Source organism: Callorhinchus milii, unplaced genomic scaffold (genome assembly GCF_018977255.1).
Source record: "Callorhinchus milii isolate IMCB2004 unplaced genomic scaffold, IMCB_Cmil_1.0 Scaffold4, whole genome shotgun sequence".
NCBI classification, from domain to species: domain Eukaryota; kingdom Metazoa; phylum Chordata; class Chondrichthyes; order Chimaeriformes; family Callorhinchidae; genus Callorhinchus; species Callorhinchus milii.
Genome location: NW_024704745.1, coordinates 10,559,993 through 10,682,596, shown reverse-complemented (window position 1 = coordinate 10,682,596; position 122,604 = coordinate 10,559,993). Strand labels below are relative to the sequence as shown.

Below are 122,604 nucleotides of genomic sequence, written 5' to 3'. Positions count from 1 at the left end.
ATTAAGCCATTCAGCCTGTCACTATTTTCTTAGATATGGCTGATCTCTGGCTCAATACAATTTGCCTGGCTTTCTCTACAACTCCTGATACCCTTACTAGCCGGGTACTTATACACTCCCCTCTTAAACATTCCCACTGATTCTGTATTAACAATTATTTGAGGAAATGAATTCCACAATAATAGTCACAATCCTTGCATTTGCTATAGAATCATTTGATATGTCATCAAAACGTCTCAAAGAACTTCAAGTCTAGTGGAGGTGACTGTATTTTTTGTTTACACTGAAGTAAAGAAATGACTTCTACAAGCATATTACTGCCTTGTCATTGTATGTCTGTTTCATGGGGGGAATAATAATTCTTACATTTGATGATGCACCTTTTACGTCAGGAAGATGTCTCAAAGTGCTTCACAGGATTATACTGCAAAGTGTATATTTTTTAGAAATTAGGCCACCTGTTAGAAAGCAGCACAATGTGAGGCCAGGGGCCAGTAAAAATCAGTGACAATTGGTGCATAGGAAGGGGAAATCAAAGGAGCTCACAATAGTTTTGTTATAAATCCATGAAAGTAACTTGTAATAGATGAATTACTCCTTGCAGCCAGTGTTCATTTATTTGTATGCTTTTTTTTAGAAATTGACGAGTCGGACTATGTAGAAGTGCTCCCTTCCTGAAAATAACTGAAATCATCAGATTGACGGAATTACCTTTCTTCTTTTTCTTTGGGGCCTCACCAAAGTATTCCATAAACCTTTGGCTTTTGACAAACTGCACACGTTGATCTAATCACACAAATGCTGTAAATTATATAGAAATCCACAATTGTATTAGGAAATGCCTAATTTGCCTGCACCAAATATCATGATGACAAAAAATGACTAATTTGACTTTGCCTGCACCAGATATCATGATGACAAAACATGACACGTGGAATCTCACAGCCTTGTGATGGCAAATAGATTTTTAACATTCTTCATGAATTTTGAATATTCTTAGAAAGCAGAAATTTCATTTGACAGTAAAAGATGGTGTGATTCTCAAGTAAGAAACGAAAGTCTGAAGCTGCAGTGCTCCATTGTTGTCCTAAATATGTTATCTAGCTTTTATTTTACTGTGTGTAAATAGTTATGTATTTGTTGAAGCATTTTCAGCATTCAAATACTTTTAAAGGATGCACTGCTCCTTGGATTGCACTTTGTCATTCACTTCCCTTTTTGTTTAGAAATGTTGACGTTTGTTAATTGTAGCATTATTTGGATTGTCACTGTGTAGTGCCTTCACGTCACTCTCTTCCACTATCACTGCTGACCTTGTTCCTGTCTCAGACAAGATTCCAGACTGAAACGATCTTGGTGACATGATCGCACTAATCAAGGATTTTATTCTGTTTAACAATATTGGTGAATTTTATGCTTGGTGCTGAGACTTCTTGTCATTGTTCATCAAGGTTTTAGCTACACCTTATCATAATTAACATCTTAAATAATTCTCTATAACTGCATCAAAATATAACTGGTGAATAATCATTTGACCGATATTTAGTTTAATCAGTTGACGTTCCTGTTTCAATGAAATCTATATTTATCTGAAGGCCTGTCTCGTTATTTTTCTGTCTACATTTTTAAATTGTTCCTGGTGTTTTTTTTTATTCTTTAGCTGAACCTGACATACAACACCTCTGGTGGAAATGAAAGCTTAATAAATATTGCCTTGTCCACTCAAAGCTCTCTTGTGCTTAGCAAGAGGCTCAGCTGAAATGTACTTTTTTTTAATGTAAGAAATTCCTTGTAAGAAATAAATAAAATAAATAAAGAAATAAAAAATCAGAGTGTTGGCAGAGTTTATAAATAAAAGATATTGGATGAATTAAAGATAAATCATTCTGAGCGTAATTTGTCATGCTTTACAAACATTGACAAAATTATAAGGAACATTAAGGCAGTAGTTACACAGCGCTCTATTTAAACTGTAGTTAATGTAATTAAAATGTTATCCTTTCATTGCATGCTTGCCAGGCTCCACTGGCTCCCAATTACCTGTTTGTCCCTCGTCCCCTCCACTTCACCATCGATAACCGTGCCTTCAGCCACTACGCCCTGAATCTCTGGAACTCTCAGTCAATCCATCCACCTTACCCTGTTCCTCCCCACTTTCAAATCCCACATAAACACCTTCCTTTTTGATCGTGCTTACAGTCACTCCCCCCCTCCCTCTCCCCCTGGCGCGGAGTTAGACTTCGCCACTGTGAAGCGCTCCAGGACACTACCCCGCATGAAGGGCACTATATAAATGCAAGTTGCTATTGTTGTTGAGTATCAGCAATATGATGGGCTTGGAAATCGTGGAATCAATGCTGAGACTCCAATGCACCCGGTGTGATGGGTGGGTGGGGACTGCATTGTTGGAGGTGCTGTCCTTCGGATGAGACATCAAAACCGAGGCCCTGTTTGCATGTTCAGGTGGACGGTAAAGATCCTATGGCACAACTCAAATCACCAATTGTGGAGATAAAAAGACCACCTATGCAACCCAACCATTCGACATTCACCCACTAGTAATGATTTCATTCTTTTACGGGTATAAGGAAATAAGTGACAAATTGAAATTCAAGCCAACGTGGTCACTATTGTGTGCGTCAATTGGAGCAACCACATTGTGGGTTGTGTAATTTTTCCACAGTGAGCGCATATTCTTCTGTAAGATCTATGAAAGATAGACATATGCCTTCTTATAAATGTCAATGGAACAATACTGTAAATTCTCATTTAATGTCAAATAATGAACCTGGTAATGTAAATTCAATGCAGCATGAGGCCAGTGGGGGAAGGGAACACATTTGAATGTTATTTCTATCATGTTGTGTTAAGCTGCGTTGAATAGCCTGTGATGTTACAATTAAATGCAGCCTGGTATACAACAGACTTTGAGTTTGAGTTTATGCTTATTGTTTATTCAGAATAAAAATGTACTTATTCTGATGTGTGCAGGGAGGATCTCAAACTGAGATCAGCTTAGATCTGCACAGACATTCCTGAAACTCGGAAATTGATTCCAAAATCACTTTAACAAATAGATTCAAGTAAATGGAGATAAAGTAAAGAAACTTTTAACATTCTACCCAAATTGAACAAAAGTGTCACTTAAAATATTTAGTGACAAATAATTATAGCAGAAAATGAAGCAAGTTTTCTTTTTTCTTTGCTATATTCATTCAGCTTAAAATAAATAAGAAATATGACCACACAGTATTATTTTTGTGTATTTGCTCAGCTGGTTTGTAAGTTGCTTGATTCTTTATGTCCTTCTAGGAGTGGACACTTTAGGACGTGCAACCTCTGACTTTAGGTCCAGTGATACCCTGGATTGTCTTCCTTGCTTACAACAACAACGTGCATTTATATATCACCCTTCACTCAGGGTAGCGCCCCGGAGCACTTGACAAGCAGCCTGAGGTGTAATCAAATATTTCAGCCGCTCCACAGCAGAAAGCAGGAACAAGGCACTTTCAGGAGACCCCAAATTCTACGCATTAAATTCTATAAATTCTAAATTTATAAATTCATAAATTCTACGCATAAGGCTATTTCATCTTAAAGTTTAAGCTCTCATAGAACTGCAGAAAATTGTTAAATTTTCAGTCATAATTTGGAACATAAGTCTATTTTTAAGAACTATGGAAAAATGGTTTACAGATCAAGACTGGATTTCAGAAATGCACACCTTCCTGCATGATCTAAAATTTTGGTAAACAAAATGCTAAAAGGCTGAAACAAGGTGTACTAGGTTCCTGAAACTTGGATTTACTTTTGGAATTATTATCGGTTTTATTTTGAGTACTCCAGAAATTCAGTTTTCAAATTATGACTGAAGTTAAGACTGTTTTTCAAAACTCTGCACTATCTTAATTTTTTCAAAACAATAGTCCTAAATCTAAGAAGCTGAAACATTTCGGGTCACCAAACCAATTTTTTCATTGAGGCAGGTTGGGGCGCTGTGTAAAAAAAAACAATTAAACATTCAAGGAAAGAAAGACAAAAGAGTATCCATTCCCCCCACATCACTATAAAGTGCAAAATTTCTTTACAACACAGCACTACACTATTCAAAACACTTAATAGAGACCATTGCTTGTGACAAAATTGCTGAAGCTTAATATATTTCAACAAGAACAAAAGTCTCTGCAAAAAATATTTTCCCAAGTGTATTAAATAAATGATCCAATGACTAGCAGAATAGTTAGCTGAACATTATTTTTATATCTCTCGTGGTAAACGCCACCTTTCAGAAAGTAGCTTAATTGAGAGCAGTCATTGATTCTTCAGAAATCAACTTCACAAATAAACCACAGCAGCTCTAAACAATCTCTGTGGTATTAGTGCTGGTCAGCTACACATATGTAAATTGGAATATGTCGATGCAAAGCACTCCGATGGAAATAAAATTAAGCACACTCTAATATTAACTCTTAAAACCTAGCAAAACTTGCACCAAGCCATTGATACCATCACAGTATTGCGCATCTGTTGCCGATCTGTGGGGCCTTTGTTCTTCAGAAGAAATTGAAATGGTTGCATGCAACAAACATTGGTGGAATTTACTTTATTCTCTTAAGAGGAATTTACAGAAAGAAAACAGCCCTTTGTTCCAACTCGGACAATATCTCACAGCTGGGCCGGCCATGAATGGAGGCACAGAGGCACACAGAGGCAAGAGTCTGAAATTCTTTATATTATTTAAACATTAAAAATGTATTTCAAACTTGTGCCTGGAGGTAGCTGGCCTCTTGATTGGGACACTTTTTGTCATTTTGACACTTTTCACTATCTGGTCAGCACCCACTTCAATTAATCACCGTTATCAGACACATATCTTTACACCACCAGGAGACCCACAGCTTCTAAAGGAAACTGTAGTCATGAAAACATTTTGTAAAACAATTGTGAATAAACTATTCACAGCGAGCTATTCATAGCTCGCTGTGAACACTAAACGTGGAGTCCTGTAGCTCAGTGGTTAGAGCTCTCGCTTGCAAAGCGAGTGGAGGGTGCTATATAAGTCCAAGTTGTTGTTGTTGTTAAAGCTGCATAGCTTAATTTTGCGAATACTGTCTGACAAGGTTCACGATGCATGGTCCAACCAGGACCATCACAACAGAGGACTGACTCGATTTCAATATCCCATTGCCAACCATGGCATCCTTCCACAGGGTTGGAGATAACAGTCTGAGACAGAGTCAAAGAATAACTCAAAAAATCATTGTCTGTGGGCAGAGAAGGGTTGATACTGTGAGACCTGTGTGTGTGAATGATAATGGTTCACATTATGTGTATGATAGTGACAGTAAGGCTCTTGATTTTTGATCAATACTGTACATTGCATTTTGAAAGATAACTTGTTTACATATCCACATACCAATTGTGAATATGGGGCTCTCCACCATAATATTCCAGTTTTCAACTGCTGCTTATGGGATGTTATTGAGGCAGATTCCCTAAATTTCCCCCAAACCCATTCACAATATTGGTTTGGGATTAAGGAGACCTTTCGGCACATCCAATCTCATCCTTTCATCCTACCCACCTTACCAGTAAGTGCTTCACAGGATATTACTGTAAAGCTCAGTGACTGCAAATTTGCAGGCATACATGGCATCCAATTTGCGCACAGCGATATCCTGCAAACATGAAGTGAGTGAACAATTTTTATTGGGGAGGGAGGGGGGGGGGGGGCGGAAGCAGCTGTTGGGTCAATACACTGGGAGAAATTCTCTCCTCTGGTGAAAAGGCACAATATCAAAAGCGACTACTTTTTATTAGTTCTTTGTTTCATTAATAACTTCCTCTTGACCTAAAAGTTGCTATGTAAATATGAATTTGTTATAGAGCAACGGGGATGAGAAATGAGCTGCAAGCAACAATAGGCAACCTGGGGCACTTCAGTCTTGAAAGAGGGCAACTCAGATGGGATCTCACAGAGGTGTATAAAATTTCAAACGGCGCTGTAAACGTAAACACGGATCAATACTTCAGGATGCAGCAAGGCGGCAGAACAAAAAGACACGGGTTTAACAATAATAATCCTTGCATTTGATATAGCGCCTTATCCCGTCTTCGAGACACCTCGAAGCGCTTCACAGAATGTACCGTGAAGTGAACCGAGTACAGCTTGCGGGCGAGACGCGGCAGCCAACCGCCCGCGGCAGTGACCCCCCCCCCCCCGCAAGGTCGAGAGGTGTGAAGTGGGCAGTTCCGGGACGGGTGCAGGCGACTTTTGCCGGGAGGGAAAATCAACGCGGAGCGGGCGGCCAGGAAGGGGGCAAGGCAAGGTGGCGGCGATGGGCGACCGCGCTTGGAACTCGTTTTAAGGAGCAGCTCGATTGGCGGGAAGGGGAGGACGGACGTCCTGGAGGGAGGAGAAGGGAGGGGCTCCGCAGAGGGCCTTCTTCGCACCCGATCCGGATTCGCGATCATCTTGAGCTCCTCTTCTGTCGGGGCAGGTCAGGGCGGGGCAGGGCAGGGCAGGGCGGGTCAAGGCAGGTCAGGGCAGGGCGGGTCAGGGCAGGGTATGGCGGGACAGGGCAGGGCGGGTCAGGGCAGGTCAGGGCGGGTCAGGGCAGGGCGGGTCGGGGCGGGTCAGGGCAGGTCAGGGCAGGGTATGGCGGGACAGGGCAGGGCAGGGCGGGTCAGGGCAGGTCAGGGCAGGGTAGGGCGGGTCAGGGCAGGGCGGGTCAGGGCAGGGCAGGGCGGGGCAGGGCGGGTCAGGGCAGGGCAGGGCAGGGTAGGGCGGGTCAGGGCAGGGCGGGTCAGGGCAGGGCGGGGCAGGGCGGGTCGGGTCAGGGCAGGGTAGGGCGGGGCAGGGCGGGTCGGGTCAGGGCAGGGCAGGGTAGGGCGGGGCAGGGCAGGGCAGGGCAGGGCGGGACAGGGCGGCGCTGGGAGCTCAGCACAGTTGGCACGACGCATGCGCGCGAGCGTCAAGATGGCCGAAAGCGCAGCCGGAGGCGGAGCCTGAGCCGGAGGCGGTTCAGTGTCGGTTCTGCTGAAAGGGCTTTCCTCGTTTTCCCACCGGCCACGCACGAAGGTAAGGGACCAGCAGACGGCCATCCTCACGCCCTTCCTCCTGTCTGCGAGTCCGTGGAGGCGACAGAGACCGCCATCCAACAACATCCCCCCCATCCCCCCCTTCCCCCCACCCCCCGCCTCCAGCAGCGACTGTCGTGACGCCGTCGGTCGCAACGGCAATGCGGGGCTGGATGGAAGGAACCAATAGGGAAAAGGGGGTACGTGGGGGAGGGTTTCGGGTGTCAACAACCACTTTTATCAAAACTGAATACCACGGAGACGGGGGTTTTGCTGAGAAAAAAAAAAAAGGGTGTGCGAGCGTTCGGTAGCAGTTCTTGGCTGTTGGTTTAGTTGTGCCGGACACGGCGCTCGCCTCCCCCCCCCCCGCTGACCTGGCGCCGGTGGTGGAGTCCAAGGTTTGAACCGGGAGCGCGAGGCCGGCGGTTGGCGGCGGCTCGAGAGACAGAGACGCAAATAAAGTTTTATATACTGTGTATATATATATATATACACTATATACTGTATATGTACACATACATACATATAGAGATAAACATAGGAAGAGAGAAAGAGGTGACAGTGGGAGAGAGAGCGAAACAACAGAAGGTGAGAGGGGGGACGGACACATACACACACACACACATATATACACACATACATATATATACACACATACATATATACACACATACATATATACACACATACATATATACACACATACATACACACACATACATACACACACATACATACACACACACATACATACACACACACATACATACACACACATACATACACACACACATACATACACACACACATACATACATACACATACATACACACACATACATAAACACACACACATACATAAACACACACACACATACATAAACACACACATACATAAACACACACATACATAAACACACACACACATACATAAACACACACACACATACATAAACACACACACATACATACATACAAAAACACACATACACACACACATTCACATACATGCACATACATACACACACATACATAAACACATACATACGTACAGACACGAATACACACGTACAGAAAGACACCCAAGGGGTGGGGTGGGGTGGGGGGGGCAGAGGGGTGGGGTTGGCAGGCAGCCATCGACACCCAGTTAGAGCCGGGGGTGGGGGGTGGTGGGCGCCGTCTCTATGGTTCAGCCTCACCCTCTGGGGTCCCCAAGTCTCGGCTCTGGCTAATCTGCAGCTAATACTTTCCGGAATTAAGTAGGCGGGACACGTCCCTCCAGGCAGAGAGCGCCCGTGCCATTTCAGCAATCCAGCTCTGGGATTTTCACGTGTAGGTGGGAGGCATCGACTTCTCAGCCTGGTTTGGATACTCTTTTAAGCGTGGAGACAGGTTTCCCCATGTGTCAGACACCCACCCGGCTGACCCCAAAACATCTCTTGTCCACTGGAAGAAGTGCACGGGGGCATAAAGCAATGGTCACAACTGCAGATTGGCGTGTAGTCAGGCACTGTAGCCACAGGAAGGTCCGTTTCCGTTTCACTGTGACTACCATATCCAGGCCCAAAGTAATAATAATAATAATCCTTACATTTGATATAGCGCTTTTCACGTCTTCTCGACGTCTCAAAGCGCTTCACAGAATAGACTGTAAAGTGAATTGACTGTATACTTGTGGGCGAAACGCGGCAGCCAATTGCACACAGCAATGTCCCACAAACAGTCGTGGATTGAAATGACCAATTTATTATTGTTTTTTTTCTTGAGGGATTATTATCAGGTGTGTGGAGGAAGGAAACTTGCCCAAGATTTCACCCTGACAGGAATGAAACCCAGGTCTTTTGCTCGCAAAGCGAGTGCTTTAACCACTGAGCTACAGGACTCCACGTATTTGTATATGTATTTGTTGCATTAAAGAACCAGATAATATTCACATCTTCAAGAACCGCAGGTTATAAAAACACGGGTACGTTGATGCTTGACCACCCTGTGGATCCTTGTTGAGATTTGGAAGCGTGAATAATAAACCATCACCAGTAGTGGTTCCTTTTGCAGGTCAGCCATAGTCTCATGTGACAGGAGTCTTTTGTCAACCATAAGTGGACTCTTTAAAATGATTGTCCAGTATCAAAGATTGCAGTTGACATAAAACTAGGGAGTATGAATAACTGTGAAGAGGATTGTACCTTTACACATTTGCAATTGGGTGTCATAAATAAACGTAAAAGTTGTTTTGGTCTAGTGTTGATCTGTGTCATATCTACTGTTTCAATAGACTTAGTAGCGTGAAGCTACATAAAGCTAGAATAAATGCAGAAGCAAATTACTGAAGGTCAGATAATTGTTTGTTCTATTGGAGGGTTAGAGTGTACAAGAAGAATGAGGGACCTCAGGAATGAGGCTGGGAATATTCTCGTTGGAGCAGAGAAGGTTACGAGGAGACCCAACAGGTTTTCAAAATCATGAGGGGATTTGATAAGTTATAAACGGAAAAACTGTTTCCACTGGTGGGTGTGTCGGTGACTCGAGGTCACAGATTTAAAATAGTTTCAAAAGGAAGCAGAGGGGAGGTGAGAAGAATTTTTTTCACGCAACGCGTTGTTCGAATCTGGAATGCATTGCCTGAAAGGGTGGTGGAGGCCGATTCGATAACACCTTTTAAAAACGTGGTGGATGGGTATTTGAGGAGGACGGGTTTGCAGGGTTATGGGGAAAGGGCTGGTGAGTGGGATTGACATGGCACTGCTCTTTACAAAGAGCCGGCACAGACTCGATGGGCCGAATGGCCTCTTTTTGTGCTGAACGATTCTATGATTCTATGATTCTAATAGGTTTCCATGCAGTAGAGAAGTCAAAAGACCACTTACCACTTGCACTCCTTCCAAACTTGCAGTGCTCAGCCTGATGCTGTAAAAAAAATGGGGTTTGTGTCATCTTCAAGCAAGGCTGTAAAATCTGTCTTCATTTAATTTCTTTTACTCAGAAATGGATTTAACTACTTGTATGAAGTCTCTACTACTGGCTATTAGCCAGTATAAAAATGTTAAATCAGAAGTCAACGCTTCACAAGTCCAGAGACAATTGGATGTAAGTATTGCACTCACTGTTTTATATACACTATACATAGGGAATGGATTCCTCGAAAAGTGTTACAAGGTGCATTTAATAATTCAGGAATGTTTTGACAATGTCATCTCAAAGCAGATCTTATTGGTGCCAATAAGTATATTTTTTAAATGCAGAAGTTATCAAAATCAAATTACAGAGCCAGAAATGTGTAGAAGTTAATGGAAGTAAAACAAAACTAACTGACTCAAGTTGAATTGATATGAATTGGAGACTGTTACATGGAAGCAGCATTTTTTTTACATACCACCAGAATAAGGCCAGATTATATTTTTAAGTATAATTGATGCGATTGCCTGTATATATGTTCTCCATTTTCTCTTGTGTTCCCCTTTACAAGACCTAATTAGACATGATCCTACTTAAAATAATAATCCTTGAATTTGCTATAGTGCCTAATCATGTCTTTGAGACGGCTCAAAGCACTTCACAGAATATACTGTAAAGTGAATTGACTGTATATTTTGTGGGCGAAACGTGGCAGCCAATTGTGCACAAACAGTCGTGGATTGAGTGACCAAATTATTATTTTTTTTTGGCAGGGATTATTACTCACAGAAAAGCGGAAAAATGTTGTCTATTTTTCTTTTCATGTACTATATGTATAAAATGGATGAACACCTAGATTGTTATGGTTCTATAAGCATAGGTGTTCAAATATCTTAAACTCTAAGCTGTTTATGTATTATGACTCAAGCTTACTATATTCAAGCTTAAATGTTTCTGGTAAAATCTAATTTTATATAATTTTTAGAAATTTCATTTTGATTTCAAAAGGAATTCAAAGGGAGAAATTCAGTGTTATATTGAAGAAAATTATTTGCTATCTTTACATCAAGGAAAATGTTTATGCAGAAATACATCATAAGTACTACAATTTCATCAACTTTCTTAAGTTAGTCAAATCTTAAAAGCATTTTTCTAAATGGTGTAATATACTTGCTTGGAAAGAGGATATAGGGCTTCAATCAGAAGCTGTTTGTTTGCACTTTTGTTAACAAGAATGCAATATTTCTAAAGGGGAAGTTTTTAAAGTCAGTCGACTGAAATGTTTTTTTTTATAGGTGATCTATGGAATGAAGGCAGTGATGGTATTTGCATCAAATCAGAGTTTACCAAGTGAATGCTTGAATAGTCTTGTAGAGCTTATTGCGGATCCTAACACAACTGTGTCCCTTACTCTGAAGATTATTGGATTACTTACACAATTAGGTATGATTTTGTTGTAGTATAAAGTAACTGGCCTAGATCAACTGTTATTTTTTTCTTTAATCTTCTGAAAACTGAACTATGTGTAATTATAATTTTCAATCTGAATACTTGATAGTTACAAAACGGGGGATTCCTACATTATGATCAGTGCCTGGCATATTGGAGTCTGCACTTGAGGATTGTAACCTAACTGTGAGGAAATTTCCTCTGGTGCATCATACTTGAGGATCATCAATATTGCACCTGAGATCCAGTCCTACAAAATGTAACCTGTCTTTGCCAGACGATTCCTTAGTATTGCATATTCAAATTATTACTTTTTTCATAATTATTTTCTTTACAGCATCAGACAATGAAAGCAGAGAGGCTTTGAATACCATATATAACCTCATCAGCACACTTGCAGCAGTGGTTCATCATAATAGTGCAACTCCCAGCGAGCAAGTTGTACTGCAGGTATGAATGATTATAATCTGTCAATTATTTTGATGCAAGGAGAAATTCTAGTATGTAATGAAACAATATTTTACAATGAGAATTTTACAGAATAGATTCATTTTTAAAAATTATTTTCTATACCAAATGTTCCCAGTCTACTCTCCTTTGGAAAAATAATTCAGGTTTCTGTAGAACACGGGGATAAAGGCAGTATAATATTCATTTTAATCTACATTTTTGTTTTGTTTCTCACTACATGAGGACTCGTGGAGTCCTGTAGCTCAGTGGTTAGAGCACTCGCTTTGCAAGCGAGAGACCTGAGTTCAATTCCAGGCAGGTCAGGGCGAAACCTTGGGCAAGTTTCCTTACTCCACACGCCTAATAATAATCCTTCCAAAACCAAAAACAATAATAAATTGGTCATTTTCAATCTACGACTGTTTGTGGGACATTGCTGTGCGCAATTGGCTGCCGCCTTCGCCCAAAAATATACAGTCAATTCACTTTACAGTGTGTTCTGTGAAGCGCTTTGGGACATCCTCCCGACGTGAAAAGCGCTATATCAAATGCAAGGATTATTATTATTATATTATTACATGTTGAATCATTCCAATTTTTGCAGCAAATTTTCAGAATAGGCAGCATGAATCTCACTAGAGTTATGTGATTCATTACCGTGTATTCTAATACAACGTGTGAGAATCATTCCCCTCGGGCTCTTGGGCTGTGTGAAGACATGGCCCAGAGACTTTGAACAAAGCATTTTAATGTTCATAATGTTGAAAAATCCTCAAGCATCTGAGAGATTTTTCCATTAACTGATTAAAGACAATTATGGAGGACATAGTAAGTGTTATACTGCCGGAAGCAAAGCCTTATATCTTGATCCAAAGCAGTAAAATGAATTATGATAATTAATCAGCAGTTTTCACAGTTAATATAATACTTTTGCCAGTAGTGAAGTTTATTCAATAAATGATCAAATGTCAATAAAATATATACAGATAAATAGAATACAACCATTGTATATGTATTTCCTGGTTTTAAAAGTAGTTGTATAAACTTTTAACAAGATTTATTTAATGCTTTATTGGCACATTTCTGCTGTAGAATCGTGCATATATAATATCTGCATGAATTGAACAATAATAAATTTGACAACGTTTCACTATTCTTCAACAGAGCATGCAGCTTCTACAGAAAATAACTTACAACACCAGAGTTTTTCATGGCAGTGCAAATATTGATGATTTGTTTGCATTTTTAGTCAAACATATGTAAGTCAAATAGCTTTGGTTTTATTAAGCAGCACCAATCAAATATTTTTTGTGAATTGTGTAGCTTTGCATACGGCTACATTATCAAACTAACCTAAATCTGATATCTGATATACCATTATTATGCATTCCACCCCCATTTAAGAGTAATAATATCAATCAAGAGATGCACTTTTTGAATCTCCAAAAATAAATCTGTTTAGCTACTAATTTGTTAATTACTTTTTAATTCTCTGGCAATTTGCACAATATTTAAATCTGTTCCAAGTGAGCTAATTGAGGTTGATTAACATTTATGTTTCTAATTTATAGTCAAGCACCAGAGGATGAGATAACAATGCCATGTTTAGGATTAATGGCAAATCTTTGTCGTCACAATGTTGCTATTCAAGCTCATATCAAATCTTTGGTAAGATGTTAATAGTAAATCTGATTTTGTAAGATTTTTATCTCCATAATAATATTATTTTTATTATTATCTAACTTAATTTAGATGGAAGATTGTTTTGAGTTTTCTTATCTTTTTTGTCCTTCCCACAGAATTACATAAAAGGATTTTACCGGACTCTGATTAGATTTTTAGGTCACAGCAGTTTGACTGTGGTGGTTTTTGCGCTATCCATACTGGCAAGTCTAACACTAAATGAAGAGGTTGGCGAGAAGGTAGGATCTGATATGGCTTCTTTATCTAATTCTTGATCCTCCTTCAAATAACCATTATTAGAGTATTAATTGAACATTGTACAATTATTCAAAGCAAACATTTTGTGGATTCATAACAGCGTTGCATTATCTTATTTATCTTTATTTTGGTAATTTAATTACACAATGTTTATTTTCCTTAGTTTGAATTAGAGTGGAGTAGTAAATCCTTGTATATAATATACTGTAGCATTTCATCACAACAAACCTCTAGGATGTACTGTTAAGTGTGGTGATTGTGTTGGTAGGTGAACTCAGCAGCCAATTTGAGCACAACATTGTCCCACAAACAGTCATTAAGTGAGTGAGTGATCAATTTTATCTGGAGCATTCCCCTCCCCTCTCAGCATTCTGGAGGGACTGCTCCCTCCGTAACTCCCTGGTTCCTCCTCCATCACCACTAACACCTGCTCTCCTTCCTCTGGCACATTCCCATGCCAGTGCAGGAGATGCAACACCTGCCTGTTCAGCTCCTCCCATAACACTGTCCAGGGCCCCAAACACTGCTTCCAGATGAGACATCGATCTGTACTTGTACCTGTACTTCCACCAATGTAGTTTACTGTATTCGCTGTACACTCTGTGGTCTCTTCTACATTGGGGAGACCAAACGCAGATTGGGTGCTCGCTTTGCAGAACACCTCCATTCCATCTGCAAGTGCAACCCTGAGTTTCTGGTCTCTTGCCATTTTAATTTTCCTTCCCACTCCCCCTGTGACCTCTCTATCCATGGCCTCCTGCACTGTTCGAACGAAGCTCAATGCAAGCTCGAAGAACAGCACTTCATCCACCTCCTGGGCACCTTACAGTCTGGGCTCAACATTGATTGCAACCACTTCAGACCCTAACTTTAGCTCTCATCTTCTCTCAGTCTTGCCTCCTCCCATCCCCGTACCCCTCTTCTAAAACCAGTAACATATCCTCTGGTTCTTAGGTGCATCTGTTTGTTTTATAATCCCCCTATTGCCTTTTGTCTTGCACCATCAACTCCTCTAATCTCATTATCTTCTGTCCTCCATCTAAAAATGTTTCCTTTGTCTTTCTTTCCCCGCCCCCCTCTCTGCTTCTCCTTATAACCTTCTCCCTTCCAACATTCCCCAATTCTGACGAAAGGTCATAGACCTGAAATGTTAACAGATTTTCCTCTCGCCATGGATGCTTCCTGACCTTCGTGTCCCCAACTTCTGAGTTTATACTTATCTGGAGGATTGTTAGTCAGGACACTGGGAGAAATGCCGTTCTATTTTTGAATAACTCTGTGGGATCCTTAATGTCCACCTGAGCAGGTAGACAAGGACCTCCAAATGACAGCACTTATGACAAAACAGCACTCCCCCAGCCCTGCATTGAATATTAAAAAATTCAGAAGTTGAGACAAAATATATCTGTTTAATCAGCATACTGTTAGTATAACTTCCTGTAAAAGCGTGGAATAAATCAAATTTAATGCATGAATAATCATTTAGATTTATAATAATCCTTTAATATTTATAAATATTTAATATTTGGCAGTGGATAATTGCCATAATCACAGCAATTCTCCACCAAATATGCAATATAAATGCAGCATTAGTTTCATTGTTTATTTAAAAACGAAATAAACGATGAAACTGAGGAAATAACTTAGGAAATCAATAATATATTTGTTATATGCATAGCGAGAGTGTAAAATTCAACATTTACAAACTTTGTTTTGCTTATTTATGACTCCCAACTTCACAAATATGGACTTGCAGAATTCATGAAGGCCAAATCTTCCAAACTGGCAAAGTTTTGAAAAAAAAGCTCACTGAACAGTGCAGCAAAGGGAAATTGACAGTGGTTTTATTTGCAGGTCATGATTGGACTTTATTGGCTTTGAATTTGCCATATTATAAATCTCACAATCCAATATTCTCAAACCGCAAGGCACGATTAAAATAACGCATCAGGTTTGTAAATACTGTACTACGTTTGGACCCCAATATATGATAGGTCAAAATATTCAAACCTTCGTTATTTTAATAGTTATCTTAGTTAATATAGTTATCTTAAAGTTTCATTATAAACAAAAAACAAGCTTGCCCTCTCTCCCCCACCCCCCCAGGAAGATGGTCCTTGCAAATGAGGTGAATTCAACCCTAACAATTCCTTTTGTTTTGAACACAGCTATTTCATGCCAAAAATATCCATCAGACTTTTCAGCTTATATTTAATATTCTGATTAATGGAGATGGAACACTGACCAGAAAGTATACTGTTGATCTGTTAGTGGATCTTCTCAGAAATCCAAAGATTGCAGATTATCTTCAAAGGTAGGGTATTCTTTGTTGGTCTAACAATGTGGACCTCATATCTGTAAACCTTTTCTCAAGAGACAAGCTGTATAAATTGTACCACTAAATTGTTATTTACATTTTTTTAAACATGTAGCCAAGGATATATTTTTTAGGCATTTGACTTGATCTTTAGTGTTGACTCATGTTTGTGCTATTCTAGAAACCTATTTATGTCTTACATTGTGTAATGTCTTACATTCTCTGAGTAGCTGTATAAACACCATTGTTGTCCTATGAATCTGGCTTCCTACTTCAAGCTCGTATTACTACCAAGAACAAAGTGACTTTGCTCTTGGCAGCACAGTGATAGGAAGTATAAATTTATACCTAATTTTTTCTTTCCACATCGTTTTGAACTTTGGTCAAGAAATGCCTAATTTCAGCATTTGCTCATGCCCACATGTTTGTTTTTTTAAAATGTTTTGAAGAGCTGGTTGATTTTTTGCTTATTTCTCTTTTAAATTCTTCAGAAGTCAATAAATCTATAATTGATTGTTTCTGGAAAAGGTGCAAGTGAATTTTGGCATTCTTGTGGATATCAAGGTGCAAATTTGCCCTGTACATCTTTGAGGATACCTTGGCATTCACATTAATATTAGTGGCTGGTAAAAGATTTGGCTATCATAGTTGTGGATTTTGAAAGTTCTTGTCTCTAGTTTATGTTTTTATTACAAATTCTGTTAAGAAAATTGTTTAATGTGAAATAGTTTGTAGCAATAAATTATGCAAAATCTAAATGCTGGAAAAGTATTCCTGGTGTTTAAGTTAATTCAATTTGTTTTTTTCTTTTCAATTTTAGATATGAATACTTTAACTCATGCCTGTCCCAAGTTCTAGGTCTTCTGCATGGCAAAGACTCAGATTCAGCAACAAAGGTATGTATGTAGATGACAAATGCTAAATACTTAACTGATATACCGATTTATTTTATTTAGAAAATTATTTGAAGTATATAATTGGAATGTAATAATTATTTAAATTAATTAAATGAAAAGCTAAAGTTGAATCCACTTTACGTTATATCTTGTGAAGTGCTTTGAGACGTCTCAATAACGTGATAAGGCGCTATATCAAATGCGAGGATTATTACTATAGTGCATTCTTACACTTAGTAGGCTCCACTGGTCTAGAGAGTTATGTTTTAGTACTGCTATTGGGAGTTGAAGTGTATTCTGCTGACTTGGAAGTATACTAGATTGTACCAGTACATTTTCTAGTAGACATAGGATGAAGTGTGGAAACAAATGTTTACACTGCCAAATAGTTTTATATTGCTAGTGAGCCTAATATTCATGAAGTTGTGGAACAAATTGTCTTCAGTTGTGTGTAGCTATATAGTGATGGAGAAAAATTTCCAGAAAAATTAAGACTAACAGTGGATTGATAATATTCTAATTCAAATCTAACAATAGAAGATCTGTTTTAAAACTTATTCTTTAATGTCTTTTTTCACAGATCCTTGAATTACTACTTGCTTTTTGTTCAGTGACCAGTCTCCGCCGAATATTATGCCACGCAATGTTCGGGGCTTCCTTTCAGCAATCACTTGTAGCAACTAAACTCAAACCACAAGTTAAACCTTCAGAGCCAATCATTAGCCTCCTTCACTGGTCCAGTCAGCCACTGGAAAATCCTGAGAGTTGCTCATTGCTGGCTCTGGTACTTCTCAAAGAGTTGTTTGAGGTACAGTCTTAGAATGCTCCAATGTGAATAAGTTGAAAGGTAATGTTCATATAGCTATACAGTTGCTGGTAGACAGAGAATTAATGCATGCAAGTATGAGATGCGTTTGCGTCCTCGACGTTAAATCCTTTGAGAAGTTATTCTATGTGAAGGGCCCAATATAAATGCAAGTTGTTATTGTAGGTGTATATCGCTGATTTAGTGTACTGTGACTTAGAAGTGCACTTCGATGATGCATTAAACTATGCTCCCATCTGCCTGTTCAGATGGACATTAAAGATGCCATAACTTCTTCCACTACCCTGACCAACAGTCCCTCAAATAAAATAAGTCGTATACCTCACCTAACAAGTAAGGCTCTGGGGGACATTGCTATATGTAAATTGACCATGTACTTATCTACAAAATACACAGTCACTACACTTTACAGTATATTCTGTGAAGTGCTTTGAATGGTTCTTCGGATGTGAAAGGCTCTATGAAATGCAAGTTTTTTAAAAAAAAATTATAGTTGCAGTTCTGAAGAATGCACAATAAAGTACCAAAATCACCACAGTGTTTTTTTAAAAAAAGAAACACCCCTTTTTCATATTTAAAGAAATATTTTTTGAGCAATTTTGTCAATGCTTGATATCTTTTAATTATGAGGTCAAAAATCAGATTGTATGCCACTCTTTCATGTCGCCTTTCCTGGCGACTTCCAAAATATCTGATTTAAGTTGGAATAGTATGTCGTCTACATCTTTATTTTTGCAATAAATGTAAGGTTAGATGTTGATCTTAAATTAACAGGAAGCCAACTGTTTTTTAAAAAAAGTTATTTATGTTTTTGTATTTTGTAACTACATTCTTATACTGTCCAGGAAGTGGTAGATTCTTCTCTTTGGACTACACTTCAGCCATTTCTGGAGCTACTTTTGCCTGTTCTCTTGGAACAGCTTCAGATTCCAGAACATCCTCTTGAGGGCGGTCTTGTAAAGAAAAAATATGATCGAATTGCCAAGACTATTGATGTTCTGTTAGATATCCTTTGTGAACAGATATTAACTTCACTTGGGTATCTTCATTTACTGTGCTGGAGCAGTGCCATTATGATGAGTCGCTGTTCAGTTCTGTTGCGGCTCCATGTATTTCTTAGCCACTTGATTCTAACAAAGCAAAAGAGTATTCCTAGCATGTTTTGAAATATTCTTAATCTAAACTGTTCTGTTTCAGTGTTGTCTCCTAATCTTCAAATACTAATATTATGAATATCTAAATGTTTGACATAATAGGGCAACAATACTGTACACAGTACTTGCTATGATACTGTGTGAGGAATTCACTCAGGCTATTAAGGTTAGAGAGTATGGAAAAAGTGGGGGGAGGGGTGTGTGGGGAGAATGGACTTGTATTCTTCCTTAACAGTTTATACTCATTTGTGGAGATGATACAATGAAACTTCACGTTGCTAAGGTTCTGACTGTGAACAACTGTATTTCACTTCTGGAACATCAGTTTACACACAACAGGATGGAAATTGGCTATGGGAGCAAGGTAGATTTAGAGCTATGGTAAGTTACACAAGGTAATGTTACTCTTTTTTCCTAAACTGTTGTTCTGACAGTCACCTTCTATTCAGGTGATCCATAGCATACAACTGAACAGTGTTTCACTGACTGACAATTGAGCACACTTGCTCAGAAAGCAAAAGGATGGAAACAGAGAAATGCAAACATATTAATTCAGTTGAGAGTTCTGCCCTGATACTGCAGAGGGAGCTCTAAACTGCATGCATTATTTGAAGTACTTATCACAAGTCTGCTTAATGCTGGTACAAGAAGGAAATATATACCATTCCCAAACTATCAGTCTCTCCTGCTTATCAGCTGATCAGGATAAAATGAGGATATATGAACTGAAAATCCATTTATTTCACAGTTGCATTATGAAGCTTAAACCATGTGTTTGCTTGAACTTTGTAAACTGCTCCCTGGAGTGCCCATTTGTTAATGCTTGTCTAGGGGATTATAATAAAATGTATTTTTAGAAGCCAGGCTATTATAAAGTTTTACTATCTAATCCATTATTTTTAATGACTTAATTTTCATTTCCTTGTTTCATGTTGACAGCAAAACTGGCACTGATATTATTTTGAAAACTCTTCAAATTATGAACAGAGTGAACCAATTAGTGCCCAATATGGAAGCAGGTTTCTATAAAATTTTGCAGGTATTCAGCCATTAAAAGACATTAAAATAGCAAAATAGTTTTGCCTTTTAAAATTTGTGTTTCTTACTATTCTTGCTAAACTGCTTAGGGTGTAATTAATATACAGTAGTATATTTTGTCTCATGATTTGTGAAGCTTGCTAGCTAAATGTTTCTTTAGCTGCATTTTAAATATAATAGATATTTGTACTGTTGTAATGTTTTTAATGGTATTTTAACACTTACCAGAATATCATAGGCTGTAAATGTCTGTAAATGTAAATGAGAAGATAAATGTTTCATTAAAAAGGTATGCAGCATGTCTTGTGTTATAATGTATTGCAGTTTATCATTTATGTATTTTTACAGGACCAACGACTCATTACGCCTTTGTCATTTGCTTTGACTTCAGAGCACAGAGACCATGTGCAACTTGGATTACAGATTTTGTTTGAGGCAGCGCCTTTACCTGAATTTCCTGCTGTACTGTAAGTGCTGTTCAAAATGATCACTTTAACCAAAGCAGCTATACTGTACACAAAATAAATGCTATCTGTTTTGAACATTTTTGTAAATCAAAATGCATACTGTTAATGATTTCTTGAAAGTGGTTGCTGCACCTGATGGATGCAGCAAAATAATCCCTGTATTTTTTAATTTGTTTTGCCTTTATTGTTTCTATCTTTGTACAGATTAAATGGAAACTAAATTTTGTATAAGTAATTTAAGAGCTACAATTCATTACTTACATCGAGTTAGGTAACCTAGATAGGAGATTTTGATTTCATGTTGTGATTGCACAAGAAGCACAGGCATCTAATTTAGCTCCGGAGCAGTACATTATGCTATAGAAACAGCCAACAACATTTTAAAAAGAAACTTTGGGCATATTTTCTACTGTGTGTTTTTAGAATGAGCAGTTTTTGACTCATTGAGCAATGTGATTTTAATATTAAATTGTGAGATGATCCATATTCTGCAGTGTATTGAACTATTTTTTGGAGCTTTTCCAAAAGTTTGCATTACTTGAACTCATTGTTGTCACCATTGATCAATAACTGCGATAGTATCCTGATTTTTTTAAAGTCCTCTCTAAAGATTTGGACACCAAGCTGCAGAGTCTTACCTTCAGACATAACCATCTCATACATAACATCTTTCTTTCTTTAATTGCATCCTAACTTAAACACCTTTGTACTGATTATTGAAGTGGTCAGACTGATTGCAGTTTTTGATGGCAGAATCTTGTATCTGCCATACTTATAGCACTCAATTCACTTTACAGTATATTCTGTGAAGCACTTTGGGATGTCTCAAAGACGTGATAAGGTGCTATATCAAATGCAAGGATTATTATTATTATTTTCAATTTCAGTTTGCTGTATTGAAGGCATGTCGATTCTATCACTTTCCTTGTGAGGATTCTGGAACAGAGAAAGTTGAATGTTATTGCTGTTTCATTCCTTTTCAGGCTTGGAGAAGCGATTGCTGCAAACAATGCCTGTAAGCAGCAACAATTTGAACATGTAACGAAAAAAAATCCTGTACAGCAACATTCAACAAACTTTATAGCCTCTTGGAATGGTTCTCATCCAAAGCCTTCAAATAATGCCAGTGCTTCCAGAGAAAATATTCATGAACTAATTCAGAAGCTGCAGTCGGGAATAGAGGTTGGTAGCAGTGAATTGGGTTTTTGGGTTAGAACACTTGTATTTACTATTTGTTGATGCCGAATATAACTTTCTTTTTATAAAGGAACATCAAATGGAATCATTATCTTCCCATGCCATAAATAAACTCTCCACCATCCCAGTTAGTATGACATCGCAGAGCATAAATGCAATAGGACAGACAATGCACACCATTCAAAACTAGGAAGGGAGGCTAATTTGCATTTCTACATGTTTAAAAACTTGTTAGGTTGAAAATGTAATATCCTAATCATATTTACCTTTTCTAGTGCTTTCATTTCCAGCTCCGATCCCCAGAACTTCCAACTGATTCAGAATTCTGCAACCCGAGTTTTCTCCTACCTAAGGATCCTTGGCTTGGTTTTTAAATCCTTCCACAAGTCTTGTTCCACCTTTTCTAGTTCTCAATTCTCCTCCGATCCTATTCTTCTGCCAGTACTCTCTGCTTTTCTACATATTAAGAATATATTTCATTGGTTAAGTATCTAATTTGATTTTATACTTATTGCACAGCTGAAGGAACAAGTCAAGGATGTGAGACTTTCAGAGATGATGGATGTGTATGAACAGAAGCTGTCATCTCTTGCAGTAAGTGCTATCTAAAATTAATCCTAGATCCTTCAAGGGGAAAATAAACACCGTAACGTGCTCCTTCAAAAAGAAGTTTCAATATTTGTAATGCATTAATAATTACACATTTTCTGACGCAGGGATTGCTTTAAAAAAACACTTCTAAACCTTGATTTTCCTACCACTTGAATTCTTTTATTCAATTTCATATTTTTCAAGTACAATTGGAATTGTTTTTCTCCCTTATTATTTTATAAAGTGTGATATATCGTGGTGATCGCGACGTATTGGAAATGCTGGAAAGGTCAGAAAGTAATACGTAGAATGATCTCCGTAATAATAAATTTTTCTTTTAGTCCAAGGAAACTCGCTTACAGGACCTGTTGGAAGCTAAGGCACTGGCACTCGCACAGGCTGATCGTCTGATTGCCCAATACCGCTGTCAGAGAGCCCATGCAGAAGCAGAGGTATATTTAAATAATAATAATCCTTAGATTTGGTATAGTGCGTTTCTCATCAGGAGGACGTCTCAAAGCACTTCACAGGATATGTGAGGTGCTTACAATAGAGTGCCTGTAAATATATCAGGTATAAATAACTGTACAGTGCAATCTTTATGTTTAGGGTCCATAAAATCCCAACCTGAATTGCACTGACGTACAATACCAGTTATTCAGAGCTTGCACACAACCAGCTAACTTGGTTACCGCACGCTAGATGGTTCCCGCACGAAAAGGAAAAAGGCCAACTTCCTTTAGGAGTGTTTTACTGTACAGTGTAACATAGCAACAGTTTCAGGCAGGAGTAGAACATTATTAGTCCATGGAGATAATCCATGCAACTTACCCAAGAAATTCCTTTGAAATAACTATTGTGTTGCTGAATCTTGTGATTTGTCTCCGAACGTCATTCTTGATTATACGAATTTTACATTTAAACCAGGCACGGCAACTGGCTTCACTTCTGATGGATGCAGAGAGAAAAAATGAAGAACTCGATGGAGTACTGAAGACCCAACTGATGGAGACTGAATGTGCCAAAAGCGATATGGAGCAACTTTTCCAGGACAATCGTAAATTACAGACTGTTGCGGAAGAACATGAATCTTTAAAAGTTGAATCAGTGTATCGGGCTCAAAGGTTAGTGAATATTATGTTATTTTATGGGTACTTTTTTTGGCTATTTTCAAAAAAGCAATTTGAGCAGCAGCATCAGGAGCGTACAAATAGCGCAATTGAGCTAATTTTACAGACCGCAATGAGTAAGATACATGGCCACAGGTATCCATCCATACAATAGTTCCCAACCCTATTCATGCCATTATGTGGAGGCCATCCAGAAGGAAAATTTGAGAAAAGTCAACTTGGGCTGTTCTTGTGCATCTCCTAGCAACAATTCTAAAATTGTATGAGTGGAGACATGGAATGATACAATGCAATTGAGGAATAAAATGACCTGTAGGGGGAATATTGACCTAAAATTGGCAGTGAGAGAGAATAGATGTGGAGGATTACCACTTCATTGATTACTACAGGTTTTACTTTTCCAGTTTAGTGAAACGGCCTTTAACAATACATTCTTCAAAACTTTCACTGTAACCCAAACCATGCCTGCTATATTTTTGATGGATTATTGTTCCTGAGATATATTTTAGGTTTTAGGAAATGTGTTGCATGTTGCACAGTGTGATTTGCATCTCTGTGCAATTTACAGAGCAGTTACCCTTCATATTTCCACCTAGTGAATTGCAGCTCTACTTACATTATTGCTAAATGGATAAGAAAAATGATCTACAGTTTAATTTTTTCGCTAATCTCATGCATGTATAACGTATCAGTATTTGCTTGATCAATATTTGAAGATTTTTATATTTACATCAATATATTTTTAGACTTGAGACTGTTGAAAGACAGCTAAAAGAACTTCAGACTGAACACAGCTCTTTAAACAAACAAACCGAAACGCTTAAGAAACGTCATGATTCCCTTAAACAACAGAATGACAAGTAAGTCCGTTTCTTGGTTTGTGACCAGATTTAGTATATAAAGATCAAACGATTTAAGATTTCTCGTGTTTTTTTGCCTTGTTTCTTAAAGTTCTCATTTCTTGCGTTCAGCTAAAATAATAAATAAAACATATATGACAATCTCTTCAACTGGATAACTGGTCCTGTGACAGAAGAAGGAAGGCATGAGGCCAATTACTCTGAACATTGTAAATTCAGTGACTTGCAAGAAATATACAGAATTTTAGTTGAGTTTAAAAATTCTAGACATTGTGATGTGATATCAAGCAAATTGCACGAGTGTATTTGTATTTGACTGCTTTTCCAATGTTGCAATATGACAATTTGTCAGTGTCAAATCAAGGGTCTTATTATGAATTCAAATGATGTAGTATTATGCTATTGGTTAATAAGCAGTGGGTCTGGGTCTCCATAAAATGTAAGAATTTTAATCTAATTCCATGATGCTGAAAAATCAGATTTATCGATTTTAACAGATTTCAGCAAATTGTGCATATATTTGTACATGGATTTACAAATGCATTTAATATACTAATTCTACAGAATTTATGCACTTGTGGATTTTCATTAACTTGTTAGTTTATTAAAGCTTAATCTGTAAATTCCATTTCCACAGATATGAGGGCGGAAAGAGGAAACAGTTATTTGTTACCTGTCGTAGATAAGTTGTACAAATGTTTCATCATAACATAAATATTTTATAATTTTAGATGTATTCTTCAAATGAAAGAGTTTGAAGGGCAGAGGAATGAATTATGCAAGCAGATACAGGAAAAGGACAACAAAACATTAGGTAAGGACTTGTGTTTTGATTTTGTAGCTTGCTGGTTGAGTTCATTGAAAATGCTAAAATAATACTCCTTGCATTTGATAAAACACCTTTCGCAGCACATTTCAAAGTGCTTCACAGGATTTACTGTATTTTGTAGGCAAACTGGGCAGCAAATTTGAACTGGGTGATGTACCAAACTGCTGTGGGATCAATTTTGTCTGGAAATGTTTCCCAAAGACACTGAGAGAAACTCTTTTCAAATATTGCCATGGAATCTTTAACATCATCTGAAGGATGGGACATGAACATTTAATTACCATTGCCATTTAATATAAATAGGAACCTTTAGCTTTAATCCCGTTTTCATAAGGTATAATTTTGCTTCAGTGTTTTTCTGGAGATTAATGGAATACTAAAAATCTATGATTAGAAGATTCTCACTATATATTAATTTTGAACTGTAGCTCGTAGAGTCCTGTAGCTCAGTGGTTAAAGCACTCGCCTCGCAAGTGAGACCTGGGTTCGATTCCCAGGGGGATGGAAATGTTGGGCAAGTTTCCTTACTCTACACGCCTCTTTACCTAGCAGTAAGTAGGAACCCGTTTTTTAGTCAATTGGCGGATTGCTTTTCCAGGGGTAATAATTCCTTAAAAAAATAAATTAGTCACATCAAACCATGACGGTTTGTAGGACACTGCTGTGCGCAATTGGCTGCCACGTTTCTCGAAGACGTGATTAGGCCCTATATCAAATGCAAGGATTATTATTATTAATTTATCTATTCATTTAAATAAATTAAGATTAATCTATTCTTTGACAGGTTTGCAACAAAAGATCAAGGCACAAGAGGAAAAGGCAAAAAAGATGGAGAAAGAAAAAAATGACATGGAAGAAACTATTGACATTCTTAGAAAAGAACTGAGTAAGACAGAATTAACAAGAAAAGAGCTCAGCATTAAGGTAAATTACATTTATTTGTAATCTTGTGTTGTTTTTAATCCAGTTTTCAGTCCTAATGAGAATTTTGTGTCCTTCAATTCTGCACTCACCAATCTAGTTTATATGTTTGTTCTCAGCTGTATGTTATTTTTTTTGGAAAGGATTGTATGTACGGTAAAACTTGCATAAGTCTGATTTGTATAAATCGCCTAAGTCATACATCTGCACAAGTCCTGTTGGATTTCCTGATACATCCACTTAAATTTATCCGCACTAGTTAATATGATTGTTGGTCATATTACCAATCGTATAACTTGCAACGGCACTATCGCATTTGTCGCTTCCGAAGTTACCGGCTCCGGGTCAAAACTTTGTTCCTCGCACCTACCTCAATATGTGCACCCCATATATATTTATTCTGTCTTGTACCCCACAGGTTTCGTCCTTAGAGGTACAGAAGATACAGTTGGAGGGACGTTTGAAAGAAAAGGAAGCTCTTCTTAAAGTTCAAGAGGAGGAACTTGGCAAGCACTCACATATGATAGCAATGATTCACAGTCTGAGTGGTGGCAAAGTACAAACAAATACTGTAAATCTCAACTTGTAGCCTTTGCTTTTATGATATTTCAATCTAATTATTCATAGAAATAGAATTGATTTTGCCTTGCAGTTAGCAGACCTAATACCCTATACTCTGTGGGATTGGAACTACATATTTATTCTCAGTGAAATATTTGTAGCCAGTTCCCTAATGGTCTTGTGGGAAAAAGAACCTCCTAACATATAAGTAAACATACAGGTCAGAAGAGAGATTAATTCAAATTCTGGTTTCTGCTTTTTTTTTGGTCAGCCAGGCGTCTGACACATATGGAAACCCATCACTATGCTTAAGAGTATCCAAACCAAATTGAGAATTCCATGCATCCCACCTGAATCAGGAAGGATTCACACAAGGAAATTCTAGAGATAGATTGTAGGAATGGAATACGCACTCTCTCCCTGGAGAGTCGCATCCTGCTTACCTAATTCCAGAAAGCATTAGGTGCAGGTTGGCAAGAGCCAAGGCTTGGGGACCCCAGAGTGTGTTTTGGTGCACTGCTGGAGTTTAACCAGCTAAAATCACATTGATATTGTTTTCTGGCAAGCTTTCTTGCTGCTTGTCCAGCTTGGACAACCGTACCATTAGGACTTTGGCTTGCAGGGTTAACAGGACCTGAGTGGGATGATTTCCTGCCCTCCGTGACTGGTCTGCCCTTCCAAGTCCTGCCGATGAGTCGAAGTCCTGTGCTGTCATCAGCAGTGCCCTGGAATACTGCGGACCTGCCTGGCTCAGGAACCGACTACCAAGACTGCCACAGAAGCCCCTACCGGGGGTGCTGTTAGCTATTATCCGCCAGAGCAGGATAGCCATAGAAGGTGTGATTGTTTGGCAGTCAGAACGGGATAGGGCTCAGCTGTAAAGTTTATCACGGTCTGATAGCTTGCCAACACTTTTTCATGACTCGGACATGAATGAAAGTCACTTGAAATGATTGATAATCCAATTTTGTCACTTAAATTTTATTCCTGTAGACTTGGTGAATTTTAACCAAGTGTCTTGAATATATATCTCTGTACATGCTGTATATAACCATCTTCTTTGTCCAGTTTTTAGGTGATGGTGCAGCTTTGCTCTCTTTTATCTAACAAAGAAAATAAACAGTGTTATTTAAAATCTGCTCAATGTTGAATGCAAATCATGGTCATACAACAGTCGTGAATACGGGAAGATTTTATTTTTACAAATGTCCAATATTTTTGTCTTTTTAAAATAAAGTGTATTTTGTGTTCATCTTAAGAGATGTTTAATGCTGGAGAATGGAGTATGTTATTTTTGGATATTTCAAGGTCAGCAATAAATTCCACTCCAGTTGTCTCTATAGCAAAGTTCTCTGCAATGTTCTCTAAACCAATCTCAAAATAATACTTCCTCCTGCACTAGAATAGCATTTCCATTTCCCACACTATCAATTTGGCAGTCTCTGAAAAACAATTTATTGCCCAACTCTGGGCAGTTGTGCTGTGGACTTGTACTAACAAAAGACCAGGATGGACAGTCCCACCTCATTTTGTTTAGGATTCTCGCACCCACTGGAGAGGAAATAAACATTCAATCAGTCTGGGACTAGATTTGAATTGATCAAAAAGGTGATGATCTCTCATTTGCCTGGTATACAATAATCTATTGGCGATGCATACCTACCAAACTATGTTGTTTAAAAAAAAGTTAACCAAATCTGTTATTGTGATTTTTGGCAAATGTACTCAGGGACACAATTGGTTCAAAAATAGAGGTGTTATTTTTAAACAACAACTTGCATTTATTTACCCCTCTTGCAGCATAGCGTCACAGAGCGTTTTAAACATTTGTGATGGAATTACTAGTCCAGATAATCATACTTCTTGCATTTGATACAGGACCTCAAAGTTCTCTAAATTTTAGCCAAATATTGTCTATGTTTCACCTACCAATTTATTGTATTGATAGGTGAAACATACACTATATTGTACTATATCACAAAATATATCCAACTATTCAACAATTCTCTGCACTGAAATGCAAACCTGAAATGGATTTCTTCATCAATGTGTTCTCTAAAATCCCTGTTCTGGTCACTGAAATATTTAACATAATTGATGAATTCTTTATGTAATAGCTACATTTAAAACAAAATAAAGATTATTTTGTACTGTCTGCAGCGATGTATTTATACTTGCTTTTATGCTGCAATCTGATTTATTTTGCTTTTAGGGTTTTATAAATAAATATTTGTAATGAAATGGCGAGCACTGATATTGCACATGATCCACTAACAATATAATACCATTGTACTTCACTGTATTATTTTGTAGTAACTAGTCATCTTCCAGCTATTTAACAATTCTCTGCATAATGAACACATTTTATGTGTATTTCTTCAATATAAAAGTCGCTGAAATTGATCATTAATCACTAAAATTAAGCTAATCTTTGTTAACAATATATTTTGACTGATATGTACCGTCCTTTTCTGGGTATGTAATATAAAAATAAGTTACCGAGTTGAGGAATTTGTACCACATTCTTCATAAAATGTTGGGATAAATTCCATCCTTATAATCAGACGGTGAACGCTGAAATCAGGCAAATCCAATAGTACATTTATATAATGCCTTTCACATCGGAGGACATCCCAAGGCACTTAACAATAAAAGCTTGGCACCCAGGTGGGAGCTGAGGGGGAGTGGGGAACGGAAAGATCATGGTCAAAGAGATAGGTCTTGAGACTAACCTTGAACCAGGTGAGAGAGGGACTGATCCAGAGGTTTCTGGGAGAGAGATGCAGAGAGGGGCAGATAGGTTGAAAGCTCGCTCGCGGATGTTGGGACAGAACGTCGGGACATGAAGCAAAGGGAGTAGCCCAGTCGGTGGGGATTGAGGAGGTCACAGAGGTTGGGTGGTGCTAAACGAGGAATTTGAAGGTGAGAACGAATATGAACATGCAAGTGGTTTAGTGGTTCAAAAGAAATGATGGGCTCATGAGTTTGGAGGAGTGGCCAATTGAACAAAGACAGCATTGGGCTCAGTAAATTACCCTTCTTGAATTGCATTTTGAGCATTGGCTGAGACATTGCATGTAATAAAAACCTCACATTTGCCCAATCTTGTCTTCATATTCACTTTCTTGGCATATCACAAGACATTGAAGACACTGTTATTTTCAGAGAACAGGAAGTTTTGAGTATCTGATTTAAATACTGGTTTACAAGAAACCATAGAATGATCAAAATAATTTTGGAAGATACTGATTACTCTTCCCTCTGCTGTGCACTCCCATCACATCCCCCAAAAACTTAGATTTGAAATATGATTTGTAACACTTTAAAATAAAGTTGCAAAGGCAATCACTGATGTTTTCTGGTTTGGGCAGTTTACTTTTGCCAGTTTTCAACCATAATGTTACAGAGCTAAACTAATATCACCAAGGCAACAACAATGTACATTTATATATACATATTACAGTAAAGTTGTGAAACCAGGGATTTCATGAAAAAGTGATCCCAGCAGTGGACAGGACAGGGGTAGAGGGAAATCCCAGGAACATCCTTGGTGTTATCATTAATAGAGATTCAGACACTGACCAGTACAGGACAGCAGTGAAGGCCGGCATCCTGAGGGATCTCTATTCCAGGAACCAATTTGACCTCTGCCCACAACGATTGTTAACAGACGCCTGCGACTACCAGGAGAAGCCTGTGTCACTCCATGAAGCTGTCATTGCACAGTTTGCTTGTGGTGGCCAAGGCTTTACGAAGTGTAACTGCAGTCAGAAGAAATGTCAGACCAAACATTGTAAATGCTTCAAAGCTAAAATGTAACTCCAGGTGTCACCGAAGCCTCACTTGTGTTAACAAATCAACATTTGACTCACCAGTGAATGAAATGTCACATGAAGTTTATGATGGATAAAATATTAATTTTCATAATGTGTTATTTATTTGTTGATAATGCTAACAAGTGTCAAGGCAAGGTTATCAATTTGATGAAATGATCACTTTTTCATGAAATCCCTAATTTCTAATTTCAGTGATTTCATACTTTTTGATTTTACTGAAAATTTCAGAGATTTTACGAAATCCATAGTTCCACAACTTTACTGTAACATACATACATAACCTCTTCAGTAGCAGCAAACTGCAAAATCTGATTGTGGGACCACTTGAGGAAGTTGAGTTTTTCATTAAAAGAACAGCAACATAGGAAAGAACATTGGCAATTTTGTTTGTGCAAATTAATTCCTGAGTTTAATTCATTGATCAGTTAGATCTGAATGGAAGTTTATTTACAAAATAATTTATAATCACTAGATTAAAAACAACAATTTTGTTACATACAAAAACAAAAATTTCCACGTGAAGGGCACTATACAAAGTAAAAATACAATTTAAACCATAACATAGATAATATACACTGTACAGGTACAGTAAATTCATTTAATTTTCTTTGCTGCAAATGTTACTATAAAAGACCAATTGTTTAATTATGTCTTGTATTTATTACTATTGAAAAAACATCAGAAAAGCATCTTATCATCAATAAGCAATTATTTTTGCAGTAAAATAAAAGGGATCTATAGGGGTATTTGTGTTGCTGCAACACAGATGAGAATTCTTTCAGATTTAATCCTTGGTCATTGTTGAAATAGCGGATCTTAACCAGGGGGGGGAATAGATGCCATATAATTAACCCCTGTGCTATGAAGGGAAAATCAACTAGTTTTCCTTTACCTCCCTTGTTGGTGAGTGTACGTGTGGACATCGGGTAAGAAAAGGATCTGTTCCAACTTTAATGCTCCCCAAAGGTCATATAATCTGGTGCTATTTACTCTCAATATAGGAATAATGGCAAGGTATGCAAGGTTTACTGCTGCTTGTTAGAGTTAGAGTTTGGGGCTTGTGGGTTTTACAGAAGGTAAGTGGGTAGAATCCCTTCTTCCTGATATCTTGATAAGCAATAAATTAATTCAACGCCAGTGTTACCTTATTTTGGTTTATAGAAAATAGCAAAAGTAGTTAATGATAATACAAGTAGAATAGAAGCAATAATTATGTAGTGATGTCTCAGGTTTTCTGATGTCTCAGGAGCGATTATAGGTAATGTTTCTGAAAAAGAAGAACATGATTTTTTTTTAGAGCTTTATCAAGTTGAAATGTCTCTAAGTACTTCACAGTTAATTACATTAGAAACAGAAAGTGTCTGACCTTCAACAGCCAAAGTACATTTTAATCAATTTCAAACAAATGCTGAATCGACTTACATGTTTAAAACAGAACTAGTACAGTTATTGATAGTCTTGTTAGTAAAAAGTAATTTAGAATACAAGTTGTAAACATTACAAATCACAAACAAAATTTTAAGAAGTGCATGAAATAAGGGAAAATCACTGCTGAAATGTTATTAAGGTTCTCATAGGCAAGGTTGGGAATCAGTTGCAACTTTCCAAAGTGCAAATAATTTGTTTTGTGATAAGTTATCTCATCCTATAACATGGTCATAAAAATCATGATTAGGATCTCTTAGCCAGAAGAAAGGGGAACATCTGAGGGTTTTATTCCAATTCAGGGCCTCATGTGATGAAAGTTTGTCTGTGGACATTAGTGAGGAGAGAATGGGCTTCGTTATGATGCCCCTTATGTTCACAGAACCTGACATTGCTTACTATCACCTGCAAAAAAGGGCCACTTGTGGGATGCACAAAACTGTGCCAATGTAAGTGAATGCATTCAGAAGGAAAGTGAGAAAATTGGAAAGGAACATTTATTGATTTTCAGAAAAAAGACAAATTCAATAAAAGAAGACAATTGGCCTTCAGGATCCAGGGGTTTCATGCACTATTGGTTATCTGAGTAATTTGCTTGGGACACTTTTAATCGGAAACTCCATTGTAATCATACAACAATAACAACAACAACAACAAGATTCCATTTATTGAGCGCCTTTCACGTCAGGAGGACGTCCCAAGGCGCTGTACAGTTGGGTCAAATATAGATATTTCTATAGATAGTAATTAGGACTGTAGAAAAAGTCATTTTTCTTTTAATTGAGGAGAGTCTGTATGGGATGTCGTTGAGTATTGTTACAAGTTTCAAATGGAAAATCGCAGTATCGAGTTTGAGAGGGTGTAGTTCTCAAATCAACGGAAAATGAGAAAAATAATATGTTTAGCAGCCTAGAGGCATGGACTGCTGCTCTGGGAACTGGGAGGTTAGACCTGTCCAAGGGTAGCAGTCAACCTCGACCTATTAAGGTTATTTTTTTTCGTTCAAGCTTCTGCATCGAAGACAATCTGTAAAATCTGTCATCTCTGATTATCTGTGGACTCTGTCAATTAAAAACTCCAGCAAAAAACTACAGAACGATTCAGTCTCCATAATTATAATTGACTCGGAATTAGACCAGAAGTGTGACTCTATTCTGAGAAAGTACTCAATCCTGTAGCGCTAACATCATCTGCGCAGGTGCCTGAGCTGAGCTAGACAGTCAGGTAGAACTTGTCCACACGAGGAGGCAAAGTTTGTGACAAGACAAAATTCAAAAACAAAGCTGTTAGATTGGTCTGCTTGGATATCTAAAGAATGCAGATGCAAAAATTTGTAGCAAGAAATCTTACCACACCCAACTAAACAAACAATATAGAAATCCAAACACTGCCAAAAATTGAAACAAAACCGAAACATAGTCATGTTATGCAAAAGGTATTTGGCTACAAAGTTTAAAGGTACTTTTACACACAACACTTATTCCTAACCATCATCCTAAATATGGGGAGAATCCTAATATAATTAATCTCAATCGATCGATCGATCGCCCAAACTGTTGTCATCCATGTGACTGGAACAACAGGATTCCGGACAATCTTGCCAAATCAGTTGAGTTCAGATTCCCCCAGACATCATACTCTAGTCAGACCCCACCTAAAGTACCGCATACAGTTCTGGTTGTCAGGATACAAGGGGTCTTCCCAGCCCTAGAGGCAGTGTAGAGGAGAGCAATGAGGATGATTCCCAATGTTAGAGGAATGAGCTTTGAGTATGGATTAGACAAGGTAGGGCTCTTCTGTGATGAAAGGAGTCATCTCAGAGGGGACCCTATAGAAGTGTATAACATTTTAAATGGGATTGAAAAAGGAATCCCACATCAATACTTCAGGAAGGATCAAGACAGCAGAATGAGAGGATATAGATTTAAAATTACCAACAGCAATTTCAGGACAGCTATTTCAATTTTTGGACACCAGGAAAGTATTAGGAACATAGAAGTAGGCCGTTCAGCCCTTCGAGCCTGTTCGAGCCTGTTCAATTAGATCATGGCTGATCTGTAACTCAACTAATCTTGACAATTCCAATTTCCCGCTCTTTCCCCATATCCCTTGATACCCTGACCTACCAAAAATCTATCAACCTCACTCTTGAAGGTGTCGATGGATCCAGCATCCACAGCCTTTTGGGGGAGAGAGTTCCAGATTTCTACCACCCTTTGAGTGAAAAAATGCTTTCTGATTTCACTCTTAAATGGCCTGGTTCTAATTTTAAGATTATGCCCCTCGTTTGGGATTCCCCCACAAGAGGAAATAGCTTATCTGTATCTACCTTATCGAATCCCTTCATCATCTTAAACACCTCAATCAAATCACCCCTCAACCATCTAAACTCAAGGGAATACAATCTTAAGTTTGTGTAGCCTTTCCTCGTAACTTAACCTTTTAAGGCCTGGTAACATTCTTTTGTACCTAAGCTGTACCCCCTCCAGGGTCAATATAACTTTCGGTGCACAAAACTGAACGCAGTTTCCAGATGGGGCCTGACTATCGCTCTGTACAGCTGAAGCATCATTTATTCCCCTTTGTATTCCAGGCCCCTTAAGTAAAGGCCAACGTTCCATTCACCTTTTTGATTACTTTTTTGCACCTGGGAACTACTTTTTAGTGATTTGTTGATATGGACACCCAAATCACTTTGCTCCTCCACGGTTCTTAGACTCTCTCCATCAAGAAAATATTCTTCTTTATCTTTTTTCAATCCATGTTTGATGACCTACATTGAATTCTATCTGCCATAGCTTTGCCCACTCACTTAATCTGTGTAAGTCCCTTTGTAACTTCCTGTTCCCATGTAATAATAATAATAATAATTCTTGCATTTGATATAGCGCTTTTCACGTCGAGAGGACGTCCCAAAGCGCTTCACAGAACACACTGTAAAGTGAATTGACTGTATATTTGTGGGCGAACGCGGCAGCCAATTGCGCACAACAATGTCTCACAAACAGTCGTAGATTGAAAATGACCAATTTATTATTGTTTTTGGTTTTGGAGGGATTATTATTAGACGTGTGGAGTAAGGAAACTTGCCCAAGGTTTCGCCCTGCCGGGAATTGAACCCAGCCTCCTAGCTTAATGTCGTCTGCAAACTTGGATATAAAACTTTCTATTCCTTCATCCAAGTCATTTGTATATATGGCAAGAAGCTGAGGTCCCAGTACAGAACCCTGGGGGACACCACTTGCCACATCCCACCAATCAAGGAACATTCCCTTTATCCCTACTCTCTGTTTCCTGCCCCCCAACCAGTTACAAAGCAACATCACAAGGTTATCTCCGACTCCATGCGCTTCCATTTTCGCTAATAATCTTTTGTGCAGAACCTTATCAAATGCCTTCTGAAAATCCATATAAACAACATCCATAGACATTCTCTTATCTACCATTTTAGTGACCTCCTCAAAAAATTCAACTAGATTAGTCAGACATGACCTACGTTTCACAAACCCATGCTGACTCTTTTTGACTAGCTCATACCTGTCAAAGTGTTGAGTCACTCTGTCCCTGATGATGGATTCCAGTATTTTCCCTACAACTGACGTTAAGCTGACAGTTCTATAGTTTCCTGATTTCTCCCTCCTTAAATAATGGACTGACATTCCCAATTTTCCAATCTAAGGGCACAATTCCTGAATCTAGTGAGCTTTGGAAAATTATGACGAATGCATCTGCAATTTCCTCTCCTATTTCCTTTAACACCCTGGGTGGAAGCTATCAGGTCCTGGAGATTTATTTATCTTGAGTCTCATTATTTTCTCCATTACCTTTTTTTTAATATCAATTTTATTGAGCATTTCACTTTGACTTATTTTTAGGTTTCCCTGTATGGCTGGTATTATGTCCTCATACTCTACAATAAAAACAGTAGCAAAGTATTTATTTAACAAGTCATTTACTTATTTTCCATTACAGTCTCACCTACATCTATTTCACCCACATTCCCCTTGACCACTGTCTTTCTCTTAATATATTTATAAAGGCTTTTACTATGGGTTTTAATATCCCTTGCAAGTTTTTTTTCATACTCCCTTTTTGCTCCTCTTATTACTTTCTTGGTATCCTTTTGTTGCCTTTTGTATTTTCCCAGTCCTCTGCATTCCCACTTTTTCTTCCATTTCCCACTTTTTCTTGTAATCTTTACCAAGAGGATGTAACTCATCAAGCAGACAGTTAAAGCATAATCGATTGTAAAATTGATGAAGAACTTACCTAGTTTTAGAATATTGGTGAATAGTTGCGTTGAACTCTTGGATGTGATTTCACACGTGTATTCTCCTGAATCTTGTAAAGTTACATTGTGCAATACAAGGGAGACATTCCATTCATTTTCTGTTGTTGAAGGTTTGTCCCCACACTTTGCATCCTCTGTACTCTTTTGGCCCTTCAATTCACATAGTATTACTGAAGAGGAGTTCTCTGTGTTCTTAAATCTCCATGTTATTGCCAAGTCTGAAGAATCATTATTGGAATAAATGTGGTGAAGTGTGATGTCTTGCCCCACTTTTCCATCCTGTGTGCCTTCCCAACAAAAGAGAAATATTTAATGCATAGCAAATAGTTACATTATAAGAAAAAGGATTTATATGTTTACCAAAACTGATGATGGCCAAATATCATCAGTGATAATTATCATATTACAAGTCTCGTAGCTCTCCCTCCAATTAAATATTGTGTTTCAACAGACTATAGCTAGTACAGTTAACGAAACATTGAATAGCATTCATAATAAATTATAACAACATATTAGCAAAATATATGGCAGTCAGTGGAACACTGGACTTTGAGCCAAAAGGCTCTGGGTTTAAATAAGTTCATCGTTTTCAAAATTTAGCAAATATCACGCAGTATAAAATATTTTGTCAACCAATTGAATTACAACTGTACAACATTGAAACAATGAAAGCATTGTTTGACCCAACAGGTCCAGCGAATTCAATGAGTCTGTGCTGAAATTTTACTCCACGTAAGCCTCCCATCCCTTTTTATCCTTCTCCAATAACTTTTTATTCCCTTCTCCCTCATATGAACCTGGATTATGTACAAAAAAGCATTAAGGAGTTAGAAGAAAAGAACATGTTTTTACTAATCAACTCCCACACAAATCCCAATAGGGCTGCAATATTTTGACATGAAACAACACTTTTGAAGTTTTCAGTGAATATTAAGTAATCAATACCTTGCATCTTCCAGGACCCATTCCATGACTGATTTAGGAGATCATTCTTAATATTGCATTTGTAGGTTCGATTTGATGTTTGCATAATATTCAAATCGCTTCGAACTATAAAAAGTCCTTTTGTATCATGAGATATGGTCGTCTTCTCATCCATGGGTGTGATGGTATTCTTCTCATCCATACCGTCGTTCCTTACTGTCTGCCATAATAGTGTAAAGTTTGGATAGCCCCCAGATGCTGAACAGCTAAGAGATGCAGGCATAGTCTCAACAGAGAGCATATTTGGAGGGGTCAGTAACAAATTGCGATATTCCGCTGAAAGAAAGCAATACAATTTTTGGCTTGTGCATATAATTGAGATACTTTAAAATCTATCCATTGTCTTGGCCAACGATCCCCCAAATGAAATTGACCATTCACTCCATGCCTGTTTGTGAGACATTGCCATGCGCAAATTGGCTGCCACGTTTGCCCACAGAACACATTCACACTCCACTTTAAAATATATACAGCAAAACACTTTGAGACATCCTCCTGATGGGAAAGATCCTATACCAAATGCGTTCATTATTCATACTTGCCTGCACTGTTACCGCAGTAACATGCAGATGCAACCAAATAGGAGTAGGCAAGGGATGTCTGACGAAGGATCGTGGACCTGAAAAGTTGACTCACTTTCCTTTCTCCGTAGATGCTGTCTGATCTGTTGAGTTTTCCCAGCTCTCTCTGTTTTTGTTTCAGATTTCCAGCATCTGCAGTATTTTGTGTTTTGTGTAGGCAAGGGAACAATTAATTGTGTAATTTGTGTTCCCAAACCTTTACTGCAGTAATCAATAGCATGTTTCTCACCTCCTACTTTTAGCGGAACCTTGTTTTCATATTTTCCATCTGGTGTGCTGGCATAACAGTTGTATTCTCCTTCATCAGTAATATCAATGCTTGAAAGAAGAAGGGATCCATTGCCACTGCTGATTTCACTGGTGAACAGCTTGGTTCTTCCTCGGTAGGCTTCTGCTTGCTTGGCAAGCTGATCAGTACTTCGATAAAAGCTGTGGACAACCCTGGGTCCCTGAGTCCAGTGAATTATTATATCATCCAAGTTAGCTGGGCCAAATTGACAATTTAGAATAACATCTTTGGAAATAACACCAACGATGTAGCCAACTGAAATAAATCAAGTGAAACAAATTAACCCTTTTTTTGTTTGGAAACATTATCTAGAATAGATAATATTACTTATTATTGAAATAAATTCAAATATTGTAAAGAAGGATACATTTTCAGACAAAACGTATGTTTAATGATCTGCACAAAAATTTTACATTTTTAGCACCCTGGCTAATTCAGGTTACAGTTTTCAGTTGACACATAATATGAATGACGTTCTTATTATTTTGTTTTTGAAAGCAAATCTCAGTAGTACTGAGATCTCATAATCTCAGTAACTGTGTGCCAGCTCCATGTGTCCCAAAGTAAATGACTGCTTCAACTTACTTACTGTATAGTTTGGATACTCTTAAGCATGGTGATGGGTTTCCGCATGTGTCAGACACCCACCCGACTGACCAAAAAAAAACTTACTATGAAACATTGGATACACACTCACTTCTGTGATATAAGGAATTTGAAGCAGTAGCTATTCGGCATCTGAGACGGGCCCAACTGAACGATTAGAGATTCAACACAGCATGTATTATACTATCAAGCATCTGGCCAAGTTGCCTTCACAGTAACAGGAACTCAATGCAGACCTAACTGTGCCACGAGGAACTGACACTTCAACATCAGGGAAACACATCAAGCTCTTCTATACCACAAAGCAACCATCAAACTGGTTACCTGAAGACTACATAACCTGGGATACCAGAAATGAAACACCATCACTGATCTGTTAATACTAACCCACAAATAAAAAGTTTTTTATCCTTCATTGGCACGGACAGGAACCATAATTCTACAATAGATAGTTAAACTCAACTGTTAGGCAAACGGGCCAGTTACTTCATGAGACTGTCATTTTCAATTTCTCATACAGTTAATGATGCTTCATTGTTGCCCTAGAGTTGTCAACATACAAATACTGCAAAAATAGTGAAATGTTGCACTCACCTGAATTTGAAATTTGTAAGAAAATGCAGATGGAAAATATTTGATGGAACATATCTCTGGTTCCTTCAGTTCACAGTATGTACAGTTTGAATTCTAAAAGTGAAACAAAATTGTATAACTTAAATTAGACAGAAGAATGGGTATGTTTAAAATGCTTGACTTGTTTGGCTTATACCTTATCAGCTATATTTTAGCTCTGCACACATAAATGATTGGGGACATGGCACAGAAATCTTCAACATTTATCTGAGCAGGCAAAATGGAACATCAAGAAGTTCAAAACAAACTTAACCTTCGACAACGTAGGTTCTCCTGACATTGATTAATTGCTCAAAATTCTCACAACCTTCCGAATAAGAGGCGAGAGTGCAATTGACTGAGCTGGGCTGTTATCTAAAAGGCTTTCAATAAAGTAAAATAGAGAAACCGAATTTCTTACCATATCATCACAAAAAAGCCTACACAGGTGAAAAACCCGCATCTTGCCTCTTAGTGCAGAGAGGCAGCTTAACTTCAGGAATCATCCTTCTTAAGAATAACGTTATCACATTGAAGCTGCACCGGATTTCTGAATGAAGGAGAGAGACATAAAATGACACCTTTGACTTGGTGATTCTAAATTGAGCAAATAGACTTAATAATAAATGATAATAATCCTTTAATTTGCTATGACATCTTATCATGTGACCAAGATGTCTCAAAGTACTTCACACGATATTCTGTAAAAGTGATGTGATGTTGTGTATTCTGTGGGTGAAATACTTTTACATGTAATGTAAGTAAATTATTCAATTACAAATTACTTGATGAAAATTAAAGCTTGAAAGTTACTTATTCAAGTAATAGCAAAGAGATAATATTAATAATACTTGCCTTCGATAATAAATAATAATAATGTGGTCACTCAATCCACGACTGTTTGTGGGACGCTGCTGTGCGCAATTGGCTGTCACTTTTCGCCCACAAAATACATAGTCACTCCACTTTACAGTATAGGCTGTGATGCGCTTTGAGACGTCTCAACGGTGTGCATTGAGTATTATTATTTATTATTATAATGCTTTTTCGCGGCAACAAGATTCTCAAAGCGCTTCACTGGTTATACTGTAAAGTAGACTGTGTATTTTATGGGTGAATGCTGTAGCCAGTTGCACACAGCAATGTCCCACAAACAGCCATGGAGTGAGTGACCAATTTTATTTAGGGGATTTATTGACCAGGACATTGGGAGAAACTCCCTTCTGAAATCCTTTCATTTAGAATTCAATATTGACCTGCAATAATGTACTGAGAGTTTGGGCACACTTAATGAATGATAGACTAAAAAAAACTTTTAATTTATGTTTTACATCATTATGTCACGTGGTTTAACAAATGCAAAACGTTTCCTGAGCACGATGAAGACAGTGTCACTTGAAGACACAGGGGGTCTGGAATTTTCCCTAATCTTAACCTTTAAGATGATTTTGTCTCAAATCTTATAGAATTGTGAAAAAATCTTAAAATCAGTCTTTGTTTGGAAGCCAGCAAGTTTAAATCAGCCAAGCGGAGAAAGTGAGGACGAGGATCTAGAATTCGATCCTCTGAGGGATGGGGAGCCAGTGGAGTCGGGCGAGGGTGGGAGTGATGGGGTCACGGAGCCTGGTGCGCGAGAGTACGCGAGCTGCAGAGTTTTGAATGATCTCCAGCTTGTGAAGGGAAGAGTTGGGAAGGCCGATGAGGAGGGAGTTTCCATAATCGAGCCTTGATTTGACAAGTTGAGTCGCATGAGTCACTGTGAGAAGTTGAGTCAGGAAATAACAAAGGCAAGAATGAGGATTTTCGCTGTATTTAGTATAACAGGTTATGCTGTTGCAGCTGTTGCATAGCAAGAAATCCAAAGCAAACACAACCCTAGGTGTTATATAGCAACTACTAAACAAATAACCCAGGTGCAATGCTGGGATTAAGATGTTTTATTTGCACAGCATAATCAATAGTTTCTTGTTTTTAATATATGTTTTCCATGTAAATATTGTAAATAATGAACGCTGAACTGTGAATAGTTAAATAATCTCAAGTTCTGGTGTAAGTACTTCCCTCTGTTCAGCATGTGCCCCATCACAGTAAAGCTATCCAAAACAGCATTCTATGCGAAGGGCATGAAGTAAGTCATTGCTGTTCTTCTGTGTAATTTTCATCTGTCCCAAATCACGCATACAATTTCGGTTCCTTTTTGATAGTGCCTCGGTGAACTCCAATTTAAAAAATAACTAGATGTGTCTGCTTGGTAAAAATGTTGACAAATATGAGGATAGACACAGACTGAGATGACCAAAAACCTCATGGGACACAATCATTTCTATCAGCAGGTGTCGACAAATTAAAAATGACCTTTCCAGGTTGGGGAACTTGTGGAGTTCCACATGGGTTTATTGCAGGAGTGTCATTCGGAAAAGGTAGATAAAGAAAGATAGGGATTTGAGTTTGATTATTTAGCATTTACTGAAATGTTGTGAAGTCATCAAAAGAACATGTAGAGTAATAATAATCCTTGTGATAATAATCCTAGCGCCTTAACAAGTCATTGAGACGTCTCAATGTTTCACAGAATATACTGTAAAGTGAACTGACTGTATACTTTGTGGGCGAAACGTGGAGGCCAATTGCGCACAACCCCTGGAAAGCGATCTGTGAATTGACCAACAATTGGGTTCCTACTTACTGCTAGATAAACAGAGCCATGTAGGGAATTTGCCTAAGGATAGATAGGGATTTGAGTTTGGTGGTTCAGCATTTATTGAATGTGGCACAACCTGTCTGGGAATCGAAACTGGGTTCTCTCACTTGCCAGGCGAGTGCTCTAACCAATACATTCCAGGACTCCAGGAAGAGAAAGAGAGAGAGGGGAAAGAGGGAGGGGGAAGAGAGAGGTGATTGCAGATACATTGAGTGAGCAACATTTGACTGCTAAGTATTTTACTGTAAGTCAAACCTATTTGCTAATAATAATCCATGCATTTGATGCAATATCCAAACCTCAAAGTAGTTAACAAACTAATTGATGGCAAGTGTGGTGACTGTTTATATGCAGGCAAACGCAGCAGACAAATGGCACACAACAAGGTCCTTGGAGGACTGACCGTGGTCCTCCTCACATCTGAGGTCCTTCCCCTCACATCTCCCCTTAAAGAGGTGAGCTGTAGATAGATTGGGGGGAGTGGGGCCGAGCCCATTCTAGTCCTAGCCACCCACCGCCTTTACATAGGTTTGTCAAGTCACTTATACCAGAAATGACAGCAGATTGGTTTGTTTCCATCTTAATCTTGGGAAACATTTTATTTGGCAGAACAAGTCAAAAATCAAAACACCAATAACTAAAGAACACTAAGGCTGGATGCTGAGGCTTGGCATGAATTACTACAAATCAAATAAATTCAATATGCGCGTTTTGAAATTTATGACTTGACATTGATTTGTTAGCCCTGTATTTTGCCAATTTTTTGGGGGCACACCTTTAGAGCCTACTCTATGAAATCTTTATTCTGCTTAACCTAGATTAGATTAGATATTAACTTTCGCAAGCATAAAAAAGTTGAAGTTCAGAGAGTAAAAGTACAGTGTGTCATGAGATTTAATGTCTCATGTAGTACATGATATTTTTGGATTGGAAACTGAAAAGTATGTAACAAATATAGCAGTTTGATGCTCCATATTATTATTCATAATAATCTGGGGCATCATAATATTAGTAATAATAATCTTTGCATTTTATACAGCGCCTTATCAAGTCGTTGAAAGGTCTCAAAGCGCTTCAAGGATTTTACTGTAGAATGTAATAATTGTGTATTTGTAGGTGAAATCATGGATCTATATTCATGCAGTCAAATTCATTTTATTGGTGTTTTTCTGGGGGAATAGGTTACTTCCCCTCTGCACATTAGTCTTTCACTGAGGTTCAGATTCTTAGGGTGAGAAGTTCCACATTCCACACCCTGTCAAAATCCTTACACTTACTAGCAAGAAGAATTTGTGGACGGCCTCAAATTCAGAAACATAAATAATAATAATAATAACCCTTGCATTTGAGATAGCGCTTTTCACATCTTCTAGACGTCTTAAAGCGCTTCACAGAATAGACTGTAAAGTGAATTGACTGTATATTTGTGGGCGAAATGCAGCAGCCAATACATACAGCATACAGCAGTGTCCCACAAACAGTCATGGATTGAAGTGACTAATTTATTATTGTTTTTTTGAGGGATTATTATCAGGTGTGTGGAGTAAGGAAACTTGCCCAAGGTTTCACCGTGCCGGGAATCGAACCCAGGTCTTTCACTTGCAAAGCGAGTGCTCTAACCACTGAGCTGCAGGATTCCACATTGCCTCTTTCTGTAACCAATCTTGTACCAAATATTACTAACTAAGTTTGTATTGCTTTTTTTTGAACTGGAAATGCTCTGACTGAGGAAACCAATGTGGACCCTACAAAAACAGCCGCTACACTTGACAGCAATAATAATAATAATAATCATAATCCTTGCATTTGATGTAGCACCTTATCGCAACGTTGATACTTTTCAAAGCGCTTCACAGAATATACTGTAAAGTGGATTGACTCTATTTTTTGGACAAAGTGCAGCAGTAAACTGTGCACAGAAACACCTTTTGATGTGGTAAGATGGATAGAAAGCTTGTCTCCCCTCCCCTTGTTGTAATATTAGTTTCTGCCAGTGAACATTGGATGCTCTGAATTAATGATAATACTTGTTCATGATAATGCAGCTCAGATGTTTCATGTTGCTGAAACATCTCAAAACACCCTTAACATGATGAAAACTATATTACTATATTTGCGGCTCTGAGTGTCAGTAAAACACCGCCTTTAATACAACTGTCTTGGCACTTGAACCCGTACTGTGAATCAAAGTCCTGTGGAAAAGTTTCATGTCGCTGAAACATCTCAAAGCACCCTTAGGACAAATCTGTTTAACGTAGTAAAAACTATATTTGTGTCTCTGAGCACCAGTAAAACACTACAGTAACACTGCCGTTAGCACAGCAATCCTGGCACCTGAACACGTACTGGTGAATCAAAGTCTAGGGAAAAAGTTGTGCCACTACATTAAAAGTTATACACTACATTAACAACTAACCTAAACACATGTTTAATAAGGTACGCTTATTAAACATTACTGAATACATTTCTTCTCCTGTACTTACATATTCAATCGTTTTCTTTTTCCAACAGGTTCCTCACTTCTCTCTTGTTCTTTAATGTTTGTACTTTGATCTCATTGGGTATTATTACAACATATTCCAGTTGCCAATCCAGTTTAACGATTTCACAATTCAACATTTGTAGAATGTTTTTACTGGGCAAGGCATTTATGATAATATTTTTATTGTGGTCCTGCTAGCCTATTAGGAACACACTAGCATTTTACCCACAAAATACGCAGTCAATTCACTTTACAGTATATTCTGTGAAGCGCCTTGAGACGTCTCGAAGATGTGATAAGGCGCTAAATCAAATGCAAGGATTATTATTGTTGTATAAGTTCATACATTGTAATGCTGATCCATGGAGGGAAAGCTGATGTGTAGTAGGTATGTAGATACGTACATATGGTTCACCTGCTTGTGGGTGTAAGCTATGATACAAAACAATACAAAATTACATTTGTATAATGCCTTTCACGTTGGGAGGATGTCGCAAGGCACTGAACAGTAAGGATTTGGACCCGAGTGGGGGTGGAGGCGTGTGGGTGTTGGGATCAGCGAGGGTGGAGGGCAGGGAGGGTAGGAGGGTGGCCAAAGGCGTAGTCGGAGAGGTGGGTCTTTAGATGTGCTTTGAAGGAGTCAAGGGATCGAGCGAGGCAAAGGGAATATTGGATGGAGTTCCAAAGGGTGGGGCAGAGAAACTGAAGGTCCGACCGCCTCTGGTGGGGTGGGCCAGGCGGGAGATGTAGAGCAGGCTGGAGGGAGAGGCTAATATTGGTTTAGCAGGACACAGAGGTAGGAAGGGGCAAGGCCATGGAGGGCTTTGAAGGCCAGGACAAATATTTTGAACTCTATTCTCCTGGGGTTGCGGAGCCAGTGGAGCCGGGTGAAGGTTGGGGTGTTGGGGTCATGGAGCCTGGTACAGGAGAGGACACGAGCTCCAGAGTTCTGGATGATTTGCAGCTTGCAGGAGGAAGAGTTGGGAAGGCCGACAAGCAGGGAGTTGGCGTAGTCGAGCCTAGATGTGCTGAATTTGATGTTCTGACTTGAGTTTCGACAGGTAACGATTTTTAAAATTTATTAAAATTTATATTTTACATTAAACTTAATGATGCTTACCGTCATTTGCTACACGTAATACAGGGTCTGCTTTGATAATAATAAGAATATTCCTTGGATTTTGTTTAGCACCTAAAATGTCAAAAAGTGCTTCACAAGTAACTTGACAGCATTTGCCATAAACAAACCAGAAAGGAATGATCAATTTACCTGAAGAGTTCAGGAATCAGTTCTGACGAAGCGGTGTAGACCCGAAACATTGACTCACTTTCTTTTCTCCATAGATGCTGCCTGACCTGCTGAGTGTTCCCAGCGACTTCTGTTTTTGTTACCTGAATAATTGTTGACCAAGATATTTCCTTTTTTACCATAAATGTAATAGGATCTTTAACATCCATATAAACAGGCAGGTGGAACCTACGTTTAAAGCTTCATCCCAAGGACAGCATCTCTCACAATGCAATGCCTTCAACACTGCACTGGAGTATCAGACGAGACTGTGAGCGTAAACTCTGGAGGTGGGCTTTGGAACCTACAACCTTCTGACCTCCAACAAAGTGCAATGCCAACTGAACAAAGCTAATTCTGACAGACTGAAGACTTCCCATCTTTCCAATAACAATAAGAATCAAAATGTAATCAATGATTTACTGAATTGCAAACTCTGTAGATGTATGGATGAAGTATTGCAATTCTTTAGTAATATAATAATATAATCCTTGCATCTGTTAGAACTATACTTTTGCCTTTAAGGTCAGGAGGATGTTTCATAGTGCTTCACAGGAATACTGTAAAGAGTAATGACTGCTTATTTATAGGTGCATATAGCAGCCAAATTACAGCAATGTCCCACAAAAATCCATTGAAGTGAAATGACCAATTTTTGATGTGGGGCTTGAAATCACAACCTTTGGACTTAAAGGGAAGTTGCTACGAACTCTGACACACAAACTGTAGTAATAGTACATTAATGTTTGACTTGGTGCAGTTGAGTACGGTCAGTCTATTCCCAATGTACTGGACGCATGAGAGAGGCAGAAAAACAACAACAAAATTACATTTGTACAACGTTTTTCATGTCCCAAGGCACTGACTGGACCCTGGGAGTAGCGAGATAAACTACCTGTTGCGTATCTCATTTTCATAACTATTTTGTTTTTTCCAACACCGGTACCGTCGTAATACATGACTTTTATTTTACATATATGAGGATCATGCAATTTAGTGCTGTCGAGCCTGAGAGTATCTGGCATTCTGTGGCAGGTCATGTAGTCTTGGTATGTGAAGTAATAAGTTAAGAGTCTGTAAAACATCAATTTAGGGAAATAGATGCAATCCTTCAGCAGCTCTACTATCAGAGTCTTGCAAACATGAAGCATGACTTTTGACCATTTCGTAACGTAAAAGAGATTGCTTGTTTAAACAGGTAAAGGCAGTCTTTGACCGAGTAATGTGTATATGCCAAACTCTTCATTACTGGTTGCTTCTTGTACTGGCTCTCTCGCACCTTGTTCAGCTTTCGGTGTTATTTCTCTGGGTGATGGAGGTTTTGTTTCTGGAGCAAATGAAGGAGGAGGAGGAAGAAGATCAGACATTTACTAAAGTCTATTGTGGTTTATCTGATAGAATTATAGAAGTTGCAATGCATAAATGGGATCAACTGCAGCAAGGAACACTTGTTTCAAAATTAAATTAATATCAGTTCAACTCTAAGGTGCAGGGTGCAGACTGGATTGCCTGGAATGGATATGTTTTGGCCTAAAGTGTGGGGACTTCAAAGAGAACACCTTCAATAATTAATCCTTATTTCCCTATTTAAAGAATCTGAGCAGGAAAGTCCTTCCTGTAACCCAAAGTACGTCACATCAACTCTTAGGAATTCTCTTCCCAAAGTTGGCCAAGTCAGATTGAATTGATGAGACACTAGTTAAGATTGCTTGGTTAAGGAATTCCATTTGAAATCACTGTACTTAGACCCCATTGATTAGAAAGAAATAGCTCAATAAAAGCTAAAGCATACTAGGAGCAGGGATTTTTCCACCTCAGCTCCTGTGCAAGCCAAATCCCTAAGGATGAAGTGGTCCTAGCTGGACAATAAGTGGGAAGCTTGCCAGTACTTTCCCCAGGCTGGTGGGGGGGGGGGGGGAGCTGGGAGATCAAAAGCACGGTCGAAGAGGAGGGTCTTGAGGTGGGTCTTGAAGGTGGCAAAGGAGGGGGCGAGATGGAGGAACTGCGGGATGGAGTTCCAGAGGATGGGTGCAGAGTAGCAGAAGGCCCGCCCGCCGATAGTTTCCAATAGTTGCCTACAGGTGCAATCACACTTTCAGTCTACGTGATGGGGCGCTGCAGCACTTGTATCAATACATTGCATTTGCTGGTTAACCTCCAGCAGTACCCCAGCACCACAGACACAAGAAAATTCACATGTGTAGGTGGCACACCTACATGGAACTCTCAGTCTGGTTTGGATACTCTTAAGTACAGTGATGGGTTTCTGCACATATTAGGCACCAGGCTGACCCCCACCCCCAAAAAGGTATAAAGAGGTAAGAACTTACTTGAAGCTGAGTATTTACGAAGTGCGACAACCACCACAGCTCCAACTACTAAGATTACAATGCTGGTGGTTATTATCATCCACAGCCAACCAAAGTTACCAGGATCTGTTAATGAATCATTGACGGCATGAATGAAATGCAGCACTGGCTTTGTACCCACAAAGTAGACTTTCTATCAATAACCCCCAATGGAGTGAAAATTGCAGTGTGATGTGTTAATTCTCACTGGTGATACTGTATTATTGATAGATCTGGGGGAGTCAGTCATTAATAAGGTTGTCACAATGGTTGAGCATGAATCTACCTACAACAACAACAAAATTACATTTGTAAAGCGCCTTCCACGTCGAGAGTACGTCCCAAGGGGGGGGTGAAGCAGGGAGATCGAAAGCACGGTCGAAGAGGAGGGTCTTTAGGTGGGTCTTGTGCGAGGGAGGGGGCGAGACGGAGGGACTGCGGGATGGAGTTCCAGAGGATGGGTGCAGAGTGGCAGAAGGCCCGCCCGCCGATAGTTGCCAATAGTTGCCTACAGGTGCAATCACGTGGTCTACGTGGTGGGGCGCTGCAGCACTTGTATGTGATAATTATTACATTGTGATAATCACGTACAAATTACACAGTCACTACACTCTAGTTTATTTCTGAAGCACTTTGAGATGCCTTCCTACATAACAACATAGGAATTCGCTTGGCGAAGAAGACCAAAGTCCATTCAGTTCGCCTTCCACCATCCTAGCAGTTGCATGCACATGTTGTGTCCTAAACTATACATTGTATCCCGAGATATTATTTCCTGATAGAAATCTCCTGACATAAAATACACCAAACTAAATGCAGCAATTATTAGCGGTAGTATTACATAATCAGGTCGGTAATACAAAATGTAAAACACAATTTTCCTGATAAATATTGCTTGAAAATGAACTCACTCTGCATTGCTATAGTTCCTGGCTTCATGATTTCAAAGAATTCTAGTATTTCACAGCACAGAAGGAGTTCATTCTGTCCTGTGCTCATTTCTGTGCCAGCTCTCTGAAAGAATGAACTATTTAATTGCCTACTCTTTCCCCATACATTTTTATACTTTTCTTCTTCAAATATTTATCTAAATCTCTTAAAATCTCTTGTGGATTCTGCTTCAAACATTAACCCTCTTTGTGTAAAATTTCTTCTAAACGCTCCCTTTCTTTTATTGCTGTTGATACTAGATTGATGCCCTTTATTAACTGACTCACCGACCAACGGAAATAGTTTCTCCTTATGTACTAAGTTTCGGTTGGATTATTATGCAATTAGAGCAGAGGTTAGCTAGGTATTGCAAACACACCCCGACATATGAAGCATAATTTCTCCTCCAGTAAGGAGGCAAATTGCATCTTATGTAAATAGTTGTGATATAAAAACATGCATTTCTCCTACCGTGATGATTCACAGAAATCCGTTCAATGATGGGTGCAGACAGTGTCGAGTGATTCACATGGCAAGAATAATTTTTTGTTTCATTCCAATCAGATGCTGAAAGCTTCAGGATACTGGTGATGGAGAAAGACCCATCAATGTTATGTTGGAGAGTCCCATTATGTGTCTCATTGGTAATTAACTTTCCATCCTCAAACCAGGATATCTGAATATCGGGAGGATAGAATTCCTGTGATACACAGACTAGCTGTTTATTACCATTTGGCGAAGGCAGAACCTCTGCTCTTAACTCGACTCTTGGACGAGCTGAAAAACAAAAGAACATTTATTAAACATTTCTTCCATTTTTAACAATGTTTGTAGTCCTCATAGAATCATAGAAATTACAGTTCAGAAACAAACCATTTGGCCCAATGGCCCTGTGCTGATATTAGCGTCTCTATATTCTTCTATGTTCTAACCCCAATTCCCTGCTCTTTCCGTGAATCCTTTTACATTGAAACTCTTAAAAGGTTTATTCAATTCTCTTTTAAATGTTGTTTTGTTTTTAACTTCAATGGCCATATATGGATAAAACTTCCGCGTTCATACACACAGTTCATGTACTCAGTCACTTCACTTTACAGCAAAAGTTGTGAAGCTCTTTGAAATGCCCTCCCGATATGAAAAGTGCCATTCCAAATGTAAGGATTATTATTATTTTTACTGTCTCAAAAGATAATCTTCCAACATCTAATTTAACTCTTTTGTGATAATGTTATGTTTATGCCCCATTTTTTATTAATACAAAAACCAGTGGGAATAATTTTCATTCTATCAAAGCAGGTTTCTTTCTATATAGTCCCCTCTAAGAGGTAAAATTCCATTCTGCATTACTTACAGTGCCTTTGGGGATCAGTGATTCCTTTAGTGGCCGAGATTGTCAAAGGCATTGCGTAATCCTGAATGAAATTGTCACTCATTAATTTCTATTTCAATAAAAGTAGACTCAATTTGTTTAGTCTCTCCTCACATTATGACTTTCAGATTAATCGACTTTTAAAGCTAGTACAGTCCTCCTATTGGCATATATTACTAACAGCTAACCTCCAGAGTTGAGGAATCTATTTTTCCGTACATTATCGATTGAAATTGCTCGAGGCTGGAACCTGCCACCACTGAAAACCCACTTACAATTAGAGTTAAATGATGGGAACTTCAGTGCTCTTTAATCAAGATGCATGGGGCAGATTACTGTGTTTGTGTGTATTTGTGTGTGTGGTGTGTGTTTGTGTGTGTGTGTGTGTGCTTTCTATCTTCAAAGCTTTTTTTTAGGTGGATGGGGTGAATTTCTCAATAAAAGGAATGCTAAAGCTGAGGATGGAATATTATCCTAATTTATCCACTCCAATGTCAGCAACAAAGACCTTGGGTGGAACAAATGATGGAACAAATGCGGAGGAAATCACACTTCGCTGCAATGTGCTCCATGTCATGCAGTGAGGTGTTAGATTGTAAAAATCCTTTGTGTTTTTTTTTACTTTCCATACGATCCACCTGAGTGAGATTGTCAATTAGTGCTGAATTACAGGCATATCGCATTATCAATCCATGACCAAAACTAATCTGATAAAATTGCCCGAGGTTGGGCCTTGGAACTCAAGGTTAGGGTGTGTGGCATTGTCGAAACTGCCGTGCTTAGGAGTGATACATAAAACCATGCCCCTCGTCTACCTGTTCAGATGGACTTCAAAGATCCCACGGTAATACAGTATTTAAAAAGAGAAAGTAGTTTTTCTCAGCGTCCTGGCTAACAATCCCCAGCAAATAAAATTGATGATTCACTTCATGGCTGTTTGTGTGACATTTCTGTGCACAGATTAGCTGCTGTGTTTGCCTTACAATGATTTTACAATCATTACACTTTACAATATATTTTGGGAAGCGCTTTGAGGCATCCTCCCCGACGTGAAAAGCATAAAGATTATTATTATTTATTTGATTGAGACAATCTATCCAATTCCTCTCCTCAGTTTGTTTTGAAAATGTTGGCTGTCAAACAGAAACTATGTTAAAACGGCAAGTGATAAACACTTAGAAGTTTTGAATAGTGAAACCATATCTCACCTTCCACTTTCAGGTACGTTCCTTTACCTTGTACTTTTCTAATAGGAGGAGGTATCTGAAGAAGAACCTCACAGATGTAGAGATCAGAGTCACGTAAATGAAGGTCACGGATTATTAAAGTCGATGTGTTCTTGGCAACATCACTGACGTGTGTCAGTCGATTCTCAGAACTACTACTGTTTGTTTCATTTGAACTTAAAACATATAGATATCGGACTTCTCCAGTGCTATTCCTTTTCCATTTAATTTTTAGTTGACCTACATTTCCAGCGCTGAAAGAGCAATTTATATTCACAGTCTCTCCCTTTAGTGCTGTGATGACAGAGGGTGTTTGCCAGACCGACAAGTTGCTGCATTCTCCTGTGGATGAAACAAGAACAGAAAATTTCCATCACCGGTCAATATAATCGTGTGATCAAACAAAACTGTAAGATTACCTGATAATACAGATAAATGCAAAGAAGAGTTGGGAGTTTGTTCTTGTCGTCCTGGCTAAGAGATCGCAGTTATCCAAACTCCCTTCAAAACAGAATAACTAACAATTTTGTTTTGTTATTCGTGGGGCATTGCTGGCACAGATTACTTGCCACAGCTGCCAATATGAGAGGAACTTTTACTTCTATAATAATAATAATAATAATCCTTGCATTTGATATAGCGCTTTTCACGTCGGGAGGACGTCCCAAAGCTCTTCACAGAACACACACTGTAAAGTGAATTGACTGTATATTTGTGGGCGAACGCGGCAGCCAATTGCGCACAGCAATGTCCCACAAACAGTCGTAGATTGAAAATGACCAATTTATTATTGTTTTGGGTTTTGGAGGGATTATTATTAGGCGTGTGAAGTAAGGAAACTTGCCCAAGGTTTCGCCCTGCCTGGAATTGAACTCTATGGCACCTCACTTCAAAACCTCTCAAAATGCTTTATAGCAATCACCGTGAAGTGAAGCAACTGACTATTTTAGACCTCGGTTATATGTTTCACCTGAATGACAGCATAAAAACATGCAGTCAATTTCAAATTATTCAAGTTACTGTATTTTCAAATTGGTAAAACTCTTTGATCTTTTCTTTTTACCTACTGAGGAAACACTCTCCTCTTCTCTTTGAAATTAAATAATAATAATCCTTGCATTTGATATGGGGCTTTATCACTTGTTCGAGACATTCCAAAGCGCTTCACAGTATATACTGGAAAGTGAATTAACTGTATATTTTGTGGGCGAAACTCGGCAGCCAATTATGCACAGCAGTATCCCACAAACAGTCGTGGATTGAAGTTACCAATTTATTATTGTTATTTATTAACTTTTAAAGAATTATTACCCTAGGAAAAGAGATCCGCCAATTGATATAGAACCGGGTTCCTACTTCCTGATGGGTAAACAGTAAGTAAGGAAACTTGCGCAACATTTTTCCTTGCTGGGAATCAAACCCAGGTTTCTCGCTTGTGAGGGAAGTGTTCTAACCACTGAGCTACAGGACTTCACAAATTGCTGATGTGCTGAATTGTGTTTCCACACACTGTAGCCACATTCTGATTCACTGTCAGTCCCTAATTGGCTCTTTTTCATGTGCGAACAGGCAGTAAATGTTGGCTGACTGTTCAATCCGGAGGACGTGTCAGTTTCAGATTAGACTAATCCTATCCTCGTTTGATGCAAACTGTACACACATTTGACACATATTTTTCAGCAAATGTCACTGTATAGCATTCAACAACATAAATTACACAATCCAGATCCAGATTAATTTAACATCAAAATCATAGTGCATCAAAGTTACTTTCTTACTCTTTGCTTTATCGATGCTTTAACGCAAAATGTGATCCTTCTTATATATTAGGCTCAGATTGTTCTTACCTGTAGTTACAAAGAAGTGAAGCAAAATGTGAAGACTGATCAATTGTGTTTTTAGAAATAACATTTCATTTGCTTGATTCTGAAAACAGAACAAATGGAAAACAAACAACTTTGTTAACAAATCTACAAATGTCTATAGAATTTTAAGGCAGTATTCGTTTGAAATTGGCCTTTTAGTTCGGGGAGCAATGTTTCATACAAGATTCATAATTCAGTGTTTCTCAAATCATTAATTTGATTGAGATATTTAAAGCAATGAAAGGAATTGACCGGTTAGATGTTAGTTCCTACTGGTGAATGTCCATCGAGTAGAGCGATCTATTTCATAGCCTTGAAATCAGAACTAAGACAGTTCATATGAAGGTCAGGAAGCATTTCTTCAAACAGAGTTGTGAAGATGTGGAATGCCCTACCCTATAGAGTTATAGGTGTACAATTTACAATATAATTCAAGAACTTGGTGAGTTCTGGACATGCTGAAAACACTAAATAAAGTTAATCTAGACCCAGGTATCTGCTCAGAAATTTCCGTTCAGTAATTTCACAGATAGGATTTGTGGTTATGAATTTACAGGTAGAAACGCATTCCAATGTTCACCGCTATAAGTATCAAACATTTATTAACAATAATAGATTCCTATGCATAAGAAACTGCATTACAAAACATACAGTCAATCCATTTTACAGTATATTCTGTGAAGCGCTTTGAGTCATTTCAGCGATGTGAAAAGGCGCTATATCAAATGCAAGGATTATTATTACTTTTCTTTGAACTTACTGTATTTGTGTTCACAGAAGAGAATGCTTACAGTTGTCCATCAGAAACCCAGTATTTGCTGGGTGGACTGGAACCACGTACAGCACTCATGTTCACTTAATCAGATCTGTTGCTTCACGGTCTGCCCCACTGCATTAAGTAATTTAACTTGAAGCTTCTCCGTGACTCTATCAAAAGCACAGTTGGCTCCTACACACGCAGTAAAGATAGGTTGGAAATTAACTGTAACTCTTCCTCCTCAGTTGTGTGATTTTGCTGATAACGGACGGAAATATACTTTTTAGAAATTACCCTGCTTTCTGGTTTCAACCACAACAAACTTACTTTGGGACCCCATGTGATGAAGTATTCCAATCTCCATTGCAATTGATTTAAAAATTAACATGACTCCAAAAGTCAGAGCCAGAGAGTAAGTAGATGGTCCTGGAAGAAAGTGGGGGATGGAGGGAAGGGTATGCTGTTCAATCTTGTTCAATTATAAATTGTGACATTTTTCTCCCCTGCTGGATTATTTTCCTTCCATTTGGATTTTATGTGTGATGTCATTTGAGCTCTGAACACCCTCTAACTACACTAGCTGTGGGAGGCAGTTGGATTTTGCAAGTAGCTAAACTGTCTCTCTCCACGACTGCAACGGAAATGCAAAACAAACAGGAAATATGAATAAGTGCCAGAATCTGGTTATGATTTTTCGAGAACATGTGTCAGACATCCGGCTGACCAAAAAAAAAAGAGCCAGTGCATGTCAAGGGCAGAAACCTTGTACAATTATATTCACTGAACTCAAATGGCCATTTTCTCTGCTGTTTGCTGACTGAAAAGACTTCAGTGGATTACAAATAAATGAGATTAGGAGGCAATGCAACTCCAAATGTGATCTGATGTTATCGGATGTGTGAAGAAACACTGTAATTTCCAGTGGATTGACTGAGAACTGGCCATGGGTGTAATCCACCCACTGAAAGCACTTGGACCTGAAGCAGATCTAAAACTCTCAAAGCCTCCGTTGTTGTTGCTGATCGTGCAAAACTTTCAATCAGACTTTAGTACTTACAGTATTACAACAATGACTCAATGCCTGACCAGATTCAACCACCAAAGTCAATGCGGAGATGTGTTCACATCCACACTAGGCATTAATAATTGACCAACTATTATTGTACAGTAGGACATTGAACCAACTAAAAACATTGCACCTTACACCCAACTGATTTATTGCAGATAAATGCAATGGAAACTCAATCCATTTCAATACCCCAGCTTGGAACAATTTGACTTTGTTTTAAAAATGTATAAACTTACACTCATTTATGTAGAAAGCTGTAGATGTCTACTTTACCGATCATTTACGCATTTAGATATAGATGGTCATTTAGATTTCCATGTTTCCACGCCGTGAGGTCCATGTAAATCTATGTAAAACTCTATATGTTCTCAGATTCCATTAACAAATGACATAGTCACAAATACCACAATGGCTACAGTAAATAAACTGTACGCTCAGGAACTGGATAGCTTGAACCACTGAAAAAATAAAATGAATTCTAACAATTTCACTGAGGCATTCATCCTCAACCAAAATGTCAGAGAAATCACTAACTTTATCTAAAACAAATTGGGGTAACCGGAAACTGGAGTGGAGTAGGATAGTTAATTTGAATTTATGTTATACAAAAAATAAAAAATGGATAAAATTGGTCATTTGTTTCATGGTTGTTTGTGGGACATTGCTGTGTGTAATTTGGCAACCGCATACACCTACAAAATACAGTAACTATTCTTCACAGTAAAATCTTGTGAAGAGCTTTGAGACGTGACATATCAAACGTACAGATTATTACTATATTATTCTACATTAAAAAAAGAAGCAATTCAAAATAATAATAATAATCCTTTGTTATAGCGTCTTATCGCGTCGTTGAGGTGCCTCAAAGCGCTTCACAGAATATATTGTAAAGTGTAGTGACTATGTGTTTTAATAATAATAATCCTTGCATTTGATATAGTGCCTTTCACGTCTTCTAGACATCTCAAAGCGCTTCACAGAATATACTGTAACGTGAATTGACTGTATATTTATGGGCGAAACTCGGCAGTCAATTGCGTACAGCAGTATCCCACAAACAGTCATTGGATTGAAGCGACCAATTTTATTATTGTTTTTTTTTCTTGAGGGATTATTATCAGGCGTGTGGAGTAAGAAAACTTGCCCAACGTTTCGCCCTGCCGGGAATTGAACCCAGGTCTCTCGCTTGTGAGGTGAGCGCTCTAACCACTGAGTGCTCTACAGGACTCCTCCACTTCAGCTTCCAGAAAAAAAGACACCTGAAGAATATTCCAATTTTCTGTCCAATCTAATTATCTAAAAATAAATTTAGTGTCCAATTATTTTCTAATTCTCCCCCCACTGGAATAGGCATCTCTACCCCTGCACCTGGCTCTCTCTCTCTCTGCCCCTGATCTGGCCATTTGACTGTTGAAGGTGTCAAAGCTGAGCCTGACTTCACCCGGCTGTCACGCACACACACACGCGCACGTAAAATAAGGAGTGGGTGCTGTACACTCTGCTTAGCTCTGAACAGGCAGGGGCCAATTTATCTTCCCAACCCAACCTCAGCCAGCTCAGCAAACTCAGCGTAAATTAGGATTTTAAACCAGCAAGCTCCTCGTATATAAGATGCAGCTCTGTCCACTACACTGGAGAAGAGAAGGTTGAGGGCAATATAATTACAGTCTTTAAGATTCTAAAGGGACTAGATAACATATTAATAATAATCCTTGCATTTCATATAGCGCTTTTCACGTCTTCTAGACGTCTCAAAGCGCTGCACAGAATATGCTGTAAAGTGAATTGATTGTACATTTGCGGGCGAAACGCGACAGCCAATTGTGCACAGCAGTGTCCCACAAACAGTCGTGGATTGAAAATGACCAATTTTTTTTTGAAGGGATTGTTATCAGGCGTGTGGAGTAAGGAAACTTGACCAAGGTTTCGCCCTGCCTGGAATTGAACTCAGGTATCTCGCTTGCAAAGCGAGTGCTCTAACCACTGAGCTGTAGAACCATGTCGAACACGATAATCTGTTTGTTCTTGTAATGAACAATAGAAACAGAGGACACAGCCTGGGATTGAATGGGGGTAAATTCAGAACAAATCTGCTAAGATTTTTTTTAGTGGGTGCAAAACATGGCAGCCAATTGCAATCTTCCATAAACAGGCATGTAGTGACAATTTTTTTTTTGACACCTTCAACAATCAAATGGCCAGATCAGGGGCAGAGAGAGAGAGAGCCAGGTGCAGGGGTAGAAATTATTACAATTGACTAACAACCTGGTTTCTATTTACTGTTGGGTAAACAGAGGCGTGTGGAGAAAGGAAATGTGAATAAAGTTGTGAAGCAAGGGCGCTAACCACTACGCTACGGGACTCCATCCTATTCTGATCCACCCATGATGTTTTTTTGCATGATACATTGTAAGCTTCTAAGTTGCTTTGATCGTGATTAATATTTTTATTAATATTTTTATTAATATTTTAGTTCCAGGGTCTGTTGAAGACCAGAGAAATCACAGCGATTAGTGCGCTCAACTTGCAAGCGAGAGGACATGGGTTCAATTCCCCCCCGGGTGGGGCAAAACCATAGGCAAATCTCCTTACTCCACACACCTCTACTTATTTAGCAGTAAGATATTTATTGTTTATTTCCTGTTAACTACAAATCCAGCACTCTGCAGAAGGAAGAAAACTAAACTTAAATTCCAGTGGATTTGATTTCCATATTAATTCCACTCAGATAAAGGCAGTGTGGTGCCATTGTTTGGTGACAAAAGCAGCCGCAAGGTGATCTTGTTATGTTACATTGTGGTTGAATAAAGCAGCTATTGTGGAGAAATGCCAGAGGTTAGTAACAGAGCAGTCACTGTACTGTACAAGTAAGCAAGAATTTATTTAGCATTGTTTCGCTGACAGTGCATTCCAGTTAACACCAGTCAAATGAGGGCAAGGTTGTTGAGCCTGGTGGTCTTTTCTGAAACAAAATGAAGGCTGAACATCCTGTTGCCATTAATTGTAGTGACATTAAGTGACATTGATGTCAGCTTCGAATGGGATTTTCCTCCATTATGAATTGAATGCTGTTGTTGCACGTTACACTAATAGGAATCACAGGCCTCTCCTGGTCATACGTGGTTCCAGGTCTGCACTACTGCACTGCTCATATTTCAAACGCAGCTAACAACAGCAGAGAATTGTTAGGAATGGTATCTGTGATCATTGAGAGTGACAGATTGCAAACCCATTGATAGACCTTAAATTAGATGTTTATTTTAACGAGGGCCATAGGTCACCATCAGAACGATTTCAAAACTAGCTAAGGTATGAGTTCAGTTTAAGAAGTATCAATAATTAGACTCTCCCAATTTGATTGTTTGAGTCCTGAGATGCATAATACCAGATAAGTAGTCCATTTGCCTAACATGTGATACAGAGTTCAAGTTGCACAGAAACAGATGAGAGCAGCCAAGAAATACATTTTACCATAGTTGGAGACTTATTGTTTCCACACTTTAGGTGTTACGTGTATTGGAATGAACTCTTACCCTGTCAGCCTTGGACTCGCTTAGTGTATGTTTACCAATTCCTAAATTTAGACAGGTTCTGTTTTGGAATTCCAATGGTAACCATGGTGATGAAAAATAAAAGTAAGAAAGCTAGGAGAAGTGCTTGATGGAACAAATTTTCCTGGATAATGTTTGACTGGCATTCTGGACGGAGAAATGGCGCCTTCTGTTGCAATGCGTGATTTATTGCAGAAAAACTTAAAGTTATACAAATCTGTGTTAGAGTTTAGCGCAGTTGGTAGCACTCTCACCTCTGGGCCAGAAGGCTATGAGTGAGCCCAATGTCCTGCCTGCTCTGTGGTTCGTTGGTCTAAGGAGTCAGCCAATGCATCTTGCACAAAAGGGGATCCTTTCCAGTAACCAGAAGTACGTCCATAGAAGAAGTCCATGGCAACATGATCTACTTCTCCGAAACAGAATTTCTGGTGGGTGGGGGGTTCAATTAGGAGTTCCGTTAAGTAATATTACAAATCCCCTCCATGAGTCCCGAGATGTACATGGAAAGCAAGCAGAGCAAGTTGACCCTTTCATTGTAAAACAGCACAGTGACTCCCTACAAAACACGAAGTGTAAAAGGAATATATAGAAAAATATATTTTAAAAAATGCGATGAAGCAGTTCCAATCATGTGCATTGATTATTAGAATAATGCCCAGGATTATCTGAGCAGATTGCTGTCTGTTGTTGGCAGGTCTATAACACACTTTCCTTATGAGGGACTCAATAAACTGTTCCTTACAGCACTTCATGTAACATTTGCACGAGAGCCATTCCCAACAGGGTTTCCTATGCAAAACACCATAGAGTGGGAAGGCGGAGCTGGGACTCGCCTAAAAGTGTAACTGTTCCCTGTAGATCAAGGTGGCATAACCCTGAGGTAGGGAAGCCCTGGTCCCTCCACTCACATGGAGTGTGAGAAGATAAAGCTGTTGTGGTTTGTAACGAGTTTGAAGGCGTTGCGTTTTTTTTCTTTTTTCTGTTTCTGGGATGGTTTCATGAGAATTGCGTTTTCTTTTTTCTGTTACGGGGATGGTTTTTATGAGGCAAGTTTCAATCTATTTTGTGCCGCCCAGATTCTCACCCGCACCAAGCTCTGCTCCCCAATCACCCCAGTCCTTGCCAGACTATACTGGCTGCCTATCCCAGAGAGGATCGACTTCAAGATCCTCACCCTTGTATTCAAATCCCTCCATTCCTCTGCACCCTGCCTATCTATCTGACCTCCTCTCTCCTCAAAACAGTATCCGTTGCCTTCGTTCCTCCAGGTCTGACCTCCTCCTCGTCCGCCGAGTCCTCCGCTCCACCCTCGGCGGCCGTGCCTTCAGCCACTACGCCCCGAGGCTCTGGAATTCCCTTCCTCACTCTCTTCACCTCGCTCCCTCCCTTCCTATTTTCAGGTCCCTGCTGAAGACCTTTCTCTTCGACCGCGCCTTTGGTCACCTTCCTCCCCCTCCCCCTGGCTCGGCCCTGGAATCTGTTACTGTGAAGCGCTCTGAGACGCCATCTGACGTGAAGGGCGCTATATAAATCCAAGTTGTTGTTGTATTTTTATACTAACAAATATATTTGGTCAAAAAAAAGTGCAAAGCACGGCAGACAGGCAAATGGCGGTTTGATAACTGTTGGTTAATTACTCATTAATTCAAGTGCCTATGTATTTAAGGAAACGTCCACAGACATACCAAAGACAATTCTGGGTTACTATGAATTTTATTGACTGGTATAGAATTACCCTCTGTAGAGCTCTAGCGTCTCAAACCTGTAAGTTTATGAGGTTGATTTTGAGTCACGGCGTTACTTGCTGTGGTAGTGTAGAGTTTCATTTTTCCTCATAGATGGAGACCCATATTTTTGTGGCTCGTTAACAATGTTTGTTTTTTCTTTCACATGTTTCATGAGAGGCTATTGAGAATTGCATGAATGGCCTCGTAGGTAAAAATGCAACTCTGGGCCATACAGACCAGAATTCTGCAGGTTCAAATCCCAGTCTGTGCTGAATTAGTTAAACTCAGTCAAAACAGAGATACCAGATTTAGATGGATGTTTAAATATTTAACTGCATGCGTCAATTAGTCTAAGCTGACACTCCAATGTCGTACTGGGGATGTGCTGGGTTGCTGAAGGTGCTCCCCCCCTTTGGATTAGATGATAAATTAAGCTCCATCTGCCTGTTGAAGTGGACATGGTACTGTTTGAAAAGCTAAGGGAGTTTCTCCTAATGTCTGGCCAATAATCCTCTAAATTGGCTGCCAAGTTCGCCCACAAAACACGCAGTCACTACACTGTACAGTATATTTGGTACAGCGCCTTTCACCATCAGGAGGACGTCGCAGAGCTATACTAAATACAAAGATATATTACAAATTAAATAATAATAATACAAAATTTCAACGCTGGCAAAAACATATTAAATATTTTTGTGCTGAGTTTGTACTACATGTTTGGTGATGAGTCATTATGATTTTCACAGCAGTTTCCCCCCACCAAATGCATAGTAATAAATGGGACTGAGCCAGTGTGAATCATGCTGGAACCCTATGCCTCACATCTTGGAGGAGGTAGTTTCAAGAAGATTACAGTTTTACACCCACGTAGAATAAATGCGTTTCACCAAAGGTACTTAGAAATGTGTTGGTTTTTCATTATGTGGGAAGATGTGAAGCTAATCACCCCCAACGACAGCTCTACATACAGTAATGAGTCTATCTTTCTGCCTCCACCCTCAACTCCAGGACTACTACTGCCCTGACCCCATCTCCCCCATTCTCGCCCGACTCCATTGGCTCCCTTTGCTTCAGAGGATCCAGTTCAAGATCCTGGACCTCACCTACAAAGCCCTCCATGGCCTCGCCCCACCCTACCTCTACAACCTCCTAATCCCCTATCAACCCACCCGCTCCCTCCGCTCAGCCGGCTCCGGCCTGCTCCATGTCCCTCGATCCGTCCCACCATTGGTGGGAGAGCCTTCTACCACTCTACCCCCAATCTCTGTAATTCCATCCCCCAATCACTCCGCCTCGCCCCCTCCTTAGCCTCCTTCAAGTTCTCCCCTCCCTTCTCCCTCCCTGACCCCAGCTCGGGTCTGAAATGCTATACACTAGACAGCGTCTTGGAAAAATGTAATTTGTTGTTGTTGTTGTTGAGTTGAATGACCAATTCATCTCGCCAGGGTGTTGGGAAGGGGGTTGTTTGGTTAATAATGACAAGGGATCTATCTAGGTGCTGGTGTGCTCTGAACAAGATGGATTCAGTCGTGTTGATCCCTAAGTTACAGAAAGATATTGCTCATCCAAAATTAGTTAATAAACAGTTAATTAATGTTTATTTTTGGCCATGTATTTAAAGTTCTTGAAATCTTGAAATCCAGACAACCTATTGATTGCTGGATGTATCTTTTTCACACACATAATAGGCTGATAACTTTCAATTTAAAAAATTGTCACGAGCAGTAACGATACTCCAACATGAGAAATTAATGTTATTTTTAATTGGAATCAAATATAAAAGCATGATATGTGAGATCTGTATCTCTTACGGAAACAGAGACAGGAAGCTGTATGTCTTTACTTCTGTAAATGATACTGATCTCCCGTATCATACTTTGATATCTGTTCAAACGAAGTGTTAGAAAGAGCTAATTAATTCACATCAGCAAGAGATTGTGAACTCCAATTTACTATCAACTGCATTAAACCCTTTGATTACCAGCAGCTTCAAAAAATTGAGAGACTCAAGGAGGCTTGTTTAAACAACCCTTAACATTAGGACATCCTCCTGACATGAAAGGCACTATACAAATGTAATTTGTTTTTGTAGTGGAAAAACTACTGAGATCTCAAGAGCACAACAACAAAATTACATTTGTTTGGCGCCTTTCACGTCAGGAGAATGTCCCAAGGCGCTGAACAATCAGTGTTTCGGACCCGAGCTGGGGGTCGGGATCGGGGAGGGTGGAGGGCAGGGGGGAAAGGAGGGTGATCGAAAGCATGGTTGAAGAGGAGGGTCTTGAGATGGGTCTTGAAGGAGGCAAGGGAGGGGGCAGGAAAGGTGGGGGATATGAAGCAACCCCACTGAGGGGAGGGAGCAGGCAGGTTGGTGGGGGGTTAGGAGCTTGCAGAGGTAGGAGCAAGGCCATGGAGGGCTTTGAAGGTGAGGACCAGCATCTTGAACAGGATCCTCTGTGTGATGGGAAGCTAATGGAGTCGGGCAAGGATGGGGGTGATAGGGTTACGGAGCCTGGTGCAGGAGAGGACACGAGCTGCAGAGTTCTGGATGTTCTGCAGCCTATGGAAGGAGGAGTTGAGGAGGCCGACAAGCAAGGAGTTTGCATAGTCAAGCCTGGATGTTATGAATGTGTGTATGTGTGTATGTGGAGTCCTGTAGCTCAGTGGTTAGAACACTCTCTTTGCAAGTGAGAGACCTGAGTTCAATTCCAGGCAGAGGGCGAAACCTTGGCCAAGTTTCCTTACTTCACACGCCTAATAATAATCCCTCCAAAACTAAAAACAATAATTAAATTGGTCATTTTCAATCTACGACTGTTTGTGGGACATTGCTGTGCGCAATTGGCTGCCGCGTTCGCCCACAAATATACAGTCAATTCACTTTACAGTGTGTTCTGTGAAGCGCTTTGGGACGTCCTCTCGATGTGAAAAGTGCTATATCAAATGCCAGGATTATTATTATTATCTGCATACATGTGGAAGTTGACCCCATGTCTGCGGATGATGTCACCAAGAGAGAGCACGTAGATATTGAAGAGGAGGGGACCAAGGACAGTACTGTCACAAACTCAGTCCCCTGAGTGTTGACAAGTTCCACCCGACTGTCTTGCTCAGCTCAGGCAGCTGCAAGGACGATTTTAACATGAAAAGTACCTTCTCACAGAGTAGTCACATTTCTGATCTATGTCTGAAGCTATTTATGGAGACTGAATTGGTCGGCAGGTCTCCACTGAATTTTAATTGATAGGATCTGCAGATATTCATAAAGATAGTAGATTTTACAAAGCGTCTTTGATAAGTACCTTTATTATTGTAAACCAAACCCTTAGACAGTGGCAGGTCTACGGAAACTCCTCTCTCTTCCCTGGTTCGGTACATTTTCAGCTTATGCACTGTGACACTGGAAAGAAGTTAGAACATTGCAGCAATAAAGCTACATATTGCTGTATATTTCTCGTCTGAATCCTTAAATGCTATTTTTTTCTCTACTGTCACGAGGGAATACAAGTTATTGATCACGCTATGGGTAAAACGATGTTATGAAGAGCACTTTAATACTGGTTAGACTGTATTAGAACTTCATACTTTTGATTCTCTTTCTTGAATTTTGATGCTGTTCTGCATGAAAACTGGTTAGTAAGCTCCCACTTGGGAGAAGCAAGCTCAATATTGGATCTTTCCAACCCAACAAAGGGCAGGTTTAGTTTTCAATGCAGAGCAGCATTATTAATAATAATAATCTTTGCATTTGGCATAGCGAGTTTCACTCCAAAGCACTTTGTAGGATAAGAAGTGGAGTGACTGTGATACACTTTACACTGTATCCATCCTGGATTTTGCTCTGTGCAAAATGGTCACCGTGTTCACATTTGTAGGTAAACACAGCAACCAATTTGCACACAGCAAAGTCCCATAAATAGCCATGATGTGAGTGACCAATTTTATTTGGGAGATTTGTTTGGCCAGGCACCAGGAAAAACTCCCTTCTCTTTTAAAAACATGCCATGGGATCTGTAACGTACACCTGAATGTACAGATGGGACCTCGGTTTAACGGCTCATCCAAAGGACGAGCATCTCATCCAAAGGTACCTATGGAGGAATCTGTTCTTTCCATTGAATTAGAAAGTAAGGATTTCCTATTCCATGCCTAGACTTTGTTGTACATCCTTCTAAAAAAACAAATAATTTGAAAGTGGTTAAATTAGATAAAACAATGACATGAAAAATAAGTATGGATGTTAAAAGACTTTGTATTGGTAACACATGGAGTAATTTAATACAGTAAATGTAAGAAATTCGAATTAATATGTTTATCAATATTTTAAAAAAATCAATAAACAGCAATGCGCACAAAAAATAATCTGAATATATTTCAATTTTGATGCTATGACCTTTAAAAAGTGTAAGTTCAAAGCATGCACATACATGGATGCATACAGTTTCTCGCGAAAGCGGTCAGCTTGATGTGATATAACACTACCCAGAGTAATGAGTGACCTTTCAGCTTCCCCTCAATTCTGTTTATGCTGCCTTGTCCTACAAAACCTCTAAAAAGAACCATTACAGTTCAGTACTTTGCATTCTTTATTTAAGGGTATCATAACAATCTAAGTCTAAAGGTCACAGGATAAACAATAGTTTGTAAAATGAAACTCGACTCAATGAACATCAATTTAAAGGCAACAACGGTCAGGTGTACAAGCAATGAATACAATGAATTTCTTATCTCCAGAAGTAATTTTATTCTTTGTAAAATTCTACGAGTGGAAAACGCTAAAAGCCCTCAGCAAACAGCAGCAGATTTCAATTAAATGAAAGAACACGCCACTTACGGTACCTTTATTCAGGTTACCATTGCTGATGGTATTCTAAGCCAAGTATCGATGTAGATTATTTTTAAAAATTTGCGTTGGGCTGATCCAATTAAGCTACAGAGTACAACTAAGACCTCAAAAAATTGTATTATCTGCAGTAGCTATCGCACATTACGGAATTGTATTGGCAAGTGATTGCTGTCCACAGGTCAAACTAACTGGTCAGTGAGGTGCAAGGTTCTCAAACCTGGTTTTACAGAATAAAGAGACCATAAACATAGTGGAAGAGGTAGGTTTTAAGGTGGGATTTGAAAGCAAGTAGAGAGGGACAGACAGCACAAAATCTTCACACAGTCTCAGTATTCCCAATGTTATTTAGTACTCAGCTACTAAATAATACTGAGGACTAATTTAGAGTTTAAATTCATTTATTACTTTTCCCCTCACACTCTTCCCCTCACTCCCAGACACCTTTCTGAACGGTTACAATTGAGAAGCTTTGTCAAACATCTGACTTAGTGGGAAAGCAGCTTTACTCTGAGTATTTTGCCATGTTGTGCCCATAAAATACAGTCATTCAACTTTATAGTATATCCTGTGAAGCGCTTTGAGACGTTTCAACAACGTGATTAAAGTACTTCATGGAATATGCTGTAAAGTGATGAATTGACTGTATATTTTGTGGGTGAAACGCGGCAGCCAATTGCGCACAGCAATGTCCGACAAACAGTCGTGGATTAAGTGACCAAATTATTATTTTTTTTTTTGAAGGGATCATTACTCCCGGAAAAGCAATCCACCATTCGACTAACAACCATGTTCCTATGTACTGCGAGGTAAACAGAGGCGTGTGGAGTAAGGAAACTTGTCCAACCTTTTGCCCTGCACGGGAATCAAACCCAGGTCCTCTCTCTTGCGCGGCAAGTGCTCTAACCACTAAGCTGCAGGACTCCATAAACCGTTCAAGCAGCTGTGAAGGGCTGTTGTAGCTTCACTGTTTTTGATTGATGAAGGTCTTTGACTTTTTATTTTCCTATCGCATTTTAACTGACTACAAATGACTACAAATATTGGATTTTTCCATAGTTACATTTGTGTGTACACCAGGGAAGCTGATTGCCCTTCAAAACTACTGCTTTATTTCAACTGTGTAAAGTAAGTGCGTGGCTTCATTACATTATTATGTACGGTGGTTAGACCACACTGGACTAGGCAAGTCTGATCAGTGGTTCTGTTGTGGTCACCTGAGTTTAAATGCTCCTTTTTAATTCCACATTTGCTTTAACGTTGCTATCACAGTAATTTATGAAACGTTTCATCAGATACTCCCATGGAAGTGGCACCAATGTTTACAGTGTAAAGTCAGTTGTGAACAATGGAAGTTGTAGAACCTCGATAAAAAGTCAAGGCCCATAGTGCAGTCTAACAACAAGGTTAAACCCCTTAGTGGAGAAATCGAGGTGTGCCAAGAAGTGATTCAGTGATTCTGCGCTTTGGTTTTTAAAAAGCCCGTAGATCATGCGAGAAAGGGAAGGCAAGAAGTTCCAGAAGTCTTTGAGATTCCGGGAAATAATCGAACCAGTGCATGAGATAGATAATGATTTCAACCCAGTAAGGATCCAAGCTACCAAGGAACTGAATTAGCAAGATTGCCACCGAGGGTTGACTCGATTCTGCCATTTTGTTGGTGAACACGCAACCTTGGAGCTTGTTCAGCCCCAAGGAGTCTCCTGCCCTCTTTCGCTCCTCTCCCCAACCGGGGAAGTGCCCTTTATCCTGCAAACCAAAGTCCTATTAGCTGAAGCAATCCTAGCTGAACAAGTATAATGCTGCGTATCATATATAGTACTATCATATATATGTATATTATAGCAAATTTGGCTGCTGAATTAGCCCATAAAACACAAAGCCACACCACTTTACAGTATGTCCTGTGAAGCTCTTTGGGACTTACTCCTGATGTGAAAGGCCCAACACCAAATGTAAGAATTATTGTTATTACACTCTGAGCCAATTCTCCAATTGTCTGATTAGAGAATCGTCGATTCTCTATAGTTCTTGGAGGGTGAATGTACGTTTTCCCCTGCAGGTCAGTCAATGTAATAATAATAATTGTTCTATTTGGTAAAGCACAGGAACCCACCTCAAAGTGTTTCACAGGATATACTTGTAAAGTGCAGTGACATTTTTTTGTGTGGGTTAATCCGGCAGCCAATTTGCGAACAGCAAACAGTTCTTGGTAGCAGGAATTTATAATACAATAGCGAAAGTCCAATCCTAAGCTCACAATGGTACATCGGTGAAAAATCAGCCATCATCGGCTGCCAAGGTCAGAAAATTGACAGACAAATTGTGAATCAACCCTCCGTTGCAAATGATGCAAAAATATTTAATTCCGTATCTTTGAAATCCAGCCACCAATGCGAAGCACAAAACTCTCTAAAAATTATACTACAGTATTACAATATAGTCTGGCTCAGTTGGCAGCACTCTCGCCTCTGAGTCGGGAGGTTGTAGGTTTCAGCCGCATGTCAGGACTTGGAGCTCACAGTCTAGGCTGACAGTTCAACACAATGCTGTTTTGCTTCTTTGAATAAGATTAAAAAAAGAGGTCTCGGCTTCCTTTTCGGGGGGATGTTAAAGATCCAATGGCGCTTTTTGAAAAGAGAAGGGAGTTTCTCCTGGGGTCCTCACCAAGAATTCCCTCAGATAAAATTGGTCATTCAACTCATTGCTGTTTCTTGGACACTGTTGCGCAAATTGCCTGCTGTGTTCGTCTACACAATACTGATCACTCACCTCATGGGTGTTTGGAGGACATTGCGATGTGCAAATTGGCTGCCGCATTTGCCTACAAAACACATAGCCACTACAATTAGCAGTAAATCGCGTGAAGCATTTTGAGACACCATCCCAATGTGAATGGCGCTATATGAAAAGCAAGCATTATTATTATACAGTATTATAATATTATATTGTAGTAATATAGTATTTTCTGTTTTAAAACCCAATGTTAATTTTACCTCCAAGAAAGAAAGAGAAACAACAATGGATTCCTCCTGTAGCACAGCTCCTCTGTCAATGCTGCTTGTATTCTGCCTTCATAGTCAGTTTTCACAAAAGAAAAGAATGCACAAGGAAAGTTGATCATCAATTTTCCTTCAAAATAACGCTCTGCAAAAACGTTCGTCAAACTAGAATTGTTGTAGGAAACGGGCTTTCAGTTCCTTGCATCTTCTTGCTTGCATTTTCAGTAGTGAAGTGAGAGATTTTTGCGATGCAATTTAGTTTTAGAGATAGATAGTCTGTGACGTCAATCACTTTAAAAAGATCTGTCTTCCTTTATGTTTGCACTCGGGACAGGAAATTAAATGGTGAATAATATTTTTGTTCTAAACTATCTGAACGAGTTTCAATTTAAAAGCTGCAAACAGATGCTTATAGTCAGTGGTTACCAGCTGACAATTCACTTAACCCTAAATTGCTGACTAGACTCAGCCATTTCCTATATTTATCTTCTGGTTAGATCTGAGTTATCTGTGCAAAATCGTATGTTTAGGCACAATTTAATCTTCTCAAATCATCTCACTTTATTTTTGTCAAAGTTAACTTTTAATTTTGTTTGAGGATACAATATGTTCACTCGGTAGGTTTGAAACTCCACCATCCTTCCATTTGATGAATACTGTGTATGTTGAGTTCTGATCTACAGTTTGAGTTAGTATAAGACTTGCACATTTGCACTGCGGCAAATCCTAGACTTACTTTGACAGAAACCATTGACATTTTACTTACTCTGAGCCAAATTCTTTCAATCTTGGTTTAGGATTTTTTCACAGTTTTTTCCACAGTTTTTCACTCTTTAATGTCACTGTCGAACTGGTAATCCTTGCATTCTGCTATACTAATTTAATACATTGGGCACTGGGTGAGAATGCTAAACAACGCCAAGTTATAATTGCTCTACAAAATAATATTAATAATCCTTACATTTGATATATAATGCCTTATCATGTTGTTGAACTGTCTCGAAATGCTTCACAGGATATACTGTAAAGTGGAATGATTGTTTTTTATTTTATGGGCACAACACGGCAGTCAATTTGCACAAGTTTTGTCCCTCAAACAGCTATTGAGTGAGTGACCAATTTTAATGGGGAGATATGTTGGCCAGAACACTGGGAGAATCTTTCTCTCTTCGAATCGACCCTTCATCAGAACCGTCGTGGACCCGAAACGTTGACTCACTTTCCTTTCTCCATAGATGCTGCCTGACCTGCTGAGTGTTCCCAGCAACTTCTGTTTTTGTTTAAAATAAGTCTAACTGTTTTCTAATATGAATGCAATGTATAAATGCATGGTTGGGGGGATGGGGGGGAAAGAGTACTAGACATTGCTGATGAATTGCTTAGCATTATTATTAAAAAAATTCTGTCCTCAAACAAAACATACAAAATGGGAAAAAAGTCTAATTAAAGGAGCAATTTTGTGCAAAATTCTGCAGCTTAAACGACACAACAAAAAACAATATTAATAATCCTTGCTTTTGATATGGTGATTCATCACATTGTCAAAACATCTCAAACATCTTCACATAATTTTACTGTAAAGTGAAGTGTGAGGACTAATCTCCAGGTCAGACCTATTAATAATAATCTTTGCATTTGATATAGCAACTTTCATATTGGAAGATTGACTCAAAGGGCTTTGTAGTAAAAATGTACTGACCATGTATTTTGTAGCCGGTGTTACTAAAGAGAATGAAGGTGGGTATTTGTGAGTTAGGAGATGAGGATTAAGCACAGTATATAGTTTAGCTAGGATGTAGCAGCCATTGACAAACATATCCTAAAAGGAGGAGGAACAGAGACCAGAAGTTCACCCCAAATTTAGTCTTAAGAGTATCGAAAGCAAATGCAGAATGCAAAATGAAATATCTTATTGGTCAGGCTTCCAGGAATGGAGCTCGGAATGCTCAACTGTACAGAGCAATTATTGAGTAATGTACAGTTAAACAATTTGAACAGACGTCACGGCCTATTTCCAGATAATCACCACACCCATAAGAGATAAATTTGACACCACATATTTGACTATAAATTCATGCAATTTAAAAAACAATTTAAAGTTTGAACTGCTTTGATTACTACAGAATTTTTTTCTAGAATATCTTCAATCTTTCTGAACTCCAATGAACAATTAATATGCTCTCCAAATCAATAAATTTTATACATATAACATGATTTATTTTGATTTCACTGTGATACAATTGGATCAATTGAGAAAACAACCTTTGAGAGTGGTCAAACCTTTATTGCCTTACATCCATGTACTATGGAAGGTGCAATGTATTTCACATTGCCCCTTTAACTAAGGTAAAGCATGCAGTTTCTAGCAAAAAACACACTCCTGCAGTTTTGCATTGATTACATGTTGAAAAAGTCCCACGGGTTATTCTTTGTTGATAGTCTACAGAAAAATAAATATTGTAATAAAGTAAGTAACAGAAGTATCAAAGAATTGTATATTATCTTTTAAACGTTTCTATGTATTGTAAAGCAATAAATTCATAGAAGTGTAAACCATTCAGACCTTGCCAAAGCAGTCCCTGGATTTGATTCTCAGCTTGTTGACCTGAGATTCAGCGACCTCGGCTCTCTCCTCAGCTTCCTCTACCTCGTGCTGCAGTTTTTTGTACTTGGTCATGTTAGTGTTGGCTTGTTCCTCCTGTTTAACAAGATCAGAAGGGCAGATTTACTTCAGTTCATGGAAATAACAATGGAAATTATTGTTGCATTTGCAATCGCGCAATTGACATCAAATAATAATAATAAATTGGTCAATCGATCCACGGTTGTTTGTGGGACGCTGCTATGCACAATTGGTTGCCACGGTTTGCTCACAAAATATACAGTCAATTCACTTTGCAGTTTATTCTATGAAGAGCTTTGAGACATCTCGAAGACATGATAAATAAGGCGCCATATCAAATGCAAGGATTATTATATATTATTATTTCACATCTCAAAGCGCTTCCTGGGATTTACTGTAAAATGTGGTGGCTGCGTATTTTATAGGCCAAAGCAGCAGCCAATTTGCGTAGAGCAACGTCCTGTAGAGATATGTTTTCTTGGGAGAAACAAACAATTGACGTGTCCTGTCAAATAGATTAAACATCAGATTCATTTTCACTGATGCCTAAAAGGACTCTGTTAATATGGACCGTTCAGCTGTCTGTATAATTTTGGAAGCAAATTGTCAAGATAAAATTGATCTGGAGTATGAGACGAATAAAAGCAAAGTATTTCCCAATCTACTATTTGCTATTATTTTCAGTTCCTTCATTATTCACTGATTCTTACGAGAGCTGACCGAAACAAACTCATGTTATGTTTGAGGAATTTCCTCCACTCGTTTCCCCAAAATGTCACATAAAGGAATTATGCAACTGTTATTTGTTAAGTTGGCTCTAGCTTTAAAGGACTCTGTCGCACCTTAATCTTTGGCGCAACCCTAGCTGTAACGTAACAATACCACTCACAGCCTCTTCTGCCTGCCGCTTATAGCTCTTCACTTTGAGTTGCAGTTTGTCAATAAGGTCTTGCATTCTTGTCAAGTTCTTCCTGTCCTCCTCTGACTGTATTGATTACAAGTACAAAACGATCAACCCAAATGGTTCAAGTCAAAAAGGGTCAAACAACATATAAAAACAGAGAGTGACTGACGGCTGAATATCAGGTGTGGGGAAGCAAGTGCCTTACCTGATAGGTGAGCTCCTTGAGGCGCCGTTCATACTTACGCACACCTTTCTGAGCATCACTGCTCCTTCGCTGTTCAGTCTCCAGTTCGGTTTCAAGCTCCCGGATCTGTTGTCAAAGCAATTTCAGATTAGTTCTTAAAGGTTCACGTGGAAGCACTTTAAACAATTTGTTTTATTTGTAATGACGTACACTTGGCGCTCTTGTAACACATGGTCTCAGGGCAAATAAGTGAAGAGGTTTCAAGATAATTTATAGTAGCAATTGGCCTCATTAAGCCGAACTCTACTTTATTGTACATTTCCTTGGATCGAGTCAGGGTGATTCCCATGCTTAAATACATAGGTGTTCAGTTGGATGATTTTGTTGCAAGACTTTTTAAAGCAACTAATGTAACAAGACTCTAACACACATTTCTTCCAGATGTTAGCCACAGCGAAAGAGAGCTAGGTTGAAATGTAAAAACTTTCTGGGAGACAAATAATGTACTCATTGGGATTGGACCAGAGGCCAGAAATTTCTCATATTCGTAAGCTAAAGACCATTTCTCAAAGTTTAGGCTTATGTGAAATTTTGAAAGACGGTTTTAAAATTCGATCTTAATTTGGAAGTCGATTTTCTACCATAACCAAAGGACCCTTCAGACCTGATCAGAAAACGTGTCCAGAAAATAAACATTAAACCAAATAAAAAGTTTTAAAGACACTGAAGGGTCTACAATAATTTAAAATTTAAGATCCCACGCTTAACAAAAAAGACAGCGATTGATCTGAAAGAAAAGCAGAGGGAAAAACCATTCTCTGGATGGGTGAGTTAGTCCCCCCTTCTCTTCCCCCAATAGTTCTTTAGTGTTAAATACTAAGCAATTATAAATGTTGTCCGTGTGATAATTAGCACCAGCAGTATTTATCACATCCGATAGTTATAAACTCACAAATTTTACAGAGTTTTCCTTCTGTCCCCATCTGCCCTGGCTAATGGTTTGTTCCCAGGTCTATCACCCTTTTACTAAAAACAAATTCTCCAACACTTGCTTTTAAAATAGAACTAACCTAGTTTCCAAACCTTATCTGAGCTCTTAATCTGAGCAACCACATACGTGCATACTTACATATATACGTAAGGTAAGTGTCCCACCCAAAACATTAACCAATAATTCCCTTTCTGAACTCAGCGGCTTTGCCAATGTTTAATCTAAGAAAACATTAGAATACATTAGAATATACAGCACAGAAACAGGCCATTCGGCCCAACTGGTCTATGCCAGTGGTTATGCTCCACAGGAGCCTCCTCCTGCCTTTCCTCAACTAAGCCTTCAAGTATAACCTTCTATTCCTTTCTCCCTCATGTACCTATCTAGCTTTCCCTTAAATACATCTATGCTATTTGCCTCAACAACCTCTTGTGGTAGCATGTTCCACATTCCCACACTTTATGTGTGAAGAAATTTCTTCTAACTTCCCTATTTGATCTATTTGTGACTATTTATACTGATGGCCCCTGGTTTTGGTGTCCTCCACAAGTGGGAACATCTTCCCTATGTCTACCCTATCAAAACCTTTCATCATTTTAAAGACCTCTATCAGGTCACCCCTTACCCTCCTCTTTTCAAGAGAAAAGAGTCCAAGTATGTTCAGCCTTTATCTCAGTTATAAGTGAAACCTGCCCTGGATTCCAGTTTCTGGATCTGCTTCTTTCCCCCTTTCAGCGCCAATTGTTCAGCCTCGTCAAGTCTCATTTGCAGATCCTTCACGGTTTGTTCTATGTTTTTCTTCATTCTTTCCAAGTGGGCACTTGTGTCTTGTTCTTTCTTGAGCTCTTCTACCATCATGGCAGCCTGAGAATAGCACAATGTTTGTACACATGCCATTTGTATTTCACGTGTGCACAGTTACTATTTGGGCCCATACATTAATTGGGAGAAAGAAGGCAACTTGAGAAAAAAAATGACTCTAAGGGGACCTAATAGCGGGGTTTAACATTTTAAATGGGTTTGAAAAAGTAAAGTCAGATCAAAAGTTTAGGATGAAGAGGACATTGGTTTAGAGTTGTAAAGGAGAAATTTCTTGACAGACACTGGGAAGTTTTCCTTTACACAGAGAGCAATAACAGAGAACAGATTACCAGGATGGGTGTTCTGGAGGGTTGAGATTAGATGGTCCGAAGAGCCTTCTTCACTCAAACCAATCTTGTTTTCTTGTGAAATTTAAGCTATTTCAAAAACTTTGTGGCTGTAAATAATAATTTTACTGTCAATAAATGTGCTCATTTATAACAATCAGTGAGACTTCCTGTGAGACGTTTACAAACTAAATGGAAGTCCAATGAAACAGAATATTGTTTCATCGATACTCTTTCACTTGTGCAAAAGAACATAAGCATTCACGCCTGTGTAACTAGCAAAGACTGTTTGATCCCTACCACAAGTATTTGCTGTTTTTTCTCCACATGACTGTTTTTGAAGATGAGTTAATGTTATTATGTCTCCTAAATTATGTCTCCAGATTGATTTGAATTCCCAATTCCCAGATTGATTCTCGATATTAGTAAATGAGTAAAGGGAAAGAAGTTGCAGGGAGCTGAACGGGGAGCTAAGTTGAATTAGAGGAAGGTAATAAATGGAGTGTCTCAGTTATCTCCTCTACGTACCCTCCTGTTGCTTGTATACATAAATGACCTGAATTTGTTGACTTACATTTGAAGTTGATATCTCTCCTGTGATGGGAAAAAGGCTGTGGAATCAGAGGAGACAGCCAAAGATCTTGGAAAAACTTGACAGGATATGTACCTGTACTTACCACTGACAAATGATAACCAATAGTAATAAATACTAAGCCGCATATAAGAAGTAAAAATAGGAGGCTGGTGTATTCTATTGATGGATTAGAATTTACTAAGGGGCAGTTTGAAAGAGATCTAGGTGGTTAGTTCACTTATGGCTGAACCTTGTGAAAAATTTGTCAGGGATAAACAAAGCAAAGAGGATACTGGACATGCCAAGTCAGTTGAGTTTGGATACCCAGCATATGCTTAAAGTTGAATAATGTTCTGATCAGGTCACATCAGGAGTACTGCGCTTAAGCTGATCCTCAGCGTTCGAGAGATAATACAAGAAACAACGACATATACTGTCACACTTCAAGCTTGAAAAAAGACACATTAAAGCAGACCTGATAGAGGTATGTGAGATGCTAAACAACATTGAGAAATGCATTGATTTCCTACAAGAAATACTAAACGATAGTGTTAGTGTGTTAGACTCCACTTTCTCAATGTAGGTTTCTAAATACTTAAGAGTATGTAATGTGGCCAAAGAGAAAATGATTTCAATTATTTACTTTCCATCCAATTCACAGAGGTATTATCTTTCTTTTCAGGAATCTAGTGGATTAGACTTGTCTTACATCAGTGATGGCTTTCTTCGCCTTCTCCTCAGCGTTCCTGCCCTCTTGGATGGCTTCATCCACCTCGGTTTGCAGCTGATTGATGTCCATTTCCAGCTTCTTCTTCTGATTGATGAGGCTTGTGTTCTAACAGTAAAGTGAATTGTTATGGTCCGACATTTTATAGGCTGGTTTTGAAAGCCAAGCAATATTCGTGAAGAACATAAATAAATCCACATTCATAACTTGAAGACCCATCTTATCAATTCCTTCGGTCACCTTCCAACACCAATCCCCCCACCAGCCCCTGCCAAGCTCCCCACTTCCCCAGCTTATACAGAAAATATGCTGTGTGAAGTGCTTTGAAACATCCTCTTGACATGAAAGGTGCTTCTTATCAGACATTGTGTTTGCTACAACAATAGGAAAAAACCTAAAACACTATAAGTACTGATATGATTGAATGTAGGTTTCTAGTTAAGGAATTAAAGTCCAGTCAACAAGTGCTGTCTCCAAGGCTCCCACTGCAGGTTTGCTGTGCGTTGGAGTAAAGGCCCTAATGTGCACTTTGTGCAGCCACGTGATCACACCTGAGAGTGGAGAAGGTTTGCCCGTTCTGTGGCCTCCAACAACTCCTGTTCCGCTAATTTACGGGTGCGCTCCGTTTGATCCAGAGCGGCCCGCAGTTCATCCAGCTCAGCCTGGAGCAAGTTGTTGCGTCTATCGGTGATTGCAATCTGCTCCTTCAGATCGTCATTTTGATGCAAGACATCATCCATCTGCAGCTGTATATCCTGTAGATGAGAAATCAGGAGCTAGTCAGACCCTTGTAATCTAATGAGTTCATAGGCACACAGAGTTTTAAATCAGTACTTCAAATAATAATTCAGGAGTTAGCCCTTTCTGGGAACAAAGTTTTCAGATTTTCAGATTGCAAGCAAGTCACAAATTTCAGACAAAATGATAACCAGCTTCCAGTGCAAACTATTTGTTTTGTTTTTCCGCTCCAAGTCTGGCTTCCTGCATGTCCCTCATACCCCCCCTCCACCATCGGTGGCCACACTTTCAGCCATTAGGCCTGAAGCTTTTGAACTCTCTCCCCCAATCTTTCTGCCTTGCCCCCTCCTTCCCCTCTTTTAGATCACAATCTTCCTCTTCGACCATGTTTACAGTCACTTGGCTCGGCATCAGGCTCCACCAGTGTTAAACGCTCGAGACGCTGCCCCGCATGAAGGGCGCTACACACATGCAAGTTGTTGCTGCGACCAAACACAGTATATATAATTCAGGCTTGCTTCATCTATTTTATGTTGCTATCTGCTGGAACTGAGCACTTCTCTCCCATTAACTGCAATACAATGATTGTGTAAAGTCAAGTAACTCGACAGATTGAATTGTCACTGCTGTGTTTCATTGATTTCAGAGTTGTTATGAAAGGCTGTGATTTCCCTTTCGTTTTACTGTTCACCATTTAGCTGTAAATGCACTGGGACCAGGGATTCTTCCCACCCAACTCTTGTTAATCTTGCAAGTCAAGGACCTAACGGGTTGGGAGGTCCCAGCTAGACAAGCCGTATGAAGCTTGCCAGACAGTGCTCTGAAACCAGCGGTTTTAGCTGGGTTAACTCTAGCAGTACCCGAATGCACACTCTGGGGTCCCCAAGCCTTGACTCTTGCCAACCAGAACCTAATACACTCTGGAATAGGGTAAGCAGTATGCATCCCTCTGGGGAGAGAGTGCACACTATATTCTAGACACAGAGAATTTTCCATGTGTACGTGGCACAGAGGCATGGAAATCTCAGTCTGGGCTGGACACTCTTAAGCATAATTCAACGCTTTGGGACTTCCTCCCAGCGTGAAAGGTGCTCTATAAATGTAAGTTTGTTGTTGCTGTTGGGTTTCTGCTCATGTCAGACCCCTGGCTGACTGAAAATAAAGCTGTAAGGGTGGTCAATCAAATAGTTATTTTACCCCGAGTTCTACTGCTTGGCCCAGTTAGGAGGAGACACATTTGGAGCGAGGCCCAGCTGAGAGAGGACCATGTGCAATGCTGGAAGAGCATAGAAAGGTTGAGCATACCTTTAACTGAGCTTGAAGGTATCGAACATTTTTCAGTGACTCTGCGGCTTGCCTGTTGGCGTGATTTAATTGAAGTTCCATCTCATTTAAGTCGCCCTCCATCTTCTTTTTCAGTCGAAGGGCTTCATTTCTGCTCTTCGCCTCAGCGTCCAAAGCAGCCTGCATTACGTCTAGTGCACGGTGATGATTTCTCCTGCAAAATGAATCGCAGGAATCATGCAAAGACTCCGGGTAGAGGAGGAGGTAGGGATGGGGGAGGGGTGTTCACATCAAAAATCCTTTAGCAAATAAAGAACATTCCGGACCGCAGTTCTTTTGCAATGCAATAATTATCATGCTGCACATCAAATTTTAATCCCGCGAAAGAGAAGTCGTTTTTCTCCCAGTGTCCTGGCCAACAATCCCCCAAATAAAATTGGTCACTCGCTCCCTGGCTGTTTGCGGGACACTTCTTTGTGCAAATTGGCTGCCGTGTTCACAGTCACATCGCTTTACTGGATATCCTGTGAAGCGATTTCAAACACCTTGATGATGAGATAAGGCACAGAAAAGAGTAGTACGTGAAAATAAATTGTTTACCAATTTAAACTGATTTTTTTTTAAAAGGGCTTAGTACAGGATTCCCTTAATTATATTGTCTGACATACCAAAAGTGCAGTGAAACTCTATGGCTTCCTCACTAACAGAGAACAATATTAAGCCTAACTTTTACTCCATACTTGATGATATGATATCACTCTTGCTAATTTTTTAAAAAAGACTCATGCAATTGTGCATCAAATCCTATTCAATATTGTTTTTGTTGAAGTTTAATTTGAGTATAGGGAACAAACTTCAGAATTTGAATAGGTTTCTTGGATATAAATAATTCCGAACTTACTTAAAGTTTTCAATTTCCTCTTCTTTCTCTGCAACTTTTCTCTCCAAATCAGTCTTGACTTGAGAAAATTCCAGCTGAATGTGCAAAGTCTTGCTCTTTTCATGTTCCAAAGAAGCCTGAAAGTTATTCAGCACAGCATTGACTAAAAGGGTCAAGTGTACCATGTGTGGCTCAGTACCTTCGCACAATACAGCAACAACTTGTATTTATATAGTACCCTGTGTTAAACTAGGTGGAATTTGGGGATATAAAATATATCCGCAAAATATACAGTCACTACACTTTACAGTGTATCCTGTGAAGCACTTTGAGATATCTCAAAGACGTGGCAAGGATAATTATTAGTATTAGTATAAGTACATGTTCTATTGAAGGACCAGTCTCAATCAGTCAACTTTTGTATATCCTTATATTTTGCCTATGGCATTATAAATTCAAGCCACCAAGGGTAGAACATTGCTGTGTGTAAATTGGCTGCCGGGCTTGCCCACACTTTGGGACGTCCACCTGATGTGAACAGGCACAAGCATGATGAGCTGAATGGCCTCCTTCTGTGCTGTAATATTCTATGATTCGATGAAAGGCACTATTTAATTTGCTTACCTCTGCCTCCTCCAGGGCTGTTTGGACCTCTATCTTTTCCTGCTCTAATTGCTTCTTCACCTTTTCAATTTCATGCAGATTTTTGTTTCCTTCACTCAGCTGATCTGTCAGATCGGTTATCTCTTCTGTCAATACAAGAACGACCTTTTCAACATACAACAAAATGAGCGGCTGCATAGTTTATCACAGGACTATTCCTGCAGGGTGATTACAAGAGACTTAATTGAAGATAATCACTGAACATATTGGTGAGGTTATCATTGGGATCAACTTTGAGATAAGGTCCCTACATTACATACAGTGTAGCATACATTATAACCAGTGAGCCCAGACAATGCAGAAAATTGACTACTTATTCCAGCTACGCACACAAATATGACATTTCGCTATGGTTTTTAGTTTTACTAGATATCTATTTAGAACAAAATACTGTCTGTAGAAGAATATACTTATTTCTATACAATATTCACCGTAAAGGCTCCAAAATGTTTTTAAATAATGTATAGTATCTTATGATTTTGTTTGTTACTTTTCCTGTAAGCTTTTCTAAATCTTAGAGATTTTAATGACAGCCGCGGGAATGAACAGCTTCAAAATTGACACCTGATTTCAAGAATTTTGCTGATCTTTGCTCGCTCGTGAATTTTAGAATGTGTGTGGTGGATTGGACAGAGCAATGCGATGGAAAGAACAGCTTGCTCTAAAGGCCAGTGCAGACTTGATGGGCTGAATGGCCTCCTACTGCTCTGTAATTTTCTATGATTCTGATTCTTAAAGCACTCGGACACATTTCCACGTTCTCAAATGTTTATTTTACCTTGTAGGTTCTTGTTCTCTCTTTTCAGCGTCTCCAAGTTGTCCAAAGACTCTTCATAGGCGTTCTTCAGTTTGAAGATCTCAGTGGTCAGTCTATGGGCCTGTCTCTGAGATCCTTCTAGCTCGACCTGCGCTTCCTCAAACTTCTGCTTCCACTCGGCAACGATCTTGTCAAAGTTCCTTTGCTTTTTGTCCAGTGCCGCGGCTGCTGAGTTTGACCTCTCCAGGTCCACCACCATATCTTCCAGCTCACTCTGCAGTTTGTGTTTTGTTTTCTCCAAAGATGAGCATTTTGCATTCGCTGCCTCCACGGCCTCTTCAGCCTCCTGTAACCGCAAGGCCAGCTTTTTCCTTTCAAAGAACATAAGAATCGTATTTTAGTAGAATCGTAGAATATTACAGCACAGCAGAGCTACCCAATCAGTCCCACTGCTCTGCTCTTTCCCCATACCCCTGCAAATATTTCCTTTTCAAGTACCTATAGAATTCCCTGTTGAAAGTTGTTATTGAATCTGTTTCCACCTCCAAGAACAACAACTTGCGTTTGAATAGGCCCTTTACGTGGGGTAGTATCACAGAGCAATTAACAGTGGGCGAGCTTGATGCCGAGCCATAGAGAGAGGGCACAGTCGAAGTGGAAGGTCAGGTTTGATCAGAATACAACAGGAGGTTGTAGGTTCAAGCCTGTGTAGTGAAATGACAAGTTGTTCCAAAGCCAGTGTTTAGTTACGGACTGGAAATTGCGATATTTTTAACCCTTCTCTGTCTGCGCTAATAATACTGATCCCTCATTTTAAGAACTAGAATGTGCATTGATCAACTTGCTTCTGTTGCCCCAGGTGTGTGAAACACCACTTCAATTATGTTACACTGCTCTTAACTTTTAGTAGAAGATGAGGGCATATTTCTATATTTTTTGTGTCTTGAGTTTGGGCTTCTGTTGTAACACCTAGTTTAGCTCGTACTTTGCCTCTTCCAGTTCCTCTGTTCTTTGAATAGCGTCGATTTCGTATTTGTTTCTCCATTGAGCTACTTCAGCATTCGCTTTGGATAAAGTTCTCTGAAGCTCCCCCTTGGCTTCTTGCTCCTCCTCATACTGTTCACGCAGCAGATCGCTGTCATGCCTGGCAGCTTGCATCCCATGAGCTAAGGCATTCTTAGCCTGGAAAAGAGACAAGTTAGTTAGCTACGCAGGGGTCAGGACTTGAACTAACGACATAAAAATCCCGGTGAGTGGAAAAGTAAAAGACGGATTCAGCTCTTGGAGCTTTTGATACTGGTAGGTTGGTAGATCGTGTCAACTGGCCACAGATAGATGAGCTACTGAATATTCAACCGTTCAGGTCATTCCAGCTGAATAGTGCTCTTTGTCGTCTATAAATTGCCAAGTTTGCCAGCAAAAAGTTATTAAACTTGACAGTAATTACTGTGAAGCAGTCTGAGATTGTATTGTATTAGGTTTGGGAATGAATCAACATTGCATGTCTCACTTCAGAAAACATAAGTAGAGTGGTATAAAACTCCTTTATTCAAGACTTAAGGCAAAACAGAGGTTAAAAAATAATAAAAACAGAAACAGAAGTCGCTGGGAACACTCAGCAGGTCAGGCAGCATCTATGGAGAAAGGAAAGTGAGTCAATGTTTCGGGTCCACGACCCTTTGTCAGAACTGGGGCAGGTTGGGAGGGAGAGGCTTTTAAGGGCTAACAGAGAGGGGGGAGGCAGGACAAGGGAGACAAAGGAGAAAATGGGGTAGAGGACAGGGGATAATAATAATAATAATCCTTGCATTTGATATAGCGCTTTTCACGTCGGGAGGACGTCCCAAAGCACTTCACAGAACACACTGTAAAGTGAATTGACTGTATATTTGTGGACGAACGCGGCAGCCAATTGCGCACAGCAATGTCTCACAAACAGTCGTAGATTGAAAATGACCAATTTATTATTGTTTTTGTTTTTGGAGGGATTCCCAGCGACTTCTGTTTTTGTTTTCAGATTTCCAGCATCTGCAGTATTTGGTTAAAAAATAATGAAGTGGCACACAGTAAATAGGGAAGTAACAAACAATATTATCAAAAGCCCCCACTAAAAAGGGACATTTTACTCACTTTGGTTTCCTCTTCTAATTGCCTTCTTAGTTCATCAACCTGCTGAGTGAATGATTGCTTTTTTCTTGACAGCTGGTTAATGAGCGATTCCTTCTCCTCAAGCTTCCTGATAACCTCCCCTGGAAGGTGGATCACATTTTCACAGAATCTTTACACTGAGTACTCAGAGCCACAGGATAAGGAGATAATAATAATAATAATAATAACATTTGATATAGCACCTTATCAGGTATTCGAGACTTTGCGAAGCGCTTCACAGAATATACTGTGAAGTGAATTAACTGTACATTTTGTGGGCGAAACGCGGCAGCCAATTGTGAACAGCAGTGTCCCACAAACATTTGTGGATTGAAGTGACCAATTTATTATTTTTTTTGGAATTATTATCTCCGGAACAGTGATCCGCCAATCGACTTACAACCAGATTCCTACTTACTACTAGTTAAACAGAGGCGTGTGGAGTAAGGAAACTTACCATGCCGGGAATCAAACCCAGGTCTCTTGCTTGTGTTGCGAGTGCTCTAACCACTGAGCTACAGGGCTCCACAACAATAATAATAATCCTTGTGTTTGATATAACGACTTATCTTGTCGTTGAGACATCTCAAAGCGTTTCACAGAATATATTGTAAAGTAGATTTAGTGGGCAAAACGCTATGATAAGTTACTAAGGCAATACCTGAGCTGGTCAAACCCCCTTTTTCTTCTTCCTCGCTTCATGCCCAACCCAGTTGCTATGAAACACTTTGGAACATTATTATATGTGAGGAGTCAAGATGTGTGATATTTACCACAACTCACATTTCGCTCCACTTTCTCTCACAGCCCTCAATCAATTTCTGCAGCAAACAGTTACAAATATCAATAACGCAGATAATTCATAATAAAGAGCTTTTCTGTTGTTACCATTCTCTGTTAGGAGCCTAGATTTCTGGGTTGTCAGGTCATTAACCTGGTAAGTTAGTTCATCCAGTTTGGCTTTTGTTTCACTGAGTTGATCATCACTGGTGCGACACAGCTTCTCAGCATTTACCTACAGGAGATATTGTACGAATTAAAAACCAACACAAACAGTTCCTCAGTAAGTGAAAAACAAATCAGAACTGAAACCTCGGCGGTTAATTGGGGACATTAAGGTTGAAGGTGTAGATTTGCTTGTGGGCTAGCATTACCCTGACATTACTTAATTCATAGTCTACCCTGACACTCCAAAGGAGGTACCGTCCTTCGAACAATACATAAAAATGAGGTTCGGGTAAGTGTAACAGCCAATTGCTCTCAAGAACAATTACTGTGAAGCGCAGATTTAAAAGTCATAAAGCGCTGTATCAAATGCAAGGCTATTAGGTCTGGCTGGAATTCAAAACACATTTTAACTTTGTTCCTTAAAACAGGAGAAGGAATGTGATTGAAAACCGTGATTAGCATACCACAATTTTTAACCCAAAGCTACTTTCGTAATTTCTTCTACATTTTCCAACTGTACAGTCTCAGTCTATGAATGCTGAATCAGAGGTAAGCATTAGGTCACAAACTTTATACCTTGCCCTTGGTGACTTGTTCAACGTTTGATGCCAGGTCGTCTACTTCCATCTTAAGTTCGCTCTTTTCTTTCTCCAGTTTCTGCTTAACTCGCTGCAGGTTCTCTATCTGCTCGGCCAGCTCGGCCACACTGTCAGCGTGCTTCTTCCTGAAGGCTGCCATGGTCGCCTCGTGCTGCAGCGTGGATTCATCCAGGTCGTGACGCAACTTGAAAAACTCAGCCTCTCGTTTTTTATTCATCTCCACCTGGGCGGATGTGGCTCCGCCCGCTTCTTCCAATCGTTCGCTCAGCTCTTCCAGCTCTCGCGACAGTTCAGACCTCTGCTTCTCCACCTTCGCCCTCATTGCTCTGTCTGCTTCCAACTCTTCCTCAAGCTCCTCGATACGGGCCTGAAATAATCATAATAATCCTTGCATTTGATATCGCGCCTCATCGCGTTGTTGAGACAACAAACAGCAACAACAACAAAATGACGTTTGCATAGTGCCTTTCACGTCGGCAGGACGTCCCGAGGAGCTGGGCACATCCTAAAGTGTTACACAGAATATACTGTAAAATGAATTGACTGTATATTTTGGGGGGCAAAACGCGGCAGCCAATTGCACACAGCAGTATCCCCCAAACAGTCATAGATTGAGTAACCAAATAATTATTATTTTAAGGGATTATTACCCCCAGAAAGATGCAAGCGCTCTGGGATGCTACCCTGCGTGAGGGGCACTATATTAATGGTTCAAATATATCACAGCGACTCACAAAGTCAAGAGAACAGCATGAAGAATGCCTCATGTGATGTGATAATCATCACGAGTGCTAATTGTTACATTGTCTTTCATTGTGGTCAAACTGGTTGATGATTATAGACTGGTCCTTGAATGCACACACCTCCTGACATTGCATAAACATTTTGGCCCAAAGATTCCAACAGCCAATTTTGATGTCACTGACTATATCTGTATGCCACTTCTGGGGTTACTGATTTTAATAATAAGCAAATGGCAGCAACAATGGCATGTATTAGCAGGTTTGGGGACAGCAAAGGAAGCCCCTGACAATCTTCAAGCATTGCACCAAAAAGAATTACCAACAGGTTTGACCGCATTTGTAATTAAAGAGACAAGTATCACTAGCGCTAAGTGCCATTTCAAACATCACATTCTTCTCAACCCACTAGCTGCATATTGTAAGCCAGTCTTACAAAATACACTCATGGGAAATGTATATTAAAACAGATGTACGTTCTCGGGATTCTGGATTAAGGAATCCGGTTAAGAAATATCACAAGTTAGACCCAGTAGTCTAGTTTACCTGCAACTCCTTGATCTTCTTTTGAAGTTGACTGACCAAAGCCTGCTCATCTTCAATTTTAGAATTGAGCTGGTTAGTTTCAAACTCTTTTCTGTTGTGAGAGAAAAGCAGAGATTTTACTGAAATGCAGTCTGGCGAACATAACATTCTCTAAAAATTGAATAAATCCACTGTGTTAAAGAAATGTCAGTCATGTGATAGCATTAGTGTGCAACAACAACTTGCATTTGTATAGCACCCATAATGTAGGATAGTGTCCCATGACGCTGAGCCAGGTGGAGGTGGTCGAAGAGGAAGGTCTTCAGGTGCAGCCTGAGGATAGGGCAAAGTGGATAGAGAAAGATTGTTCCAGAGTTTCAGGGCACAGTGGCTGAAAGTGCAGCCACCGATGGTGGTGGGAGGGCACAAGGAGACAGTCGAGTGGAGGCAGTGGAGGTGGGCGGGTTGGGGAATAAGCAAATGCAAATTACAGTTGAGAGCTGCAATGTAATTTCAACTGTATTACAAAGATTGCAAATGTTTACTGTATTCTCTGAATAGTGCAATTTAAACATTGGAGTCCTGTAGCTCAGTGGTTAGAGCACTCGCTTTGCAAGTGAGACACCTGGGTTCAATTCCAGGCAGAGGGCGAAACCTTGGGCAAGTTTCCTTACTCCACACACCTAATAATAATCCCTCCAAAACCAAAAACAATAATAAATTGGTCATTTTCAATCTACGACTGTTTGTGGGACATTGCTGTGCGCAATTGGCTGCCGCGTTCGCCCACAAATATACAGTCAATTCACTTTACAGTGTGTTCTGTGAAGCGCTTTGGGACGTCCTCCCGACGTGAAAAGCGCTATATCAAATGCAAGGATTATTATTATTATTATTATTGTTTTGTAACTGCATATTTCTCTAATGCAGAATGTTTTTTTCAATAGAAACATGCAACAAAAATTCTGCCATTATATAATAGTGGTTCAATAACCCGTAAAGAGACAACAGGGACTCAAATAATCAATTCTCAGGCTTCAAATGACTGATTAAATCAGCTCTTCATTCCTAATAAGGTAGCCTAAGACAATCCTGTTCCAATTTCCAACGTCCATAGAAGAAAATGGTACAACATTAACTTAAAAAAAACTAAAAAACATGTAATAGAAGAAAGCAATGGTGAATGATTGCTTTTCATTTGATCTGAACCTGTAAAAACAATATAGAAATAGAAAAATCAGCTCAAGAAAATTTTAATTCCTTATATTCCTTACATTATTTTCACAGTCCTTCAAATAAAGGACAACGAGTTTGATCATTTGCTGCTAACCTGTGTATATAATATACACATATATATCTGTTTGAATCCATATGTAATTTCCAGTCTCTACTGTTCTGCAAGCAATATGATAAGGTTTATGAAAATGTGCTATTGGTCAGGAAATGGATTTCTTCCATGTTACAATTTGTCACTCTGTAAAGCATAATTGATATCATTTCTAAAAAAAATGCTGCAATCTTCATGACAATTGTTCTTTGCACCAGACCCACCTCAGTACTGACCATATTTTACTTGGATAAGGATAATCCCAACAGAATGTAATTTGCTCCCAAGATTAATACGCCAGAGGGCGCCAGAGCTGAGAAGTATTAAATTGCCCATCTAACCCAATCTATTGACTTTACTAAAATCTACAGGAGACTTGTATCAGCTGTAGAAAGGTCTAACGTATATCCCCAGACAGCTGGGAAGAGGTGGGAGGCTTTTCATGTAATGGATTTGCCGTCGATAATCCTCTGTCATTTATTCTTACAGGTTACTGGCAGATATTGTGCTGGGTATTTGCAACATTCAAAACTGCAGCAAGGGCATTTGAATAAAGGTGTCATACAACATGTTTCTCAAGTGACTTTGCTTCAAAAACCACAAGCAACAGATTGTGGAATCGATCCGGTAATTAATATCCATCAACAATGATATTATTGTGGTTGCTTGCTGCTACTGTGCAATACTCAATAGTTCAAGCGGTGTGATCAGACATGTACCATTGCTACAGCACATTATTAGACCACTTGACCTATGCCAAGTCAAACACGCCTTACTAAGGTGCACTGCCAATTACAAATAGGTCAACGTGTTGCCATACTCAAAAGAGGGATATTGAATGATTTTCTCTTTCATGGTAATGCATGTTTATTTATACTGGTCGTTACAATGAATCCACAAGTCTAAACTCCCGATGCACCTTACACAGTTAAGAAATACTGTTGTTCATGATAGCGATAAACTGGTAATATAGCATTTGTGAATGTATTGCTATAGTTTTATAGTGTGGCTAAACAGACTATTCACTGAAAGTTGCACTCACTGTATTAGATAACTTCAGCTCAGAATGCACAAGGTTGACGTATGAAAGATAATATGTAGGTCAACAGAAAGGATGTAGGTATGATTTTTTTCATTTAGTCAGTAATGGGTTTTACAATGATAGCAGCAATAGAAAACTCTGCTCCAAATGAATTCTTACATCTTTTTCCTTTTGCTCATAAGTGCTAAATTCAAGCTAAATCCCTTTGATATAGAAGTACTCTTGGGAGCAAAGGTGAAAACGACTTTATACTGAGGAAAGTGTTGTTTTAGGGAAAGGGTCGTGTGTAAAACCCACACGTGATCACAATAAAAGCAGACAAGCAAGTGGGTTTAGCAATGGCATAATGACCTAAAAAACAAGTGAAATTGGAGGCTGAGTAACAGGACTAAATAGGACAGCAGTCTTACCATGGTTTGAAAATTCTCTGCTTCATCTAATGCAGTGAATCATTGTCATTTGTATTGCTTATTCAATTCTCTGACTTTTTGTTTGCCAACAAAAAAGTCGCTGCCCTTAACAATAATTACTGTCAAAGTGCTTTAAGCCTATTGATGTGTAAATGAAATTTGTCACTTGTTTTGTAGATGCCCAGTGTATTTTTGTGTTCTGATAGTTACTTTTTTAACTTCTCCTCCATTTGCTGTTTATCGCTCTCCAGATCCAAAAGGCTGTCCGTGGTCAACTTTAGGTCACCTTCCAGCTTCCTCCTGGCTCTTTCCAAGTCCATTCGAACTTTCTTTTCTTGTTCAAGGGATCCTTCAAGCTAGAAAACAAGAAAGGATTTTTTCAGACCAGAAAAGCGATTGTATTCGGTGTCCTCACTTGGTAAGAAAGCTACTCGATTGCTTTGGGCATCAGATGCTTTTCCACCCGTTCAGCACTGCAGGAAATCTGTACCACTGAAGCTGCCCTTCAGAGGCTGTTCCTTGTTAGATATATAGTACAATCAGTTTGTGGTGATAGCTGTTCTTGCATGTGATGTGACAGGTCTTATATTGTAAAGAATGAGTCTGTTTTTAGAACAGAATCATGGAATTTACAGCACATAAACTACCCTTCAAGCCGTTACTGTTTTTTTGTCTCCTCATGAACCACCTAAACCCATTTCCTATCCATGCCCTTCAAATGTACCTCTTTTTTAAGTGTGCATCTAATTCATTTCCAAAAGGATTTATGAACTCTGCTTCAACAGCGGAATATATGTGAGTGCAGATTAGTGTTGGCGAGCTATGTTGGGTGGCATCACAGCTGGTCCCAATCCTTTCTGCACCCAATGTCCACACGCACCCATTTTCCAGTAGAGGGTCACCATTCTGTGTAAAACTGACCCAACACAAATGGTTATTATTGCTGCTATGTTCTCTGAACTGCCCCCAATATATTTTTCTAAACCTTGCAATCAGTAAAAAATAAATATTTAAGACAAAATAATTATCTTGGGGGCCAATGAGCTTACGTCATCTACTTGTTGTTCCAGCTTCGATTTTGCCTTCGTCAGAGTGTTGACTTTATCTTCCTCTGTTTGTAGGTCATCCAAAACCTGTTGGTACACTTCTTGTACAGATTTCATTTCCTTGGTTAGTTTGCTAATGCTTTCATCAAGTACCACCGTTTCCTCAGTTAGGTTTTTGACCTGTAGTGTATTAATGTACCAGTGTTAAGTGTTACTTTCAGATAATAATAATAATCCTTACATTTGGTATGATGCCTTTCAAGTCTGGAGGATGTCCCAAAGCACTTCACAGGATATATTGTAAAGTGAATGTATGGTTTTTGTGAGTGAATGCAACAGTCAATTTGCACACAGCAATATCCCAGCCATGAAGGGAATGAAAAATTGTGTTTAGGGCCAGGACACTAGGGGAAACTCCCTTGTTTTAAGTTGTGCCATGGAATCTTTAACATCCACCTGAATAGGTAGATGGGGCCTTGGTTTAATGTTTTATCCAAAAGACAGCACCTCCAACAATGCAGCACTGCTTCAGGATGTCAGCTAAGAGTCAGACAAAATGAGTTCCAAGTCCCAACATGGTGTTTGAACCCACGACCTTCTGATTCAGAGGTGAGAGTGCTACCAATTGAGCCAGGCTGACATATTTACACCATAGCAGCAAAATAAGAGGACATAGGTTTGTAACTACCAAGACAGACACCAAGAACTATTTCTTTTCAAGGAGAGCAACTAAATAGAATGTCTTTACAGGAAGCGTGGTTAAGCTAATGGCATTGGACTCATTTAAGAAACAGCGTGATGCTGTAATAGGAGGATGGTAGGGTATTCTGGAAGGATAAAATCAAATAGGCCAAAGAGCCTTATTCATCCATACCTATTGATCTTGTGTGATCAATATTACCCTTGATAAGTTTACATCTTTATTAATTTGAATTTGTTTTCAAATACACTATTCAATTCAAAATAAAATCCATGGCTTTATACCTTATTTTCAGTTGCATGCTTCTCTTTTTCAACTTTTGCCAATGTTATTTCAAGGTCATCAATATCTTTCTTGAGTTCCGAGTTCTCATCCTCCAGCTTCCGCTTTTAGCAGTTAGTTCCGAGTTCATTTCCTCTTCATCTTCCAGATGCTCTGTTAGCTCTTTGGCCTTTGCTTCAAGCTGGATTTTGGATTTGATCAAAAGGTCACACCTCTCCTCTGCATCTGTCAGTGTATCTTGCTCCTGTTGAAATATAGGAAGAACATTAGAATATTTAGATTGAATCAACAATCTGATTCCCTTTTGATTCCGAACCTCACCAACCTGCCTTCACAGCAATCCTCAATCTCTTCTCTCTCCAGAAAAATTACCTACTTGTCTCTCGAGTCCATGTTTTCTAACTACTGCAATGGTTCACACTAGTACTTTCTCTACAGATACAAAGGTAGTCCTAACTTCCCTTCTATCTGCTGCTAATCGTCATGTTGTCTGTCATGCTTATATGAATCCTTTGCTAAGTGCCTATGTCAACTTATATAAATAACCCTTCTTATAATCTTGAGGGTATGGATGCATTATAATTTTTATAATGCATCCATACCCTTGTGATGAAATTATATTCCAAGTTGCCAGTTATATAATTTCTATGACTAGGTAACTATAACGGCAGGCAGCATGGGTTTGCCTTATAAAACAACAATTCACAACCTCTCTTGATTTGTACTCTATACTTATTCCAATGCAACCCAGTTCCCAATATGTCTATTTATCTATCACAAAGTAACAGTGCTCACTAGTCATGCCTTGTTGAACGATGCTCATTTTTGCATGGTATTAGAGTTCTATTTAGCCTCAGTTAGGCACATATAAGTTTACATGTACACACATACAAATGAATAGGATTGTATTGCATTTACAGATCTAATACAAATAGCTAACAAGAATGAAACAAGGTGAGCTAAAACCCCACATACAGCTTGAAGTTGAAGTAACAAGTCATTCTTGTCTTGGATAAGAGCGACTTGTTTTTCTTCTAATTCCTTCTTCCTTGCTTCTGACTTTTCCAAATTTTCCTTCTGTTTCAGGAATTCCTCCTTCAAAGTTGCCATTTCTTTCTCTGTTTCAGCCGACTTCAGTAATGGCTTGATCTTGAAATACAGCTTCATCCAAGACCAGTTCTTAACAGACATGAACGCACGAATGTTCCACTGGATAACCAGCAGAGCATCCCTGTTTAAAGGAACAAAGAGTTGTAAGCATATTCCAAATGTATTCTACCCATCCTTAAATAAATTAATGTTGTACAGTAATATCATTAAAAAGTGCAAGATACCGAAATGTTTTCAATTCTAAATCTCAGACGATTAAAAACATCAGAATAAAGAGAGGCTATTAAGTCCAATGATTGAATCTACCAGTTTATTAGAAAACAGTAGATTGTTTAGGCCCTTTTACACACGCTTAATATCACTATTTCCCTAGTATCTATCTCTTTCATAGATGAGCTTCAGTCAATATTTAAGGACTTAGCAATGCACACACTCAGTAAAATCAGCTGCTGTTATACTTAGATTCTCTTCAAGTCTTTGAGGAATTGCAACCATGCGGATCATATAACAAAGAAGGTGAGTGTGTTGTGTACTCATGCACAATGTTCAAAAATATGGTAAATCTTCCTATTAGCTCAGGATATGATAGGTGTAATAAGGCAGGATCATTATCAAATATTCTAAAGATTAATTTCTATCAGGCTTTGACTGTCATTGGAAAACACTTGGTTATCTTTGCTATTACCTTCGTTGTATAATCTTTTCAAATTCAATGCGCATCAATCTGCCTCTTGATCTGGACTGAATCATGGTCAGGATTTTTGCAAGTCTTTCATCTCGCATCTCCTCAAGTTGGCCAAGTAGACCTGCCTTGAAAAACACCTTCAAAACAAAACAGTCCATGAAATGACACGGTCAATTCATACAATAACTTTTCACTTTGCAGGATGAACTCTTGGGTAGAAATTCCACTTGGGTCTGAATTTATTCTATTAATGTTGCATTCAGAAAGTCCAGAATTTGGCAAATTCTTAAGTGTGGCCTTAACTTTGAAACTGGTTCTATGATAAGTTTCTTTTAAAAACTACATGAAACCAGCTTCAAAATTAAAGCTGAGTTCAACAATTTGTCAAACTCTGGACATTCTAAAATGTGACATTAAGTAAGGCACCATCTATCTAATTTTACCCCATCTGTTTCCTAGGACTCTTCATATGTGATAAGAACATAAGAATTAGGAGCAAGAGTAGGCCATTCGGCCCCTCGAGCCTGCCCCACTATCATCATGGCTGATCTTCTGACCTAACTTTAATTACCTGCACTATCCCCATATCCCCTAATGCCTCTGTTTTTAAAAAAATCTGTCAGTCTCAGCCTTTAAAAGAGATCTTCCCCTTCGTGAAAAATATAATAATAATCTTGCATTTTGATATGGAGCCTTATCACATCTTCGAGACGTCTCAAAGCGCTTCACAGAATATAATGTAAAGTCAATTGACTGTATAATTTGTGGGCAAAACACAGCAGCCAACCGCACGCAGAGGTGTTCCACAAACAGTCGTGGATTGAGTGACCAAATCATTATTATTTATTCAGAAGAAATTATTACCCCCGGAAAAGTGATGCTCCAATCGACTAACAACTGGGTTCCTAGTTACTGCTAGATAAACAGAAGCGTGTGGAGTAACTTTGCCCAAAGTTTCACCCTGCCGGAAATTGAACCCAGATCCTGTCGCTTGCGAGGTGAGTGCTCTAACCACTAAGCTACAGGATTCCGAGGAGAACAGGAAAATATCCTCATTCTTTAAAAGAGAGAAGCCTGCATGGTGAATTTAGGAATATAGAAACAGCAGTAGTGAATCCGACCCATGTTTTAGCTCATGGCAAGTCTTAATTTCTTAATTAGTCTTAATTTCCCCAGGTTTTCTCCATGCTCTTTAACACCATTATCTCCTCTTAAAAACACTTTGTTGGATTCTGCATCTACAGCTTTCTGTAGAAGTAAATTCCATTCATTCTCACAACCCCTTCTTTGAAGAAATATGTTGTGATTTCATTGTCCTTCCCTCTCGAGCATCTCAGCTATTATGAAGATAGATTGTTGCCGTAAGCTCCTCACCTTGGTGTGTCCAAAGCAGTATTGCATGTGATCAATGTCAAGGGAGTCCAGAAGCTTTTCAGCTGCTTTTCTACTGTCAACAAACGTATCCTCGGGAATTGCGCTGGGGTTCAAATATACGATATCTATCGAAAATAATAGATTGTTTTAACATTTTCTAAAAATAATAATAATAATAATCCTTGCATTTGATACAGCGCTTTATCCAACACCTTCAAGGCATCTCAAAGCTCTTCACAGAATATGCTGTAAAGTGAAATGACTGTTATTTTGTGGGCGAAACACGGCAGCCAATTGCGCACTGCAGTGTCCCACAAACAGTGGTGGATTGAAGTGACCAATTTATTGTTTTTTTTCTTGAGGGATTATTATCATGTGTGTGGAGTAAGGCAACTTGCCCAAGGTTTTGCCCTGCCGGGAATCAAACCCAGGTCTCTCGCTTGCGAAGCAAGCACTAAAACCACTGAGCAACACAACTCCACAATGCACACTGAGCTACAGGACCTAGCAATGCATACACTCAGTGAAATCAGCCGTTGTTATACTTGGATTCTCTTCAAGTCTTTGAGGAATTACAACCTTGTGGAACATACAATACTTAATACTTAACATATCACATCCTCAAGAGCTTTCAATATCACAAACCAATAAAGCACTGTAGGATAATCCATTTTCCTTGTGTGCATATGCCTGATTCCTTATTTATGCAATCATTTTGCCATTAAATTGTACTGCATAGTTATCACATACATCTTGTTTTCAAAGGTTGATGGGGAAAAGGCAGTATTGTTATTCCTCTGAATTATATTGAGACTCTAAATGTGAGGGTCTAAAAGAGTTGTTTGATAAAAAATATTGTGAAGTTGCAAGAATTTGTAATTCTACATACACGTCACCAGATTCATTAACCCGACAATGAACAATATTCAGTAGAATATGAGCCAGATTGAATAAAGTCACAACGATATGATTCCACTAGTAACACAGTGCAGCTAGTGTTACTGTGAACAGGTAACTCATATAACTACAGAACATGTCTTTACAGAGCTTCACCTTTGTTTGAAATCAGCGTACTGCACCCTGTTTGGAAACCCTTTGCGGCAGATGCGGATTCCTTCCAGGACACCATTACAACGGAGTTGATGGAGCACCAGGAATGCATCCATAGCACCTTCAACACCAAAGACAAGCTATGGTTATGATGACAGAAAAGGGCAGTACTATCCTCCAACTCATGAGGTAATATAGTTTCTTGAAAAAACAGTGTTGTCCTTATTTCTGGAATACCTCAGATTCCACTCAATTCACGAATATCAATCCCGAGAAAATTAGCTTTTATTCTGGTTTTATAACCCGACAGTTTAAAGTAACTTTACTTTTAGTGTAAATGAAGTTCCAGAGGATGGAACAGTTCTTAGTGTTTACCTGGAGTCTTTGTTTCATTAGGAATGAGGCAACGAACAAAATGTGGTGCTGTTGATTTCAGGTTGGTCATGAGTTTGTTGAGATTTTCCTGAAATTCATCAAATTGAAATAAACAATTGGGTTCCTTTCTCAGTAAGAGTTATCAAGATTACGTTTGTGAAGAGCACCTCACCTTATGTAAGGATGACACAGTTTGGAAGGATGCTCCTTTCTTTCGTTTCTTGTCACCAGTTTGATCTGATTAAATGTCAAAAGTAAGTGATTTGTTTTAGGGAGAAGTACAATAACACCCAAATAAAATTCAACAAACACGTTTCTTCTCTGATTACACTTATATTGTTACGTTTTGTTCAAACCTCGGTAAGGGTGAACAATGAACATTCAGTTTGATTGAAACTACAGCTAAGTCGTATACAGTTAGAACATCCGTAACCTCCAGCGAAACAGCAATGTGGGAACGTAATCTAGTCCATTACAACCCAGGCACCACAACACCTGAACCAAGAAAACATTTTTCAAGTTAATTCTGAGTTAGAAGAGTAACCTGTAAATAAGCTTGGAGAAACCACTTTCCACATTTTGCGAAAGGTGAAAATGTTGCACTCAAACTCTGAGTCCCACCAGCTTGAAAAAACATCAGCTTGAAAAAAAACGGTCCGTTTTCGAAGCCAAAAAGCGGCCTCCCCAGATTCATTCACACAATTATCACTTTTTGTTATCACAAATTATCAAAAATCACAAATCACCTTTAAAGCAAATATGAAAAATGAAATCCCATTGTTGTTTAGATTTAATAAAAAACAAATCCAAAATGTATCCCCTGTAATTTCTACGGAACACAACTCTGATCATAACTATCACCAAGATTGATTGAGCTGATCTGTGTGTTATTATATTAATAATAATAATCCTTGCGTTTGATATAGCGCCTTATCACGTCTTTGACACATCTCAAAGCGCTTCATGGAGAATATACTGCAAAGACTGTATATTTTTGGGGTGAAACGTGGCAGCCAATTGCGCACAGCAGTGTCCCACAACCAGTCGTTACAAATTACAAACAACTAGAATATATATTGGTATTACTGCTATCTTCCTGATAGGCCCAATCCTGTTATTCATAAAGAATTCCTATTCACTAGCTCCCTGCTGAGAAACACAAACTTTGAACTGAACTTTCGTTTTTTGTGATACTGCACAAACAATAAACGTGATATCAAAACCTATTCCTGGAACATTCAGGTGCTCACCTTTTGCAATATTGTTGGTGACCAATTGTCCTCTGTAAATGTGGTTAACAAAGGCGGCTATTTTATTTACATATCGAAAAAGTGGCAAATTCTGGCAGAATTCCAGTTTAATTGCCATGGAGAAATTATTATAATAGTAATCCTTGCATGATACTGGAAGCCTTGTAGGGAAAGAATCCACACTACATAAAGTATTACACTAAACCATCATAAAAAGCCCCTAAAAGCATAAACCCACATATATTTACTCAGCTCATGAAACACAATTGCTGTTACTCTGATTCCTAAAGAAGAATCTACAGGAGTCTAAAGCTCACAGTGAACAAAATAGTGTTGGAAAGTACTGAGCTACAATAAATCGCTATTTGGAAGATTTTATCAAGTCTATAAAATGAACGCTTAAGAATTCATACTCACTGCTGTCTGAACTGACATAATTTTCAAAGATACTCCCAAGTAGCTTGTTGGATGATTTTTGAAATAATGCCACCACCGTTTCGTTCAGAGGATCTTTGTTTTTTTCCAGCCAACCAGCAATATTGTACGGTACCTTAAAAACAATGGGAAAATTTGTCAGGCTATTTTGCATAGGTTTAACCTTCATGGCTAAAACTTCCAATCAGCAGTACACACAAAGCTTTTGGTAATGTGTAATAATAACAATATGAAATCCTATTACCTAAACGCCAGGATCACCAAAGAAGATGCCTTTAATACTGAATGGAATTTCTACCGCTTAGATTTGTATAATTAACTCTATACTGAAATGAATGATTGCCTTTGATAAAACACATTATCATATCAAAATGTTTAAGTAACTTCACTCAATGATGTCTAATGGCTTGTTATGCAAGCAAATGGAGATAACTAATTTACATCAATAATGCCCCACAAATTAGTGTAAAACATGAATCAATAATTAATTTGTATTCTTTTTCCATTTGGACGAGGAACATTGGTCAGGGCACCGAAAGACCTTCTGCTCTTCTTTGGAATGGAATATTTAGCATTCACCTCATATATATCTCAACAAATGTAAAATATTTTGTTTGTCCCTCTGGTGTAATTGGCAGATTCTTTGTTTATTTCAATAGAAGGATTTTCTGTAAAATTCAAGAAATAATAGCAGGCCAAATATGTTCTGATAAAACTGTGGAATAAAATATCTTCTCAATGCGTACCCTTTATTATAAATATCGGTTTAAACACGATTATATATTTTGCACCATATAAAACAATTAATAAAACTGTAAGAGAGTATTGTGTGAAGGTCAGTAAGTTTTACATTTCTTGATGTCTAAGAGCATCTTATCTCCCACTATCCATGACCATATGGAGTGATCTCAGAAATGGGATCCTTCCCTCCCCATAAAATGACAGCACCAAGAAAATAGGTTGATAAGCATTTAACACAAAAGCTAGGTTAACACGTCAGTTAATTCCGGTGAAATCTCACAACCTGAGGTGTTATCTCTCAGATGCCTAGCGACCTATTGCACATTTCAAGTATTTTCTCTGCAAATTGTCTGCCGCATTTGCCAAAAAATGCGCTTTACAGAAAACATTATAATTTCATATTTTCTCGGTCCGTAAACTTAAAAACCAGCAGAGAATAACAGCAACAATAATTTACATTTATATAGCGCCTTTCACATCAGTAGAGTAGGATTTGCACAAAGCACTTTGCGTAGCTTGTGGGACCGCAATAAGACGTTCTTGTCCACCGAAGCCTGTAAACCTTCTGCCCTTTGCAAAATCAACTCGATTGACTCTGAATGTAAGACATACTTACCACACCAGCATAATGGCAAAGTTCGAAGTGAGCCTCGTATTTCCTTTTCTTGTCAGGTCTTGGCCTCTGGAAGTTGGCTGATTTTCCAAGGTGATTGTCATATAACTTGGCTTTGAAGGTTGTGTCACTGGCTTTTGGAAACATGCATTCCTCTTCAAGGATGGATATGATTCCCATGGGCTGTCCAAAAGCAATACAAGCCATTAAAGGATAACAATATTTCACGTTAATAACTCATTATCCCAATAGCAAACGAGTCTTGTCACAACTATGTGACTGCAGGACCTGACTTAAGTGAAGTACATTAAAGAGTGCAGCCGCATTAACTTAATCTGCTTGACTCATGCCAGGATCCTGAGGATGTTTTAATCAGTTCTTGTTTTTCTTTTTAGCAGCTTTAGTTAGTTAGACGCAGAATAATAGCAGCCTGAGAATATTAATAATAATAAATGGTTTATCCTTATTTGCCCAGTGATAATATGGAGGCCTGTTTAGGAGAAAAATAGGATAGAAAAAGGTAGAACCATAACGATTCCCGTTTGTACATAAATACCTTTTCTATTAGATCAATGCAAGACTGTAAATCAAGTCCAAAGTCAATGAACTCCCACTGAATGCCCTCCTTCTTATACTCTTCCTGCTCCAGGACAAACATGTGGTGGTTGAAATACTGTTGCAGTTTTTCATTTGTGAAATTGATGCAGAGCTGTTCAAAGCTGTTGTACTGTAACACAACAGACAGATATTTTCAACTTGAAAGTAAAATTGAAAATGAAAGACTGAATTGAGATTTGTCGCCTTACAAACACTGATGTTTCACTGCCGTTGGTGACTTTCATTTGTTAGTTCAGAGATATAATCGACCCGCAGATGTCTGTGAGCTGGGGGATTCGGATGCAACGTTAAACCAAGGTGCTGTCTGCCTGGATGTTAAAAATTCCCTGGCACTATTCGAAAAGAGAAGGAAGTTTCTCCCGATGTCCTGACCAACAATCTCCGAAATAAGATTGGTCATTCCCTTCATGACCTTGCTGTACGCAAATTGGGTTCGCCCACGAAACCCACGCAGTCACTCCACTTTACAGTATATCTTGTAAAGTGCTTTCAGATGTCTCAATGATGTGATAATGCGCTGTATCAAATGCAAGGATTATTATTATTATTAATAATATATTACTCTCACTTGTATAAGAGTTTTACTCCATGGGGTCTAAAATGCAAGATTCCTTTAGTCTTGAATAAGAAATCTTGCTGACATAAATCCTGCTGGCATGAAGTTCCTGTGCATCAATTGACATACGTCTGGTTAATGGAAGGAGTTCCTTATTTATGCAATTCAGATTCCTTATTAAGGAATCCAATTAAGCAATGTATTTTAGGCCCCTATATTCTTACATTACTCTTTATCGTGTAATAAATAAATAATAATAAATAATTCTTGCGTTTTGTAAAACGCCTGCAACATCGAGAATGTCTCAGGGTGCTTCACATAGTTTTCTGTAAAGTATATTTTTTGGCAAATGTGGCAGCCAATTTGCACAGAAAATACTTGAGACTTGACAATAGGTCACTAGGCATCTGAGAGAGAACACTCAGGTTGTGAGATTTCACTGTAACTAACTGAAGTGTTAACCTAGCTTTTGCTTTAAATGCTGATTGACCTATTTCTCTGTCCATGTTTAGAGGGATTTCAGGCTCATAGAAAACAAAAGTGTTTCAGCAACCTCTGTCTCACTTAATATAAAGGCACACGATAATGAATATTTTAGCAAAACAGCAAAACAGCTCTGACAAGACACGTCTAACATGATAAAAACACTGCAAGGACCTTCTCTCTCTTCTCCCTACTCCAAACAGAAAAGAATACCAAGTACTGGAATCGCCTCACATCTTTTATGTAAAACAATGAGAAAAGCTATGAGCTTCTTTGTCTGTGCAGAACTTTTCAAATGTTTGGTGAAAGAGCAGCCTCTTGAGTTTCCACTGCTAGAACAGGCTTTACGGTTAACAGAGCAACACAAGGCATTTCCGTATTTAAATCTTGCCTGGACTACTTTTGGCCAGGAATTGTGGACTAATTTTAAAAAAACCTGGTGCTGAATGGGAGGACGGTAAGGTGTGTTTTCTGAAAGGGTGAGATCCGATGGGGTGAAGAACAAGAACCTTCTTCACCCCAAACAATCTTGTGATCTTAATGTGAAATTACTAGACATTGCCACTAAATTGAAAAATTCTATTCTCCCGATGCTATCAACAACAAAATGACATTTGTATAGCGCCTGTCATGTCAGGAAGACGTCCCAAGGAGCTGGATAGTTAAGGGTTTTCACCCGAGCTAGGGTTGGAATCAAGAGGGGTGGAGGGTAGGGGAGGGGAAATGGGAGGGTGGCCGAAACCACGATCAAAGAGGAGTATCAAAACAACTTGTATTTATATCACGCCCTTCATACAGGGTAGCACCCGGAGCACTTAAACTATCATCCACTTTGAGCAACATGTGGGTGTTATATATAAAATAGTTCTAAACAATAGAAACTCACATCAAAGATTTCAAACCCAGCGATGTCCAGGACACCGATGAAGAATTGTCTCGGAAGCCTTGTGTCCAGAGTTCTGTTGATGCGAGTGACCAGCCACTTGAACATCCTGTCATACACTGCTTTGGCTAAGGCACCCACAGAATAGGAAACCTATAACACAAAAATACTACACGGGTAAAACACATAGCGAGGGAGGTCAGTACAGCGTTTCCAATATAAGATGTAGTATTGGGCATTATATCTGCCCACAAAATATACAGTCAATTCACTTTACAGTATATTCGGTAAAGCGCTTTGAGATGTCTCGAAGATGTGATAAGGCCCTATGTCAAATGCAAGGATTATTATTATTATATCTGATAGACTTGGTTACCTGCGCCACAGTCTGACCTTTGGTCACATACTCGTTTCCAACTTTAACTCTTGGATGTAAAAGGCCTTTGATTAAATCAGAGGAGCTTAGCCCCATCAGATAAGCAGATTTGTCAGCACCTGCAATGGAAGAAATTACAAACCATGTTATCAAAGCTTAAGAAAAATGGTAAATGCCAAGGAACCATTTTTTCCTATTTGTTTTCTTATGAACATGGTTGAATAAACAAGGGAGTGTTCATCTACAAAACACATTGTCACTTCATTTTACTGTATATGCTGTGAAACATTTTGGGATGTTCTACTGAGTGAAAGACACAATACCAAATGTAAAGATTATTATTGTTATTATTATTAATAATGTACAAGACCAGCAAAGGATCATTATGGTCCATCAGTTAGGTTCCCAAAATTAAAAAAAAACTGAACAATTATACACCAATCTATCTCTCAGACCCCTCAAGTGAATTATTATCAATTAACTGTCCAATTGCTTTGAATGTGTTGATATAATCTGCCTCTACTGCCTCCGTGGACAGAGCAGATTTCTGTGGGATCGATCTCCTCTTAGTGCGATCAGTTTAGTTTTCTCTTGTCAATGTTCCCCTCCCTCTTCTCTTGAAGAAACCAACTCATATTTTGAATTTGTTCTATTACGACTCCCTCCGCGGCCCCAGCAAAATGGTAGAGTCTCAAGGAATCCCAAGTTAAATTTAAAGTTTCAATAACCTACATCAGAAAATGAACTATATGAAGTTGTATTCTGGGAAGTGGGTGGTGGGGTGGGAGGGCAATAAGGATTTAGGTAGATATATTCCAGCTGTAAAGAATGAGAGCAATGCTCTGATTATAATAATGATAATAATAATCCTTGCGTATGTTATAGCGCTTTTCAGTCTTCAAGATGTCTCCTAGCACTTCACAGAGTATAGTGTAAAGTGAATTGATTGTATATTTGTGGGCAAAACGCAGCAGCCAATTGCACACAGCAGTGTCCCACAAACCGTTGTCGATTGAGTTACCAAATTATTATTTTTTTTCTTGAGGGATTATTATCAGGCATGTGGAATAAGGAAACGTGCCCAAGGTTTCGCCCTGCTGGGAATCAAAACCAGGTCTCTCGCTTGCAAGGCGAGTGCTCTAACCACTGAGCTACAGCACTCCAGAAGGTGAAGTAAAGTGGCTGTGTTATATAAGAAACAAACCTGCTCTATTCCTTAACTATTTGCTTTCAAGTGCATCAAGACTCTATCCTGCATGAATGGCGCTATACAAACACAAGTTGTTGTTGTTGCTCCCTATGCTATCTAACATAATGAACAGTTTAAGGAGCACCACTAATTTTACACCCTAGATTCCCTCTGACAACTTATTGCTCATAAGGAAAACGGCAGTGTAAATGGCACCGGGTGCTGGATTAACTGTAAAGTATATTTCCTCCTTGGAAACCCCATGGATGTGATACCAGTACTGTACTCAGCTCTGATCTCAATTTGGAGTTCCTGTTTATGTTCAGCTGGATTTAACTTATAGCAGTTGATCCTTACTTTCAGTGCCATCTGTTTCAGCTTGTTCTTCTCGCTGTTTTTGCTTAAACTTCATGTTTCCAAAGTGCATGATTGCCCCAGTCAGTTTATAGGAACCATGTTTTTCCTCAGGAACAAAGCCCAGGATATCCATAGCTTGCTGTGAAAACGAGGAGACAAAGGGGAGTATTTAATGACAGATCAGTACTCTGTACTGCCTCCATTTGCACTGAAAATATGCTATGGCTCTCTCCAACAAGAAATCTCTCTGTGTCATGAAACATTGAGTTCATCTTTACATTCATTCCTTACATCAGTTCCCAGCAATTCTTCTCTGTCATCCAGGTTGTCCACAGTGACGACCCCTTGTGAACAGAAGTGGAAGTCGTATGGATTTGTTGTTACCAGCAACATATCTGTAAGTAACGTAGATGGGTTGTGATATAATATAGTTATGTATATATATATATATTTGTGTGGAGAGTCATTGTTCAAATTTACTAATCAGTACTTGAGTCTTGTGGGATTTTTTAACAAATTCACTGAACGATATAATAATCCTCGCATTTGATACAGCGCCTTATTATGTCATTGAAATGTTTCAAAGTGCTTCACAGAATATATTGTAAAGTGGATTGACTGTAGATTTTGGGGGCGAAACGCAGCGGCCGATTGAGATTGTAAAACAAAACGCAATCCTGAATACCAGCAAATTGTAGTCAATGTTTCGTTGGGGATGTTCGGGTCTTTTTTTTTGGCTGAGGATAGATTGGAAAACAAAACAGTGATCCAGAGCAACTTTTGCAGGCAATTGGTATCACGTTTTCGGTGTAATTTGTCATTGAATCCTGAGATTTCAGGCACAAACTAGGAGTTGCAACAAACCTGGCGAATGCCATATTTTAGACCCTCTTTCGATGTACTACTTTTGTTATTTGTTGATTCCAAGCTTGGAACAAGTGGAGAGGGCAACAATGTGTCACATACCCTGCAGCTCAGGTTTCCTGCCCGACAGGATTTGGTAGAAAATATGATAACTCCTCTCTCCGGGCTGTTGGAAAATCACTCGTGATTTCTCCAACAGGTCTGTGAAAGGTAACAATAAAGCAACTTAGAAGAAAAAGAATAAACCAATAACACTGGTGATCTCAAACAGGACTGACTCTACGTATCAGGAGGCAATTAGATAGACTGCGAAGATCTTACACAAGTGACAGCTATTTAAATGGTACCTCCCAAGCTTCTAACATGCCACTCTGTATACTCGTCCTCCTGCCTCCATCCTCACTTTGTTGAAATTAAGTTGCATCTAATTGTCCACGAATCAAATTTATTATTTCCCAGGATCTCAAGCTGTAGATTTCCTTAACTTCCTCAGCGTTCCCTCACTCACAAAATCTGCCTTTTATTTCCCGTGCTTGGTGTGTGTCACCTAACTTGCTGACTTATTTAACATCCTCTCTTATTCTTTTCCACCTAGGTAATGCACTGCACTGTGCCACTTGACTCCTCAGCTACTTAAATTTAAAACATTGAGGTGCAGAGGTCTGAAATTCCACCTAATCTTAGTCTGTAAGACCGTTTTGTCTGGAAATTCCAGATCAAGCAGATTTGATGAAAGCTCTTAAATTCCATTTACATTTGGGAACCTTTCCTTTCAGTGATCTTCAATTCGGTCATCTTTATATTTAAAGAAAAAAGTGGCTTACAGGTTAAATGTTAGGTGGATATTCAGTACTCGGGTGCGTTATAATGCACTTAGCACTGAAATAAACGCTGTACACCATTGTCTCTCAAAAAGTATTATTCTATTGATGCTATCTGTACAGCAAATCATTGTGACACTGGAACGTGGTTTGTGTACCCTACGTATTTATAATTACAACTAACAGAATACTTACAGATATCAATATCAGCTGATGACAACTTCCCAGTTGTTCCAAAATGTATTCGGATGAATTTACCCTGTTGAGAAAATTAGAAACTCCAATTTAATTATTACTATTCCCTAATACTCCTTTGACTACTGACCAGGATCTTTGAGATTTTTTTTCCACAAAAAAGTTGGTGTCCTGCTAACTGGCTGTAACCTGCAAACTGGACGTCCATCACCAAAGGCTTGGCTTCGTCCTCTTTATCATTGAAAATAATGTTGGTGGATCCACTTCCAATCCAATTGCTAATAATATTAATCCTTGCATTTGATATAGCGCTTTATCACGTCATTGAGACGGCTCAAAGCGCTTCACAAGATATACTGTTAAGTGGAGTGACTGTGTTTTTTGGGCGAAACGCAGCAGCCAATGGCGCATTGGAGTGTCCCACAAACAGTCGTGGATTGAGTGAATCCCCACCAAAAAAAAATTTTGTGGGGAGGGATTATTACCCACAGAAATCAATCCACCAATTGACTAACAACTGGGTTCCTACTTACTGCTCGGTAAACAGAGGCATGTAGATTAAGGAATCAGGTTTCACCCTGCCTGGAAATCAAACCTGGGTTCTCTTGCTTGTGAAGTGAGTGCTCTAACCAATATGCTACAGCACTCCAATTGATGTGATACATGTCACAGAGATCACAAGCTCCACTGTTGAAAATTTTATATAATCCCATGACACTTACAAAGCGAGATGAGTTGTCATTTCTCAAGGTCTTGGCATTGCCGAAGGCTTCCAGTGCAGGGTTAGCCTGGATGACTTGATCCTCCAAGTTTCCCTATAACCAAAATAAATTGCTTTCTCCAAATAATTGAATGAAAATGACTTGCATTTTTATAGAGCCTTCCCCATAATTAAATATCTCAAAGCACTTTACAAAAACAGAGCAGGAACCCAAGTAGCGGAGGAAATAGGAGTGAGGTGACTGAAGCACAGTCAAAGAGGTAAGTTTTTTTTAGAAGGGTTTTGCAAGCAGAGAGGGAGGCTGCAAGCTAGAAGGACTTAGGGAAGGAATTCCCGAGAGCAGAGGCAACATGACTGAAGGTCTGATGATGGCAGGGCGGGCGGGGTGGATGGACGATGGGCATGGAGCAGGCCAGAGTTGGCAGAATAGAGGGAACTGTCAGGGGATCAGGACCACAAACAATGACGAGGTAGGGTGGGGCAAGAATGTGGAGACATTTGAATGTTAGAAAGAGGACCTTAAAGTCAACCCAACAATTGGTTCAAAGCAGAAGTCAAAAATTACAAGTTGGACTCACCCCTGTCCTGGTTGCAGGCAGCTGTGGGGAAAAAAACGTAAAATAAAGTTAACAACTTACTTTCCAAGGTGGTAAAGGAATTGCCTTTAAAAGAACAGCGCATACATCAGAAGCCAATATTGGGATGAAAATAGCGACGTGATAATTATTGCATTCCAAAATATTCAGCCCCACTGATGTTCAAAACAGGCGATTGAAATGGTTGGTGATCAAGGAATCTTTTGGGCTATCATCGGGCTTGCTGGTCTGGAACCACATTTGAGCTTAAAAACATGTTATATTGGGTTATAACAAGATTGAATTGGGCCTCAAGTTTCGACATTCGATTGAATTTGACTACTCCTTGAGCACAGCTTGAGCAGTTACCTCGGCATTGGGTAGTGGTGGCAGTGATCATAGGGAAAGGGGGAGCTGGGGAATAGTTGTAAGGAGTCCTGTTACAAATAGTTTATTCAAAATATAGCTTATGACATCTTCACATTCATTCGAAGCAGTAGATAAAACGTGGATTTTATTTTTGTAGACCGAGTGTTTGACACATGCAGAAACCCTTCACTCACTCTTAAGAATGTTCAAACCAGATTGAGAGTTTCACGTATGCATGGAAATTTCCCTGTGTCTGGAATGGTGTGCACACTCTCCCCAGAGGGATGCACGCTGCTCGTCTAGTTCCAGAAAGTATAAGGCGCAAGTTGACAAGAGTTATGTCCTAGGGACCATCTCTGACTCCTCTTCCTCCTGACCAAGATTGTAACGTGATGAAGTTATAGTTTTGGAGAAATGCGGTTTGGAATACCGATCATTTGTTAATTTATTATTAATAATAATAATAACAACCCTGAGATTTGATACAGCACCACATCATCTCGCTGAAATGACTCAAAGCGTTTATAGTGAGGATAGACTCTGAAGTCATACAACATAGAGTCTATGGAGTCTGTAGCTCAGTGATTAGAGCACTCGCCTCGCGAGCGAGAGACCTGGTACTGTTCCCAGCAGGATGAAATGTTGGCCAAGTTTCCTTACTCCACATGCTTCTGTTTACCTAGCAGTAAGTATCAACCCGGTTAGTCAATTGGTGGATGGCTTTTCTGTGGATAATAATCCTTCAAAAAAAAACAATAAGAATTCGGTGACTCAATCCACGACTGTTTGTGGGACTCTATTGTGTGCAATTGGCTGCAGTGTTTCACCCACAAATATACAGTTCATTCACTTTACAGTCTATTCTGTGAAGAGCTTTGAGACGTTTAGAAGACGTGAAAAGCGCTATATCAAATGCAAGGATTATTATAGAGGTGAAAAAATACATCAGAGGTATTAATTGATGCTCAATAATCTCAAGCCACAGACCTATAGCAATTTGCCTGTACACTGAGATATCTCCACAAAACCATTCTCCCACAATAGTCACTCTACTTTTGCAATGTGAAGCACTTTGGAATGTCCTCCTGACATGAAATGCATTACACCAAATACAAGGATATTATTATTATGATGATTATTATTATCTCTGCTCCCACGGATCACACTGTCAGCAAATAAAATTCTCCCTCTCTTGGCTTCTTACCCCACCTTGTGAAGCCCTCCGAGATGTTATCCTATGTGAAGGGCGCTATATAAATGCAAGTTGTTGTTGTTGCTGGAGCTCCACAGAAAATGAGTATAACTTTGTGCCAGCGCACGTCAGCAGGGATTAGTCTGAGTTCATATAGCACAGGCTTTGTTTGCTTACGTTTTTTTTCCCGGCTGCGTCCCCAATGGCAGCTACAGTGGCGAAGTATTGAATAACACGTTTGGTGTTCACAGTCTTGCCAGCCCCGGATTCTCCGCTAAGGAACACACAAAGAGCATACAGATATTTATATTGACTACTCTGTAATTAGAACAGGATGTTAAGTGTGGACTCGGAGTGTACAGCAGTAGGTCCAGGCCAGGAGTCTGAATGATTGCTCAGCAGGATTAGGGAGAGCTTGATACAGAGGTCAATAAGTAAATAGTGAATAAGCAATGAGAAGCAAAAGGCATGTAGAGGTCATATATTGTATAATAGATTATAAAAGAGATTATAAAAGGGTGTTACAAACAATGTGTGAGTTTCATTGTGTCATGCATTTAAACTATGATCATATTTTCCAATGGTAGATAAATTTACTGATTTTTCCCATGATATGCATGTACTACAAGGTTTGGTAAATTTACAGATCAGTGGAAAATCTCACGCACTGCTTAATACTTACGTGATGAGCATGGCCTGGTTCTCGCGGTCTGAAAGATAGACATCGGATTAAAGAGTTACACAAGGTTTTCCACTATAGTTTATCTGTAGGATTAACACTGAGTCATGGAGATCATATTAGGCTTATTACAATTAATGAAACCATCCCAGTACTCAATAGACAAAGGTGGCCAAATAGCAGGGTATAAATATAACAGTGTAACTCCCATCTCAGTGGTATGTTTTGAAGAAATGTCTTTTGGAATACCGATTATTTGTTAATTTACTATTATTAATAATAATAACCCTTAGATTTGACACAGTACCACATCATATTGCTGAAATGCCTCAAAGCTTTTATTGTACAATACTGTGAGGTCGAACGTAGCAGCAAATTTGTCCAACAGTGTCCCAGAAACAGCGATGAGTTGAATGACCGATCAATTTTATCTGGACACTGGGAGAAACTCCCTTCACCTTTCAAATAATGGGATCTTTAATGTGCATCTGAACAGGAAGATGGGGCCTCAGTTTAATGTCTCATCTGAGGGATGGCACATCTGATAATGCAGAGCACCCCAAGCATTGTACTGGAGTGTCAGCATAGACTATAAACTTTAGATATACAAATAGAAATAAGTAAGACTCACTGCGCAGCATGTCGTTGTAAGCATTGTCAGCAATGGCAAAGATGTGAGGAGGAACCTCGGTGCGTCTCTTGCCTTTGTAGGCAGCAATAACCTCAGTCTTGTAGACTGGAAGGAACTTGTATGGATTCACAGCAACACAAAACAATCCCGAATAGGTCTGAAAAACAACAAATCCATAGTTCATTATTCAGTATGTAAATTCATGCACTGAGTTTTACATTTCATTTTTAACAGGCAATAATTCATCGAGATATTGGAGGTCAAAGGATAATAGTTTTCAATTGTATTATTGCTTCAATTCACTTAGTTGCTCATATCTATCTCGATGAGCTTGTAAAATAATATTGAAATCCATGTAACACTTAGCAGCCATGTCTAACTCTATTTGAAAAGGATGTGAACATAAGCATACACTAAAGTACTACAGTGTGTTCAAATATCCCAATGTCTAATACGCCTGAGATCAAATCTTACATAAATCATCCAGTTGGAGTATCGTTTGCGAAGATTGTCCAGTACAGATGCTTCGTTGAGATGAGTCAACATAGCTATGTCCTCAATCATGTCAAATTTAGGAGGGTTCATTTGTTGAATGTCATTCTCTTTGACGATCAGATTCTGAGAAATACAAGCACATTACTAACGGCAGGAAAGAAATTAATTTAAAGTTGGATGAAAAAGCATCACATCAGTAAGGTTTCCTCACCCTCCCATCGACCGTTTCAACAGTGAATTTTCCACTGGTGCCTCCTTTGATCTCAGCTTCAACGTAGGCTTCCTTCTCATCCGCAATCCAGCACCTCCTCTTCCCTGTGAATTGATATCAATGTAGTATATTACGAATACTGAATTCTGCTAGCTAATGCTTAACTATAAAAAAAAATTCTATCCCACTCTTCAAAAACATGAAAAGTCTCTTCACTTTCCTAGTTGGAGCTTAGACTCACTTTGTAAGCCAAAAGAACTTGAGAATCCACAAGCTGCTTTGAGTTTTGCACATCATGTCCTTATCGTGTCAATGGACTCCCAAGAACTGCTCATGATTTTTCATGGCTGCTGCATTTTGCCCACAAAATATACCGTCAATTCACTTTACAGTATATCCTTTGAAGCTCTTTGAGACGCCTCGAATCCGTGATAAGGCGCTATATCAAATGCAAGGATTATTATTATTATATGGTCTTTGTGTCCAGCTATTATGTAAAGTTTATGTCTTTCAATAAATTAGATTCATCATTAGTTTTATTTCTGTTCATTTTTTTCTTGGAGCAATTTATTTATTATTTGCAGCGGGGCATATGAGGAGTTTGAGTCTGAAAGCTGTCAGACTAAGTCCCTGTTCGAACAGTAGTGTATTTCCAGGTTTTTGTAATTAAATATCTCTTGATTTACGATATAAATCAGGAAATATTTAATCACAAAAAATGTATTTTGTTAGTCAACCAAAAATATTGGCCACCACTGGTCTGCATTTTCAGTGCTGTCATCTTTCAGCTGACACATTAAGCTAAAGTCTTGTCTGCCTGTTTAGGACTTTAAAGAACTTATGAACCATTTGAAAATCCTCCAGATAAAACTGATCATTTTCTTCATGGGTGTTTGTGGGACATGGCTGTGCGTAAATTGGTTGCTGAGCTCACCTACAAATTACAGTCACTACACAGTGTAAATCCTGTGATGTGCTTTGAGACATCCTCCTGACTGAAAGGCACTATACCAAACACAAGGATAATTATTAGTATTATTATTACAAAATAAAACCTGGGATGACACAACATTCGGGCAAAAAGACTAAGTAAATTGATTGCTCTGACTGACAGCTATGAAGGTTGATCAAAGGGTTTGAAGACTAAAATGAACGGGATCAGTGTGGTTAACTGTATAAATTAAGCTATTACCATCAAAGGGTATGGTGTGTAGCCTCATCAATTCTTTCTCACTCTTCCTGAGGAAAGGGGCCGCTTCACCAAATTCAGAAGAGTCCATCATTATGGGATGCTTCAAGGTAGCAAATTAGCTGCAAAGCAACGGGAGATAATTCTGCAAGAGGAATAAGATTAAAACCAACATGTTGCAAACCTTTTGATTTGAACTTCACCTAGCAATCTAATTTATGTATGTCTTTTCTTAAAGCATCTATAGAAGAAATTTCACCCAGGTCTTGATTTACTCTGTTTGTGTAATAAGTGTCCAGAATTCTTAAATGCAAGCTTCTTAAATGAAGCTGATTTTTTTTTAAAAAAGAACTGCAGGAAACTTACTTCAAAGTCGAGACTGAACTTGGAAGTTTAAATTTCTCCAGTTAAGTTTTTGTTGAATTACATTCTCCAAGGAAATGGGAAGGAAAAATATTTTGTAACATTGCACTTACAAATAAGTATCATTTATTGAAATCAATTAGGCTACAAAGTTTCTATTACCAACAACGGCAAACAAATCTAAAAGAAAGACACAAATAAAGGAGTCTACATACCAACCAGTCAAGAGCCGGGATCAGTATAGCAGTGTGGCCAATACCTAGCTTTTATATTCTAATTTCAAGGTCGTTCCTTGTGAAGTATTCTAAACACGAGCATTTTAACTTGTTCTATATTTGACTTTTGGCCTCAGACAATAGCATGGTGTCTGTGTGTATGTGTGGTCTGTGGTGGTGTTGGGGAGGGAGAGCGTTGTGTGGAAGAAGGAAGCATCTATTGTTTCAACTGTCCAATTACTAACTTAATTGTAACATGACTCTCTCAGAGAACACAATGGCTCAACATCAGAAAACAAATAAAAATAATCTCGCGAAAGTTCACTATTCCATCACAGAGGGGGAGATCAAACTAACAATATTACTAATAATCCTCACATTTGGTATAGTGCCTTTCACTTCGGGAGGATGTCTGAAAGCACTTCATAGGATATACTGTAGAATGGAATGATTGTGTGTTTTCGTGAGCGAACACTGTTAGGTCAAGACTGGTAAGTATAATAGTGGTTTGTGTACCATGTAATCTTACACATTGGATAAAGGCATGTGCAAAATAATGCTGTCGCCTGCCTTTCCGGACCATAGCCATTACTGACCAACAAGCAGATTTGGAATTTGGTAACATTTTTATACCTTAGCAGACTACCCGGAATGTGTTCCTTTTGGAATCACACATATTTAACCCCTCTCTCCTCCATACTGAACCACACCTGTAGAAACTTTATTTTTTATATACACAAGGGCACTACTTGCACAGTAGGATTTTTGGCCCATGGAATTGGACTCACGGTAGAATTCCATCTCCCCAGAAGCACCAGTATTCTCAAGATGGTGCTGCGGTTAGTGGAAGGAAATGTCAGGTACCCCAAGTGATCATCAATCACTTGTGAGGCTTGATATTGAGTGTTGGAAGATGTTTTGACTGGATAGGGAATCGCAACCAAGTGTGATCCTGTGCTCACTTCATATCCATACATATAGTGCTGGAACATGAGGTACAATGAGGCAACTCAGGATTGGAAATTCAGTACTGTAATGGCATAGGGGAATTAATGGCGGGTTCCTCTGGCAATTAGCACTGGTGGAAAACAATCTTGGGGTCAACATTGCTTTTGCAGAAATTGATAGTTTGAGAATCTATAAATCAGGATGAACATACTATTCTTTAGGAACTCAATTTTGGGAAATTGCAGGTGCAATCTCTAAGTGATGTACTTCTGTGAGTATATTAATGCAAACCCAATTATAGGTCAATGTATTAGTTTGATTAAAATAAAATAGCCAAGTTTGAAGAGGTGGTTTCTTACCTTGCTTGGTGTTTGCTGAGATTGGGTCTCCCAAATGCAGTGAAAATAACGCAGCCAGCAAAGTGTAATCCTCCATTTGGGAAGTTGAATCAAGGCAGAACATCAACTTTTTAAGAAGGCATAACTTGCACACCATTATAATAATAATAATCCTTGCATTTGATATAGCGCTTTTCACGTCGGGAGGACGTCCCAAAGCGCTTCACAGAACACACTGTAAAGTGAATTGACTGTATATTTGTGGGCGAACGCGGCAGCCAATTGCGCACAGCAATGTCCCACAAACAGTCGTAGATTGAAAATCTCCAATTTATTATTGTTTTTGATTTTGGAGGGATTATTACCATCAGAGTTTGAGAATACCACCCTCTCAGCAACCACCCTTTGTTCGGGTGCCAAGCCAGGACTGTAAAGTACCTTGGGACATCCTCCCAACGTGCAAGGAGCTATGTAAATGTAAATTTGTTGTTGATGTTGTTCAGCGCTATGTGTGAGGAAACTTGACGTCTCAAAGGGTCATAGTGATTGTAGGGTAACAAAAAATCCACCATCGTAGAGAAATGGAGATGGAGTCCTGTAGCTCAGTGATCAGAGCGCTCATCTCGCAAGCGAGAGACCTGGGTTTGATTCCCAGCAGGGCAAAACATTGGGCAAGTTTCCTTACTCCAAACGCCACTGTTTACCTAGCAGTAAGTAGGAACCTTATTGTTAGTCGATTAGCAGATCACTTTTCTGGCCATAATTCCTTAAAAATAATAAAAATAAATTGGTCACTTCAATCCACGACTGTTTGCGGGACACTGCTGTGTGCAATTGGCTGCCGGGTTTTGTCCACAAAATATACAGTCAATTCACTTTATGGTATATTCTGTGAAGCACTTTGAAACGTCTCAAAGACGTGTCAAGGTCCAATATCAAATGCAAGGATTATTATTATTATAAATTAAATTTCAGGGATTGAAGAACTTTTGCATGGAAAAATATACCAAGTAGATATTGGAATTCTAAACAGCTCAGAGGGAAATTGGTTTCATTTAAAACCTGATTTGCTGCTATTTACATCCATTGGAAAAAATTAATAAACTTTATTGTTTATGAACCTTTTTGGGAAGGTGTTTTGTATGTTCAAGCACTTTTCTCCTGATATCTTACATGTAATAATAATAATAATAATAATAATCCTTGCATTTGATATAGCGCTTTTCACGTCGGGAGGACGTCCCAAAGCGCTTCACAGAACACACTGTAAAGTGACTTGACTGTATATTTGTGGGCAAACGCGGCAGCCAATTGCGCACAGCAATGTCCCACAAACAGTCGTAGATTGAAAATGACCAATTTATTATTGTTTTGTTTTTTTGGAGGGATTATTATATACACCTTGGACACTGGCTAGGACGAAAAGGGTGACTTGACTTCACACCTCATCATGTTGCTAACAGAAGTTAAATGAGACCAGCCTTGTGGTAACCTTTCTTTTCGACTGCGCCTTTGGTCACCTTCCTCCCCCTCCCCCTGGCTCTGCCCCAGGATCCGATACTGTGAAGCGCTCTGAGATGCCGTCTGGGGTGGAGGGCGCTATATAAATCCAAGTTGTTGTTGTAGTAACGCTCACTCTGATTCCCCTCACTCTCTGAATTGAAGAGTGAATTCTATTAAACCTCTCCCTGTGATTAAACCTGCTCCCTTGACCCCATCCCCACTCCACTCCTTATCTCCCAGCTCCACCTCCTTGCCCCACATATCACAGACATCGTCAACCTGTCCCTCTCCTCTGGCTGTGTTCCCATTCCCTTAAAAACTGCCACCGTCACTCCAACCTTGAAAAAACCCTCCCTTGATGCATCGCATCTATCAAGCTACCGGCCCATCTCCAACCTCCCCTTCCTATCCAAGGTCCTTGAACGAGTTGTCGCCTCCCTGCTGCGCTCTCTCCTCTCCACCCGCTCATTATTCGAACCCCTTCAGTCGGGTTTCCGTGCTGCCCATAGCACAGAAACTGCCCTGGTCAAGGTCACCAATGACATCCTGACCATCTGCGACCAGGGCTCCCTCTGCCTCCTCGTCCTCCTCGACCTATCGGCAGCATTCGATACGGTCGACCACGCTATCCTCCTCCACCGCTTGTCCTCCCACCTCAACCTTCAAGGCCCTCTCCCACTGTCTTCACTTTGTTTCCACGAATGTTTTTTCCTCCGGCCCCCGCACTGTCTCGTGCGGTGTCCCTCAGGGCTCTGTCCTCGGTCCCCTCCTCTTCACCCTCTATATGCTCCCCCTTGGTGACATCATCCGCAGACATGGGGTTAACTTCCACATGTATGCGGATGACACCCAACTCTACCTTTCCTCCTCTACCCTCAACTCCATGACCACCGATGTCCTGACAGCTGCCTGTCTGACATCGAGTCCTGGACGAGATACAACTTTCTTCAGCTCAAAGTGCGCAAAACTGAGGCCCTCCTGATTGGCTCGCGTCAGCGCCTCCGCACCTCAGGCGCTGACAGCATCAGCATCCAAGGCTGCACTCTCCACCTCTCAAAGCCAGTCAGGAACCTCGGGGTTCTGTTCGACCCTGAGCTGTCCTTTCTCTCTCATATCCGCACCACAACTGGCACCGCCTTCCATCACCTCCGGAATATCGCCAGACTACGGCACTACCTCACCCCTCACGCTGCTGAAACTCTGGTCCACGCCTTTATCACCTCAAGGCTGGACTATGGGAACTCTCTCCTCGCCGGCCTTCCCGGCACCTCCCTCCACAAGCTGCAGGTCATTCAGAACTCTGCAGCTCGTGTACTGTCCCGCACCAGGCTTCGGGACCACATCACTCCCACCCTCGCTCGCCTCCACTGGCTCCCCATCCCCCAGAGGATCGAATTCAAGATCCTCATCCTCACCTACAAGGCCATTCACGGCCTTGCACCCTCCTACCTCTCTGATCTACTATCCCCCTATCTACCTGCCCGTACCCTCCGTTCCTCTGGCTACGGTCTGCTCCACGTCCCCCGCCCCAACCGCCCTAACACCGGTGGCCGGGCCTTCAGCCTCTCAGCCCCTAGGCTCTGGAACTCTATCCCCCAGTGCCTTCGCCTTGTCTCCTCCCTTTCCTCCTTCAAGGCCGGTCTCAAGACCTTTCTTTTTGACTGTGCCTTCAGCTCCCCTCTCGACCCCTCCTCGCTCCCTCCCCTCACCCTGACCATTACCCCCGGCTCAGGTCCTGACCCAACTGTACAGCGCCTTGGGACGTCCTCCTGACGTGAAAGGCGCTCTATAAATGGAATCTTGTTGTTGTTGTTGTTGATGGCGTGAATGAGCTCGGAACTCATCATTTAAGGATTCAAACATACTTTAAAAGTTGAATAAAAATTGTTTCATCTTCAGGATGAAAACTGTGATGTGTTAACACATCACATTATCCCTGGCAGATAATTTTCACCAGTGATAATTGTCACCAAAGAAATTTCCATTATTCTCCCAAATATTCTATGTGCTGGAAATAATGTAACTTGGTTAAAATACTAAATGAATAACCTATGGAATGATAAATAAACCTAAGCTTACATGATGCCAGTATCCAAGGGCATTACAAGGCAAAATAAAGCTATAAAGCCATATAGCTTGTGTTTAGTAAAGCAAAACTAGAACAAAATGTAAGAATTTATTGTTCTTTCGGACATTGATTTTACAGCTGCTCCTGCCATTCTGTGATCTATCTATTATTTTCCTTCATGAATTAATACTTTGTTGAATTACAATGTAGGGCACACAGCCAGAAATCAAAGCTTTTCCGAAATAAAGCTAGTCCCAATTCTGGAACAATGATTAACAATGTCTTTTGTTCAAGGTCAGAAAAAGCAGCTGCTGAATATACGGCAATTGCTTATAAATAATGGGCTGATCAGTGCTTTGGTCACCGATACTGTTTTTAATAGGAAACCTCATTTCAATGGAATGCAATACCATTTTATCAACCTCTCTTAATGCACAGAGTTTAGTGCCATCTGCCAGGGTTTTCATTGCAGTCGTCACTGCACTCGTTGCGGATCTGTTTTATCTCAATCTTAATACACGCTCTCTGCTGGTCAAGATAGATCCTTGATTCTACTTTCCTGGAACTGTCAATCATTTTGTGTTCCAGTGGGAGGCAATGGAGTGAGGGGGGTGGGAGACTGTAAAAAAGAACAAGGAGAAACATCTTCACGACAGCACCGTTCCCAAAACAAAGTGAAATGTTGGACCAAATATCAAAAGGTGATTGCTACACGAGGTGAGTGCGTGTGATAAAGATTAACACAGTTAATAATGTGTTAATAATTATTTCATTTAATGAATATTCCAAAGTGCATTACAGGCAATTGTGTCAAGTGCTGTGACAGTGTATGTCTAAGCAGGTGCCACCACTGATTTGCACAAGCCAAGGGCCCACTAACAGCCATGAAGTCAATGACCAATTTGTCTAAAGGATTGTTGGCCAAGCCATCGGGAAAAATCCTTTGCTGGCTTGTAGCGTTCCTCAGCCTCTGTGTTATCTTGTAAAGATTGTATTCTTATTACTGTCTAAAGTAATCTTGGCTTTCTCAAGTCTAATTTATACTGATCACTGAAGGTGCTGTGTTTAAGATTTCAAGAGATATCAGCTGTAATTGCATGCATTGCTCCCCTTCACACTGCAGCACAGAGCGGAGTGATAGCAATGCCCTGGATTTACTTGTAAATAGTGTATAGTGGATTCCTATTAGCATCGATTCCCTTCCTAGTTATACAATAAATTAAACTGGCACAGAACCGGAGTCCAGAGTGACAGCTTTTGATACCAGTCTCCAGTGTAAACCTGCAAGTGGATCAGAGCTCTTACAAATACTATGTGCGATATGTCGGAATCCATATTGTTGTTTTGCGAATGTTTTCACACATGTGCCCAATTAATACTGCAGGGATTTACTTTCCTATCGGCCAGATCTGTACAGCGATGGCAGTACAGTGGATTAAGTCTGGTTGAAATGTGATTACACTTTAAATTGCCATTAATCTTCAAGCCCATTGGCACCAGACATATTATCTGTTTCTGCTAATACAAGGTACTAAAGTGTGGGAGGAAAAGTCTGCATTTCGTTCCTCAGTAATATAAAGTGGTATTCTAAGGCTTTTTTTTGCTCTCTGTGTGGACCTATTGCAATGCATCTCTGGCATTTTGCAGATAGATGGCAATGCCAATACATTATCAATGTTGGCTGCCGATTTCTGATTCATCTGAATATTATGTGTACAATCCAATGAATGCAGAGAGCAGTGTTAATTGTCCTGGCCACTGTGACCATTTGTAACTTGTAATTTGTAACCAACGTCCTTGGCCAGCATTCTGATAGTGAAGCAAATTGAGGACCATACAAAGGCAAGAGATTGACAGTTGTCCATTCAACATCTAAAAGGAATCTGCTGAACAGTATCAGTCCATATATGAGAATCATCACCAGAGCCCACAGTGGTGTGTCAATGGCAAGTAATCTGAACTCAGTTATCATTAATAATCTTTAAATTTGGTATCGCGCTTTTCACTTTGGAGGGTCGACTTCCAGGATATAATTTAAAGTGTAGTGACATGTGTATTTTTTATAAGAACTTATGCAATGTCCCACAAACAGCTATAGAGTGAAGGTTCAATGCTGTTTGGAGAATTGTTGATCAGGACAAATAGATCAAGAAAGAGGCATTTACTGAACGAAAGAACTGAAACTGATCGATCTGGACCAGTTGCAAAGTTTGTATTCCCTATAGATTGGTTAGTGAAGCAGAGTAAGCGATTCAACTGTAAACTAAATGGAAGCTACAGTTGTAATTTATAGTGTAGTTCTTATAACCTCAATCCAGTCCGAAACTTGTATTGCTGTGTGACAGCTGTACAGACTACAGTGCATTGTACAGTCGGTCTGGACATTAACAAACTGAAGGAAGATGCACTTTTTTAGACTCTGATTAGATTCTCTGGGCTTCATGTGTAATTCTACATTTAGTTTCTGTATCTACTGATTTTATTTAAAATGCTTAATCTCAAAAATTAAAAATACATTTTGCGCTTTAAAGACATGTTTGGGTAAGAACTCCATTCAGCATTACGTATAGCTCCTTTGGCGATGTGAGCAACTAGCATGGGAAATCCCATTAATGGTCGACATTGTCAAAGGCAATTCTCTGAATGATCAATGAAATTTATACCCAATTGTGTATTAGCCTGACCATCATGAAATCTAAATAGGCTCCCAGCTGCCGCTAAAACACTGTAATTGTCAACATTCTAGAAAAATGTTACATCTTCTTTCCTATTAGGAAATGAAATAAACAGTAATTTCTCTTATGAACGTGTGAGATCTATGGAACATATTAACTTGACCCTCTCGTGCAAGGTCTTTTATGGTCTTTATTTTAATTAGTATACAATACAATATTACATTTGTAAAGCGCCTTTCATGTTGTTTAGAGGAGAATGTAAATGAGGGAAAGGAGGGGATTGAGGATAGAGATCTGAGGTACACCACAGGCGACTATTTGAGGGTAAAGTCAGGCACTGGAGGAAACAAAGTGGAGGTGGGGGTCAAGTAGAATTGGAACAAGGAAAATGTAGTCTCATTAAGAGGGTTGAGAGAAAAGACACAATCAAGAAGACAGTGATACACAACAAATATAAAAAAGAAATGTACCTAAATAAAGAAGCATTTGCATTTTTTATGGTGCCTTACTGTGCAGTAAATGTGATAGCTATTATGAACACAGCAATGTCCCACAAACAGCCATGAAGTCAACTACTAAATTTATCTGGAGGATTGATGGCCAGGATACCGGAAGAAAGAGTTGATCTCTAATGTCTGCCACAATGTACAGACTGGACTTTGGTTTTATGTTATTATGAAACGCAGCATCTCTGACAATTCCAGCAGGGCTGTACTGGAGTCCACCCTAGTCCACAAGCTCAAATAACCAACATGGAGTTTGCATTTGCAATCTTCTGACCAGCTGTGAGAATGGTATTAAATGTGCACTAAATAACTTTACATCAATGAAATGATTAGGGTGTGCGAAGAAAACTGTAAATCAGATCTAGTTTGGAGTCTTTTGTTGTCGATTCAGGCACAAAGTTGACATAGACTGGTTCAGTCTGGGGATCTGCAGAAATGAGGGGAAACAAAATAAATCACATCAGTGTAAGACAGATACAATGTCATTTTTTTCCATCATTCCTCTATCTTTACCATACATACTTTACAGTATATCCTGTGAAGGGCTTTGAGATGCCCTCCCCTCCTGATGTGAAAATCATTGTGTCTTTAGAATGAGATTTCCGAGCAAAAATTGCAATAATCCAATTTTTACCTTTTCTTGAGCGCCTAAATAGGACATATCCAACCACAATCACTAAAATTAGAATGAGGCAGGTAACTGTTGCCCACATGTAAATTCTGATTCCTGTAATTGAAAAAAGAAAAGGAGTTTTGAATTCTTTGTTTCCATTAACAAATCATTAGTCATTCATAGCTGCTGAACGCCTATGGTCACCTTCGCTTTCTCCCTGGCTCGGTGTTAAACTATGCCCTTGTTAAGTGCTTCAAGAAACCTACTCGGTGTGAAGGGCGCTACTGTATATAAATGCCAACATTTGAACAATGAAAAATGCAATGTTTCACAATGGATTCAAGGCCATTAGATCAAATGGCAGAATTTCAGTTGACAATCATCACCGTCCAACACCCAACTTTGGCAGAACGGTTTGGTTCGAAATGCTCTTTTGGCGTTTGTCTGCCATTTTGACTGTCTACTCAGTGATGGCGGGACAGAAATGCTTGTCAATGAACCTCAGAGGGACCACCTGAGTCCTGCTTCACAGGATCCTGGTTGAGATCGTCCACCGTCCTACCTGTACCTGCATGCTGTGATAAATTGGAACTTCAAACTGTACCGATTAAAAGCCAGAGTGTGCCCATATGTATCTGAATCAACTATTATTGATTAGAGGAACCTAGGAAACTGGCCTTCTTGTTAATAAAATGCCTAAAGCATAGGATAATATTGGCCTGATTTATGTTCGTATCTTTGCATTGAGTTTATAGAATTAAACCAATGGATTTTTTTGACACTTGCTTTCCCTGATGAGAGAAGACTAAAACCCCCTTAAACCTTCACAACGACAACAACAAGTTGCATTTATATAGCGCCATTCACATGGGGGAGAATCTTGGAGTCCATTTAAATCTTAAATTGATACAACGAACAAGTCTAGCAACCAACTGGAAAACAGGGAGAAAGCTGGAAAGCAGCAGAGATGGAAGTTTAAAGGGGAAGGGAAAGGACATTGTAAAAGTACAAATACCTTTGTTCTGCTCATTGAATGGTATGATTATGTCTCTGATGAGAGGAGACTGTAATGAGGAATGATTAACGTGGCACGAAAACACATCTCCCTCCTGCCAATCAGAAAGTTTCAGATAACTTGCTTGAGAGAAGGTTTGGTTTGACGTGTTAAGAATTTCCAAGTTCTCCCATTCTGGAATTATGCTTCCTTCTTTACTCCAGCTCAGAACGATGTTATCCGGGTAGAAATTCTCTGCCAAACAAACCAGTTGTATGCAGCAGTGATTCATGCCTGAGGGATGAAACTCCACCCTAACATCTGGAGAAGCTGGATAAAGAAAACATAACTGGTCAATAACAGGGACATACCGTTTGTTGCATTGGAAAAAGAATTGGGACAGATTTCTTTTGCAGCATTTGGCAAGGTCACAAGATTGAAGAAGGCCCTTCGGCCCATCTGATTTCATCTCTCTCGTATCCACCCGACTATTCCCCCCATCATAGCATCAAGCTGCTTTTTTAACTGAGTCCAGTGTCCTGGCCTCAACCACTCTTACTAGCAAACTGTTCCAATTGTTAATTATCCCCTGAGTAAAGAAAAACTTCCCAGTGTCTGCCTGAAATTACCCTTTACAACTCTAAACCCATGTCCTCTTATACTGTTTCAAATTAATGGTCTGGGTTTATTTTTTCAATCCTGTTTAAAATTTCGTACACCTCTATGATCTTTTGACATATATGGGCCAGAGACAAATCTCAATAATATATGGGATCTCTCACTGTAAATTCTCCAACCAGTTTGATTCTATGCTGACAATGGATTTCACAAAGAACTGCAAATCTGTTCACAAACTGCTCATCCTACAGAGAAGCTGAAAGGGGAAAAGAACCGTTTAAACAAAAAAGGCAAAACAAAAAGTGTTTCAACAAAGAGGTGTAACTATTCCCAAGAGAAAAAGAAAGAAACAGAGGAGATAATGAAAGGCAAAAGGAGAAATAAAAATAACAGATAATAGACAATACACAATAGACAAGCAAGAGACAAACAAAGTGAAACTTGTACAGGAAATTTTCTGTTGATAGCTACTGTAGTTATATTTTACACTTCTATTCTTAATAACAATGGGCAACATTCGGTAAAAAAATGCACATGAGAGCTCTTTATCAAAAAAACAACAATACTGTTATCCATACCTTCTGCACTGAGGTATGTTGAGTTGCCGTATATTTGTCTTACAGGCTGAGGTATAAGGAATTCAATCTTGCAGTAGTAAAAGTCTGTGTCTTCCACTTGGACATCTCGAGTGGAAACACGTATAAAATTAGCACTTGTGTTCCAGGCGACCTTCACTCGGCTGTCACACGCAGGAGACAGTATTTGTGTGTGATTCACATACAGGATTCTACACACAGGGCTGTTCCATGCATTCCGCTTCCAGGAAACTGCAATCATTTCAGCCTCAACTCCTTTGTATGAACAGGTGACTTCAGCACTCTGCCCCTTTAAAACTCGAAGAACCGCTGGCTCCTGTAGAACCCAGTCTTGACAACCTGCCAGCTCTTTTTCATGGAAATCACAAAGTTAATCAATACTTTGACTACAATACAAAATTACATTTGTATAGCGCCTTTCACGTTGGGAGGATGCAGGTTTACACTGGAGACTGAATTAAAGCTATCTAAAGGCAATTTACTGTACCTTGTTATATTTCACGTTATTTTTAATGAATTTCTTAATGTAAGTCCATAACAATGGCTTGCAATAACACTACACCAACTCAATCTATTGAGTAAAGTTCTCACGAGTTAGAGTGACTTGTATGATGTCCAGAAGGAGCCTTAATTTGGGCTTGGGGAACTTTGAAACCATGAGAAACTCTCTTCTCTTTTCAAATATTGGCACAGGATCTTTAACGTGAATAGGCAGACAGGACCTCAGTTTAATGTCTCATCCAAAGGACGGCACTTCTGACAATGTAGGGTGACCCCAGCCACACACAGCAGAGGCATCTCAAAGTCTTGAAACCATAACCTTCTGACTCAGAGACAAGAGCGTTGACATCTAGATTTACTAAGAATGTAGCACAGAATATATTCGTCTAGTATTTAGCAAATCCATCTCCATGCTTAAGAGTGTTCAAAGCAGAAAGTTTCACAAATGTGTGCCATAGGAATTTCTCTGTTTGGAATGGAATGCACACTGTCTCCCTGGAGGGACGCACACTGCGTTCCCATGTTTTCTTTTATGTATGAATATAATGGCTGAGACAATTGCTTTTAAATTGTCACAATATTGATATTGGCTCTGGCAAAGATACTGAATTCATTTTAGCAGACAATATCTGAAGTAGTCTGGTGACAGAGCCTGAAATTATGGTTTAAAATCAGCTTAATAGGTAAATTGTCAGAAATCTTGGGCTGATGACTGATAGGAAAGTAAACGTGAAGCAGTTTTTTGACTTACATGAACTGTGTTCGAGAAAACGGGTATGTTTTGTGGTATTTTGTAACGTGTTTCTCGGGTTTATTATTACAAGGAAGGTGTAACCGAACACCACAAATTTTACCCAAATAAATGGGAAATAAAGGCTAACACTCTCAGCTTTTCTTCAACGGTCCCAACACAAGTCTTGCCTGTTGCTGTGACGATAGGTTCAGAATTAGATCATCAGCACAATAATAATAACAATCCTTGCATTTAAGATAACGCTTTTCACG

The 122,604-nt window shown here is 39.3% G+C and overlaps 5 protein-coding genes across 8 annotated transcripts in view; 1 reads left to right on the top strand and 4 right to left on the bottom strand.

The window, feature by feature from the left end:
• Nucleotides 1-6,988: 6,988 nt before the first annotated feature.
• Nucleotides 6,989-26,903, top strand: cip2a (cellular inhibitor of PP2A). 2 transcript variants are annotated; one of them, XM_007895800.2, is made up of 22 exons: nt 6,989-7,081; nt 10,064-10,167; nt 11,271-11,418; nt 11,762-11,874; nt 13,039-13,133; nt 13,446-13,542; nt 13,674-13,796; nt 15,984-16,129; nt 16,953-17,028; nt 17,609-17,836; nt 18,700-18,859; nt 19,251-19,389; nt 19,948-20,047; nt 20,395-20,513; nt 21,497-21,695; nt 22,230-22,304; nt 22,643-22,753; nt 23,229-23,425; nt 24,178-24,291; nt 25,023-25,105; nt 25,905-26,044; nt 26,460-26,903. In XM_007895800.2, exons 2-22 carry the CDS (start codon nt 10,066-10,068, stop codon nt 26,628-26,630), a joined length of 2,736 nt encoding a protein of 911 aa, XP_007893991.1. In that variant the 5' UTR covers nt 6,989-7,081; nt 10,064-10,065; the 3' UTR covers nt 26,631-26,903. The 2 variants fall into 2 exon arrangements, with proteins under 2 accessions (XP_007893991.1, XP_007893990.1); XM_007895799.2 differs by lacking the exon at nt 6,989-7,081 and adding an exon at nt 7,644-7,668.
• A 3,928-nt stretch (nt 26,904-30,831) lies between these two features.
• On the bottom strand, nt 30,832-44,628 carry LOC103180136 (HERV-H LTR-associating protein 2). Its single transcript, XM_007895798.2, has 7 exons — nt 44,411-44,628; nt 39,648-39,776; nt 39,209-39,301; nt 37,949-38,263; nt 37,100-37,414; nt 36,133-36,441; nt 30,832-31,705 (listed from the first exon to the last, which is right to left on the bottom strand). The coding sequence occupies exons 3-7, from the start codon at nt 39,258-39,260 to the stop codon at nt 31,584-31,586; spliced, it is 1,113 nt and encodes a 370-aa protein (XP_007893989.1). The 5' UTR covers nt 39,261-39,301; nt 39,648-39,776; nt 44,411-44,628; the 3' UTR covers nt 30,832-31,583.
• Nucleotides 44,629-46,523: 1,895 nt separating this feature from the next.
• On the bottom strand, nt 46,524-59,173 carry LOC103180135 (tyrosine-protein phosphatase non-receptor type substrate 1-like). 3 transcript variants are annotated; one of them, XM_007895796.2, is made up of 6 exons: nt 59,067-59,173; nt 53,418-53,496; nt 51,553-51,912; nt 49,447-49,752; nt 48,028-48,132; nt 46,524-47,024 (listed from the first exon to the last, which is right to left on the bottom strand). In XM_007895796.2, the coding sequence occupies exons 2-6, from the start codon at nt 53,479-53,481 to the stop codon at nt 46,888-46,890; spliced, it is 972 nt and encodes a 323-aa protein (XP_007893987.1). In that variant the 5' UTR covers nt 53,482-53,496; nt 59,067-59,173; the 3' UTR covers nt 46,524-46,887.
• An 11,590-nt stretch (nt 59,174-70,763) lies between these two features.
• LOC103180134 (myosin heavy chain, cardiac muscle isoform) lies at nt 70,764-110,266 on the bottom strand. The gene is given in 45 exon segments (XM_007895794.2): nt 70,764-70,824; nt 70,948-71,082; nt 71,897-71,992; nt 72,117-72,221; nt 73,780-73,950; nt 75,518-75,643; nt 76,087-76,290; nt 77,579-77,771; nt 78,459-78,574; nt 79,062-79,186; nt 79,879-80,228; nt 80,843-81,039; nt 81,988-82,106; nt 82,894-83,020; nt 83,530-83,919; nt 84,839-84,929; nt 87,807-87,952; nt 88,646-88,822; nt 89,627-89,733; nt 89,736-89,868; nt 90,600-90,855; nt 91,420-91,556; nt 92,794-92,907; nt 92,909-92,918; nt 93,847-93,964; nt 94,219-94,306; nt 94,391-94,448; nt 95,876-96,018; nt 97,261-97,440; nt 97,814-97,984; nt 99,801-99,950; nt 100,174-100,292; nt 101,720-101,858; nt 102,011-102,114; nt 102,686-102,784; nt 103,600-103,663; nt 104,322-104,414; nt 104,899-104,919; nt 106,634-106,730; nt 107,139-107,166; nt 107,767-107,923; nt 108,241-108,384; nt 108,473-108,576; nt 109,665-109,783; nt 110,240-110,266. Coding segments are annotated over 44 exon segments (5,811 nt in total). The 5' UTR covers nt 109,756-109,783; nt 110,240-110,266; the 3' UTR covers nt 70,764-70,806.
• Nucleotides 110,267-118,554: 8,288 nt separating this feature from the next.
• The window catches only part of LOC103180195 (immunoglobulin lambda-1 light chain), a gene marked incomplete at its 5' end in the record, with an annotated part of 8,403 nt that continues 4,353 nt past the window's right edge, over nt 118,555-122,604 (bottom strand). Inside the window, 4 exons of the mRNA XM_007895894.1 lie at nt 118,555-118,704; nt 118,912-119,004; nt 119,906-120,214; nt 121,081-121,446. Of these exons, the coding sequence (XP_007894085.1) occupies nt 118,607-118,704; nt 118,912-119,004; nt 119,906-120,214; nt 121,081-121,446 (866 nt within the window). The remainder of the gene's footprint in view (nt 118,705-118,911; nt 119,005-119,905; nt 120,215-121,080; nt 121,447-122,604) is intronic.

Excerpts from the sequence above, each read along its gene's own strand:
- cip2a (XM_007895800.2), top strand. The coding sequence starts at position 10,066 with ATGGATTTAACTACTTGTATGAAGTCTCTACTACTGGCTATTAGCCAG. Across the intron at positions 17,029-17,608 it reads ACTCAGATTCAGCAACAAAG|ATCCTTGAATTACTACTTGC; the intron begins GTATGTATGTAG and ends CTTTTTTCACAG. Across the intron at positions 24,292-25,022 it reads CTTAAACAACAGAATGACAA|ATGTATTCTTCAAATGAAAG; the intron begins GTAAGTCCGTTT and ends TTATAATTTTAG.
- LOC103180135 (XM_007895796.2), bottom strand. The coding sequence starts at position 53,481 with ATGTTATTTCTAAAAACACAATTGATCAGTCTTCACATTTTGCTTCAC. Across the intron at positions 51,913-53,417 it reads TCACTTCTTTGTAACTACAG|GAGAATGCAGCAACTTGTCG; the intron begins GTAAGAACAATC and ends TTTCATCCACAG. Across the intron at positions 47,025-48,027 it reads TCGTAAATACTCAGCTTCAA|AAACAAAACCTCCATCACCC; the intron begins GTAAGTTCTTAC and ends CATTTGCTCCAG.
- LOC103180136 (XM_007895798.2), bottom strand. The coding sequence starts at position 39,260 with ATGTTCCATCAAATATTTTCCATCTGCATTTTCTTACAAATTTCAAAT. Across the intron at positions 36,442-37,099 it reads TGGGTCCTGGAAGATGCAAG|GCACACAGGATGGAAAAGTG; the intron begins GTATTGATTACT and ends TTTGTTGGGAAG. Across the intron at positions 31,706-36,132 it reads CACCAATATTCTAAAACTAG|AAACATTACCTATAATCGCT; the intron begins GTAAGTTCTTCA and ends CTTCTTTTTCAG.